The following is a 122,983-nucleotide window of genomic DNA, read 5'->3' as shown; positions in this document are numbered from 1 at the left end:
AGAAAAATATGCCAGAGCCTTGTTTTTCTTATGTTGTCCTGTGTTACATTCACCCTAAGGACTCCAGCATATCTGCAGTTAGTGCAATCGCATGTTATGTTGTGAATTATTGATTAACCTTAATGATGTGTTTTTGTGTCATCAAGGATAATAATCAAATGGTTCATCGTAATATGGGCCTATATTATAGGTCTATTCTTCTAATACACAGGCCTATCAGACATTTATATTTTACAATGAAATTCGATTTGACTAATGAATCACAAGCTTTTAAAGACTTGAGTAAATGCTTAATAATTTTACTACATTAGTGAAGTGGCTGATGTAGTAGCTGTGGTTTGTTCGGGATAGGGATCACATAAGCTTGGGAAAACAGAAATAAACAAATCTTAACAATTTAAAACCAATATCCAAGACTCTTCAAGCATGTCCATAGATTATAGTTCATACTGCATCAACCAATCAAATTAGTCAATGAAGGGGTTGTCTAACCTCACTCTGCGTTGTTCTGTGATTGGTGACTTGACCAACACACAAGGGTGTCATGAGACAAGAGTGTCTTATATTATGAGGAGGATGAATAATCTTCAGACAACTGTCTCCTACCGTTCCACCTCAACTTCAGAAACACAGAAACAGCATGAGCCTCTGAATCACTGTGCGTATGTCTTTCGTAATTGAACTCTTATTGAACTGTTATTACTTGTATTACTTACCTGTGTGCCATATCTTTACAGACTCTTTTTCAGAGAGGTCATGAGTAATACAACGGGATGGAACCAACAGTTGAATGAGCTGCAGGTGAAGGCTGTCCTGTCCATGGCACCTTGCTTCCTTTTTCTTTATGTCAACCTGGTAATGCTTTTCACGTTACTGAATAAGTCTGTGTTTCAGATCCCCAGTTACATCCTGTTTGGTCACTTGCTCTTCTCAGATTCTCTCCAACTTGTGTTTTGTATGGTGATGTACATGCTAGCAGCTACCCAGCTGACCATTAATAACTATGTTTGTTTGATCATTTGTGTTTGGACGGGAACAAATGCACTTATGTCACCTCTCAACCTGGCAGTTATGTCACTGGAGCGGTATCTAGCCATTTGCTTCCCACTCAGGTACCCTCAGATTGCCACCTTCAGACGGACTGAGGTGACCATTGTTGTGGTATGGATAATAGGCTCTTTTCATTCCCTAATTGAACTCTTTGTTTTTGTTAGTTATAAGGTCCCATCTTTACAAATGCGGGTGTTCTGCTCAAAATACAATCTCTTACAAGGGGAGCTTTATGTAACTTTAAACAAAGCTTTTACTAGTGTCTACGTTGTGATGGTTGGCATTGTCATTATCTACACATACATAGCTATCATGATTGCTGCCAAGTCTGCCTCCTCAAACAAAACAAATGCCAATAAAGCCCTTCAGACTATATTGCTTCACATGATTTAGCTGGGCTTGTGTGTCACCTCCACCCTCTTTAATATAATCAACCTAATGGTACGCTGGACTTTGGACCCACAAATAGTTATACAGATCCAGTATGTTTTGTTTTTAGGCCTCATTATCTTTCCCAAGTGTCTGAGTCCTCTCCTATATGGCCTCAGAGACAAGGTTTTCAGCGATGTCTTTAAATACTACATATTCTTTGGCACTAAAAACAAAGTGAGGACAGCTCCCATGGCACTGTAGTGTACACAAATAAATTGTACACATTGTCGGTGGCTTTGAAGTTCTGTTGCATGTGGTGTAATAAAAAAAAATCTGAATTACTGTGCAGTTTTCAGGGATTTAGACATGAAACTATACATGTTTTGTTCTATGTCAAAACAATAAATGTTTAATGTTGTAATTGACCATTGTTTTGGAGTGAAAGAATTGGTTTGCATGATTTGTTGACACAGAACTTTTATTGAATCTTTCGCAGTTTCACTCACCTTTCCTACAGAATGAGGTCCAGCAGCATCAACTTAAAGGATCAATTCAGTGATATACTTTTCCAAACTCTTCCTGGTCGATACACACAATATTTATGTATGTTGACTTTACACTTTTGATATTTTATATGAATCATATGTACTTTGCTTGAAGTTGCTCAAAATGTATAAAATGAAAAAAGAAAATCAAGAACATTTTGTGTTTGTCATGTTTAAAAATCCTTAATACACAAACTCAGTGATTTTAGGGGTGGGGTACATGAAATGGAAGGAGATATAATTATTTTAGAGAGGATTATAATCGTAGAAGGGGCCTAATGGTTTGTACTTTACAAAAGAAGTCTGACTGAAAACGTTTGAGAAGCATTGCACTTAATTACCCACAAATGCTATATTTTATTGTGGATTAGAACACAAATCAAGCACTGGTACAGTGCCATGTAAGAGTATTGTGCAGTCCATTGGAAGCCCCACCCAATGACTTGTCTAGTATCTCTATAGCGAGCAGCAGAAGCCACCCAGGTTTAGCAATTAATAAAAGCACCACCCCCTCTTCTGAGAGTCTACTGGCTCCCCAGTAAACACAATAGCTTGTGACACTCAAAGCGTAAATATTGAATGAGAGTTTTAAATATGGCAAAACAAAGTTCAACAATCCCATTAAATATTAATCCATTGTTTATGTGGAAGCGAGGGACATAGTCAAAAGCGACATTTCTCAGCCCTGTGCTGTTCCATCCATTCATAGTAGTAGCACATTTAAACACACACATACAGCAGAAACAAAGACCTGATGCAATACACCCCTTACAGTCACGTCAGAATTAAGCGACTCTGTCTTATGTGTAATGCAGTAAAAATAGGTCAAGATCAAGGTCCAAGGACAGTCGCTCCACTTGTTAAAGAGCATGTTAAAAGAAGATCTATTTCAACCCTTTCATCAAATCAAACCAACCTCAAAGCTAACAATATACTTAGAAAACAGTAGGGTACTGCAGAGTTGTATCGTGCACCTTAGCAGGTGAAGAGTCACAAGTGCACAGTTCAAAAGACTGTAACATGTCAACTGTATTGCATCAGGCACCAGTTATTGTTCTGGTGCCATGAGAGGATTGAGCCGTGGCAGCTGTTAAGTTCAGGGAGCTGATGAGAGGCCCTTCCTCTCCCCCGTCTCCTCCTTAACTAAATCCCTGATTATGCAATAAAGGGTCTATCACAAAGTGTTTGCCACAGTAGTCCAGGCTAGAGTGTGCTAGTTTGGCAAATTGTTGTCCTATAGTAGCACATAGTAAAATGCACATGAAGGAGCAAAGAAGGAATCTAGATTAAGGTTTACTAATACCTGTACCTGTTATTGAGAGGAGATTGTGTCCCATGCATGACAGAAAATCAAATAAACATGACAACTTTGACCTTCATTCATTTTTAATCATCATTCTTAAAAGCCAACAATGTTAAACACGGCACAACATGATGCAATCACCCAAAGTAGGACACAAAACAGGCAAGGCATCGCAAGAAATGAAAAGAAAAAAAGATTCAAAAAGGACAAGTAAAATCATGTTTCAACTTAACAAAACAAAAACTATCAAAAGGCAAAGCCATATGTGGCACAAGCTCATGTACAGTAATAATAACAATAATAACGTTATAAAAACTAAATATTTGAATAACTGTCGTACAGTGAATGTTTTGCAGCTGTATAGTCCTGTTTGTTTAATACAGATCTATTTTCGAGTTGATAGGCAAAATATGTCCATGAATCTCCACACAATGCCTCCATGACTGCTAGTAGAAGACCAGAGTCAAACTGGGACTTGTCTGAAATGATGCAAAACAAAAACCCTGTTAAATACACTTCATTTTTGGTGATCCATCTGCAGTCTTATTTTGGTCCAGAGTACAAGTAAATACAATGTATAATGGTAAATATGTGTATCCATACATGGTTTGGAGATCATCGTCGATCATTACAAAATGTCTTACCACAGGAACCCTTCCTGGAATTCAGTGAACTTATGGCGGACCATGAACGTGGCCAGAGCATCTGCTACCTGAGAGAATGGGGCAAAACACAACACCTCATCAAAATCAAGAACAATGGCACACTACAGCAACGCATGCTACAAGGGAGCACAAAGTGGGTCTCGTTGTTGAGCCACAACTCACTTTTTCAGGGGCATCTTCGTGGACAGCATGGCCACACTGAGGAAGCACCTGCATTTGGAACTTCCCTGCAATAAAAAGTGGAGAGCGTATGTGAGTTATGACATATATACACATTTCAACACAACAACCTAGCTGTACAACCGACTGAAGGTGAACCAGCAGTGTTACTTGTGAGGCCTCACCTTGCATCTGTCCAATTGTGAGATCTTTATCAAGCCTATCCACTCCTGTAGTGGCAGGAACATGTGATACAACAGTTAGAGATGCCATTCTGGATTGCTGGGTTTAAAAATGTCAGGATCATAAAAAAAAGAAAAATCAAGGGAAAACAACTACAGTCCCTTACTTAACCCCTGAATTCACTGGGTACTAAACAGTTGGCATGTAGAGGGTCTCACCTGCTAGCAGCAGTAATTTAGGCACAGGGCATGTGAGAAAGAGGACAGACAGGCCCTTGAACCATCCCTCCCAGTATATCTCTGTCTTTGACAGGTCCACTCGCCAAGTAAAGAGGCTCTCCTTCACCTGGACAGAAGGGCATGCCACCTAAAAATACATTTCAAAAACTCCTGCAGACACATAGGGGTTTATGTCAAATGCCCTCTTCCCTTACCTCCTGGTCATCTTCCTTCTTTCTTTTATGGTGCGATTCTCCTCCCTCTTCCTCCTCCTCCTCCTCCTCCTCTTCAATAATGCCTTCACCGATGCTCTTAGAGACACCAGGGCTACTCAGGGGTTCGTCACATCTGCACAGACCAGGAACGACATGCTAAAGACCACCAGTACTGTACAAACACTCTACTTTCAGGTTCCCCTGAAGGTCCAAAACATACTTTTTCACCTGGCCTCCCATGGACACCCGGGCTGACTCTATGTTTCTGATCTGTCCACTCTTCACGCTGAAGGAGAAAGGACCCACACAGATGATTGACACGACTGGAATTTTGCTAATACAACGTTGATACAATATGCACCTCAACAATTCTACATGGTGATGCCAGTTTATCAGGATCAGGGCTTTACCTCCACTCGATGGCATTTTCAACAGACTTAAAGGTCTTTGGTCGACTCCTGAGGAAATTCTGCATACTGTTCAAGGCATCCATGGCTGTGCCTAAAAACACCAAAATGTACACAAAGTAATGACAACCATCCATTCATAGTAGTACCAACCATCATCATTACACAATAATCAAAAACACAAAAAATCAGAACATTTCCATGTGGAGCAGAATATAATTTTGTAATTAAATAAAAGTAAAGTGTAAAAAGACCCACCTTCTACAACATCAATGACGCATAGGCCAAGTAACGATGGCAAATGATTGGCTACTGCAGTATGAACTGCTATTGCTCCACCCATGCTATGTCCAATCATCATGATGGGAGGTGGGTTCTCACCATAAAGAACTTCCACCACTTTGCCAATATCTCTAGCAGAGAGATAGAAAAGACCAAATTAGCACGTACCATATTCTATAACACTTCTTACCCACACAGCAATCTTACCTAGCAGTGGCCATCTGACAGGACTACCACTCAGACATCAGAGCTGAGATTCAAGGTGATGTTAGGCTCTCACTAATGGCACCATTCTTTTCAGCTTGCATCAAAACCTTCACTACCTACAACCCATCTCTCTCTTTCACTGGGGGATATCCACTATACCCATATAGGCCTACCTGGGTAACGCTCAATCAAAGGGGATTTTAAATATATGCATTTAGAAGATGCTTTTATCCAAAGCCATGTACAGTACAAAAAGTGCATTAGTAAGTGCAGTACATAATCAAGGAAAAGAAGTGCAGTTTTAACAGTAGTGGTTAGTTCGAAGGAACAGTCTGTTTACAAGTCCTACATCAATATAGGACTCATCGGTCATTCGTTCTGACTATCACCCACATACACATATTGTACCCAATAGCACATCAGACATTAACTAGACTCACTTGGCCATAGTTTCCGCTGAAAGGTCATCAGGATTCTTTACTTTGGTGTCACCTGTGTGTGTCACAGATAACACACATGTATTTGAATTATTTTATGATTTGTATTGCTTTCAAGACTGAGGTCACAAGATGGAATGTAACATCCTTGGGGTAATCAGGCCCTTACCGTGACCTCTGAGGTCCATAGCCACCACTCTGCAATGAATCCTGCTGCAAATCACCGCCTAATACGAACACACACAGACACGCGTGGACGCACAAGCACATACACACAGACCAACAGAAGGCCATTTTAAAGTATTTGCGAGCATATCTTGTGTTTTCAAAATGCCTGTGCTCAACTTCAAGACGACCTTGCAATACATCTAAAGCAGTGTGGCTATGCTGAATGTTCTCTGACCCAGCCTACTGAGTTAATGAAGGAGACTCACGGTGAACACAGCCCAGGAGAGGGCAGAGTGGCCTCCTCCATGGAGCAGGAGCAGAACAGGGCCGTGGGAGCCACTGCAGTAGATTCTGAATGTGTGCAGGGAAGTCAAGGAATGGATGATGCCTTTTCTGAGCCAGTGGCACTCTGCAATAGCATTTTACACGGTCAACAACATTCTAAACAGAAGATATAATGTGTCTACAAAACCTGTAGTTTTGTAGTTATCCTGTCGATACCAGCATTTGCTGTGTCACTTTTTGTTTTACTGTGAGGTATAAGGATGTGTGTCAAGTGTGTTTCGTGAAAAAGACGTCAAGGATATGTCTTTGCTGCTATTGTTGTCCACCTCCACATCTTCCAGTGTTTCAAAATATTGACTCCAAGGGAGAGAGGTGAAGTCTCGCTTTCGTCCGGGCCTGCAAGGTTGTGAAAGATGACAGTGATGAATGACCAGTCCAAAACCATCTATTGATAGCAAAAGAAAAGTCAGAGCATACAATATTCATGTATTTTTACGTTGCTGACACATTTATCCAAAAGTGATCAGGTGATTTGTATCTACAACCATGGTCTGCCTTCAAATCCTCTACCACTGAGCTATAACCAACAACATAGATGTTGTTGTTGGCTTGTTAAAATAACTATACTCTTTAGTCAAAACAAAAAAAGGGATACAAAATCGAGAAAATTGTGTTCGTGACTATGTTTGAGTGGGCGTGGACATTGATGCTTAGTTACTGTTGAGGAGGGGGGTCCTGTAGCTAATGACGTTTTTACACCCACTGACCTGACCAAATAGGAGGAGTTCTCCCGGTGTTAAAAGCTATATACTTTACACAGACTACACAATTCACCTCCTGAAGTCTGCGTAGAGTCCTACTGTTTTCGCACACTCAGAAGAAGGCCTGATTAATTTGTCAACCACCGAAAGTGATCCGCTCGCTCACTTTGTAATGCTTAACTTCGTCGACTTAGCAGCTAAACAGCAAAAGCTAGCTAGGTAGCCCCAGCTTGTTGCCACATTTCTTGCCATCAAATAACTGAAATAATACCGTCATTTATGGGTAAGTCTGATGATGATAGCAAAGCTAACAACTAGCTATCAAACTACGCAGTGCGCATTAGCCATCAGCAATAATAACAACTAAACTCACCCCATTCTCATTTTGGACCCCGACTGCAAACCTCCTGGCATGGGAGGTCTGGAACCCAACAAATTCAAATGCAACTGTTTTTCCATGCCTTCAAACAATGGGCCAAGGCTGTTCTCTTTATCAGACTTTCCTCTGAGTTCGCAGCATACGATTTTGATTATCTCTAGCGGCCTTAAAAATAAAAGCAGTAATTTTGCCACAAATGTGTTCTCTCACTCTACTTAAGCTGTCAGTGGCAGTCTGCCGCGTCTCCTCCCACAGTATAAACGCGTTTCGCATTGGATCATGGGATATGTATGCAGTCTGTACTGACTTCTCGTTTAAAAAACCTAGACTATAAACTCTTACCAAACTACAGGTCCCAAGAAAAAGTCCCTGCATGCAAAAAACCCCACAACACAAGCAAAAGATTACGTCACCTTTTACCGTGTATGTAGGGTTCAAACATGATTCATTTCAAAACACACAAATTCTAATTGTTGTTTTACAAAACAAATAAAATGATTAATTGTAATGACCTTCATGTTTATCGTCGTTCCTGACTGAGTCCTAAAGTTAACCCAAGTAGCCTATGCCATCTTTCGCTACCTTCTTTAAATACATTTAAAGACATGTATGTGCAATGAAACTATTAGATTTGTGGGTAATTTGTAACCGTGACTGTTGCCCCTACTCTGAAACCCTCCCCCCTGAAGCTTAAGGTTTAGTCTGCAGTGACACCACTTGGCAGTTTCCAGTACTACAGTGTTGAGTTAGTCCCAAGAAATTAAAGTTTCAGTTCTTTTATTTATTTTTTATTTTTTACCAAAAGCATATACTGTATAATGAACAGGCAGAACATGCAGGATAGTCTGGCCAGATGCAGCTCTTCTCTGAGCCTGACCCCTTCACAGGGCCTGGAACCACCAGCAGCTCAGCACCTCAGCCAGCATTTCTGCCAGGACTATGGTCTGGACTCCAGCACAGTCTACAGTATCGCGGTACACTATCTCAATGGGTTATGTACTGAATTACGGTTATAATAGATGTGTGTTTACATAAACATTTGTGTCGGAAAACTGTGTTGTATGCAATATGTTTCAGATAACATTATGTCTGTAATGGTGCATGTCTGGGAGGGTCTCAGCATGTTCCTGTTTACAGTTCCTGTTCCCCTTAGGTCAAAAACAGGTAAAAAAACAAATACTAATTAGAGGTGCATTTTGATTTACTTGAAAAGTGTTTTAAGTCAAATAGTTTCCTACTCAGTGCCTCTTTTCACTTTAGTTTACATTTACATTTATTCGTTTAGCAGACGCTTTTATCCAAAGCGACTTCCAAGAGAGAGCTTTACAAAAGTGCATAGGTCACTGATCATAACAACGAGCCCCAAAACATTGCGGGTTGCCAAAACATGAAGCATACATTGTGAAAAGCAAATAAGTGCCAATGTGAAGAACCATAGGAGCATGTAATTAAAGAAGTTACAATTAGTTTTGATTTATAACAAAGTATTGTTTCTTATTTCATGTCAGTTCATGAAAATACTTTTCCATAGCTAGTATAGTCTCAGTTTCAGTTGTTAATTATAACCATGCCTCTGTATTTATCACTGACCATACTTCCTGTTTCTTCAACGCTTTCTTCTGAGGAATACAACAGTTTTGCATCCGCTTTACAGAAATCGGTTTGATTAGAGAAAATACTCGAAGATCTGTTCTAAAATCAGAGGTAAGGGCACTCAGAGAAATATATTTTATAATGTGATATAATTAATCGAAAAGGCAATACATGTGTTGATGTATAGCATTGACAATTTTGTGTTAAAATAAGTTACTGAAGCGTAGTCCTCTGACTTGCACTGATATATTACGCACTTCAATGTTCTTAGAGCTGATCATGTTGGGAGAAGACTTCATCAGGGGTCTCAGATACAGAGAAGGGGACTTGATGTCCCAGAACGTAAAGGTCAGGGGAAGTCCAGCATGTCCAATACCACCAATCAAAGTAATCCATGAAATAATGACAGGTGAGTGTTGTGAGTTTATTTAATCTATAAGGGGATTACAGAGCATTTGTACAACATTTTGCAAAAAGTGCTGATATTTCCACAGCAAACTCAGAAGTCTGTGTGCAGTCTGTTCCTGGAGTGACAACTCGAACCATTGAGGCCCTCCCCATCCCCAAAAGCCAGAAGCAGAAGAATGATCAGGATCTAGAACTTTATCGCTCTTGTTTTTGCACATCCTTCTGCAAAGACTACCCGGATGTGCAGCTCAGAGGAGACCATGTAGGCGACTGGAGCTTACTCAGTCTCCCAAAACAGGGCAGTATATTTCAGGGACACCTGCGAGAGCCCCAGTACCTGGATAAGACCCTGGGACCTGTGGAGCCGGGGCTAAGAGCTGAGTCTATGCAGCCTCTGCATGATGAAGGTTACCTGGTCATGGACGGTAGCATATCTTTGAATAGGGAGCCTCTGTCTAACTCCATGCTGAATAGTTACCTGGAGAGTAAGCTTGTAGAGGTGTACAGGCAGCACATGCAGGATAGTCTGGCCCGATGCAGCTCTTCTCTGAGCCTGACCCCTCCACAGGGCCTGGTACCTCCAGCAGCTCAGCACCTCAGCCAGTATCTCTGCCAGGACTATGGTCTGGACTCCAGCACAGCCTACAGCATCGCGGTACACTATCTCAGCACATGTACAGTGACCAGCTCTCATTTCAGCTCCCCAGACCTGCGTATCTCCCAGCCTGATCAGAAAATCTGATGAGGAGATGCATTCTGAAGACCTCTGCCCCTCCTTCACCGTGCTCCATTCATTTGAATTTGTCTCATGTCTATTTGTGTAATTGTGCTATGAAAGAAATGAAGGATTTAGGAATTCTAGTGTGTGAACTTAGTGCTGAGTTTCCAGAGATAGTATTTTGTACAGCGAGAGTCATTATAACCAAGTAGAAGTAAGAAGGTTTTTCTTTGACTTTGATATTTTGTCCATGTGCTTCAGTATGAGAGTCAACTGTTAGACACTGCTATTGTCTCTGCTTCTTCTTCTGTTATGAAAAAGAAATCCACCAGGTGGCGATGTAACTTTGTTTGGATGCTGAGGAAGTGCATCCGAAAGAATTTCACACCAAAGAGAACAAACTGTTCTCAGTTGAAAGAGGTCTGTTGTTGATGATAAAAGGGAGATTGGAATAGCGTTTGTAATATATTGAACATGGTAATAAAGATAAACATGTTGTTGTTCTGTTCTACTCCAATTTATTAAAGACCAGAAAAGCTGATGTAGTAGATTTTAAACTTCTAAACAGAACAGAACTTTTAAACAGAACATTTAAAGTGAAACTGAATTCCGCTGACCTGACAGTAGAGATGAGCAGCTACACGAACACACACACATTTTACCAGCTTTGCAATTTGGCTATTTGTACAAATGTCCAAACAATCTTTCATTTCAGCACATTAAACTTTTAAGATTAGATTCTTGGTGAATTTTACACAAACCTCTGACAGCCATTTGCTTTCCCATTGTGTCTTTTTACTATATGTATACTATATGCTGAGTCACTGCACATCTGGAATCACAAAGGAACATTGGTACGCAATTTTGGCAAACTCAAATAACCTCATACAATGTACTTCATCCATTCATTTCACGATACCCCAAATCCTCCCCTTCCACACCCCCAACAGTACCCACTGAGGAGAGACTAAGAGCTGTTCTATTTTTTGCCTCCCACTTCATCCTTCCCTCATCTTAAATGTATTCCAGATTGTGTTAGTGTGTGTCTGTATGGACTACCACTACGGACACAGGCAGTGTCTCTACTGTGCCACTGGAAAATGTGTGGCTCACACTAGTAAACCCATACAAGGACATGTGACTATCTCCCCCCACTGGTAATCCCTTTATTAGAAACAGGAGACTCCACTGTAGACAACCTATGGCCCCTGTAGTTTGTTTGAATGAACTACCCTAACAACTCCAACAAATGTTCCAGAACAGCATGTTCTACATTGTTCTTTCGATATCAGTTGGTTCTACTAACTTCTCCTAACTCTCCGGAAAATAACCGATTATGCTGATAATGTTGACAAGCTTCAGTGGTTTTCCTCAGAAAGATGGCAGTGGAGGATTCATTTATTCATTCTGTTCCCATTTCGATTGTACATTTTAGAAGGTTACTGCATCTCTTAACCAGCCACACACATGTTTTGATTATAAGGATTATTTCATTTCTAATACATAATACAGTATTTTAATGTTGTTGCTTTGTTGAGACAGTATGTGATTTCAGCTGTTTGTCAGGGTTTGACCCATTTCAGAAAGTGGGTTGCATTGTCTTTGGGGTCAAACAGAGACAGGAGTGAATAGACCTACTTGCATAAAAGTCAGACAGGCGGGATTCTCCCGTGGGCAACGCTTTCCCAGGATTCACATCTTGTTGGCATTTGGCAGAGTGCATCTGACCCAGGGTGGTGCCCAGGAAGGCTGTGCCAAGCAAGAGTCCAAATTGAGCACAGAATCACCTACTATTTTCAGTGATTTATTGGAATTCACACTTTCCTCGTAAATGCTGTCAGCTCAGGAATGAAAGATTTCCAGTGTGACCGAACCGTCATATCTCTGACAATGGGAATCCTCCAGGTCATGATACTTAAGCAGTTCACATGACTTTTTTGTCATAGATTAACCAGGTTCATCTGTCAGGGTAGTTCCTGTGTTTCTGGTGCCCCACACTCTGAACCCCTTCAGCTGACCAAGCAGCAAAGACTGGCGGCTAATGGCCCTGGCAAGTACCACAGCACCCAGAACAATTTGGGATAGGGGGGTTTTGACAGTGGGCGGCTTACCCTATTTCGTACACTGGCAGGGCGTGGAGCGCGGAGGGGGCTGGAAGGGCTGTTTATTCAGGCAGGTGCAGCTCAGGGCTGTGACTCCACAGAAAGCACACACCGTCTGACGTACTTCAGCGACATTGTCTAGGGAAAATACAGCCACAGCAATAACATGTCCTCTCAAGTCCTGCCAATCCTCTAATGCTGTTGAAAATCCTTTGTCCTTACTGTGTCAAACTTGTCTTGTTTTGTTAGAAAGACAGACTTCTTCTTCTTTGTCTAACAAATGTGTTGATTTGCTATCCCACAAACACCTCAGCCAAGACAGGATAACAGAGACATGATCAATTCCAGAAACTGGCTATTTTAGTCAACTCTACCACTTGCAAAGATGGTAATTCAATGATATGGCTGGGCATAAGTTTTATTGAGGTATAATTAAACCAATTAGGTTATTTACAACGCTTATAGATACTGAAATTGTTGCACATTCTCACCATCAATATTGCAAAACGGAATTTCTATTGTTTTGCTCATAGCTCATTGTGATGTTTTTGTGGCTATTTTGTTGTTATGATCAGTGACCTATGCACTTTGTAAAGCTCTCTCTTGGAAGTCGCTTTGGATAAAAGCGTCTGCTAAATGAATACATGTAAATGTGTAAATAGTGAAGTACTACAGAAGTTTGTGTCTGCCCACATTTGCATTTGAACTGTCATGTCCTGGAACAGCAGCACAGCTATTAGATGTTCCTGCGAGCTCATCGCTCACCATTCCAGTAAACACACTTGAGGAATGACAAAGTGCCCGGCTCAATATTACAGCACAGGTCAGAAGGAAATAAACAACAAGCACACACGCAGGCACATCCACATACTGTATCTCAGTTTTCCATTGGGTCAGTCTGCTCTATTAACCTCATAGGGATGTACTGACCGGTGTATTTATAGTGTCAGAGTGTCTATTTGACTGCACTCAGCCAGAGCACATGGCAGTTGGGGTGTCTATGTGAGCCTGCCATACCCAGGTTAAGTTTCCTTTTGGGAGGGTGAGAGCAGGGTGGGTGGAGCTGAAAGAAGTGGTTGTTTACCGGAGGGAGAGACACACTGTGTATAAAGGTTATAGATTGAGGAAACTGGTTTTAGCTGGAGGCGAGACAGGCAGGTGGGATAAGCAGTGCCTAGTTCCTTCGTCAGTAAACGTGTCACAGTGTGTCATATCTACACGATTTATATTTTATAAACTGTCGTCTGTGCCTCTAACAGGAAAAACAAGGCTATGGTATTATGGTGTGCTACTGCCAGTGAATGCCATACCTATGGAACATTGAGTTCCATACTGTAGTGGAATTTCTCTGATTCTTACAGATTTTCTGTGGATATATTTTAAAGAGACAAAGCATACAACTGATAATGACTGAGTTTAGTATTTCATGTTATCAGTTTATCAAAGGCCAGATAACTGGTCTTTCAATATCTGAAGTATGCTGCATAGCATCCACTGACTACAGGCCAAATCTACTGGACAGGTAAGACTGGAGTAAAGGCTTAGTTAGGGTAGAACTCTGCAGTAGTAGTGGAAGGGTAGGAGGTCAACTGAACAACACTACTGCAGCTGAAAGGCTGAAGGACCAGAGGACAGTATTTGCTTCAGCTCCTTCAGCTTTAGCCAGATGCTGAGTCGGCTGATTGATTACATACAGATGCCCTGCTAATCCACCCACCTCCCCCCAAGGCATGGATTGGCTGAGAGGCATGGCGGTTCCCTTTTTCAGAACGTTTCATAGGTTTATTGGGATGCGTGTGTGTGAGGTGTGCAGAATTGGGGAGGGGATGGCAGGGGGCTGGGGGGCAGTGGGGAACCGTCTCATAATTAAAAAAAAAAAAAGATTACAAGTCATCTGTAATCATCCGTGGACTGTTCTGAGGCTGGATTGATACAGATTGAGGTGGCTCCAACACAAGCCAGGTAAAGGCAAACCTCATCACGCATGCATGGGACAGTGAGAAAAAAACTGCCCGGATAATCCTTGCCCTGTCAAGTTCTTGTCTGACCCCCTTCACCTGACTAAACTGACAACTGTTTCGATCAATAATTGTTGGTTCATTGTAACTTCAGTTTTGGGGTAGTTACAGTAGACAGTAAGGTTAAAGCTATTCTAAAACATAACCCACAACCTCAATCAGGGTTTAAAACTGAGCTGCTCTGAAGTTCAAGTTGTTAACATGTTTGATGTACATGGAATGGCACTTATGGAATCTAGACCAGCCCCTTCGTCTGATTGGCTATATACACAGACCAATAGGAGAATGACAAGGAAACTAGCAGTGTTCTTGTGCATAAGGGATGTGATCATTTGCACCATCACCTCACGTAATATTGAGTGTGTGATTTGTGGAAATTGAAACGAAAACAAGAAAGCAAGCAAGAAACAACAGAACATACAGCACCAGTCAAAAGTTTGGACACATTTTCCCATGTGTCCAAACTTTTGACTGGTACTGTACATTCTTGTTGTGTAAATGCAGGTTGCAACACTGTTGAATTTAGTTAACATGCTCAATACTGTTTTTATGTTGCATAAATATAGTTTCATACATATCGTTCATCAATAAAGTAATTATAGTTAAAAAGATCTGGAGAACAATGAGAAGAATGTCCCATATGATTCATTATACAATGTTTATCAGATCACACTCCTCACACATGCTGAAAATATTGGCTGAAGTACAGCCAACCTTAAAGCATGAAACAAAAAAAATAAATTGTGTATTTGTAATCTATTATAAGAATGGACATTTCGTTTGACCTGATGTAGGGAAATACTGTTGTCTTTCGCACATCAACACGCTACCTTGACGTAAACACGTAAACACCGGAGATAAAGATGCAGTCTTGACACTCGTGCATTCTGTGGCAAGAAGTAACTTGACAGTAGCGCGCAAGAGGAGTCTATAAATTGAGGAGACCAAGGAGCGCTCCTCAGTCAGAGCGCGAAGTATATCTAATGCCTGAGGATCTAACTTTTTGCCATCATAAAACGGATTACATTTTGCGAAAAAGAGCCAAACAGGTAACTGCATTGAATTGAGTGATGAATGACTATCGGATGGACTATTATGCAATTATGCGTAAGAAATTACACAATATTTGATAGGGAAATATGAATGGTGATGTGTGCACCTGAAATAATTAGTATTTCAACTAAAATACTTTTAGATATCCAGAATGATGCACACAAATGTTATTACAGTAACTGCAATGGGGCAATGGTCAGAGTTAAAATGTGGCTAGATGTACGATAATGATAGCAATAGTATTGTGAGCTTGTAACGTCAGTAATACACTTTGTAAGGTTCGAAATAGTTCCCGTCTCATGAAAGTAAAACATATTTTTCGCAGATAGTGACACGCTGCTCTGCTTGTCTAGGTGAATATACATTCAAAAGGCATTCACATATAGTATACCAGTGGGAAACACTTCTACTCGTTTTACTCACACAGGTAAAGAAGCTATTCTCAAGCTGTCATTATCATATAACTGGACCACGTTTGTTATTAGGAAGAAGTTTATATGTGGACCCTCTGTAAAATACATGAGCTGTAATGCATGTCAATCCTATTGTTTTTCCATAGGTAAACACATTTGGTGGTCAGAGTGGGCTAACTACTTTTGCTCCATTGAGAGACTGAACTTGCCAGTCATCCTTCTGCTCCGATACAGCTATGGTGGGCATTAAACCTACAGACCTAGCACCAACAGCTGCGGTCAAATTCTTTGGTGCCGGCATGGCAGGATGCATTGCTGATCTGGTCACATTTCCTTTGGATACAGCTAAAGTCAGACTACAGGTGAGGGTCTTACTGCATGACAGGCTTTCTGGGCTTCCTAAGATTTGATTACATTTGTAACATTGACAGAGTTTACCTGCTAGCCGTCAGCTGTGATCAGTACCCTGTGTCTCATTACCCAGATTCAAGGAGAGTCGGTAGCGCAGGGGGCCCATGTGGTGAAGTATCGGGGGGTGTTTGGCACCATCGCCACAATGGTGCGCACTGAAGGGGCCAGGAGCCTCTACAACGGGCTGGTGGCCGGACTGCAGAGACAGATGAGCTTTGCCTCTGTCCGCATCGGCCTCTATGACTCAATGAGGCAGTTCTACAGCCGCGGCTCCGAGAGTGAGTTTTACACAGCCTCCTTTGTTTTATCATCATAGGTGTCTTGTGAAAACACAATGTATGGTCAGCTGTGTACATTTACTTTCATAAATACTTGGCTGCGAATCCTTGACTAAAGACCCACACCTCTCTCCAGATGCTAGTATTGTTGCTCGACTCATGGCCGGCTGCACTACTGGAGCCATGGCCGTGGCGTTCGCTCAGCCCACCGATGTGGTCAAAGTACGGTTTCAGGCTGAGGTCCGCCTGGCCGACGGTGTGAGGAGGTACAAAGGCACCATGGATGCCTACCGGACCATCGCCCGCAATGAAGGAGTGCGTGGCCTTTGGAAAGGTGAGTTAGCAGTTTCCCAGTTATCCTGTAGTCCTGTATAAAAAAAGCTGAAATACAATTGGGACACTTTTCTCATGTTTATTTCCTGTTTCAGGTTGCATGCCTAACATCACGCGCAATGCTCTTGTGAACTGTACAGAGCTGGTAACCTATGACCTTATCAAGGAACTCATACTGAAGTATGACGTAATGACAGGTGAGAAAATAGCGAAATGAATGGTGACAGCACAGAATGCAATATCAAATCAACATGTGAAAACTTTGACGTGACTATCTTGTTTTTCAATGACTACAGATAACTTACCATGTCACTTCACGGCTGCGATCGGAGCGGGATTCTGCACGACTATTGTGGCGTCCCCAGTAGATGTGGTCAAGACCCGGTTCATGAATTCAGCTGCAGGACAGTATAACAGCGCCATGAAGTGTGCGATCACCATGATGACCAAGGAGGGGCCCAAAGCCTTCTATAAAGGGTAGGCACAAGAGCCGCATGCCTGCACATTTTGTATGAAATTCTCCAAAATGACTACATGTGTTAAGACAGAATTTAATAGAATTTCACTGTCTTCTCTCATCCAGATTCGTGCCTTCCTTCCTGCGACTGGGGTCCTGGAACATTGTGATGTTTGTGTCGTATGAGCAGATTAAACGGGCTATGATGAGAGCACATCAATCCTGGGAGTCACCATTCTGATCCATGTCCTGTTTGAGCTTGTTTCTATGTTTCTATTGGACAAAGCTGTGCCGGCATGGCTGAGTAAGTTGTCTCACGAGGTTTACAATGCCTCCGGTACTCCTTAATGCCTCCTTTAAAAATTCAGCAGTGGTCTTTGCCTAGCCTGAGATGGAATGGATTATGGAGTACGTAACGTGGAAATGCAAAGGGCCTCAGGATGGTATTTACCACCTGACTGCAGTTCCAGGGCCTGCACACAGGATAGAGAATGGAGTAGACAGATGCAGCCAGATCAGGTCTGGGAACAAATGGCTCTTTTTAGAGTGTCAGAAAGTGTTTCTTATATTCTTCAATTTATTTCCAATGACTGTGTAAAAGAAATGTTTACAGGTATTTGTGCTGCTTCAATTTTGTAGCATATCTTTTTATGTATCTCTTTGTTTACATGAAATGTTCTCATTAAGATGAGAGCGCTTGGTGCATCACTGGTTGATCATCACAGGGCTGAAATCTATTTTGTAATGCCATACATTGTCTTTACCCAAAACAAATAATGTATATGCATAAAGCTGCAACTTTTCAACTCTGTTGTCATGTTTCTGTTTACAAAAAATGACTAAAAACAAACGAGAAGGAGTGTGTTGCTAATTTGTTTTAAGGCCTAATGATTACCGATGTGCTGGAGAGGTGGTCAGAGATTACAGGTTCAATTGCATGTTCCTTCAGAGTCATTTGTTTCACCAGCTTCTACTATATCTTCTACTAAAACTACTTTTCAAAGATGGATCGTCCCAAAATATTTGTCCCAAGGGCATCTGAACTAGATAGGGCACAGGCACAGTACCATCTGCAGGCCAGTTGACCATGCTCAATAACCTTAACCTGAGATATAATATTTTGCTGGGATGTACACATATGGATCTCAAGTGATTATAATAGGTGTTTTATCTCGTCGGATATCTAAGCAAACTGATCACATTAATAATCAACTTGGTGAAGACAATAGCCTACCGGCATGTTCAGAGATACGCCATACCACGGCACATTAGAAGAATTCCATGCTGAAACTATATAGGCCTATACACCACCTGATTCGTTTACACAATATACACTGAAACCACCACCATTATTTGAGAATGTAAATGAATAATCATAAAAAGTACGGCGATCACAAGTGTCCCGGTGGCAAATGAGGAAGTGTTATTTGTACAACCACGCAGCATATTTTGCGAGGACAAATACAGCTGCTTTGTCATGACGTATCATGGTTTCCGGGGGGTATAAAACACAGCTGTTTCCTTTCCTCGCGACTGTAGTTTGCCAGCAGAAGCTTCACTCCAGGCAAGTTACGTAGGCCTATAACAATCAGCATCGATACAGTCGACCGTAGTTATTGTGTAAAACCCTTTCACGTTTTAATTGAAGGTAAAGTTTCAACATTGTGTTTTATGTTTCTTCGCCGTAGCAAATGTGCGTAGGTTAATGTTTATGTTGAAGTCTAACCAAACTTTTACTCTTGTTTTTCAGAATTTTTGATATGTTTTTTGGGTATACCGTTTTTGAAGCTTGTTCTATGGAAGAAGGCAAGCAAATTATAGGTGAAAGTAATTTCGACCAGAGGGACACCTTTAGAGAATCCTGATCTCTGACATCCGTCCTGGGTCGCTGTAATAAAGGTTAGTTTTAAGTGTTTTAAACTTTCAGTGGGAATTGTAACTCCAAATGTAAGCTCTATCGTTGTTTCGACACAAATCTGATAGACCTTTTAAAATTGGTTCACGTGCCTTTGTTCTACTGTGGGCTCGTATTCAGTGTAGCCTGAATAGCCACCTGATAACAGCACTGCAAAAACAACCGGGTACAGAACTTCCTTTGTACTGTACTCAGTCACTACTGACCTAGCAACAGGCAGATCCGCCAATGCAAAAGCGGGGGGTGGATGTGGTGGTGGTGGGGGGTGCCAATTGTTCACTTAAGTTACTTTTTACCATAATACCTTTTGCTTGAACAGATGCTGTAGAGAATTGTACAAAATGTATTTTGATGTGATCTTTATTTAATAAACACTGCCTGACAACCCATTTCCTCTTCCCTACAGTACTGGGCAGAGTTCCTTGTCTTGTGTTCACCTCGTCTTCGTACCACCTTCACATTTCACTGATCTTCTAAAGAAAATGGTTGGATTCAGACCCGCTGATGTGCCTCCAACTGCAGCAGTCAAGTTTATAGGAGCTGGAACTGCGGCCTGCATTGCTGACCTGTTCACCTTTCCCTTGGACACAGCCAAAGTCCGACTCCAGGTATGGGTAATTGTAATAGCTGTCCCAGAAGTGCTTAGCTTTTTAACATTTTAAATGGGATAGAATTGACATGTCAACACTGCCACTTAGTGGTTAGAAGTGGTACATCCACCTGCCACTTGTTTGGGTAGCCAAAGGGTTGACTCAAGTCAACCTGGTTGTCACATTAATAGCTGACATGTTCCTTTTTGTTTCTCCTCTGCCTGGCTTTCTCACAAACGAGTAGGGTAAGCCCCTAGGATTCTGCGGATACTGGACCTTGCATCATGGCCACTGTTTCCTGGACCCCCCTATCCAACTTATCCAGTGCCCCTCCCCCCAACCTCTTCCCCCGTCGAGTGTCTAAGTGTCTCCATGCCCCTTTTATCCTGCACAGATCCAGGGGGAGGCCAAAGGCACTGCTGCGTCTAGTAATGGAACAGCAGTCAAGTATCGAGGCGTGTTTGGCACCATCACCACCATGGTGCGCACTGAAGGGGCCAGGAGCCTCTACAACGGGCTGGCGGCCGGACTGCAGAGACAGATGAGCTTTGCCTCTGTCCGCATCGGCCTCTATGACTCTGTCAAGCAGTTCTATACCAAAGGCTCAGACCGTAAGTGCATCATACTCCAGCGTCTCCCCTGTCTTCATGGATGTTTGCAGCTCGTCTGTTCATATTCAACGCTTCCCTTTTTGCTCAGATGTCGGGATTGGTAGCCGTCTGCTGGCGGGGTGTACCACCGGTGCTATGGCAGTGGCTCTCGCCCAGCCGACAGATGTGGTGAAGGTGCGCTTCCAGGCCCAGGCGAGCACTTCTGGGCTGAGCCGGCGCTACCAGGGAACCATGGATGCCTACAAGACCATCGCAAAGGAGGAAGGCATTCGTGGCCTGTGGAGAGGTAATATTTGCTTCAAAGGGGTGTGTCAATTCTCCAGTTTGTGCATTACTTATGCGTTTTACTGTCAACTTGCAGGTACGGGCCCAAACATTGCGCGTAACGCAATCGTGACCTGCACCGAGCTGGTGACGTATGACCTCATCAAAGACGCCCTGCTGAGATCAACACCTTTGACTGGTGAGTCACAGTTTGTCATGCAGTATGATACTGTTTAACTGCTTGATCTTTTCATTTGTCCTTATTAATATGCATTTACCCTACAGATGACCTACCCTGCCACTTCACATCAGCATTTGGTGCTGGTTTCTGCACTACTGTAATAGCCTCTCCTGTTGATGTAGTGAAGACAAGATATATGAACTCTGCCCTGGGCCAGTATAAAGGTGCCCTCAACTGTGCTTTTGCTATGGTAACCAAGGAGGGACCTCTTTCCTTCTATAAGGGGTAAGTCTGGAAACGCATGTTGAATTGCATTGTCAAGTTTATGGAGAATAGGGTAGTATAGACCTAACTTGACATGGCTTTGTCATCCACACGCTTTAGGTTCATGCCTTCTTTCCTCCGTCTGGGATCCTGGAACGTTGTGATGTTCGTGACATATGAGCAGTTGAAGCGTGGCATGATGGCAGCCCACCAGAACTGGTCTACTCCTCTGTAGCCCGGGCCACTGGCTAGATGCTGTGTTTACTTTCATTCCTTTTTATAACCAACTATCCTATTTTGCACCACATCTTCCTTTTGACATTTGACTGAAAAGCTGGTCCTTTCTGCATTTTAAAGCTTCGTAACGTAAAATAAATTTAACAAGTTTCTTTTATTTGTCTCAAGGTCCTTTTGCAGTGACTGGTTTTGTGTCAAGTCAAAGGGAGGCAATACAACTTAGACTTTTGCATCAGACAGCCAAGGCTTGCTTGATCAGGCGTTTCTTCTCAGCAGAAAGCTTCTGGGGGAATTCAGTTTCAAACTGGATGATGAGGCTTCCCCTCTGAGCAGGATCTTGGGACAGAGGCATACCTTCTCCAGTCACCACTTTGCTGTATTTCTGGCTGGTTAGAGGTGAACAACGTTAAACTTGTACCCTCAGCCCTGTTAACCATGTCTGTTGAATGGCTACAGCCAAGACTCCAATTTTACCCTTCGTTACTATCAAACTCGTGGGAGACTACAATATTAGCCATGACGAACAGTACAATGATCACTCACTGAACAATGTCGTTGACAGGGATGTTGAGAAGTCTGCCATCCAATGTCTCCACATCAATAGAAAAGCCAGTCAGGGCCTGAGGAGTTAAAGTAGACTTGTCATATGTGGTAATGGTAGTCTTAACCCAGGTCATCTTCGGGTCATTCTGACTCATCATTCATTGTGACCCACAGTAGTATTGCGACAACTTTACCGCATACAAAATCAAAGTGAAGCATTTTCATTTTTCAACTGTTGGGCTGTCTCAGACCCCCCGCATTGCAAAGGTTAAAATTATTTTTATTTGTTTTTGTATTGGGCAAACACAACGATGGTTCGTAATGAACCTTTGGGTCATGTGACCCGAAGGCAGCACAAGGGTTAAAGACCAACATTCATATCGATCGAGGCACTTACCATTTCCAGAGATATCTGAGCCGTATAGACAAGATCATTGTGAGCCCGTACAAACCGGGGATGATTTTTCTGACGCACAACAAACACAATGTCTGCAGGAATACTATTGGGTCCCTGTGGGGAAAGCCTGGTTATAAAAGCTCAAAATGGTGGGATTGTACCACCGTTATGAATATGCATGGATATCATCCCTCATTCCCACTTGGGGCAATTATGGTTACATTTCTAGAGGTCAGCACATATTACTTGGATAATGTTTGAAGGCGTATAGATGCCATGCAACACCATTTATAGGAATATTCCATATAGCGAAGTGTATATGGATACTGGTAGGGCTGTGTGAGCAAAAAAGTTTTTAGCCTCTCACCTGATCACCCTCCTCTGGGAAAGTTATCCTTGTGCCTTCATCCCAACCAGGCTTTACAATAATTGTCAGTATTTTGTCTTTGATGCTAGATGTGTGCCCATCGTCATTCATGACCTGGGTAAAAAGTACTGCATATATGTTTTTTTTATAATTGGACATGCAAGAATGAAGCAGGGTAGTCCTATGGCTCTTACCCTACGGGATATCTTGATCTTTTTGGTGCATCCAAAGAAGAGATCCTCAAGGGCCAAGTGAAGATCTCTTTCAATGGGGGAGTCTTGCGTTTTTACTCCTCTTCCTCGCAGGCCACCAAACCCGATGGCAACTTCATTCCCATCTTTTGTGTGGAAGTCTGAAATATTAAGCCATGCCCTTACTATGGGTGTGATTGAACTGAAACAAGATACTTACAGTGTATCTCTTTTGCTTACCTGCAAATGGATTGTCACCTCCAAAGAACTGTCTGAATACTTTGTCAGGGTTCCCATGATAGACGTATCCAGAAGACCAAGCACCATTCTCTCCAAACTCAGGTGGGATACCACCTTTCAGACCTTCTTCCCCAAATTTGTCATACGTTGCCTTTTTTCGAGCTGCAATAGGCTATTATTAATATTATTATGGACCACAGCTACCTAAGACATTTGTGTAAACGGTTAGCTCTATAAATAAAAGTCCACCTCCCTTACAGAAAGAATACATCAAACATTCGCCCTCTTGCTATATTGTCGTACAGTCAGTATGCTCCACCAATCAGCAATGGCTTACTTACGGTCGCTCAAAACGTCATAGGCCTCTGCAAGTTGATTGAATTTTTCTTTAGCACCCGGTTTATGATTTGTGTGAGGGTGGTACTTCAAAGCAAGTTGTCGGTATCTACAAAAATGCATAAACAATCACCGACCAGTCATAATTTAGCTCAAATCTTACTAACATTTGTCTAGTGCTCTACGTTGCTCATCGTGCACTTAGCTAGTTAATAGTCTAGTACTGTGCTAGTGGTAGCCTAGGCCTAAACTTACGCTTTCTTGATGTCTGCGTCTGCGGCACTTCTACATATTTCCAATGCGGTATAGTAATCTCTACCCATTTTTTAATGTATCTAACAACAAAAAAATTAAATGAAACGTTGTGTGTTGTTGCGTTTTCAGCTGGTACTATCAACAGACTTCTAACTTCTCCGTTGCGGTCTCTAGATTTGGTTGCTATGGACGCACCGAAATGAATACTGGGAAAAAAAAGGTTTTGTAAGCAGGGGCGGCCTTGATTTAAGTTACGCAAATAAAACCATTTCAGAAGTCTCGTGCAATACATGTAATATAATAAAATGTGTTACATGTAAATAAATACCCATATGAAACATGTCCAGAGAGAAAAATAAAAAATGCTTGCCACTTCCCATCCCCTTTTATTCAATAGCATGAACAAAATAATATTTAATATAGACAATAGGATCAACGTTTAACAAGTTGAAAAAAGTAATGTACATCCATTCTTCCAAAGGCGAAAAAAAGCTGTCCAGCCTGTTAATAGTGGAATTGTCTTCAGTTCATCTTTGCTAGAAGCCCTTCCAGCTCTGGACGTGCCTTGAAACGTAACAGGAAATCTGCCTCTGTGTGCTGGGTAAAAACATGAGAGGACAATGTGTTTATCTACTGAAGAATGAAGATGAACCAGCTACAATGGAAAACATTAAGATTTTGTACACTTCTAAGCTTACCTGCTTTACAGAGAGTTGAACCCCCTCTGGCTGATTCTTCAAAAGAACCTCCATAAAGATGGGGCACAGAGCAGCATTCAGTTGGCTCAGCTGTAAATAAAACCTTGTAAATTATTAGTTGGAATGAGACACAAAAACAGCTCTTCTCCGACAACAAGCATGTCCTGGAAACCTTTCAATGTTTTATCTCTGGAGGTAAAATGCAATAGTCAATAAGTGAAAAGTGTATTATTTATTCACTTTTACCTGAATAACTCGCTCATGGGTCTTGAGGATGGCATCTACATACATCTTGGTGCCTTGTTCCGGCATAAGCATGACTTCTGTGCTCTTTGTGGGTAAAGCGTAGCTGCGTGGATCAGAGTTAGAACATCCCACCTCATTAACTTAAAGAAGTTAACTAAAATACTTCTGTGATAATGTAGTTATACTTCTTTAGACTTTCACCATATTCATCGTCACACCGTCTCCTACCTTTCATCCACTTTGATCTTTAGCCGATTGCAGAGGTTGTGAACGTACTGCATGTAGTGCTCCACGAGGACCATGTCATAGCCGGACACTTTTACATTCAGCGTCCCATACTCTGTATCTGTTGGATTTTTGATCTTCTTCATCTGTTTCCTCTCCTTCTTCTTTTTAGGCTACAAGCAACACAGATCAGTGGTCAATCAATTATCCTTAAGCCTTAGATACATAACACACAATACTAGCACACTATACAACCAAAGGTTCTAACCCAGTGTCTGAGAATAAGACCAGATGTTTCTACTTACTGCTTCTCTTGGCAACAGGTACTTGTATCTGCCTATTCCATGAGTAGGCATGCTTCTGTATTGTCTTGCATTTGCTGATGCCAGGCTGCCTGTGAACAATAGTTAATTGATTAACTATTAATTGTTAATTGACACTTGACAAAACAACTATTCACTGCTGATGTTTTAACCTACCCTGATAAGGATGCTGTACTGAAATGTTTAATCTGAAAATAAGAAAAAACAACTGTGTCCATTAACACATATTCAGAACAGCCTCCAACTGACTTGAAGGAAAGAAGAAAAATGGGAAAGGAACTGCACCAATAAATTCCCATCAGCCAAAGGGAAAGCTAATCAAATTGGCAATTATAAACATTGTGGTGGTTGATAAAAGGACTATCTTACTGTACCGGCTTAACAAAGATGTAGCTTGGTCCAGTGCACGTGAATGTTGAACGACAGAAATCTGTAACTGGAAAAAAAAAGCATTCTAAACCAAAAGACAACTGAAAGCAGGCTACAAGGATTTTAACATGTAACTAGTTTTTAGCCAGTCGGATGATTTTTGCTGCTTGGCAAAATGTTACTAATAAGCAAGTTAATGTTTTTCTTGGGTCTACTTGGCTGTTTTGGTTTGACCTTTCTATCAAGTAGCTTTCTACAGTAGTACACTATTAGTGGTCTGTAGTGGGTGCGCTTGCTAACAAGCTAGCTAGCTATGTCCGAGTGGCAAAATACATTTGGACTACAGATACAATACCTTTCGAATGACAGGATTCATTGCTTCAATATTTTACACAACTAGTTACAAACAGAAGAGGCAAAATGCAGAGCATAAACCTTCACTAAGTAAATGCACAGCAAAATTTGCACATGCCGTCATCCAAGATCACATACGCAATATCCGTTTAGTCCACCTTACTAAACTGTATCTAAACTGTGGAAAAATAATATTAGTTCCGCACTTTTTTGATTGGTCACAGTGGCCCCACAGCATAAATCTACACAGTTGATTATTTTACATTTTATATTTATGTTTGTAAGTTGTATGTGTATCCCATAAATATGTGTTATAGAGAAAAAGTTACACGATGTAATTAATCTATAATTATACAAAACGAATATCAATACATGTCCATGTTTTTATATAATTGTCACACATCAAGGTGGCCTGATTCACCACACGATAATATAAAAGTTTTCAAGTCAAATCTTGCTTTCACCACAAAATAATCTCATACAACCCATGATCCCCATGGCAAAACACTCTTAAAGTAATTTAATTCTGACAAACGAGAATTAGTACTACTGTAAGCACGTCAAAAACATTTTTTAAATGTATCCCCTATTTTGTACGTATTTATGGGCCACGTTTATCCATCGGAATGCCAGAGTCCACTTGGATTGGTCAAAGTTGTGTCAATCAAATTGTTGTGTGGGTTGTGTTCGCAGCAGCTGACAGCTAGCCTAGCCATGTCGATAGAGTAGGAGCACGGACAGAATCAGCAGGGAAATGAGTCTCTAAAATCTCAACTACGACCCTTAGATCTACGAGTTCATATTATTTTATAAAAAAGGTTCACCAATTGCCTGCTAGATACCTGTTATAATTGTGTTAGCACTAGCTAACTAGCTGGATGACTACGTGTCCCGAACCCTCAACTTGAAAACTAGTCTAGCTTAGTAGCTTGCTAGCTCTACTAAACTAGTTAGCTAAGCTAGCGACTCAGAGTCTCTAGCCTATTAAAAAGTAGGATAGCCAACTGGCTAGCTAGCTAACCTCACTGTGCACGACTGGCATAGCTACACCATTGCAGCCATGTCGGCAGCCGGAGACTTCGGAAACCCGCTAAGGAAATTTAAATTGGTGTTTCTCGGCGAACAGAGCGGTAAGTGTAGCTACCGTTACTTCCTTCAGCTGATGAAGTAGAAAGCTACTGTAACGACGATAGCTAATGTTAGCTAGTTGGCTAGCGACTCTAGCTAAGTAAGCTAGCGTTAGCAAGCTAGGCTAAGGTCTGCCTCCTAGACACGTCAACAGCTCTAGTTACAACATCAGCAGGCTAGTTTAACTACGGTTAGTTTGAGTAGCAAGCGGTGAAACTTGCCATTTGAACGTAATGTTGCCTTGTATCTTTCACTTAGTATGAGTTCTGATTAGTTCACCCCAAACTTTATCTGGCAGATGTAGTGATTAGGTAGGCCAATGGAAGGGCTGTGGTCATCAGGGCCTTTCTTGGCTTAGGTCATACATCTAGCCCATCTAAGCCGTCTTGATTTAATTTAAGTGCAGATGTTGAATGCGAAACGGACAGTGTACAATTCGAGATTATATCCAATTGTTAACTAGTTTGCTACCACTAATAAAATACCTAGCCTACCTATGTGTTTTACTATGAAACAGTAGAGCTACTATTGGATGGATATCGGATGTTGGGCAATATGTTCTCATTGCAGGTTAAGTCATAAACATGCTTACACACACAATTGGCAGCAAACCTACAGCCATTCATCACAGCCAGTCAAGATTTTTGGTTTTGTGGGTGCTCCTGCAATCCTTATGTGCTATGTTTTGTTTTTCTGTTAGGTTCACTACTATTGTGATTTACTTGATGTTGCATCCAGAGGAATGCAACAACCTTTCCTCTTTAGGTGCAATTATGAGTAAAATATTTTCCTGGCAGTGTAGCCTAGAGACAGGCAACAGATGAATGTCATTTTGACAGTGAAAAACATGCTCTGAATGTCACAGAGCCATTACCTTAATCCTTTTTTCCAGGCTGCTGTGTGATACAGTGTGCTTTTAGGCGCATTGCAACAAAAAAATGCCCATGAATATTCAAAATGTGTTAAATGGTAGTTACACTAGAGTTATTAAACATATATATATTTATGAATATGATGTGGGAGTGGAACTTTGCCTCTGGGTGTTCAAGTTATGCTTAATAATGGGTTTGAGAAGTTAGCCTAACCTGAAACACTAACTCTACCTAAGCCCTGTAATTAGGAATATCGAAAAGACAGATTTTCTTCTGTTGCCATGGCCTTAGCAGCTGCTTTTGAAATAGAGGGGGAGTCACAACCTCTTAAGACTCATGTTCAGGGGGCAAGAGACAACCTGAAGGAGGAGGACGTGGTCTGTGAAAAGAGGCCTTCAGATGTTAGAGAGGGTGTTCTGGATTCAGGACAACATTTGTTGAAGAAGTAGGAGTTTGAAACAGCCAGCCAATCAAGCATGTGTGACTTGATTGAAGAACTAGGCCTACATTTGAAGAACTAGGCCTATGCATAAAACAATCAAATGGTTGAAGGGAAATCATCTTAAAGGCGAAGACACATTGAGACACACCCTCACAGCACCTCTCCATCTTCCTCTGTCCTTTTTCCTCTCTTACCCTTGGTTTATTATCTGATGTTGGACTTACATGAACAGCACTCTGAAGCCAACATATTGTGCTAAACTGGGTTCATACACTGTTGTTCGATGACAGTAAATGTGTGTCTCAGCTGTCTAACACTCCCAGTGTCTGCCAGTGACCCCATCTGGCTCTGAACACAGCCTGTGTCACAGGCTGCCCGTTACAAAGGCCTAAAGTCATGGCTCTGTTGAAAAAAGACACCCTATACTCCTACCCTTTGAACATGTTGGAGCAGACTGTGTCACAAGGGCACTCACATTTATTCGTCGCTCCTCGGGTGTGCTGTGCACATTATGTACTCTGCGTCTGTGTTCGTTGCCTCACTTGTCGTCACACTGCTCTGTTTTGAAGCAGAAGTGTTCTCCAGACTTCATCTACGTTGACTTGACAGCAGATATTCAGCAGATATTCCTATCAAGATTTAGGACATCTTCTGGCTAAACTCAATCCAGTTAAGGTCTCAACTGTGGGGCCAGCTGCCCCACTGTCCCCACCTGCACCCCTGATCCACTCTGTCCACATAGATGCAGAGAAAGAAAGGTGAGGAAAGGACCCACATGTCACATTGAGGAGTTCAATAAAGGCCATGTGGGCTCCTAAAAGATTAAAGCTCAACACCCTATATCTTTGAGGATATTGTTTCCTGGTCCAAACTCTTCTTTTTCTTGCTCAGGCTTAAGTAAGGCAAGAAAATACAACACATGTGTATCGATACATAAGGTTTGACTGTTTCATTTACATAAATTAATTTGGAGATGCTTTTATCCAAAGCAGTAGTCATCGATCAGATCTGTCCAGCCATCAACAACAGGTCAACAACAACCCCATCTCAGTGCCATTGGTGCACATTCACTGATGGTGGGGACATTCAGATTGCATTTTAGATGAGGTTGTTTGTCTACACTGGTGATCAGGTTCCGGGCCTCAACAGTAGCTACAGTGACACAGCTGTAATAGGAGAGATTTAAAGGAGGGTGGGGGTGGAAATGAATACTAGCTCACACATTCTCTGGAGTGGAGGAAGTCATTAAAGGAGCCAGTGGCTTTCTTTTTCTAATATCTCTCTGTAGTTTGTAACTCCCCAGTTTTAATCTCCCAAATATTCGGTATTTCGTGTAGGCTTGTGGGGTCACATACTTCTTGAGGGTGAGAAAGGGGTGTGGCAGGGTGGTATAGCCAGGCTGGGCCTTCCAACTTCCAGGACTGCACCAGTGAAGGGAGAGTCCCCCGGCATTCCTCTCGAGGGTGGGCCCGGCTTGGGGCTACTGAGGGGGTGGGGTGCTGGGGGGCATTACATGACCCTGACATGTAGCCAGATGATGACACCTACGTTGAAGAGAGCCAATAACGTACTCCCTATGAGGTGGCAGAGGTCATTCTTATAGTTTCCTTAATTGTTGGCAACTGGATTGGCCTAACTGACAAGACCTTCCATGTCAGTGTTAACTACTCATCTACACCTAAAGGCCGTAATACCTTGATTATATTAGGAAGAGTGTATGAAATTGATTGGAAATGTAATTAAACGTTTATGTTTACTGTGTGTCTTTTGTCTTTTCAGTGGGGAAGACTTCACTGATCACCCGGTTCATGTACGACAGCTTTGACAACACTTATCAGGTGAGCCCAAAGTGTACAAAGTACAAACATTTAAAGCTTTTTGCAAGAGTGGTTCTTAAGTATTTTCCTACTATATTCTCAATCTCGTGTCATCTCATTTTTCCTCAGGCAACAATAGGAATAGACTTCTTGTCAAAAACGATGTACCTTGAAGACAGAACAGTAAGTTTTATTCTTTATACTTAATCCATTCATTTTGGTCGTTTCCTGTTTGTGGGTAGATAACATGTAACATTACTTGCCCTTTACATTTTCAGTTTTAGTTTCAAATAGGATGGTTACCAAGCCCACTATCAAATTGTGGGCTTGCTTCTCCACTGTGATTTCAGGTTAATCATATAAGCTGTTAATGACATAAGCCATATCACTCTGTTGTATGTGTGCGCTTCAACTGCTTCACCTGTAGCAGATGTAACAGAACCTTTTCTCTGATGATGTTCACAAGCTGACGAGCTGTCCAATCCTTCTGGAAATGGGTTCCAGCTTGGCGTCTTCCTCCCTAATCAGTTTTTCTCTCCTTAAGACACACTCGACCCTTCTTTTCTCCTTCTCCCTCCCTCTCCTTTTCCTGTGTTGTTCATTCTCAAATTGAAGCTTGATTAAGCACAGGCTGCAAATAAACTCTTGATTTCACGGGCCGAGACCGCTCCCTGTCTAGTCACACAGACGTAACGCACACGCCTGCGTGCAGCCTGCTGTCTCACTCTTTTGTCTGCTCTCTCTCTCTCTCTCTCTCTCTCTCTCTCTCTCTCTCAATTCTCTCTCTTTGTCTTTATCTATGTTAAGAAACCCACATTTTTGCATCCAAGAGTTCCACTTTCAGCCAAGTTTGGTTTCTGTAATTGTTCTCGTTCTCACCTCACGTTTTCCCTTTTATTTCCGAGCGATTTTCTTTCCTCATTTTTCTTCTTCATCCCTTCTTTTTTTCTTTCTTCTTTTTTTGTTTGTTGTTGCTTTCCCTTTTCTTTGATTTCTCCTCCCGTCCTCTCCCAGATCAGGTTGCAGCTGTGGGATACGGCTGGGCAGGAGCGCTTCCGTAGCCTCATCCCCAGCTACATCCGCGACTCAGCAGCTGCTGTCGTAGTATACGACATCACAAGTAGGTACCCCCCACCCCACTGGCTCACCCGCTGTGCGTGCGTGTGTGCCCCCCCCCCCCCCCCCCCGTCAACCCCCGTCCAGTTCTCCCTCCTCTTACCACCACCTCTTCCTCTCCCTCTCTCTCCTCCATCTCTCCCCCACCTCCCTCCCGCCCGCCCGCCCGCCCTGTGTGCTGGTGCTAACGTGGCTGCTCAGGTGAGGCTCCAGTTGTGGGACACAGCGGGCCAGGAGAGGTTCCGGAGTCTGATCCCTAGCTACATACGCGACTCCACCGTGGCCGTGGTAGTCTATGACATCACAAGTGAGTGGGCGGCCCCTGTTGATGGAGAGGAGGCCAAGAAAGATGTCCCATCTTTTTTTTCTTTTTTTTTCTCGCCACTGGTTCCATGTTCTTCTTTCTGTCGTCCCATTGGTTCTTTTTGTTCCTCTTCCTGAAGCCCTCCTCCCTGTTTTCCTTTGTCCCCTTTCTACTTCTTCGTTGTTCACGTGATCCTCACACTCTGTATGTGTTTCCACTCTGAAAAGGGTTAATTTCGGATTCTACTTTCTGCATGATTACTGTTTAAGTTTCTGTGTTTGCACTAGATTTGTGTTTTAAGATTTGAAAACTGTATGTATACCTGCATGCATGATATGACTATGAATCAGTTTTTTTTAGCATGGCTCGTTTCAATGATCATTAACATTGTGCAAACAGCTATAATACAATGCAGTTACTTTTATGTAAGACCTTTGACACCTTTATATTCACCAAATTCTGTTTTTATTAATACAATGTCAAGAGTTAATAATGAGGATTTGCGATCATAAGGGCACATTTACAAACTTGTTATTGAAGTCAAGCTGCATGAGCTCTCATTCCTTGTCAGACATCAGTTGTTATTTTACAGGGTCACTCTTTTCAAGAGTATTTAGTAAGAGCGTCCGCTAAAGAATGACTAAATGTAAAATGTAGTCTATTATGGCTTTCAAGTTCCCACTAACATCGGGTTGATTAGAAAGCTAGGATGTGCAGAGATGAGAACGATATATTTCAGTGTAAAAATGACTGGGCTGCGGTTGCTAAATATAGAGAAATGGTGCTCAATGGTGGAGTAACAATTAGAAAGGCGTGTTATAGGTACAGGTAATTACAACCCAGTGTTAGTGTCCCAGGCTCTCCCTGCCCTCAGGTCCTACTTGTCTGACTAACACCAGTCCTCTCCTCTTTCCTCCCTCTCTCCAACCAGACGTCAACTCCTTCCAGCAAACCACAAAATGGATCGACGATGTCAGGACGGAGAGGGGAAGTGACGTCATCATCATGTTGGTGGGCAACAAGACGGACCTTGCAGACAAAAGGTAGGCCGGCCGGCTCAGAGCTTCGCTCCCCCAGGCCCTGTCAGAGCCGTGGAGGGAAGGCTCCGTAAGTGCATACTGATGAAGCTACTGATTGTTACTGCTGGCTGATTAAGAGTGCACCGGCAGTGAATCCGTGACAACAATGGCTCCCTCAGGGGTGTCTGAGCGGTGACTTGTGGGGAACATTAGACCCTTTCCCCCTGATTCAGCCACTGTAGAGATCAATGTGAAACGGGTTGAAAAGATTAACCACACTAATTTGTAAGCCGGTGAGGACAAGCTGTGCTGTTGTCGAGTCCTGCGTGATGTGACTGTAATGCAAAAGTGACGGATGACATCCTCCTTTTTTTATGGAGTTTCGTCTCTGCTGATGTGCATTGTTAACCTTCTTATCTACCACAGGCAAGTATCTATTGAAGAGGGTGAGAGGAAAGCCAAAGAGCTAAATGTAATGTTTATTGAGACCAGCGCTAAAGCTGGCTACAACGTGAAGCAGGTTAGTGTGCGACAAAGACGTGCTCTCCGTCCTGGCTGCCTGTGCTGCCGCCCCCCCCCCCCCCCCCCGCGCTCCCTCCGAAGGTCACCCCAGTCAGAGGTCGAGGGTCACAGCAGCATACAGGGTCAAGAGCCCGGTTGAATTCTCATGCTTCAAAAACTGCAAGCTAATTTTCACTTAGGAAGATCTGATAGCTTGTGCAAGCCCCCTAAGATCCGATTGGCATTTCGCTATGACGTCAAGTATTCCTGTCATATCCAAGGCCAGAGTAATTGATTGCTTTCAGTTCCCCGTGCCCTCTAATATGGATCTCCTGATGAGAGGGTCATCAGCTCATCTGGGCCTGGGAGAGAGGGGCCTGTGGGGAACACTCGGTGGTAGCTGAGGGGGGCAGCAACAGCAGCAGAACGAGACGCACATCATCCCTCCACTTCCATGTGTTCACATTCTGTTTTGTTTCTGTCTTGTGTCTTCCTGTTCATCTGTCACGTGGACGTATGTGTGTGTGTGTGTGTGTCCTGGGTCGTGGATCACTACAGACAGATAACCACAGAGGAAGGGGAACAGAGAGCCAAAGAGCTGAATGTTCTATTTATTGAAACAAGTGCAAAGACAGGCTACAATGTCAAACAGGTAGAGCGCATGCGTGTGTGTGTGCCGTGCTTAGGGTTTCCTCACACGTGTGTGTGTGTGTGTTTGTGTGTGTTTCATGCTGGCTTGCACTGCATCTTGCGGGGATTCTGGATTTCTCTGAAAACTTACTGAGGGGTCAGAACCTGTATGGGTCAGAACCCATGACCAGATGACTGTGTACAGGCCTTCCTCTGGACTCCAGCCCTGAGCTGGTCCTCTAGCTGGGACAGTCTTCAGAGTAATCCTCGCCCCACGTTTGATTGGAAGTGATTAGAGCCTTGAGATATGAATGAGTTCATTCTGATTGAACATATTAAGTTAAATTTGTAAGTGCTTTAGCTAGTTTTTAAGTTGAAAAAAAAGAAGTGTGTGTTCAAGTTGTTCATGGTCTATCACCCAGTTCCTTTTTAATCTAGCTGAGATGCCAAGGACTTGTGAAATCTCATCATATTTCTTGCCTTCAAATTTGGACTTTGGGAGGTGATTTTCTGATTAATGATTAAATGGATTAATTAGAAGATTTGGTCTGTAGCACCTTATTCTTAACGTACTCTGTTCAAATCAGCTGACACCGTGACTCCTTCTGCACGGCCAATCAGAATTCATGAATCTTCTGTCAAAGCACAAGCTCTGGCCTGTGGTGTTGGGTGGATTGGGATCATTAGAGGTATGAATGTCCGCTCCCTCTATATGCATGTTTATCTCTCTCTCTCTCTCTCTCTCTCTCTCTCTCTCTCTCTCTCTCTCTCTCTCTCTCTCTCTCTCTCTCTCTGTCCAGCTGTTCAGACGTGTGGCGGCCGCCCTCCCTGGCATGGAGAGCACACAGGACAAGAGCAGAGAAGACAGTATCCTTCTTCCGATGGGAGTGTGTGTGCGCTCTTGAAGGCAGTTGAACTTGTTTTCAGAAGTTCTGTATTTATATATAGAAAGGTCAGTCCGGTCCAAAAGTGAGACTTATTTGAGGTCACATCCCCACAATATACCCCCCCCCGTACGCGAGAACAGGTGACGTAGGTGCTCATACCGATATTATTTAACTTGATTGACCGTTTATTCTAGAATGAAAACCGTACCTGTTAATGGTGTCTGTTCATGAAGCAGGAGGCTGCTTGGGTAGTTCTGACTGTGTGTGTGTAGTTCACAGGCCTTCCTGAGCCCACTCTCTCACTTGTCTCATGGCGATCCTTAACCTCTCTCCCCCTCAGTGATTGACATAAAGCTGGAGAAGCCTCCGGAACAGCCCGCCAGTGAAGGGGGGTGCGCCTGCTAATGCCCCCCCTCCTCTGTCATTCCCCTCTCTCTTTCTCACCCACGTGTTGTTGCTCTAGCTCTCTCACTCTCTCACTCACACACAGGCTTATTCACTCGCCTCTGTACTGCACTCGCCCTGTTTCTCTGCCCCCCCCCCCCCCCATCCTCCGACCTGCCCCTGCCCCTTTGTCTGCAGATCCGCCCCCCCCCCTCCCTGAAGAAGAACACTACCTGTCCATCATCCTTGTTGTTCAAGTGGCAACCTGCTGTCTCACTGAGATGACCTTAAGCTTAACAAGCACAATGTGGACGTGAATGCTATTTTACTTCCGTTATAACTATCGCAAATGAAAAAAGGAAAGTGTTCACCGTTTGTCCCCCAGAAATGTTTCCTTTCTAAGTCCCATTTCCCTCTGGTCTATGCAGAAGTGTTTGTCGAGTCGTCAAATATGACAGAAGCCCGGGAGGAGCGCGTTTTTAAGCAGTTTAGAAAGTCGACAGAATGTTCTCGTCATGATGGTGTGAACCACCAGTGGCTCGTGTCAGATGTGGTGTGGAAGACCCAGCCCCGCCCTGGAAGCAGTCAGTGTGTCTGGGGACGGTGGTTGAGGACCGCTCCTGACCTGGGGAGGGTGGGTGAGGACCGCTCCTGACCACAGCCCTGCTGCAGGTAGCCCACAGGAAGGCCCCCCCCCCCTCGGGATGTGTCACAACAGAACGCCACCATAATCCCACACCACACCGCACGATGTGGCACGTCCCCTCCACTACCAGATGACAGCATGTATCAGCGTGAATATAAGGGCTGTCGCTCTATCACCATGGTGACTGTCGTCATCCTCTGCCCTCACCCGTCCTCAGAGATGAGGAAGAGCTCTCCTCGCCTTGGCTGCCATTTTCTACTTTCATTTTTTGTTTGTTTGTTGGTTAGATCTCTTTTAGTTTTTTTTCAAAAGAGTACACTTATCATAGAGGGAGAATATAGTTTGGAAAACAGTAGAGTTTAAGAGAAGATGCTTTTGTATATGGAGAAACGTATCATAATAAACACAACCCAGCTTCAACATTAGAAATCCAGACATGCCTTTAAAAACATGTTAATTATAGAGGGCTTCCATGACTTTTTTTTCTAGATTTGGTTCATATAACATTGACACTTGATTTGTTTCTTCTTTTGCTTGTTTGTTTGGTTTTGATTACCGGTTAATTGTTCCATATGTTCATATAATCTACAGTGACTTGTAATATTTATTTCTACCAGATCATGTTTCTTTTTTATGGCTAATAATGTCTTCATTGATGGGATGAACCCTTAACTGCTAATACAATATTTTGCACCATCTCAACCACTTTATTTGAAACAATATAGACCCGCTTCTCTGGTGTCCTCTTCCCTTTTCAGCACCGAACAATGCTGGTCAGATTTAATTGATCAACACAGTGCTGTGGTTTTTGTCTGTCTCTGGAAGAAATCTATGCGTTCACCTTTGTCCCTAACCTTGTATGTCTGGATTGGTTCTAGTTAGAGGGACAGGTAATATGTCACTGCTTTGTGCTACAATATTGCTGTGCTCCAATGCTCATAAATTGCACTGCTAGAATTCAGCTGTGTCTTACTGACATCCCTAAGAAAAGTCTACATTTAGTAACTGAAAATCCTTTTTGATGGTTGAATAATAAATAAATGCTAGACAAGGCAAGCTGGGAAGAGTTTCCTGTCTCATTTTAGAGTTTTTTGTCTTATTTATTTCTTGTATTTTCCAACTATTACATCCAAGGAGAATTAATACATTATTAGTCCTGGCGTTACATAAACCAAGGAACAGATTGGTGTAGTTTCCTGCATGAACACTAGAGGGCAGATTCTTCAAGGACAGAACCTTGAGGAGCTTCGTCCCAGAGACAGTTAATGGTGAGCTTAATGGTTACAAGCACATATGAACCAGAGTTATGCTGGGAGAATGAGAGCACCAGATGCATCCTTCAGATGTGCTAACGCTGTTGTAGCCATGTTGTCAACACTAGCATCACAACAGACCAGCAGCCTATTGGCCAAAGATAGACTGCAGAAATCTTTGGGAATCGATTGGGCTACCAGATCACAGGTCACCGCTAGATGAGACAAAGGATCTATTCTAAACAATAAGATGGTTCAATAGATATTTTCCATCCCTTTAGTCTCTCTCTCCTCCTCGCTCCTGCTCTCTCTCTCCTCCTTCCCAGGCACGGAGGTCTGTGAGCAGGTAGTGTCCAGTCCGTCGTTATCTCTCCGATTCAGAGTATGCTTCATCTGCGACGCTCTGGAGTGGTTCACGTCCTGTTTCACAAACGAGTTGAAGCAGGGCCTCATCCTGATTCCAAGTCTTGTTATGTTGGTGAAGTCAACACGGCTCAATATTTGACACACTTCAATATGCAGAGGGGGTTACCCCAGTTTAGAGGAAGAACCAAGGTCATTTAACAATATTGCATATAAACGTGGGTGTGTGTTGTCCCTGTGTGTGAATTTATTGCTTGAGTGCATGTGAATCCATCAGCGTGTATATGGGTGCGTGTGCGTGTCAGTGTGTACAGTATGTGTGATACTGAGTGTGTTTCTGTGTGTGTGTGTGTGTGTGTGTGTGTATAATCGAACTGGCTGTTCTGTGTGTACAGTATGTGTGTCCCTGAGTGTGTGTGTGTGTGTGCATGCTCGAGCTGGCTGTTCTAGGTCACTGATGACACACCTGCGCCTCGCCTCTCTCGTGTGCCATGCCGCTCCGATGTTTCTCCTCTAAGCCTGGGCGGCCCTGGTTCCAGCTCCAGCCGGCTGACGCCAGGCCTCCAGAGGCCCCAGAACTACCCAGGGCCAGCCACACGCCTCCCAGCCTGTCTCCTCCACATGACTCCTTCACCATGTGTCCTTGATGGGCAGAACCTCCAAAGCCCCCTTGCTGAAGGTGCTGAACTGACACTATTTCTCTGTCTCTCTCTTACGCACACACACACACACCCAGCAAAGGAGATCAATCATTGATTCACTGCAGAGGCTGCCGTGTTAGGACTGTGGTTGTGGACGTGCTCTCCGCTACTCTGATTGCTTACAACTTGGCTGGTTTTTATATGAGGAAACGCAGTAACACTGACCGTCAGCATGACATCACGCACAGACACGTGGCCCCCTCACCCCTCACAAACCTGTATGTAACCCTGACCCCCTCCCTTGCTCCTCCTCCACATCCCACCCCCTCTCCCCTCCTCCTCATACTGCCATCTCTCCCTCCACCTCTTACCTCACCTCTCCCTCACTGCTCACCCTCACTCCTTACCCTCCCTCCTCACCTCTCTCCCTCCTCACCCTCCCTCCTCACCCTCCCCCCCTCCTCATACCGCCACCTCTCCCTCCACCGCCCTTATACTCATACTGTACGGGGGGGGTAGCTCTTTCTAGTCATTATGTTGGCGTTGGTGTATGACTCATAGTAGTCCTGCAGAGGTGTAACACATTGAGGGGGCAATGGTGTTGGTGTCTGTGTGTAGGGGGGGGGGGGGGTGGCTATACGTGTGTGTGGGGGAGAAGGGGGAGAGGCATTGTACAGTATCATACACCACCACAACATTAATCAAATGAATGCAGCTTTCAATGTCACGCCAGAGTACTGTAGTGCTCATCTCTCCTAGGACAAAAAGAGGGAGAGAGAGAGAGAGAGAGAGATGGGAAGAAGGTGGAGGGGCAGAAGTGGAGGAGGGGAAATGGGAGGAGGAGGAGGAGGAGGAGGAGGAGGAGAGAGATACAGTGAGAGGAAGAGGAGAGAGAAAAGGTGGGGGCGGTGACAAATAGGTGAGCTGTCGGATGAATACAATAAGGGGGAGGGGCAGAGCCGCGAATTCTCTCCTGTGTAATCCTCTCCCAGGCAAATAGGAGCAGAATACTCTGTAATAGCATAGGAGAGAGAGAGAGAGTGTTCGCATGCAAGAAGAGAGAGACCCCGTGGATGAGAAGGTGCTGAGACAGAGAGCAGTAGTGAGAGCTGGGGAGACATCTGCCTGCCCTGCAGACTGAGACAAAGGACTGCAGAGGGGAAAAGGGGGCAGCAGGGAGGGTTAGCTGCAGTCCCCCATCCCAGACCTGAGAGAAGGAGACACAGCCCTACACAGGGAGGCTCTCCCGCCAGCACTAGTGCGCCAACCCAAGCACATTCATACGAGAGGAATGAGAGAGGGAAGGAGAGTGGGAGAGAGCGGAGAGAGAGGGGAATCGGGTCTGAACGGGGAGTGTTGCATGCGTACGGAGTGTGACAAAGATAGAGCGGGTGAAGAAGCGAGGGAGAGAGAGAGAGACTGAGAGAGAGAGAGAGAGACGAGAGAGAGTGAGAGAGAAGAGAGAGAGAGAGAGAGAGAGGGAGAGAGGAAGAGAAGAGAGAGAGAGAGAGAGAGAGAGAGAGATGAATGGAGAGAGAGAGGAGAGAGGAGAGAGAGAGAGAGAGAGAGAGAGGGAGGGAGGGAGGAAGAAACGCCGAGATCTGGAGAGATAGGTGATCGCGGCGAGAGCGAGCTCAGCACACACATACAACCAGAGGGGGGACGAAGGCAGTGCGGGGAGAAAAAAGAGAGCGAGGGAGAGAGCGAGAGAGAGAGAGAGAGCGAGAGAGAGGGGAGCAAAGATGATGGAGCCCAGAAATAGGTTTCACGGGATAGCCACTCATCTCGTCTCTGTGCGGCAGACGTGACTCCGGGCGTCGGATTGTGCCGGAATTAGCCGGGAGGACACTACAGGACAGCAGGTCTGCAGTGATCTGTCTCTGCCTCAGCGGATGCAGCAAAAGCAGCTGATTTATTAGCGAGCGTCTCTGTGGCAGCGAGCTTGTCGCTGGCTGTGTGCGCGTGTGTGTGTGTGCGCTCGTGTGTGCATGTGTGTGCGTGTAGGCGGGAGTGTAACGGTCTCCCGTGGTGATTTGAGCGATAGCAGCGAGCTCTCTTGTGACTATGACATTCAGTGAGCGCTACAACGTGTGGCAGGAGCTTGGTGTGCGGGCGTGGAACCACAAGCCAGCGAACGGGGGGAAGATTTAAGCAGTGACTCTTGCCGGTCATCGGGTTTAAGGGTTTGTGTGTGTGTGCGCGCGCGCACACACACCGCTCGCTTGTGTGTGTGTGTGTGTGTGTGTGTGGAGGTGAGCGGAGGAGGGGTCAGCTGGGTGCAGTGTGTTGGGTTAGAAAGGGAAGGGCACAGTGAAGGTAGGTACTCGACACCGTGCAAGGACGAGCTCTTAGCCCCGATGGACGAGAGTGCATCTGAGGCAGGAGGACTGCCTTGAGGGCAGGGAGGAGGACCGTGAGAGAGGGGGAAAGGAGAGAGGCAGCGGGGAGGAGGGAGGGATAAAAGGAGCAGGGAGAAGGAGGGGAGAGGGAGAGACAAGGAAGGAGAAGGAGAGCGAGACCATGGCTGTCCGACACAGTGAGCTGTAGCATATGCTCTAGCGTAAGAGCAGAGTGGTGCGGCAAGGGGGGAGAAGGACGAGCATCGCTGCACAGAGGAGGGGGAGAGAGGGAGAGAGGGGGGGGAGAGGAGGAGAGAGGGGGAGAGGAGGAGGAGAGGGGGGGGAGAGGAGGAGAGAGGGGGGAGAGAGGAGGGTAGGTAGAAGGCACAGCTCAGGACAACACCTCTCTCGGTGTCCGGAGGTGTGAGGAAAACACCGGGACTGGCTGAGGGAGGACTCGCTCGCCGCCGCCTCGCCCCCACGGTCAACGCCGACAAGAAGCGCGAGCCGTCGGCTCGACCGGCAGAGGTCAGGAGGAGGCCGGTGCGGGACAGGGGCGGATGCGCCCGTTCTGGCCGGGGACCCCACAGGAGCGCCGAGCCCGGGACAGGGGAGAGGAGGAGGAGGAAGGAGGAAGGAGGAGGAGGAGGAGGGAGGAGGAGGAGGAGGAGGAGGGAGGAGGAGGAGGAGGAGGGAGGAGGAGGAGGAGGAGGGCCACGGCCCCGGAGACCCGGTTCTTCTCGAGGCTGAACCTGTCTTTCGATGACCATGGGGGAGTGGACCATTCTGGAGCGGCTGCTCGAGGCTGCTGTCCAGCAACACTCTACCATGATTGGGAGGTAAGAGTGTCCTCCGGAAACGTCACCGCCGTGTGTGCCAGTCTGCCTATTTATGTTGTGTGCCTTTCGATTTTCAAATGTGTGCATCTGCCTGTGTGTGTAGGTGTGTGGGTGTGTGTGTGTGTGTGTTGGCGGGATCCCAGTGGACGCCCCTTCCTTCAGGCTCATCCCAGTGTCCGCCTGTCCTCTCTGCCCCTCCCCTCTCCTCCGCTCTGTTCCCCATGTCCTTGCCCATCTCCCCACTTCGTCCCTCCCACTCCCAGTATTAGTTAGGGGATAAGCTAATTGCACATAATCAATAGAGCACATTACTGGGCATTACAGTTAATTCAGCAGGGCTCTTGAGTTGATTCCACCTATTGGCCTAGGTATTGATGGAGGGGAATAGAGGACCTCTGCATTTTTGCAGGACACCAGAAGGGGAGAAAAGAGGGGGAGAAAAGGAGACAGATGGCAGGGGCCACTGAGGCGCTGAGAGGTGGTGGGGGGAACCGGGAGGATGCTCATCCAGTAGGAATTGAAAAGTAGGCTAAGTCAGACTTTCTGGAGAAAAAAACGAAACAGTTCTCATACATTCATTATGAGGCTCTGTCTAAATAGATCATTTTGTGTGTGTGTGTGTTGTGTGTGTGTTTGTGTTTGAATGTAGGGCTAGCGGAGTGTTAGTTGCACTGAGCTTATGCATGAGCAGATGAGCTCAGGGTGTGATTAGCTGTGCAGACGTGTATCGGGGACAGGCTATAATAACTGTTTTTCCTTTGGTGTGTGAAGAATATGCTCCATCATCTGTGTGATTACTCCGAGGCCTAGGAGTGATTTTCCACCTATTAAGCACAATCTAAGTTCTTCCCAACAGTAAACTCTGCTAGCTCCTCCATGGCGACACTGAGCCGACGGCACAGAGCTATTTTAATTTCCACGTGTACACGTCTAGTCAGGAGGGGTGTCGATCTCCAGTGCGAGCACTGTGGTGCAGCTCAGGGGGGTGCAGGAGCAGCCCTGTGTGGAGCAGAGAGTGTGTGTGTGTGTCCCCCCTGAGCCCAGGAGCCTGGACACCGAGCCTGAGTTAACACGCAGGCCACCTCACTGCTGAGCCCATTAACCCCTACCCCAGGTAGCCCATGCAAGGGCAAGGCCTGACCTTCTCTGCCTTCCAAATGTTGTTTCCGTGTGTGTGTTTGTGTGCGTGTGTGTTCACGGAGAGAGAGTGCGCCGCTGTGTATGTGTGTGTGTCAGAGAAAGAGAGGGAGTGGGAGTGTGTACGTGTGTGTGTGTGTGTGTGTGTTGGTTTGCTTGTATTTATGTGTGTCTGGCTGCATAATTAAAAGTGAAGAAGATGACCTGGTTGACTGCAGACCATGTACTGCAGCTATTAATACATGTGACAGATTGCAAGAGATATGAAGCTGTAGTTGAAGGTTGAAGGTGTATATTGGAATACACACACGTCATAGTGGGATCAAGTAGTATCAAAGCCTTATAGTACATCAAGTATTCTTAAAGAGGAAAAGATATGATTGGTATAGACCATGCAGAAGTCAGACTGTCCTGTGCACAGTGTCAGTTACACCCTGGTCTCTTCTAAACGTTGAAGAACTGAATAAAACATCTTCCTGTTCCTCACGTCTCCGGGGTGGAAATCAAACCCGTGGCAGCTGAAATCATTCACAGCGTGACGGGTGCAAAACGAGGGATAAATGAATCAGTGAAGGAATCAATGAATGAAAAAACGCCCACAATTATTCAGGGGGAGAGAGACAAGTCTCTCAATTTGTCGGCTGCTCCTGTCAGACAGCATTATTAATGCCGACATCGAGTTGTGTTCGTGTCTTTCCTCCTTAATCTGAGGCGTTGATGCATTCTACAGGGCTGTCAAGAGAGACTTTCCCCCCAGATATCCAACAAGTTTCCTGATTAATTGCTCCTCCGACTAGATTTGGGCCGTTCCGTAGCACTCTGCCTCCGCCGTGGGGGGATTCTAGGACTGTCTGGAGGCCCAAGTGCTGCTGTGAGTGACAGCCGTCCACCAGAGATCCTGTGGTGATCCTGCTGGAGAGAGAGGGGTCTGTGGGCGGCGGACTGCCCCTCAGAGGACCGCTGCGTCGGCTGCTCTGGTGGATGTCGGCGATGAGGTGTGCTGTCACTGATCTCTCTGTGTTGTGGCTGCAGGCAGACTCGGTCGTCAGTGCAGGACTCTGTGTTTGGCCACAGAGCCGTGAGCTGTAACCTGACAGCTGTGTGTTGTTCCTGTCATGCTCGTCTAGATGCAGCAGGGCCAAGACTCGGCGTGGCACTGCTGCTCGGAGGGTCAGACTAGAAGGATCATCTCCTTGAATCATCTCATAAACGTGGCACACACACACACGTGCAGTTGTGGAAACACACACACGTGCGCATGCCAGGGCATCCTCCAGAGAAATACGTCTCTGCTTTTGTCCCGTCCTGCTGTCATTCCTTCGCAGGGCAGCCAGGAGAAGTGGGCGGCCACATCAGCAGTGCCCCAGGGACCAATTCCAAGGGCTCATCCATGTGCTGGCCAAGGACATGGGCAGGAGAACAATTTGTTCTGCTTGATTTGATATTGGGGTTCTGTGTGGGGAAACCCATGTAAGCAAAGGGAGAAAATGCAAACTCCACACATTAAGGCCTAGGAGGTAGCCCACCTGAGCACTGGATTGTGCCAAACAGGACCCTGTGAGGGAACTGAACCCAGAACCTTCTTGCTGTGAGGCAACAGTGCAAGGCACTCGGCCACACTAACTATGTGGGAACTTGGTGTATACAGTACGTGTTTATAGAATTGTACTGCAGTATTTATGTCAGTTTGTATAACGTGTGTGTCTGTGTGTGTGTGTGTGCATGTCAGAATGTGGGTTTGCCCTACTTCACTGTACTGAGAGCCAGTAAAGTGATATACTGTATGCTATATGCAAACCCATGTGACTCTGGGTCTGTTTGGCAGGGTTATTTCTGAAGCTTGGCTCTGCTAGTCTCGCCGCATGGCAGGGTCATTCAGATGAACACTTGTTCTGTTTGTACGGCTATTTTGAAAGCCAGCATTTAGCACAACTTAGATTTGAAGTAAAGTATATCCTTTCTGGTCATTATGGAAAAGCCGACTTCACCCCCCCCCCCCCTCCTCTTCTCCTATAGAATCAATCACGTTTGGCCATTGGCGGTAGCTTCAATCCAGTTTGGCTTTGTCCTCACTGTCCTCTGTAGTCTAGATTCAACACACACACACACGTACACACACACACATTATACGACCCGTAATCTCCCTTTCTACATTCTGAGCGGGAACAGCCCGGGGGATCCTGCATGAAAGCGAGTCGAACACCTTGCAGGTACGGTGAAAAGGCAAGGAAGTGTGTTGATGCATCATTTTCTTCACTGCAATGCTGTAGTGGGGTCAGTGCCAGAGACGACTGGAGCGGGAAAGAGGGAGAGAGAGGATAACACAGGACCAGGGGGGGATCAGGGAGAGATGAAACAATAAAGAGGAGAGGACGGAGGGATATAGCGAGTGGGCACAGGGCTGCGGGGGCTGGAAAAGGGGGCCGGTTTAGAGAGCGGAGAGAGGAGGGAGAGAGGGAGCGAAGGAGGGCAAAGTTTCCATCTGCGGAGGATCTGGGCTGGCAGCGCGGGTCGTCATCGCGATCAACATCATGGAGGATCTGCGTCGTTCCTCGTCACACTGGCGTGGCTGACGGATACCTTAGTTACAGACCCCCACACACACACAGAGACACACGCGCGCACACACACACAAGTACACACACACTTGCATGCACACACACGCACACACAGACTCACACACACTCTCTCTCTCTCACACAAAATATATTCAGTATACACTGCGTCTCCCTGCACATGGGAGTCTGCGAGTCTTCCCTTCAGTCGCTCACCTGCAGTGGGTCCAGAATGCACCTGCGAGGCTCCTGACTGGCACCTGGAAGACAGACTGCATTCCCCTCTCTCCACCTGGCTTCCAGTTAGATATCGAACTGATTTTAAAGTTGTATTATTTGGCTTTGAAGCAGTACATGGATTGGAATCCCTTTGCATTTCCAACCTTCCCAGCCTCCACCACACATCAAGGTCTCTCAGATCCTCAAAGCAGAGGCTTTTGTACACGTTACAAGCTCGATTTAAAGTCTACAGCCTTCCTCTACGCATCCGTCCTTCGCTTCGCCTCGATACATTTAAATTCTGCATTAAGACCCATCTATTTCCCTTGGCATTTCACTTGTTGTTTTTAGTTGTGCTATTTAAATATATATCATTGATTGGTTTACATATAGTATATACTGCTCGTGCACATGCACATACTACATCTATATTGCATACGTTCTGTTTTATTCTGCATTGAGATGGCTCAATATTTTTGTAGTACATAGCTGGAGAGTTGTTCTAAACCTATAATACTACATGACTCCTATTCTACATTCATATTAATGTACACACAGTCCAAGCTACACACAGTACACACAGACCAAGCTCAGAGGAATAAAGTGTTGACATGAGTGGAGGACATGCAATACTAACCAGCTAAGAACTACAAACAATAACCAAGGGAAGAGAAGAAGGAGCGGGCGAGAGACAGGAAGAAGAGAGGGAAGGGAAATGAAATATAAGGGAGGGGAGATTGAAAGAGAAATGTCTGCAGTATGATAGATGTTATAATGTAATTCAGCTCTCTGCTTGGTAAGGTCTTCATTCATTATGCGCTGCCATCAGCAATTACTGGATCTTATTATAGAGACATGCACCATAAGATATGGAATAATATTATCAGTTAAGGTGCCCAGTAAGCAGACATGCCTACGATTACCGCCGCCATTGTTTCAGTGCACTGTCTGCCTGTGAGTGTTCTCATCTGGATGTGAGTTTCTGTGTGAGCCGATTGTGTTCACGTCGTGAGCTTCCAATTTCAGTGTGTAGCTGAGATCATGCTCTTCGGAGTCTATAACCATCACCGGTGTGAATGTGTGTGTATGTGTGTTTTCCCAGTGCATCTGGTGTCGGCGCTCGGGGGGCCGTGGAGTTGCCCCTGGAGGCTGACAGCAGCAGATGCTGTGTGGATGACTGTGTGTGTGTGAGAGCCTCTGGGAGAACCGGGGTCCACACGTCCAGCCAACACACCAGCAGGAGAGACACTTCTCTGGACTCGACTCCAGACAGACACCCTAGCAGATCACTCCATGATCCACAGAATCCTGTACATGAAATAGCAGATGCAACGCATCTTCACTACATTCCAAACAAGGCTGAATATTTACATGAACAAACTAGGATAATAAAAATAACACCCAACTGTTTTCATCTCCCTAGTGGGGTACATCACAACCATTTTGTTGAATAGACTGTCTTTCTTTCATCGGCCCGGAAGTGCAAAGCCCAGCCTTAAGATATAGCTCTGGTCTATGACATCATCCCTCCGAACAAAGATGGAGACTCAATTATCCGCAAGGACAGTAATCAGACATGCAGTTTAGCTGGAGGAGCAGCTTAAGATTCCTGACTGCTGCTGGATGGCTGGTGGGCAGCCTGGCTCCCCCAGTGGCGGAGCTCTTCTCTGTCAGAAAGCAGGACAGGGGGTTTCTCGGAGGATTCGGCGCTGTAGTTTCTCATGAAAGTTATATGATGAACCTGAGTTACCCTCATTTCAAATGACACACTGGCCCATGTCTGAAACCCCTCGGACTGTGGAATTAACGGCGTGGCGATTGGATCAAACCCTCTCCCCCAAGATTGGCTGCTTTAGGGCGGTGAGTGGATTATGAAAGGCGAAACAGACTGATGTTGGACATGGTCGTTTTCAAGCTGCTTTTAATGTGAGGGATGTCGGGGGGGGGGGGGGGGGCAGCTTTGATGTGGTGCTGCAGAGCTGTGATGAACTGCTGTGGACCCCCTCCCCACCCCTTTTGAGCAGCCGTACCGCGCACAATCAATGGCCTTGTGTACTGTACACCACTGAACCCTACTCAAATAGAAGAGGACGTCTTAATGATAGTCTAAAGTACTTTTTGATCATCTGCAGTGGACATTGAGTATTCTGCTGATGAGGGCCGGGGGGGTTCTCCTATGTTCATCGGTACTAATGCATGGGTGCCTCTCTCTGCAGGGCTTAAAACACTGATGTTTGCAGACGACCTTCTTCCCCTGCTTTCTGCTGATGCAGCAATCTACTCCATGCTGATTATCTTGTTACACAGCAGAATAACACACACACACACACGCGTGCACACACAAACACACACTCTGCAACACTCTCCAAACTTGTATGCAGTATCTAAAAGCTTCATTTCACAGCAGCTCCTAGATATCTCCCGTCACTGCAGCAAAGCGACCGGCTCTGCTGTACCACACGCGCTCAGTCCAACATTGCAGTCAAGTCAACCCTGCAAGTCCTGCAGAAACAGTTTGCCATAAAACACAACAACACAGAGAACAGAAAATCAACACACGGGTTCTTACACGGAGAACTAAGGCCTGTGCAACCAGTGCACTAAGGTAACATTGATTCCTCAGTAACTCTCTCCGGCAGGTGTTTGTACAGTCATTACTATCCATCATGCTGACAGGAGACTGCACCAGGAGGCCTGCAGATACATATCTGCATAACTGGAGATGTGTGGCACCTGACAGCTCTGAGACACAGCCTCCTCCACGAGCCCAGATACATACAGGCGGATGGTTGCTCCTGTTGCATGTTCAATACATTGACAGCAGCTGTTGCAGTGGTATAGATTCTCCCAGAACGCCAAAAGAGGGGATAATGAGGCACTATCTTATTGGTTGGGCTTTCTTGTGTTTTGAACTGCAGACAAATTATTTCTTATCAACCATTGTCTGTCAAACGGCCTCCTCTTCCGACAGGCTCACCCACACTTGCCATCAAACAATGGAGGAGAAACACAGACTCGACATGAGAGAACCTCTCTATGGGTTGTGATGTGTGTGTGTGTGTGTCCCTGCACACGCGTATATGTGTGTGAGCAAAAATATACCATATCGTTAGCTCGTCACGCGTGATTGTGTCGCCATGCCATATATTTAACCTAAATGCCGAAAACGTTTAAGGGAAGGCGCACAGATCTCCTTTGTTGGGTTTCCAAGCACCCTGGGAGGCAGTGTAGCGTTCTTACCCTCAGCTGCCGAGCTCTCTCACTAGCGCACTCCTTTTTTCTGTCTATTTCTCGTTCTGTTTCTCCTCTTTTTCTCTCTCCCTCACGCACACACACACACACACACACACACAGTCTGTGGACACACACATGAGGCCCAGGTGGTGTGAGAACAGTCCTGCAGCGGCTGGCAGCTCTATTTGGAGTCTCAACCCCAGTAACACATGTTCTGCTCTGTTTGCCACTACAAAACCCTAAGAAGATTCGGATCCTCCACCTACAGCGTCACCCTCCTTCAGAACACAGCTGTCTCTTTCTCCTCCCTCGATTCGTGCACAATTTCCTTTCTCCCTTTTTACTCCTCGCGAGTGTTCCCCCATCCCTCCACTTCCCCATCCCTCCATCCCCTCTTCTCGCCTCCTCCTTCCCTGAACCACCCCACTGACTGGTTCAGAAGGTGGTTGCTGTGGTAACTGGCCAGGAGAATGGTTGTGGGGGAGGTGGGGCTAATTTTAAAGACACGTCAGGGTCTACTCTGACATTACGCTATGAAAAAAAAGCAAGCGAGAGAGGGAGGGAGGGAGGGAGTGAGAAAGTGTGCGCAAGAGAGAGAGCGAGAGAGAGAGAGAGAGAGAGAGAGAGAGAGAGAGAGAGAGAGAGAGAGAGAGAAAAGAGAGAAAAGAGAGAAAAGAGAGAAAAGAGAGAAAAGAGAGAAAAGAGAGATATCATATCTAGAAATACCCATGGCTAAACTGCCCTGGTCCTCTGGAAGGCTCTCTGCAGGCTAGTGGTCCAAATGAAGTGCACACACTCAATCAATGTCTCTTTTTCCATCAGTCAAACCACTAACAACGGATAAATAATCAATGAAGAATAGAGGGGGTGGGCCAACACTAAAAGGGAGTCTCTGAGCGCTGCTTATGTAGTTTGGTTTACATACCAATGCCAACCATGCAGATTGCAGATTAGTATTCAGGATTGCATGTGGATTACATAGTCTATTCTATTTGATGCTATTTTTTGGACCGGTTTCATCTTTCCCAACATATCCCCATTCTGCTTTTCACACCACACCACAGCAGCCCAGAACATTCTGTTCCTTTCGTAATCCCTCACAGATGATTACTGCTTCTTCAGTCCAGTGTAAACACATGTAATAGGAGGTCTAATCCCGTGGCTGGCTGGAGGAGGTGTCTGACGGTCCTCCTCTGCCCACTGACAGAGCTGAGAGAGGGCTCGTCTTTGTGCTCCGTCTCCTGCAGCAGAGTGAAGCTTGCTGCTGGCGTCACGGCAGACGGGGGGGGGTGGGCTACGCTCACAGCAACATGATGGATATTCATGCAGAGACCCTCGTGTTCATTGCCCAGCAATGACTGCGTCTCTCTGCCTCTCTCTCTCACTCTCAACCACCTTTTCTCTCTCTTTTTCTCTCCCTCTGTCAGACTAGATTTGTCTCTTTCTTTCCATCTCTCTCTCTCGCGCTCTCTCTCCCTTTTTCTTTGTCTAAAACACGGCCGCTCAACCCCAAAACCCTAAAACAGGCGTCAGCCAACTGTGTGTGTGAATGGCTTTGATATGCAGGTTCCTGTTCCCATTGAGCCTGTCAGGGTAGAGGAGAGTGAAATCACCTCTTCCAACCGCTGATGAGCGTTCCTGCTTCACCTGCACCCTCTCATGCGTGGCGAGCTCACGTGAGCGTGCTATTTAGAGCGCAACAACCCACCCCTCCTGTACACTGCTACAGCAGCAGCAGCAGCAGCAGCTGAGGAATAAACACACACACACATACACACACAGGTATCCACACATCTGAAAAGATTTGTCCTTGGCGTGAAACCCCCTTTGTCTCATTGATTGGGTGGGGATTTGTTAAGCCTGTCTGTTATTGACAGAAATGCTTAAACAAACACACACAAACAAATGCCAAAGCCAACACGGAAAAATAATATCTGACTTTGTGCACGCTAGGATGTTGCTTGATTTATTTAGGAAAGTGTAAACTAAAATGTAAAGGTATATTTGTCTGACTTCTGTTCTCTAATCTGTGTTTTCTGTCTTGTTTTCCTCTTCCTTCCCCTCGATCTGCTTCCTCTCTCGCCCTCTCTCTCTCTGCAGGATCCTGCTGACAGTAGTAGTGATCTTCCGTATTTTGATAGTGGGTATAGTGGGGGAGAAAGTGTATGAGGACGAGCAGATTATGTTCATCTGCAACACCATGCAGCCCGGCTGCAACCAGGCCTGCTACGACAAGGCCTTCCCCATCTCGCACATCCGCTACTGGGTCTTCCAGATCATCCTGGTGTGCACGCCCAGCCTGTGTTTCATCACCTACTCCGTGCACCAGTCCGCCAAGCAGCGCGACCGCAGTTACTCCTTCCTGCACCCCTACATGGACCACCACGGCCAGGGCCAACACGGACGCGGTGACCACCACGCCCGCAAGCTCCGCAACATCAACGGCATCCTGGTGCAGAACCCCGACAGCGGGAAGGAGGAGCAGGACTGCCTGGACATCAAGGACATCCCCAACGTGCCGCGCGGGCTCACGCACGCCAAGAGCGCCAAGGTCCGGCGGCAGGAGGGCATCTCGCGCTTCTACGTCATCCAGGTGGTGTTTCGCAACGCGCTGGAGATCGGCTTCCTGGCGGGGCAGTACTTCCTGTACGGCTTCAACGTGCCGGGGATGTACGAGTGCGACCGCTACCCCTGCGTGAAGGAGGTGGAGTGCTACGTGTCGCGGCCCACGGAGAAGACCGTGTTCCTGGTGTTCATGTTCGCCGTCAGCGGCATCTGCGTGCTGCTCAACCTGGCCGAGCTCAACCACCTGGGCTGGAGGAAGATCAAGACGGCCATCCGCGGCGTGCAGGCCCGCAGGAAGTCCATCTGCGAGGTGCGCAAGAAGGACGTGTCGCACCTGTCTCAGGCCCCCAACCTGGGCAGGACCCAGTCCAGCGAGTCAGCCTATGTCTGACAAAGGCTCCTCTGCGTGGGAACTGACGTTGGGGGGGGGGGGGGGGGGGGGGGGGAGGTCTCGACCTGGGACTCCCACCTCCACCCCAAGAGACTGGGTCGACCCTGCAAAATTCTTCAGGAGCCCAGAGAGACAATGGGTCATGTTGGTGCATTGCTGGACAGAGAAGCTCCTCTGACTGAAAAGTACCTTCCTTGAGGAGAAAGGGTTGATGTGTTGTGTTTATAGACTTCTTACGCCGATGGGGGAGTTGTGTTCTGAATCCTAGATGACACTAGGTGCCTTCCAAGGCAACACAATGGAAAAGGGAAGATATAAGTTACTAAGAATATTGAACACTGTAAGGATAGCTCGAATTAAGAATGACCTAAAGTATCTCATCCTTTGCCTTGGCTAGAGGTCAAAAGTAATCCCTTAATTTTTCCCATGTATGCGTGGGCATGTATGAGTGCATTAGCGTGTGCATGCATGCGCATGTGTGTTTGGGGAGATAAGGTAGCGCTTGCGCGTGTCCCCTGTTCTCCAAAGTCAGGTCATGGGTAGAGCTACACCTCATTTGAGTTGCCGAGGGACTTTCTTTGCCGTTTGTTTGTTCCTCCCCTGCAGGCAGTGCTTCCTTAGAGGGAGCCAAGAAGAAGTGCACCTTGTTTCAACCCCCTCTTAGAAAACCCCTGAAAAAAATCAAAGAAAGACAAAAAAAGATGAAGATTATACCTCAGCACAAACTGCAAACCCTAATCCTATCCTTCCAGCACTAGCCCCTCCCCTCCCTCCGTCAGCCCCCTGACTGACCTGCCTCTCTGCACTCTGCATTCTTTAATAGGACTGAGTATAAAGCACTAAAGGAATGGATGGAATTCCAATAAGCTCTTCTTTTTCCAGTACACGGGAAACAGAATTACCTGCTCACAACATGTTCATGTATTACCGCCAGTTGTTTTCTTTATAATCAAATTTGGTGCCATATTTCCAAGTTACTGTACATAGTTGAAATGTAATAATTACATCAAGTCAGCTGTTTCCCCGTGAGACGTGGGTGATGAGTGGGGTAGTGTGGGGTGGGGTGGGTGATGGGGATATAAGTAGTAAGGTGGGGTGGGGTGGGTACTGGGGATATTGGTGGTGCTGGACATTATGATAGATTACCAGCTTTAAGAATATATCACATTAATGTGCTCTTTGTTAAGCTTTTGTTCTCTAATGGAAATTGTATGTTCCAAAAATGTTTTTTCACCCATATGGACTTTGAAAAAGGCATGTTACTGAAGCATCAATAGAATGGATAGATTGTGTCATGACATGTAATTTAAAAAAGAGACTGTTTCATTTATTTGCATCCCGCTCCTGTGACATGTATTATTCAGCATGCGTTAAGATGATATATGAGATATGAACATAGCACCCTGTTGTGGGGATATGGGGAGCCACCATTGGAAAAGCTCCACAACTGCAGCAATAATAATATCTAGCCTATGTGAAAAAACTATGAATAAATAAAGGATTATGAAAAGGTTGCGTGGTTTTTGCCAGCTGGTTATGTGTGAGTCAAGATGGTTAGCCTGGAACACAGGGTTAAATGACTAAGAAGCCACCAAATATACACAAAGCAGATTCATCAAGACAGTAGTTAACACTTCCTTTAAAACCTTCTCATAACAACATCACAAATAGAGCATCCTGCAGGAGTCCATGGAGACTTCCACACAAACAGGCTCCAGCTTTGATCAGACCCAAACATTGACCCAAGCGCTAATCACAAATGACAGCCAAGGTGCTTTGAGTCTTTCATCTCCTGTCCTTTGATGGAAGCTTCCAGTCTGCGACCCTGCTGCTGGAGGAAGCAGCTCTGAGCCTGCAGCCTGTTGACACGAGGCAGGGAGGACCCGACCATGGAGCTGCCCACCCCAAGGTCGTCCGCCACTCCACAGAGTACGCAGGTCAGAGGTCACAGACAGATAGCTGCTTGTTTATTTATAGCTGTCTAGCGCGCCGGAATAAACTAACCTGATTGGTTCATGCACTGACAGGGACTGACAAGTCTGTGTGTCTTAAACGCAGAGTCTGTCCCTGTAGTCCCCTGCAGATGATCTCATGTAACACACTGTGAGAATCGCACAATCCTGCTGCTTTTAGCTGCACAGAGATTCAAAACCTGGTCTGGCATTCATTATTCAAGCAACCGCAATGATACAGCTCTGGGAGGTTAGCTCGCATTATTGTGTATACTCAGGGTTTTCTGCCGATCCTGAATAATTCATATTTCACCCGTTCGGTCTGGATATGAAAGTTAGCAGCTGACCTGAATCCCTTTATAAAACATGATTAAAACATTGAGCTTTAACTGTAGTTGGTGTACTGTAGTGTAGTGGGAACTACATATCCCTGACTTGGTGTGTCCTCGTGGCTTGCCTTACAACTCCCGGCATCTGTATTCAGCAGGAGCAATGGAGTTCAATCAATATAATGAAATAACATATCTATGAATATTCAGTGGTAATATGAATCTTTTCCAGAGCCTTTGACATGACAAGGCGGTTGGGAATACGTACAGTGGTCATCCTAGATCTAATGGACTTAGTGATCACTTCCTGACAGAAGGGGGGGAAGGGGGGGGTGCTGGTGGGGCGGGAGGGGGCGTTAGTGGGGCGGGGCGGGGGGGGGGGGGAGGGGACCTTTTAGCAGGATTAAACCTTCAGCCAGTAAAGCAAGACAGCGTGCTTGTGATTGGGTCCTGGGGGGACACTGAAGAAGGGCAGGGAAGCTGGGAGGAAGGTTGACAGGATAGGAGTGGGGCAGGAGGGGGGGGCAGGCAGAGATGTGGCAGAAGAAAAGGTGAGGAGGAAGAGGAGGAGGAGGTTAGGGGTGGGCAGGAGATATGGAGGGTGTCTAAAGAAGTGGATGTCTAAAAGGATAAGTAGTATACCGTCAGCGTCAGGGAAACATGAGCTCATGGGTTGGGAACAACACGCGGTCTGTGTGCGTGTGCGAGAGTGTAAGTGACACGCGCCGTAAACAACAGGATCATTACAAACCACAACCAACGACACACAGCGCAGTCCAAGCTCAGACCAACAGAGTACAGTATCATAGTAGCTGCTTTGCGCCTAGCTGTCAGCAGGCTGGTTGCTGTGGTGACAGAGAGGCCAGTAATGATGTTAAGTACCACAGGGACTACTGTACAGAGGGACAGCATGACCGACACAACAGTGGTCCTCCGCAGAGGAGATACTGCACAGCACAACCTCCACAGCACCCATGTCTACCTGTGTGCTCACAAGAGTACCAGCATCATCCCCACACAGCTCTAGGTTTTCTTTGGCTGACTGCGATGCCACCAAACTCGTTAGAGAACAACTGATACTGGCGTCCAAAGAGGCTGAGCGACACGATGAAGGCAGGTGACACTCTTCTTCTCTCCTCTCTTCTCCTCTCCTCTCTTCTTCTCTCCTCTCTTCTTCTCTCATCTCTTCTCCTCTCCTCTCTTCTCCTCTCCTCTCTTCTTCTCTCAACCTTGCACCTGGATCTCCACCAGGATATCGTAAAGGGGCTCTCTCTCTCCCTGGTCTCTCTAGCCAGACACAGTCGTATGGTTCAGGCTTGGATTCTTCACTGCCTCCATCGACGAGGCCTTTTCTAACTGTACCGATCTGATAGCCTTCAAGGGGTAGCAGTGACTCAATGTACACAGAGAACATACACATGATAGTGTACCTTAGCGGTCCATATATCTGGCTTCCTGAAGCATTAAATCATGTAAGTCAATTATGTATCCCAGTGTGCAGTCATAGGAGTGGTTTGGGGCTTTGTGTGTTTATGCAACTGAAAGAAGAGGAGGTAAATGAAACATGAGAGAAAGGGTTGGGAAGCAGTCTCGGCGGGGGAGATGAGAACTTCGATTAGAATACATTTAATGAGGTAGCCCTCGACTTTCATCAATCAAAAGATCAATGCCGGCAGAGCAGATGACAAATGTGTAATCTATTTTCTACGTCTGTAATCCAGTCATGCATCACAGACCGTGGAATAACTCGTTAAATCATTTTCGCCTTTGTTAACCCTTTTGAGTTGGATCGCAAAGACGTCCGCTGCGGTCCCAGCTTTCCGAGACGCGGGGACTGAAGCCATTCCGGCCTAGGTGTGCTTGTTCACCGATGACAGAGAGCTTCCTTCCGAAGCTGCGTGCCAAGGCCGGGTGGATGGGATGTGAAACAGGCTGACTGACGCTACTGACGCGGCCTAATCCCCAGAGGAGGGAGGGGGAGGGTGAGGAGGGGAGGGAGACAAACAGATCTGGAGAGGAAAGAAGCAGCCAGAGTGCTGGAGGGGCAGGAAACGAAGCAGTAGAAGGGCTGATGTCCTTGGCTTCTCGTGTTCACGTTCAGGGTCCTCAGGAGCAGAAGCTGGGCTCACTACAGGTCAGGCTGACGGGAAGCACAATCACAATTTACCCACGAACAAGAGACGTTCTGTTTATCGTAGCAGTGTACTTGTGATCAAAAGGATTTCAGATATTTCTTTGAGACGGTCACATTCGGTGCGTATGCTTACACTGGAATGAAACAACTTCAGACTTAGAACACCTTTTGTTATGTTAGGGGAGCAACGAGACACATCCAAAGACATGCACAACAGAAGAATGGCATGACTTTATGGACTACACATAAATCAACATTTTATACTATTGACGACGTATATCGATTACCATCAAATCTAACGGAGCGTATTCATCCAAACATTTGAAAAGTGAAAAGCTGATTTAAACATGCCAAAAAATCGAGACACACCATATTGCCATGAAAAGGATCAGTTATAAAACGATCCCTTGCCGCCTGATGGAGTGCATGGGAAGGCTCTGGTTGAATCCAGCTGAGGAACCATATGCTGGCTTCAGCTCAGATGATTTCAACTGAGGTAGATTGCTTAGGTAAGACCTTTATTAGCTCCTATGGGGCATAGCAGGTCACCCACTCATAGCATGATTTCACACCACTGGCCCCATACAGTATAATCAAAGAGAAGCAATTCTGTGGCCTTTTTGCCTTCCCACCGTGGACGCTGAACATCCCCGTTCTCGTCTGATCCTTCCATGCTCGACCTGAACAAACATGAGAGTTGTGGCCCTGCTTCCTCTGCTGCGTGTGCATCGTGGAATTCATTGATTGCATTGACAGATCGGGGGATTCCACGGAAGCCTAAGTCAATGCCTCGGTGCAAATGAGTATGGTAATATTGTTTGTGTACTGACACAACGGCTGCCGTCGGCCCTCCTGACATGACTCAGACAGGCATCATGTTGATCATCACGCTGACTTATACTGATCTAAGCCCTTGTTCCTATGAGGCCGGGACTCTAATGAAGACATATCAAGCTTTGGCTTCTGCCTTCCAGCATCCTATTAACAGTTTGACCTTGTCCCAGATTGATGGTCATGGCTGTCAGTTACACTTTGGACCATGACGTGGTATCATTATCCAGAAAGTGGGATATTTCAAATGTGTAACGTTTGATCTGTGTAACGGTGAAGTGCTCTTCCCCTTCCCAGCGAAAGCAGCGCTGTTCTGAACAGACGGGCACATCAGACAGCTTCTGCTCAGCTAGGAGGCTGATTGGACTATAAAGTCAGCCGGAGATCGCATATAAGACGTGTCATTAACGTCTAGTGCGAGGAAAAGCGAGAACGACAAAGAGGGTAAGAAGAATATTACGCTGCGAAGAACAGTGAAGAAAGGATGAAGGAGAGCGGGAGAGCCCGGGGCTGATGAAGGAGTAGTGGAAATGTACGGCTGGTGGAGGGAGGGAGGGAGGAAGGGAATAAGGAAGGAAGGAAGGAAGGAAGGGAGCAGGAAAGATTGGAACGGAGTGTTACAGAGAATGGCAGAAAGTGCCAGAGGTAGACTCTGACATTCATCACAGTGATGGGTCGGAGGAGGAAGGCTTGTCTTTGTCACATTGCCCCACACTGGAGACTGACATTGCTGCCTTCGTGTCAGGGACTCAGGACCCATGCTGGCTGTGACACACTGGAAGGAGCAGCAAATGCTTGTATTTCAATGCAGAGACCCCATTTGGTCAGATACTGTATGCTGGTGGGACATATGCAACGCTACTGTCTCCTTAAATCCCACTGGGGCCAGCTTTCAGTTTTGCCATGAATTTCTGTTACACACGAAGTCCAGTTAAAGAGCTCAGCTCAGAAAATACCATCATTTGTATCAATAGCTATAAAAGCGCATTGATTGCTTCCTTCCTGCAGACCGAGAACATTAAGTCATTATTTCCGTTTAAACACACAAACACACTTTATATGGCCACTGTATAAGCTCTATAAAGAGCAGGGTCTGTATTATATGTAAAGCCTAACCTGCACAGAATGTCTTTGTTACTGAGAGAATACTGACGGACTACAACCATGAAGATCAGACCAGCCATTTCTGCTGATCCCTTGTTTTTCAAATCTGTGTGGGTGTGCATTCTATTATCGAATGATACTAAGGGACCCTTATGCATTTAAGATATGAATATAATTTCACTGCTCCACTAAGCCAGGAGTTGAATGCACTTGAGCAGAATAAGCGGTTGAATACCTGATCTCTGTTATTAGACACTGAGGTGACGTGTACCCCAGACAGCCAGTCCTGGCCCGCTTTCTCTGGCTGGGTGGGAGTGTGGAGCAGATGCCCAGGGCTCCACTCCCACCGCATACACTCCATCTCCCAGGGCTGTGATTTAGAGCCAGAGGAAAGAGCCATTGGCAGGTTTAAAACACTCTGTTAACAGGCCAGCTCCCCAAGGCCACAGATAACATGGCCTGGCAACTTTTCAATAAGATAAGATTCCTACTATGGCTATGCTCACAGATATCCAATAGGACTCCTACTATGGCTATGCTCACAGATATCCAATAAGACTCCTACTAGGGCTATGTTCACAGGTATACAATAAGACTCCTACTATGGCTATGCTCACAGATATCCAATAAGACTCCTACTAGGGCTATGTTCACAGGTATACAATAAGACTCCTACTATGGCTATGCTCACAGATATCCAATAGGACTCCTACTATGGCTATGCTCACATATATCCAATAAGACTCCTACTATGGCTATGCTCACAGATATCCAATAAGACTCCTACTATGGCTATGCTCACAGATATCCAATAGGACTTCTACACAGACTCACAGAGATAATAAGATGCACACTTCCGCTACAAAATGGGATGGGGCATTGCTTTATAACAATCCTACTTAGCACGGATCTAATGAAATGTGTTAAAACACTGGAAATGCTTACAGCACGAACAACACTGAGTCTCTCAACTCACACCTAAACAAAGTTATAGTTGGAAGATTCTAGACTCCTCACATAAGGTCCTGTTTCTACTCTCTCGTCATCATTGCCTAATTCAAGGCACATCTGCTGAGTTGTTTCCAGTCTGCTAGTGTCCAGGTGAATTACACCGTAAATACAAGACAAAAGCCCAGTTAAGGTTTACAAGAAGAAAATATTCAACATGTCACACCTAGTTTAAGAAAATGAAAGGTCATATGGCAGCACACACAAACACAGGTCAAACCGTCTGGTATCCATCTGCAAACATCATTTCAGGTTTCAGTGGATAAGCACACTGGTAGAATTCCATCTCTTTATTGCGGTGAGAATATTCCCTGAGGGGAATAGAGCATGGCTGAGAGCTAACATCATGTTCATACACTCATCATCAAAAAGGTAAACGCAGATGACTGCAAACCCAGGTTCACGTCAAACCGCTGCAGTTCAAACAGAGTGGTCCCACCATCTTGTTACGGTTGTGCTGACTGAGCTTCACCCTTCCTCTTGATTTCTTCAAGGATCATAGCCAGTGATCTGATAAAGGGAAGTGGGTGAGGGGTTACATGATGAGAGGGGGGTACGCATGGGGGATGGGTTCTCGGTGGAACTGCCACCGTTGAAGAATGTCCACAGAAGAGCGCAGAGCAGCACTTCTCACGGCTGCCGTGAAAGGGTGCTCTCCCCCTCTCCTCCCCCTCTCTCCCTCTCCTCCCCCTCTCTCCCTCTCCTCCCCCTCTCCTCCCCCTCTCCTCCCCCTCTCCCCCCTTTCCTCCCCCTCTCCTCCCCTATCCTCCCCCTCTCCTCCCCCTCTCTTCCCCCTCTCCCACCCCTCTCCTCCCCCTCTCTTCCTCTCCTCCCCCTCTCCCCCCCTCTCCTCCCCTCTCTTTCCCCTCTCCTCCCCACTCCCCTTCACCCTCCATAGTAAAATCATGGGCTGTCCACTGGGACAGCAGTCTTCTCAAGATGCTGCTGCTGGGGCTGAGCTCAGCTCCCCTTGCTAATTCTCCATATGTTCCTCTGCAGCACTTCTCTGGCACCACTACACAGTAGACCCTCACCACCACTCGCTTGCCTGCTGCCTGCCCATAGCCGCCACCTGATTATCATACCGTTTTTATTTTTTCATCAACCCGTTCAGCCTGTGTGCCCATCCCCCCCCTGCTTGCACATCCACCAATCAATATTGTAAGGCTAGTGTGAGGCTAATCTCATTCCTTAGCTGCCCCTGACAACATTCTTCCTGCCATCCATCCATAGTATGGGTGATACCTCCATGGGTGAGAGAGAGGCCTTGGGGAGGTGACCTTCATAGTGGGTTTTTTCCACTAATGAAGTATATCACTACTCTTACCATCGCTTAGACTGACCTTCAAACAACACTGCATTCTTGATTGTTACATAATTTTCTCATTATTTTATTCCATTTGTGTTTTATCAATTTACTTTAAACGGATTTCGAATACGATAAATTATCAATACCAACATTGATTATTTGCATTTCCACAAAGTATCTGTGACTAGAATCTACCATTTTAGTGTTTCAATGTAGGCCCTACAATACATTTAGTAGCCTACCTGAAAAAAGTGCTTGGTATGAAGTTTACATGAATGGACCTTTGATGCCATCCTGTGGCTGTATGTAGGCGATCTACAGTATCTGTCACTTGCATTACCTGGATATATTGTGCTGTGTACTGAAATTATTCTTACTGTCTTTTAGGGAGAAAAGATAATACCTATGACAAAAATAAAATGTACACCATATTGAACCGAACGTATAAAGAGATTCAGGGAAGGATGCAAGTTGTAAAGACTGTAGAACATAAAGTGGCGAATCTGTAGTGTTGAAACGCTTTCCCTACACATGCGCAGACTACTTACTTTCACTGTATTTTGATCAGTCTAGCTAGCTAGCTAACATTAGACTGGAAGCTTGGGAATTCCCCAGCATAACTCCTTCAGTAGGGGGGGGGGCGAGAACTATAAACAACTTAACGCTGAAACATATTTATATTACAGTGAAAAGCCCTCATTAAGATTATTCTTGATGAGATCATTTACTGTCTAGTTGCAGCACAAAGCGCTATTTTATTAAGTGGTTCCCTTTCTGTCTAGCTAGTCTCGGCTAGCCAACTATTGCTAGCTCTCTAATAGCGACTAGCTAGCTTGACAGTGTAAATAGTTTTCTGGTTGATAAGGATAGAACGAGGTGATCATATTTGGAGCAGATGAGTTTTTAAACGCTCGCTTGCTAACTTATTATCTGCAATGGCAGGTATACAGCCTCCGCTCAATTCTGGAAAAGAGTCATTGCGGCCTGATCTTGGTTTCGGGGTCGACAAACACGAAATTCTGGATTCGGTGCCCGAGGACTGGTGCGACAGTGGGCTAGATTGCCTCAGTGGACCAGCGCTTAGTCTGGATGACTCCTTCAACACTGAGGTATCACAATCTTGGGTGCCAAGGTCCCATACATCGCACGATGACTCTGACAAGCGCTCCATGGACTGTAGCTCCATGGGGGGCGGTGAGAGGCTGGACTCAGCTATTGGGGACTCAATAACGGATGAGACCATGGGGAATATATCGCAGGAGCTCGGGACCATGCACCTGAGTGAACCGGTTATCATTGAGTCTGGGGATGACGGTAATACTGGAAGGCAAGGTGCAATAAACCCGGAGGAGGAACGGCGGAGGAGAGAGGAAATTTTCAATACACTGAACTTTGTTTCTGAAGACGGAGACACGTGAGTGTCAAGCATTTCCTCTTCTCGTTACATCTTTAAAGTCATGCCAATGTCTTAGTCTGTGTTAACCCTACATTGTTTCTTACAGGGCTCTTCACCTGGCATTTATTCATGAGCACTGGGCTTTTGTGCAGTACTTATTAGGGATGATAGCATTGGACCAAAGCTGGGTATCTTACCTGGACATTCAGAATCATTTGGGACAGGTGAGCACAGGTCTAACACTGGAGAAATGCTCTCCTCGGGTCTTCAGTCGCCGTCAGAACCTGTAAGGTGACCCAGTGATTGTGACCACGTCGATGCTAACTTTCCATTGTAATGTGACTGTTTTCCTCCCGTTCTCTCTGTCTTTGACAGACGGCCCTCCACCTGGCGGTGATTGTCGACCAGCCCCAGTGTGTGAGGGGACTGTTGTGGGGTGGGGCCAGTGCAGAGCTCCAGGAGAGGGGGGGAAACACCCCACTGCACCTGGCTGTCAGGGAGCTGAGGCACGACTGTGTCCGTGAGATCACCTCCAACTGCCAGAGCGCTGACTACCTACATGTCACCAACTACTCAGGTACTGTGTAGCTTACATATGGATCAGTGGGGAGATGTCTTCACCCGTCCCACCTCCTCAAGTGTTTTATTTTTATTTTTTTTCTCTCCATTCTTATAGGCGTGAGTGCTCTACACTTGGCAGTGCAAAGGGGCAGAGAGGACATCATTGGGATGCTGATTGAGGCAGGAGCAGATGTTAACCAGAGGGTGAGTACATCTTCTGACTGGTGCAGCCATAGACCGGATGAGTTCAAACATGTCTGCTCTTCACTCCTTCACTAAAGGTCACCTAATTTGCTTAGAATGATAAATCATGCGTGTTTGTGTGTGTGTATCCAGGACCTGAGCTCCGGCCGTTCCCCATTGCACTGGGCAGTGGAGTCCCAGAGTACCCGGGTGGTGCAGCTCCTGCTGCAGGGTGGAGCCAGTGTGGACCAGCCCTCCTATGCAGGCCACACAGCCCTGTACTGTGCTCTACACAGGCCCAACAAGGAGGTGCAGGCCCTCCTGAAGGCTCGAGGAGCCTCCGACACCCGGCAGGAGGAAGAGGAGGAGGAAGAGGAGGAGAAAGAGAGTGAAGAGGTGAGAATACGCTTACATGGAGAGTATGTAGAGTCTGCCCTTTTGTTGTTCCACAACTGTTCAGGTCAGCATTCCAGACATTACCTGTGCTTTCAACTTTATGACACTAAATTATTACCTCTGTGCTTGTCTTTTTTTTTTTTTTTAGGAGGAATTTGACGACGTCATCATCAATGGTCAGCGAGTACACTAACCATGAACATCAGCATTAACGTGGACACTGGGCTACATTAGGTCAAGGAACTGCTGTTGGGCTTCTGATAGATGTGCGATTGTGCATTTGTGTGTGGTTTGTGTATGTACCTGTAATTTGTATATACAATAGTAAGGGAAAAGAACCCACGCCCTCCACTCAACCAAGAACAAAGTCATTCAGTTTAATGGATCATACTATTACTATGGAGATTGAGTCTCCCTCTATGGAAAAGTGTATTATAGTTTGACATGAAGGTTTCAGTGTCGGTAGTAGGATAATAGGAATGGCTTCAGCTGTGTTCTATAAAACTGTAACCATCGCTATTGTCACCAGTGAGTCATTAGCTCTTTGTTTTTGTTTGAACTCTACTGACGATAGACAACCTTGTGTAATGTGTTAAATGTGCTACAGATTCTTTCCATTTCTGAATCATAGTTAGCTAAGTAAACTGTAAACAGATTGGAATAAGGACCTGTTCCATCAGCCTCTGAGACCACTTGACAAACTCACAGTCTTATCTTAGATTTAAAAAACATTTGTAATGCAAAGTTATTTATATAGTCTATATAAATAAGTTTAACTTATACTGTAAGATAAAAGTTCAAAATTAGCTGATATTTGGGGATTTTAGTTTGTGTTCCTACTCTTTGTGTTTTGCTGATGCAGTCATGTTATTTTATTGACTCATTGATTTTTTGGGGCATGTTTTTCCTCCCAATGTATGAAGAGAGGTGTTATGGTGACTTAAAAAGGCATTTAAGAAAGGGGTGGTGACAGAATATGGGAGTAAGGGTTTGTGATAAAGATTGTACTAATTAGGTGAAAGGAAGATTTAAAGGTTGACAAAGCATGCCAGGGGTTTGTGTGCCACGAAGAGGGTTGACATATTCTATCTTGGAAAGAGACATTTATGTTGGGTTAAATTGCTGACATTGGTTTACAATAATTATGGCATGGAAGGGCACTAGTGGAAGAAAAAAAAAACATGCTAAAGTGGAAATGATCTGCCCCAAGGACACCCAAAGAAAAAATCTGATGTATATTATCAATATTATGAGCATGCTGTCTATATGGTTGATGTAATTGGAACTGTATAATAAATACAGTAAATTAAAAAGGGCATATTTGATAAGTAAATCATTAGAGCACAACACCGGCTACATAGATCTTCTTTCGTGAAATCCAGATGACCACATTGTTTACAGCTGCCAGATCAATGATCTCAACATGTCTATGATTTGACAGATGAAAGTGGTTGTGTGGATTCCCAGAATTCATATGGAAATTGAAAAGATTATCCTTCTCGGGTACCGTGTGATGTGCGCATGGTTGTCCAGTCTATTTTCTGGTTGTTACAATTAAATGATTCCCCTCGGAAAATATGAGCGATCTAGTAATAGTAGCAACTGGTTAACCAATACGTTCGTCTTATTGGCAGCAAAAGCAGTATCCTACCGAGTGTGAGTTTTATGTTAGCTTGATTCTCGAAATAATAAGTTACTGTTACGATGCCTAGCAAAGTTATAGCTAAAAGCGTGTTAGCCTACAGCAGCTATGTATTGTGCATGATGTAGCTACCTCTGATGTTGTACGATATGTTTTTTCAAAACAAAAACAAATTGTAAGATGCAAAAATACGGTAGATCGATAGGGTAGATATGTTCTCATGTAGTTTAATACATATATAGTCTAATATTAAGTTGAGTTCTAAATACACATTATGGTTATTGGTCACAGTAGTAGCCCATGTCTCAAATGTTAGAAATTTAAAAGGAACATATCGATAGCTGTCAGTATTTCTGCTCACTTCGCAGAGTTTGAAGGTTGCTAGTTAGCTCAGCAATTACCTGGGCCACGTATTTGTTTTTAAACGTGTTGTACTAGAGAGGAAGCATGGATGTGGTCCGGTTGTTTACCTCTCTCATAGCTGCGCATCGACAGCAGCAGCAGACTTTAGCTCTGCAGGGGGAGATTCAGGCTGAGATTCTGGCACAACTCCTAGAGCAGGAGGATGTTAACAGCAGGACTCAGTCCAATAAGGATGTCATTGAGGATGCAGAGGCTCACCTAATTCTTCTGGAGGAAGTCCTCAAAAGTGTTAAGCTATCTAACATAAAATTTAGACTAGCAGGTCTCCTGGGTGAGGAGAGCCTTAGGGCCGAGGAGCCCGACTATGAGGTACTGAAGGCCGGTTTGTTGGACCATGCGAGGGAGGCGGATATCCAGGTGCAGCAAGACTTCAGCTCTGTGAGGTTTGACCCCCAGAAGGGGCCTAGGGAGCTTGGACAGGGGCTGGAGTGTGCAGCCCAGCGCTGGCTTCGGCCTGAAAGGAGAACAGCCATGGAAGTGGTCAGGTGTGTCACCCTGCAAAGGTTTGTCTCACTCTTGCCTGAAGATGTTGCAGCCCATGTGCTGAAACAGTGCCCTCACGACATGGAGCACGCAGTGTGCATGGCTGAGGAATACATACATGCCCTGACAGAGGAAGGAAGTAGGGTGACGGACGGCCACACTCACACTGTGGGATATCCTTCCAACCAGCCAGCCAAGGAACAGGGACAAGGGTAAGGCAGAGTAATACTTGAACCCTGAACTGTGACGTATTCGAAGTAAGTCACACTGATGGTTTTGATACAGTAACAATTAACCAATGATGTGTTCTTTTGTTTCAGGGGTGCAAATCATCTACATTTTGAGGGGATGGAAGGAAGAGACAAGGTGGTTCTTGTTGAGGGCAGTGTTGTAAAGGAGGAGGTAGACGACTATTTAGTAGCGGATGTCAGTGGGACGGAGATAGACAGTAGTGGGTTGTACTGTGAGGGAGGAGCTGATGATCATGCTGCCAACATCGAGAGGTTTCAGCTAAGAAACATGACAAATATGGTGCCTCCATCTGACACTACCAAGAGAGATGTTTCTGCTTCCGAGGAGGGTGAGGCTGTGTCTTTAACACCCTCTTATCTGCAGAGCGGCAAGCAGCCATGTCTAGACAGTGGCAGCAACTACGGCATGGCTAGCCATTCACAAAGATACAATGGCAGAGCCTTTAAGTCGTTTTGCTGCCTTGACTGTGACCAGAGATTTGAGTCTCAGAAGGACTTGACCCAGCATCGTAGGAGTCATGCCAAGACTCATTGCTGCCCTGAGTGTGGGAAGAACTTCCGGGACAGTTTTAATCTGAAATGTCACCTGAGGACACATACAGGCGAGCGGCCTCACCATTGTCACTATTGTGGAAAAACCTTTGCTCAGGAGCACGGGCTTCTGCAGCACATCAATATCCACACTGGAGCGAGGCCTTTCTGCTGTACTGTGTGTGGAATGGGCTTTCGTCACAGCCGAACTCTCAAGAAACACATTGTTCTTCACTCCCAAGACAGGCCTTTCCTCTGTGCCCATTGTGGAGTGACATTCAAACTTAATGATACATTGAAGAGGCATCTGAAAACTCACACAGGAGTACAAGGTGTGAATAAACATAAGTGACATCGATTGCTTTCCCTTTCCCGAATTCTTTCTTAGTAAGAACTGAGGAAATGGCACAACGCTGTCAACTTTACCACTTACCACCCGGCTAATCGGGAGAAACATTTAAATATTGTCTCACCAAAATTCTTTATGAACCTTGATGAACCCTTTTTTTATCACCTTTCAAGAAGTGACATGGAAGTGACACAATACCTGTGGGGTAACTTTGTAAACATTCCCCGTGTGCTACTAGAAGGCTAAACAGTTCCGTGTTCCCCTTACGTTCACCATCATTGTATTAGCCAGTTAGCTAAATCTTTAGCTTGGAATTATCATAATTTTGACGGTATTTTATAACTACCACTTAATTCGGACCTTGCTACGTACCATTTCTATCTTGGTGGTAGTGCTTATATGCAAGTTGGCCAGCAAGTTAGCCAGTTGCAAGGTTGAGAACGTTAAATGGCTGACTGTACAGTGGTTGCTAGCTAGTTGATGTTATTAGCTCAATGTTGTAGCTAGCTGATGTTATTAGCTGTGTATGCGTGCAATCTACACTTTTAAATATACTTTTTGTTTAACGCTAAAGCCAATTGTATTTACAAATAGTTCATAATTCATATTATTGTTCTTGTCGGAATGCTGCTGTAAGCAAGAACACGTAGCTAGCTAATACATTAATTGTGTTCAGCAACCCATAGCAATGGTCTCTGTGGATGTTACAGAATTTCTAGTGTCCTTGCTAGACGTGCATAAATTGCAACTGCAGGCTCTCACTAAACAGGGAGAGATCCAAGCCAAGGTCCTCAGACAGGTTATAAAAGATGGTTTATCAAGAAGAAGTGACATCCCTTCATCTCGGGACACTAACAAGCAAGGCAAGATGACCGTAATGGAAGAAAAAGAGTCCGCGGAATGGTGCGCAAGGTTGGCTGAGTTACTCCAAGCTGAGGTACATATCAAATCGAATTTTACTGGATCTCAAAGGATACTTCCTTCTGAAGCTCAGCCCTTACCTGTGGAGGACCAAGGCAGACGTGACTTCCTGTCATTAAAGTATGATCCCCATAAGGGAGTTAGAGAGCTGGGCCTAAAGCTAGACTCTGCTGCCAAGCGCTGGCTGAGGCCCGACCTGAGAAGTGCTGCACAGGTAGAGCAGTGTGTGGCCATGGAGCACTTCCTATCCCTCTTGCCACATGAAGCAGCCGTCTGGGTGCAGAAGCAGCACCCCAGGGACATGGAGGAGGCCATCAGCTTGGCGGAGCGTTGGATTGGGTGCGGAGACTCCCTGAATGTTGGCTCTACGGATACACAGACTGACTCAGAGCATGGTTCCCCCAACATCCAGCAGCAAAGGTATGTCTTACAGTCATGACTATGTTGAGTGACTCAACATGAATTTAGGCATCTTTTTCAAAAACGTGTCATTTTTACATATATACCATCAGAGAACGTCCAGGGGGGTTTCCAATAAGAGAATTATCCTCGTCCTTGAAGCTTTCTGTATCTTTTGTTTTACAGGATTGACAAGACAATGCAGAGGATCGATGATCAGCCTGATGCTTCATCGGAGTCTTTTGACAGTCAAATGGAGACTGTCAAGCTGGAGTCTGGCCAGCTGAGTCTGGAGGTCTCGGAGCTGGAGGCCCCCAGTCTGGAGGAGGAGCACGACCAGAGTTCCCCACAGGAAGTGGTCCCCTTTGTGTGTAAGCAGGAGGAAGAGGAACCAGACTTCACACAGGAGAGCCAGTGGGCTCAGGAGAGGGCCCCGGCTGAAGGCTTCCACTTGTCCGTGGGCTCATTAGCACAGGGGAGCATGTCTGTATCCGATTGTGTCCTCCCTCCAGAATGCTGTTCTCTCATCTCCACCTTGCCCACAACCTCCAGCCAGGCCTCTCCACAGTCACCCACCGGTCTAGTTCGGGACCTGTATTATCAGTGTGTCAAGGACAGTCCAATGACAGCTCGACGTAGGGGTGTTAATGCCTCTTTGATGGATCCTGAGGCTCACCTCTCTGCAGGGTACACGGGGCAGTTCTCTGAGAATGTTCTAGAGCAGCAGCAGACGTGGAAGACTCCCCCAGGAGTCCCCTCACCCATACTGAACTCTCACCTCACCCTGCCCTCTCACCAGTGCCCAGACTGTGGCTGCTGCTTCACCCAGCAGAGAAGCTTACAGGAGCACAGGAACATTCACACCGGGGAGAGGCCTTTTGTATGCGACTTGTGTGGGAAAGCCTTCTGCCACCGCCGGACTCTGAACAAACACACTCGCATCCACTCCAGGGAGAGACCTTTTCATTGCGACTACTGCGGACAGACCTTCAAACTCAAAGACACCATGAAGAGGCATCAGATGGCCCACTGTAGGCACACGCCGTAACATCCACCTGCTCGCCCAGCAGGTCGTCATGACAATGAACAAACAAAAGGAGATGTGTGCTTTAGGCTTTCTGAGTTGTGTGAATATTGGTCTGCTACGCAGGCAGATTCCTAGTGAAAATCCATGTGTGTTTTCATTTGACGCAGTTTGTACGTGTTGTGTGTGTGTGTGTGTACACAAACATTCATATTACCTGTGGTTCATGTTGATGGTTAGTTCATTTAGTAATCATGCTATCATTAACTATAGTCACTAGATTATTCAAACATGCGTTTTTAAGAGAACGGAGGAGGGGGTAATTTATGTACATAAAGCATTTTATATGGCTATTCCTTTATTTGATAGTTAATCACATTTACATTGTTTTTCTATGGTTCCAAGTAAAATAATGTTTTTTGATGAATGAACAAACATTTAAATCTTATTCTTAGTAATATATTATAAAATCTTTAGATATTGTACATTTCTGATTCATGTCCCATTGAATTTACTGTAGACTATTACACACTTTACAATTGTCAATCTGTGCTTTATTCCTGACCTCAGTAAGGGATATTGTTCTCTTTGAGCTGGCAGAGAGACACTGAGGATCCCACACCAAAGCCTGCATACAGAGGTTCAGAGAACTGGCCCTGAAACTTGTGAATCAGCTCCATGGTGTCTGAAACAGAGTAGAAAGCCACAGTTCTGGCAGCGTAGTCCAGATACACACCGATTCTCGTGGCCCGCGGGCCACCCGGTAAGTCTTTGTCCATTTTGTTGTGCCAGGCGGAATATCCCGAGTCAGAGCAGAGCAGACTCCAGGACTTGTCGTTGTAGCCCAGCAGGCTGTTTGAGTTCTTGCCCTTGCGGCTGATGCTCTTGTAGGCCACCCCGATGGAGAACTCCCCCCCCCACTCGGCCTCCCAGTAGTACCTGAATCCCCCCAGAGCCTCCCTACACAGCACCTGGGAGAAGCCATCAAAGCGCTCAGGGTGGTCGGGGTAGAACTGGACAGACTTTTTACGTGTCACCCTGAGGTTCCCCTCAGACAGAACCAACTCTTTATATGCCGTGTTTGGGTCAAAGGTCAGACGACAAGCATCTGAAAAACAATCAACGGTGTTAGGATGCCCCTTAACATCAGCCATATCTGCATGGATGAGAAGGAAGGGAGCAGACTACTCACATTTCAAGAAGTCCAATCTCTTTTTGGGCTCTGTGTAGTCAACTCTAGAGGGAGCTGTATTTAATTAAAAAATCAATTGCATCCATTAGTAAGCTGTTATGGTGAACTGATTCATCACAAATAGTCAAATTAAATGATCACATACCTTTGATTTGTTTTTCTCCACTCCGTGGTAGAAGAATGTACACTGGGGTTTCATTGACTGTAAATACAAAATTATTGTTGATCATAAAAACATTCTATGCCAAGGCGACATCAAAACAGTGTTTGTTTTCCTCTCTGACTCACCCCTCTTAGAGATTTTGCTGAGTTCCTTCTTACATATGTCATCTAGATGCTCCTTCATGTCTGTGGCTGTCTTGGCCATCTCACCGAAAGAGAACTGGGGGTTCATCAGAACCTTTGGCACCATGGGCTCCGGAGGAACGCACAGCGTAGGGAAATTCTAGACAACATAAGACACAGTCATGTAGTGTACGTAGCATTTTGGCGTCATTTACTACACGTCAACCTCCAGGTAAGTGGTCGTCCATCTTCCTAGCGCCGGGAGACCCGACCTGCAGGAAGTGGATGTTGTCCTCCGTCTCCAGGATCTGCCGCAGCTCGGCGTCTCTGCGCTGCAGCTCCATGATCTCCTGCTCCAGACGCTCCACGTAGCCCTCGGCCTGAGACATGGCCGCCTGCATGTTGGCCTTGACCAGCTGGTTGACCTCCGCGTGCCACCGCTCCACCGCCAGCAGCATCTCGTTGAAGGTCTTATCGCTCTCCGTCAGTGCTCTCTGGCCGGCGCCCTGTAGAGCGTAGGGCACAGGGTTGTTGGGAACGACATGTTGTCTTGCTGCTACTTGTCTGATATGTAATGGGTGTGAGGCAGGCCTTACCTTAAGAACATCAACGTTGTGCCTCAGCTCCTGTAGCTCTTTCAGCCTCTCCTGGATAATGTGCTGGACTTCAGTCTGAGTTCCAACCAGGGATTTCTGTCAGAAAAGGACAAGGATATTGTGAGGAAAACTGTTTTTGAAAAAAAGACTTTCTGAGGACGGAATCGGTGTGAAGCTATGGCACCACAGATGACCGCGAGGTCGACCGAGGACTTGCCTGTTTCTCTGCGCGCTCCTCCTCCGCTGAGATGATGTTGTGGCCCCTATGCTCCCTGACCGTGCACAGCACACAGATGCACATCTTATCCGAGCGGCAGAACAGCTCCAGGCCCTTCTCGTGCTGGGGGCAGATCTTCCTGTCCAGGTGGCCCGTCTCGTCCACCAGCTTGTGCCTCTTGAAGGTGGCTGACTCGTAGTGGGGCTTGATGTGCGTTTCGCAGTAGTAGGCCAGGCACATGAGGCAGGACTTGACGGCCTTGCTGCGTCGGCCGACGCAGAAGTCACACAGTGACTCCCTCTGGAGGTGGGGGAAGGGCGAGAGCTCCGGGAGATGTCTACGCTCCTGGGTGACGTTGGGGACGTTGCGTCTAAGCACGGGCCGTGGGGTGAAGGTGGCCCGGCACTGGGGGCAGCTGTACACCCCGACGTGGTCACACTGGTCCCAGTAGATCTTAATGCACTCCAGGCAGTAGGTGTCTCCACAGGGGATGGTGACGGGGTCTTGTAGCACGTCCTCGCAGAGAAGGCAGGTGTAGACGTCCGGGGGCATGGGGAAGCTGGAGTCGGCCATGGTGCTGCTTGGGGAAGGCGCTGGAACAAAGCTGGAGTCTCACAACATCTGAAGGAGTGAAAGTCGAGGAAACCAGCCCCACAGGCCCCCGCAGTTCCTACTTATGGCCCAGGTTTTGTTTTCCCATAAACAGACACTCAGGTGTTCTCACACACCCAAGCATTTCAGCACCTGCATGAAACTTGTTCATGACTGTGACCATGGCGGAAAGGACGTTTTAACACGTGAACTGGCACTAACAGCTGAACATGATGAACATGATATTTTTGTGAGGTATTACAGATGGACTCACAAACAAGAGTCGTAAATGTGTGACGTTTCAGCATAATGCTGAATATATATAGCTTATATATACAGTATATACATATACAGACAGTGGTAATGACAAAACATTATGTTTCATGGTGGCTGATGATGTCAAAACAGCTAACCCTGCCACACAACACCCCTGGGACATAACTGGATAAACAAATCCTTAACCCTCGTGCTGCCTTCGGGTCACATGACCCAAAGGTTCATAACGAACCATCGTTGTGTTTACCCAATTTTACCCAATACAAAAACAAATTAAAATAATTTTATTTTAACCTTTGCAATGTGGGGGGTCTGAGACAGCCCAACGGTTAAAAGAAAATGCTTCACTTTGTCTTTGTATGCGGTAAATCTGTCGCAATACGACGGTGGGTCACAATGACTGATGGGTCAGAATGACCCGAAGATAACACAAGGGTTAAAGACAAGGTTAGAGCCCCCAAGGACAAACGAAAGACTGCAAACCGAGTTTGTTGACAGCAAACCCCTATCCCAGGACTACACTTTTCCTTTCAACCACTAGAGTGTGTTTGAGGTGATGGGGGGGTTATGTCCCTAATAATACATGAGCTTTTCCAATAGTAGAATGTCGTTAATGAAGTGAAAGTATATATAGTATATTCTGTGACTGGATCTCACAGAAACATAATGGTTTATTTTCAGTTGTTGTTGAAAAGTAGGGCAGAGATTTCATATGTGAAGTGTCAACTGTTCATGTAGAATGTGCACTGCACTGGATGGGCTGTTTCTCATCTTCATCAAGACAAAGGGCCTGTTGTATCTTGGGACTGACAGACAGACAGGGCAGGGTGTGGCCCACACAGCTGTGGCCTAAATCATGGAGGATGGCGAGGGGAGGGAGAGAGGAGGAAAAGGAGGGAGGTGGAGGGATGAGGAGGAAAAGGAGGGAGGGAGGGGGGGGGAAGCATGAACGAGTGCGCGTGCGCTCCGGGGGGAGGGTGCACATGATGTCATAGCTTGTGCTTGTCGGTACTCTGCCTCCCTATCCGCTCTCCATCCTTCTCTCTCTCTTTCTCCCTCCATCTCTCTCTCATCATTGTGAAGGACGGTGAGGGGCTAAGTAAAGAGGAGGAGGAGGACACAGCATCCACACAGGTCTCCCTACGGCATCATCATTCAGCCTTCCAACACCTAACAGGTACATATCAGCTAATGTCCACAGCAGTATAGACGAGCAAATGAAGTAAACACTGAAGGAAATGAGGTTGTAATGGTTTGGTTCTCATTCTTGACATAAACGTATACTTCAAAAATATTCTTCACTTTATTATGTATATATGAGAATAGATATAGATATGTGTTACCTTTCAGTTAGATACAATGGAAAATCTTGTCATATTAGGTGAATAATCCAGATAATTACCCTTAAGAGCTACTTTCTTGTTTTTAGGAATCGTGGATTTGGGATTCCAGTTCAAGTTATTTTCACATTTGAATACAAAATGGGATTGAGCAGTACAACATGCAGTATGGTTCAGAGATTTTAAATGTTTGTTCAAACCTTTCTACCCAACAACAAGCTGCTTTCCAGCTACGGCTCCATCACATACCCTTATTAAATCAAGTGGCTCTCAGAGAGTAGCTAGACCAGCCTTAACAGTTTGAGATGGATGAGTATGGGAGGATGAGAGGGTGTGTTGGGATGTGGTGAGGATGGAGCGTGTGTGTTGGGCTGTAAGTGTGTGTTAGGGTTTGGGTGGGGGTGAATGTGGGTGTGTCCATGTTTTTCTCAAGTGAGAAGCACAGCAGCTATTTCTTGACGAGGCAAAGAATCAATCCTGCTAATGGAGTCATTCTGACGTGTGTGTGCTTGTTGCCAAGAGAACACAGTGCTGAAAACCTTACCTTCATTACCAGACAGATCCTAATGGACCCTCCATTTTCTTGATTGTTCTCTAAATGGACCATACTATTCTCGCTAGAAAAACTGTTCTCAGACGTTCATGCTTCTGTGTGTGTTTTCCAGTATGGCAGAGGGCTCAGGAACTGTGGCAGAGGTGGAGACCTCATTCAAGAAGTTTGCTGTTCACGGAGACACCAAGGCCACCGGCAAGGAGATGAACGGCAAAAACTTTGTCAAACTCTGTAAGGACTGCCGCATCATCGACGGCAAGAATGTCACCACCACCGATGTGGACATTGTCTTCAGTAAAGTCAAGTGAGAAACTGCAAATTCTTTCCATATTAGATCTATATTTCATCTCTCGGTACAGTGACATCAGTGTACAATGATTTCGTGTTTGTGTCAGGGCCAAGACAGCCCGGGTCATAACGTTTGAACAGTTCAGCCAGGCTCTGGTGGAGTTGGCTCCTAAGCGCTTTAAAGGGAAGGGCCAGGAGGAGGCGCTACAGCAGCTCTACGGCCTCATCGCTGGCAAGGAGCCTGCTAACGCGGGCGTCACTGTGGGTGTCTCACAGTCTACACACTCTCATCTGCCCCTTTCCTGTCTTGTGTGTTGTTTCTGTCTCATTTCTCTGTCTCGCTCTGTTTCTCAGAAAGTGGCGAAGGCGGCTGCGGTGGACAGGCTGACGGACACGTCAAAGTTCACCGGGTCACACAAGGAGCGTTTCGACGAGACAGGCAAGGGGAAGGGCAAGGTTGGGCGAGAGGAAGTCCCTGACGCCAGTGGCTATGTGGGTGCATACAGGGGCCAAGGGAGCTATGAGGACAAGGTCAAGGAGGCATAGTGTATAGCAGATGCCCATACCCAGCCATTAACACCCCACATACTGTACAGTCAGTTAGAGCTGTGTATACACTGCATAGAATGAATTGGTATGTTCATAAATTACATTATGATGCATTAGCTTATAAAATGTGCTGGGGTCCATACATTGATAGGGACCAAATAATTTGTCCGCCAAAGTCAATGACTTCACTTCTTAATATACTTTGAGTTACTACACCTACACTACTGACCCTGCCCCCCTGCCCCCCTGTCCCCCTGCATCCCTGCCCCCTGTCCCCCTGCCCCCCTGTCCCCCTGCATCCCTGCTCCCTGTCCCCCTACCCCCCTGTCCCCTGCCCCCCTGTCCCCCTGCCCCCCTGCCCCCCTGTCCCCCTGCCCCCCTGCCCCCCTGTCCCCTGCCCCCCTGTCCCCCTGCCCCCCTGCCCCCCTGTCCCCCTGCATCCCTGCCCCCTGTCCCCCTGCCCCCCTGTCCCCCTGCATCCCTGCTCCCTGTCCCCCTACCCCCCTGTCCCCTGCCCCCCTGTCCCCCTGCCCCCCTGCCCCCCTGTCCCCCTGCTTCCCTGCCCCCTGTCCCCCTGCCCCCCTGTCCCCCTACCCCCCTGCATCCCTGCCCCCCTGCCCCTGCATCCCTGCCCCTCTGTTCCTCTGCTTCCATGGCCCTAGCCTGCCTTACCAGTTTCTATACTACTCCACCACACATTGTGCCTTATTATTCAGATCGCTACTAACACAGACACCCTGGTATCATGCACGGCTTCCATCCACTGCCCTCTCAGAGGACGCCCTCGGCTTAGTGACTAGAAAGTTGTGGGAATGCGATGAACTACAATATAAATAGGTTGCACGATTAGCGCTTGGCTTGTTATCACCAAATAAAGAGAGAATGTACAGTGGATGAGGGCTGTTCTCTCCACCCCTCTCCTCTGAACACAATGGAGTTGATGGATTGTTGTACTTGAGTATAGAGACTGATCCTGACAGTCCTCCAGTGTCTACTCCCGGAATGTTCTCCGTTATCACTGAGTGTTTTGTATTAAACACTTCTCTGTCTCCCTCTAATATGGAGATCTGAATATTGTATGTAAACCTTTAAATAAATCAGTACAATGAAGACCATGTTTGTCGTTCATCACCAGTCATTTAGACTATAACACACTTCCCCAATCCACAAATTGGAAGATGTTTTTATAACCTTTTTTTAAGGAAACGTCTGAACAGTTACATCCGTAAGTAAGTTGTTGTTTGATTAGAAATGGACTAATTCATCCACTGAAATCACAGTTTCACTTCTACAATGAGAAAATACTTTCAGAATGAAATTAACTGAACTCACAAGACAACATAGATTTATAAGCCTCTATGTATTTCAGATCAATCTTCTATTAATCACATGAGCTGAGATCTGAACCACACCAAACATCCGGTGCACTGAACAGGCCTACAGAGTCTACTGTGTGTGTCACACAGGGTCAGATGGCTGAGCGGTTAGGGAGTCGGCTATTAATCAGAAGGTTGTTGGTTCCCGGCTGTGCCAAATGACGTTGTGTCCTTGGGCAAGGCACTTCACCCTACTTGCCTCGGGGAGAATGTCCCTGTACTTTGCTCTGGATAAGAGCGTCTGCTAAATGACTAAATGTAATGTACTAATGCACACCTTGTAATGTAGCACTCATGACATCCCTGGTTGACCCAGGGAGAATAATAGCCCCTGTTCTATGCAGCCTTTATCTGCCAGGGCAGAACATCTTTACCATGCGTCTTATACACATTGCTTCAACCAGCTCATAGCTGCAGTTGTTTTTGAGGGTGTTATGTTACATGAGCGTGAGATAGTTAAGATATGGCTTTTGTGAGTGTTGTGTCGTAAAACCATGGAAAGGAGAGCAGTTCCCTCCCGTTCTCTGACCTTCTGGATTCTCGGGGGAGGGGTGGGGTCAGGATTACAGTTACTGTGACATGCTGGATGTCAGTGACCATCAGCTCATACTAGTTCCTGTTTTTTTTTGCTTTTATTTATATGAAGCACATTGTATTACCATTGTGTATTTATGTATGTGAAGCACATTGTTGTGTACTTATGTGAAGCACATTGAATTACCACGGTGTATGACTTGTGCTATATAAATAAACTTGCCTTGCCTTGCCTTGTTTGTAAATCGCTCAACTTTTGCCTACGAGACAAAGCCACTCCAAACTGGATGAAATGACAGTGGTCCCTGCAATGATCTCTCTCTCTCTTTCTCTCCCTCTATCTACCTCTCTCTCCCTCTCCCTCTCTCTCTCTCTCTTTCAGCAGGCATATACACTGTAAATACACACACAGTTGCCTGCGCTCTCCTGAGAGAACAGACCACAGAAGAGGGAATCCCCCTGATCTCCTCTGACAAGACTAAAATAGGCCTCTCTTTTATCTCCATCCCATTGAAGGTCTGTAGCTTTGGGACAGTGGAGCAAGCAGGTGACCTCACCCCCACCCCACCCTCCCTCTACAGCTTCTACTCACCAAGCCCACTGATCCCTATCTGTCCACCTGACACCACTGCCCTAATAACACACACCTGGAGCTCGCATGATTTTCCATCTAAACTGGGTTGATCAGCAGCGCGCCTGGCTCAGGTGTCTTTTATTATCTTATCTTTTATCTTTTATTTTATTATTGTCCGCTACTATCTATTTTATTATCAAAAACTTCACTGTTGTAGGTAGCTCAGTGGCACAAAGCTTTTCATTGTACTTGTATACTTGTGTATCCTGTACATATGACAATAAACTTGAATTGAATTAAATTGAAATTGAATTGTCCAGCCCAGGGACCTCGGATGTGGGGAACATGTGGGAGGGGAACGGAGGAATTGTGCTGGTACATAACTAGGTCTAAATGCAATAAAACTCACTTGGAAGACCATGAAGACGTCAGTGTGCTAGCCGACTTGGCACATCCTATCCCTCTCTGGGTTGACTTGTCTGAAGTACCTTCTGTCTACCTGTTGGTTTTGGAGCCTGTAAATGTTGACCTGTATGTGAGTGCACACGTTGGAGCTTTCATAGGATCCAAACCAGAGGAGAGCTTTCTGTTGCTGTCACAGTGAGTACAATATAATATTAGTTGTTAGGACAAAAAATGCATAATCCATAGCCCGGGTAGCTTTTATCCAGCCTATCTCTGGATAAAAGCGTCTGCTAAATAAATGTAATGTAAATGTAAATGTTTTATTTGCCAAACCATCGAAGGAAGCCTTTGTTGAATATTAACAATCTACAGTCAATTGAAATTAAGTCTAATCTCTCATATGATTTAATTATTGTTGACATGGCAACTTTGGTATTAGTAGATACAGTTCTACGGATGTCAAATGATCATTTTGTTGGCTGTAAGCCCAGAGGTTAACAGGCCAGAATGTTCCAGTATTTATCTGTACAGATCCCCAGTACTGACATGCAAGCTGCAGTGTCTCATCTGCTCCTCTTGGGGGTGCTGTGTCTCAACTTCAGAGTCCAGGCCTCAACTCTGAGAGAAGCAGCAGGTACTGCCGCTCAACCATTTCCACATGTAGGACAGAGCGCATCTAAACTCTGCCATCATTCTCCTTCTCTAACACGTTAGTGCACCCAGCGAGTGTGCATCTGTGAATAACGACCGCACACATCTAGAAGGTTCTCATGTGCAATCCCTCCCCTGTGGTGCGTCAGGAGAGTTGGAGGGGGTCCTGCCCTGTGGCTCCTGGGACTGTGAGTGTGCGTTCACCCGCCAGCGAGGCTGCTGCTGTGCCTCAGGGCAGTTCCACAAGCTGGAGGAGCTGGTCTTCCAGCGCATGACCGACCTGTGGAGCGGCCTGTCCCGGCTGGACTATCACGTCCAGCAGGCCACAGGTGAGGGACAGAGAAAACCTGCTGAAGCTGAAATGTTTTAATGTTTTTTTTTTAAACTCTGTTTGTTTATGTATGTGTCTGTTTGTCTGTCTGTTTGTCCTCTAACAGAGGGGATGGGCGTGGCTTTCAGTTCCTCCAGAGCCCCGGGCAACCAGTGCTACGGCCCCTTCAACCGGAACATGCCCATTCCCTACAGCGTAATCTCTCTCAACAATGGCAACGGCTACAACCCTGCCCTAGGTACACACGCACACACACAAACAAACAGACCATTCACCTCAGTCCACTTAACACCTCCATTCTACATGACACAGATTCTCCAGTCTGGGATCGAATGTTTACCGGTCTGTCCCTGTGTGTCAACAGGGGTGTTCACGGCCCCTCACGCCGGCCTGTACTCCTTCAGCTTCACGGCCTACTCCAAGGAGCCGAGCGCCAACGACAGGCTGTACTACCAGGTGCAGCTGATGAGGAACGGCGAGGTGATGGCGTCCACGTGGGAGGACAACAGGGAGGACTCGGAGGACAGCGCCACCCAGACCGTGCTGCTGGCCCTGGAGAGGGGAGGCCAGGTTTACGTGGACCTGTTGCCGGGACGGCAGCTTTGTGGAGACGCCATGGGCCGGAACAGGTTCTCTGGCTACATGCTGTACCCTGGTGAGGCCCAGGGCTAAGCCACAGAGACACACAGGCCAGCCATCACCACACACATCCATTTGGTCTCTGATCCTAGACAGTCATAATCTGAGTAAATGCATTTTGTAGTTCTTGTGGGGGAGGGGAATAAAGTATTTTGAAAAGCCCCTTTGCATTCTTTTACAGCTAAAACTTAGGACACAATGTCCTCAGTAAATCAAGATTTGTTATGAACGTTTGGGCATATCTTAACATTATCTCATTTACACCATGTCCTGACTACACTATCTTTACAACTATATCCCCCTGTTTAATCTTAAACAGCCCATTAGTCTTGGATGCATCAGACTGCTCAGTCAGCATATCACCTTGCTATCCCTGACTAAAGGGATAGCTCAATGGGACTCTTAAAGGTATGCAAAATGTAATCAAATGTGATTATTGTGGGCTTGGTACTAATTTAGACTAAGTGATGATGAGTTAAGATGAGACGTGCTTCTCTCAGCTACAGCGCTCAGGTGGGGTATGTCCCAGAGAGTGACAAGTTAATCCAGGAGGCCTAACAGTAAAGAGCTCTAGATAAGGCACACGTGATCAAACACATTTGACATCGGGAGTATCTGATTTATGTCAAACTAACAGAGCTGTTGTCACACTCTCTTTTCCTCCGACTCTCTTTCTCTCTCTCCATTTCTCCCCCATCATTTTGCCTGATGAACAGTTGATACCTATCCCCCACCCCTTCCTGCCCCCACCCCTTCCTGTCTCCACCCCTTCAGACTGAACATGAAAGCTACACCCACCACACCCCCCAGGTTGCTGACGAAACTCCTTTGGAAGATGTGCATGCTCTGTGATGCAAATCTGTGTGATTAGAACCAGTAATGTTCCTCCCTTCACAGACCAGCTGACTGGCAAGTGGGAGAACATTGCGCAACGCTTTGACGCAACACTTGAATGACCCACATGGCTTAGCTACTATTACTTCACACATCGCCAGAACCTTAGAATGATGTCATCTCTGAGGTCAATGGTCTACCTCAGTGACCTCCCTGGAAATGACACTCCCTTCATGATTGGGGAGTGGGGGGTTCTGTACAGCGATGTCATACTAGGACTATGGGGATGGGGCATGGGGTGTCCATGTTTGCAAGTTCACTAAAAGTGGAAGGAGTTAAGTTATATGTCACAGGACAGTTTTAGCATCTACACTGAAATAACTGAAAACAAGTGTTCCCCTCACGCATTGGCCCCTCTCCCATTCTTCCTCAGTTCTGTTTTGAGAGTACCTTTCAGAGTGGGGAAGCACAGCATTCCAAGGCTGCTTCACATTTCTCTCTATGAAGGTCTTTTTTCCTGACCACAAATACCACAACATTTCTACACAGGCACTATGCAATCTGCCATCTACTGGGGATTCCATGGCATCTCTAATTATGCATGTCCCTCTCATTCAAACCCCCCGCCCCAAAAGCCACCACCCCCTCAACCCCCCCCCCCCCTCCCCCCCCCCTTCCTCCTCCTTCCCCCTCAAAAACTGAGTGGTAAAGGGAGATATTTGGAGAATTCCTTTAGCTGACCAACCAAGCCCTTTTGGAAACATGCCCTCTCTCTATCCTGCTCCCAAATAAGGAGCCACACTTAAACAGGGGAAAAGAGAGAGAGGAAAAGGGTGTGTCATAGAATGAAACAAGATGACTAGCAGCCCATCGATATAGAAAAAAGAAAGAAGAGAAAAAAAAAGGGACACATCCTTTTAGGGCTGTGGTTTCCTCCCCTTATTTCCTCTCCTCCTCCTCTCTCTCTCTCTCTCTCTCTCTCTCTCTCTCTCTCTCTCTCTCTGTGTGTTTGTTCTTTTCCAGCAGGCACTCCCTACGAGCAGGCAGACTGTACTTTGTTGTGAAAGGGAGCATTTGGAGGGCAACAGACTGAAACAGCCACCTGCACTCATCTCACCTTCGACAGCTCTCAAGCAAACACTGTAAGTATGCACTGTACTTGTCCACTTGTCTTTGATCTGTTTGACGTGTACTGCGGGCACCTTGTCGTGAAGTGTTGTCCTCTGGTAGCCATCTCGAGTAACCATTTACAATTTCAATTTCCTGGTTTATCAAACATTCTCAAAATGGTGTCGCGTTAAGTTCTGGTCTGGCATCTGTTTTAAGTGCTTCTCTGTAGCTTAGAGTCCAGGTATGTGGTAAGACTGAATGAGAGAGGGAACCTGATACAACCTATTGAACACATTTGACCGCTTTTGGCCACTTTCTCTATCCTAACACACAAGTGCACATTAATCTGTCACTGCATGGCACATGGAAGGCACATCATTCATTAATTCCAGGAAAATTTAATAAAGTCACATTTGTCACAGGTTTTTCCCTTCTCTCGGTTTCTGTCTGAATGACTGCTCTGTTCCCCTCTCACTGTGACCACTGAGTCACTATCAGATCCTACTCTTTATCAGATCCTGCTTCTTATCTCATTCTACTCCCAGCACACCCTCTCATACTCTCCTTCTGACCGACAGCCCCACGAACAGGGAGACAGATTGATGGAAAGTTACAGGGTGCTGCCCATGATAAATGTGTTATATATTTGAAATGGAGACAAGGCAAGTCAACATGTGGTCAGTGTTGTGTAATAAACTGTATGTGGTCCCTCCTAATTTACTACACACACGTACCCCGGTACACATCCTCCATGTATCTGGGGGAGTGAAACTGTGTATGTTCTAGGGATTTGGAAAACGTTTTTGGCATGTTTATAGTGCAAGATAAGGGTACATTCAGTGGGTTGAAAAAAGAACAGAAAAAACATTACTTTGGGATATGCTTCAAAAAATCTCTAAAGAACATACTGTTTGATCTTTTTCAATGCTTTTCGTAACCCTGAGATTGTGAAACAGCTGTTTCACATCCGTGGCTTCATCCTTTTACACTGCGTATGTGTTGGTGGAATTGCAATAACAGGCTCAAACGTCCAGCCATTTTGCCTGTGTTATAGTGTCACGTTATATTAATGAATGGGCTGTGGTGAGAGCCGGCCAAACAAAGTCTAACAGCTGACAAGAGTCTCAGTAGTCTGTCAGAGAGAATTGAGGGCTTGTCCCAGCAGGCCTTCCTGTCTGAACTGCTCAGTGCAGTCAGGATACAACAGGTCCGAGCCACTCCCTCCTGTCCCCCTCCTGCTAACACGATCACGGGTTATGTCCCCCTCCCCACACCCCCTCCCATCCTCCCTTACAAGGAAGTGCTGTAAACAGATCTATAAAACCGCACGTAGCATAGGGAAATACTTGTTCTTAATACTGCTATTTACATTCAAACTATAGTTTGAAGTCAGAGTGACTACAGAGCCAATGATTTTCATCCGGAGTATTCCATGCAGCTACTGTTATGGAACTTCAAGGTAGGGGCAAAGGTCAAGCCCCCTGACCCCTCATTGCTGTTCCCAGTAAGATAAGGCCTGATCCAGTCAGGGATGTGCGTCTGTATGCAGAGGTTCTGTGGGCATGGCAGGACTCCTCCAAGACAGATGCTCAGTTTGAGAAACAGACATTCAGATTGGTCAGAGCTGGTTTGGGAATTTATGACGTTAATTATGATGATTGTTGTTCTAATCTGTCTGTTGTTACAAACTGTCTCCAGTTGTGACACAATTTGGCTGGTAGACAGAACAATGCAGCCCTCTTCTGCAGCCCCACAGAACTGCTGTCCTACTGCCACAGAGAGGGAACTCTGGGACATGAAGTTGGCGCCAGTGTTAAGAGCCAGTTACTAAACAAGGCAATATAAAGAATGAGGAAGCACTATGTTTTCATAGTAACAACTGACACTTAAACTAACACACAATCAATCAAAACACAGAATCAAGATTGAAGCATGTGACCTGGTCACAAAAACACGTTGCAACATCCCCTTTGTTGGGAGAGAAATAGAAGAGGTGCACTCGACACTACCACATGGAGTTTTAGTGTGTGTGTGTGTGTGTGTGTGTGTGCGTGTGTGTGTGTGTGTGTGTATGTGTGTGTTGTTGCTAAGGCCAGGGACTTACCGTTTTCTCAGAAAGAATGTTTTTTTCTTACTCTGCACAAATACAGGAAGCAAGGTATTGAGATGCTTAAGAATAGAATACCCTCTCTACCAACTAGATAGTATGGTCTGTCAGAGCGCTCTCCTAACTTTACTTTCCAGACCAGGTATTAAGAAACATGTACCTGCATGTTCTCAATTTGTAAAAACATGCCTTCCTGTACAGTGTCACAGTCAACTGTACAGGATACAAACACAGACAATGCCCCTTTTAAAACGATGCCTACTGGCTGTTGTTGTGGTTATTTTCCAAATGATTTGATGACTTGTATCTGGACATTTATTTAACGGTGTCCATGGGTTTGCTACCAACAGTACAGTCTCCAAACAGAGTCGTCTTCTTGGGTCATCTGTGTTGCAGTGGCTTCATACATCAACAAGAGGAAGGAAGGAAGGGACAAAATGAAAGAACAAACAGGATGTTGCATAGCTAACTCTGGGTACCTCAGGGTCAGGTTCACTAACCTTGGTGAAGTTCTGACTCGTTATCCTTCTGATTCTTCATCTGACTGGTTTTCCCTGAGGGACTCATTCTACTAGGTAGTGGTCTGTATGCATGCACTTGTCCAGTGTACTGGACAAGTGAAATAACAGCAGGAAATCAGAGTCTGTGCCATTGTTCTCTGTAGAATGCATAACCCCCAATTTCCGCATTAAGCTATGGGAAGCTTGAAGGATTGAACTTATGAACTTCTATAAAAAAAGAACAAACTCAATGACATGTCCGTCCACTTTATGGAACAGCAGTCACGTGGGCCTGATACACTTAATTGTGCATAGATTTTCTTCTGTTTATGCTGACACACACATGCACATGGATCAGGAGACTCTGATTACAGGCCTATTTGTGTTGACTGTGGGCCAGTTGTCTGGGTGTGGATATAAAATATGGACCTGAACGGGAGTTCTGTTCCATCTGTTGGGTGCATGTCCCTCTCTCAACAATACTGAGAGAGCAGTAAGAGTCACATTGCCAATGAGACATACGAACAGCCTCAATGTTCATGGATGCCTCAACCTACTGAGTCACATACGTTGTGTAAGTTCACTGTGATACATGCTGCCTATGTGACCCATGACCTCTTTCTCTTCAGGACCAGCCATGGCAAACAAAGGTCCCTCCTATGGATTGAGCCGCGAGGTACAAAGCAAGATAGACAAGAAGTACGACCCGGAGCTGGAGGAGAGGCTGAACGAGTGGATCATAGCCCAGTGTGGTTCTGGAGTGGGCCGGCCAGAGGAGGGCAAAACCGGCTTCCAGAACTGGCTCAAGGATGGATGTGTGAGTGTCTGTCCATCTGATGGTGACTTGGGTGTGAGTTTGTGTGTGTGTGTGTGTCAAAGCAAATAAAATACTGATTGTCTCCCTCTCTTCCAGATCCTGAGTGCACTCATCAACAGTCTGTACGAGGACAATAAGCCCATCAAGAAGTTGCAGCCCTCAGGCATGGCCTTCAAGCAGATGGAGCAGATCTCTCAGTTCCTCCATGCCGCTGAGAAGTATGGGGTCACCAAGACTGACATGTTTCAAACCGTTGACCTCTGGGAGGGTGAGTCATTCTCGGTTCCTATCCCCCTCCCTCGGCCCTGGGACTGTGTCTGGGTGTGCATTGTGCTAATGTGACGCTGATCTTGTCTGCTTGTCCGTCTCTGTGTGTCTGCAGGGAAGGACCTGGCTGCAGTCCAGAGGACCCTGATGGCTCTGGGCAGTCTGGCTGTCACCAGGGACGACGGCCATTACCGCGGTGACCCCAGCTGGTTCCACAAGTGAGTCCCGGCCCTTGTCTTGACTGGAATGCTCCCTCCATTGTCCTAATACTGAGATATGTCCTGCCACAAAACTGAGCTTAGGATTCATGTATTTGTGTGTGTGCTTGTGTGCAGGAAGTCCCAGGAGAACAGGCGGGATTTCTCTGAGGAACAGCTAAGCGGGGGCAAGAACGTCATCGGCCTGCAGATGGGAACAAACAAGGGAGCCTCTCAGGCTGGCATGACAGGCTACGGTCAACAACGTCAGATCCTGAAGTGAACACGGCCAAGCTCAGTTTCATCCTGAGGATTCTCACGGCCGATAGGGGAGAAGTTTCGTCTGCTAACCTGAACAATCGGGAGAGATGCTACCAGAACATTATCGGAACCAAACTGGACCAATACATAGACCAGAAAGAAAAACAAAACTGAGACACTGCACAGATCTCTATGCATACAAACTTGCACGTACAAACACAGATAAACATAATGACCCAAGTCTGTAAAACATTGTAGAATTGTTTTATTTTGGATGTGACAAGACAAGTTGAACAAAGACACATAGAGTACACAGCAAATCGTACATTCCATTGAGATAGGGCTCAGAATACTGCATAATACTTGTCAATATTTGATGGATAAGTGTAATGCGTTAAGATGCAGATGATCTCATTTTTGGCCATGTTTTTAGAGTTCAGTATTTTTGTATTTTATATTTTTGATTATGGACTGATTTTGAATAAAGCACAGTTTAATTTGAAAATCCTAATTTGCCCTAAAGACAGATTTATTCACCAGAGGACTGTGTGTGTACTAAACCCAGATTTGTTCTGGTTAGAGCTGTATAGAGCTCCTGTACCTGCTATCTTTACATCATAAGGTTTAAGGAAATACAATTCTCCGTCCTCATACCATGCTGCAGTCTGCTGGTGGTCACTGAGGGGTCATTTGGAGGAATCTCTCTCTATGCTTGCATGAGATATTGTCACATAAAAAAAGATAAAAAGAAGACAAATTAACATTTGAAACATTTCAAAAATAAAACAGTTGAGGAATGAAAGTGGTCGTGCAGAGGGAGGGAGTTCTTACTTTGCTGGAGTGTTGTTAACAAGTCTCTCTGACAGGAAATTCTCACTGATTCTGAACTCACAGCTCAACTCTGACTTAAGGGGGAGAAGGGGGAGAGAGAGGAGGAAAGAGGAGGAGTGTCAGTGGTCTCCTGCCAAGATTTGGCTCGTACATTATTCAAATTGAGTGTAGGCTAAGCTGTTCAACATGAAGTTACAGAGCAAGAGGCGAGGGACATGGAAAAAAGAGAGATTGAGAAAGAAAGAATGAAAGGGAGGGTGAGGTGGGTTGAGGCATGTACAGTGCAGAGAGCAGAGTGGGGGTGGGGAGAGAGGTAGAAAGGGGGCTCATAAGGAGACATACTCTCATAGTTTGAGTAATGTGATAAATTATTGGGGGATACAGCGAAAGAGCCAGATGCATAGATGGAACTGGAAGCTGTGATAATATTTTCCCTTTTGGTTCCAATTTGTCTGGTTCATAAAGTGTTTCTTAAAAAGGACTGCATGCTGCAGAAGGAGGGAAGATAGAGGGATCTCGTATCTCTGTTTCTTAGAAACGGCACAAACACACATATACACAGTATCTCTGAGCATGCAATACAAATGTCCTTAGATTCAGAAGTCAACAGTGAGTCATATCAACTCTGATCATCTGCCGTTTGATACTCTGGTCTGGTCCGACAGTAATAAAAAACAACAGATTTGCAGTCAACGTGATCAAAACGACGATATACTGTAATAATATAAAACAAATGTATGGTATTGAGTGCAATGAACAATGGCTACCTTTTTATCACTTTGTGTTTAACTGATTTTTTTGTATATTTAATTTCATTTGAGTTTCCTCTGGAAGTGTACTTTGTGAATAAACAACCTGACCTCACAATCTATTCGTAACATAGTGTACGTCTTTCTGTGTCCCTCGATTTCGTATACAACAAACAGTAAATGTAACTGTAGTGCCATCTGGTGTATTATTTGTGGAACTGCACGAGTGCAGCAGTCAGTGGTCACAGAAAGAGTTGACCCTGTGCTGGAGGTATAAACTCGGGAAAAAATGGGGTATGTATGAAACATCTTTAGTGTGTTTTTGAAGGGGGACTGATGAATACAGTGTTGCTGGCATGTAACCCCGCCCATCCTTTGAGAAACAATGCATTTCAGAGTATATGCAAAACACATTGAGGTGTAACAAACCCTCAGTGTCTTTTAAATTTGTAGAAACTATCCGTGGTTCTTTTTGTTATTCATTAGTCAATGCCCGTATTATCAGTATTTTACACTGACAATGAAATCGGTCAGTTGGATTATTATTTATATAAAAGGTTTTTGAGGGACAGATGGCCAAAATGCATAGCCTACCCTTTAAAGCACCTTTATTTTGAAATAAGGATGACCAGGAAGTACTTCTTTAGGAAGCACTGTGGTTTTGACAAGAAGTGATTCATTTTATAAACACCAGCAACGAAGTAATGCCAGGGAATGCTCCTAAATAACACTAGAGTACTGTTATTGATCGTAAATGTTGGGTAATATGCATAACCAGCCAACTTCCGTCATTGCTTAATTTTCTATAAACGTTATCATGCTAGCTAACGACGTACAATGCATTAACATACTAGCTAAGAAGAGTTTGTAGTAACATTAGCTAGCTTGACTGCATCTGTGAATTCTAAAATCGGTGGCTAGGTAATACCTACGTGTTTTATTTAATACTGTTGGACCGGTCTGCCGCCATGGCTGAGCGTGGGGCACATTTGACCACTGCAGCTGCAGATGATAGACCATCCATATTCGAAGTTCTCGCGCAGGAGTCCCTGATGGGTGCTGTGAGACCAGCTTTGCGCCACGCTGTGAAGGTTGGCAGCTTAACCACTTCTTGGAACTAGAAAGATGACGAGCTAGCTGTAATAGATGTTTGATAACCAAATAGATAATCTAGACTAGAATGTATTATCAACTTGTTGGTAGTGAAGCACCACTTATGATAATATTTGGAAATGAACCCACTTGCTTCTATAAGCTTCACCTTTTAGATCCAACTCAAAACAGATAATGTAGTTTACATTCCATTCCATTGAGTGGATGCTTCTTTCCAAAGCGACATACACATATTGAACATAGAAAGTATATCAAAGTAGCTATGGCAAGTACAGACACACTCTAAAGGTCTCAAAGGTGTAATTTAATGACCTGTGGGAAAGTAGTGAGTATGCACCAGATTTGGATGACCCTCCTGAAATTGCCTTTGTTTATTCATCAGTATCACACATCTGTTGCAGGTACTGGCTGAGTCCAATCCCTCACGCTACGGATTCCTCCTGAGGAGATTCGACGAGATTTACGTCGTTCTCGACCTTTTGCTTCAGCACCATTTTCTGTCACGGACAAGCGGTTCCTTCTCAGAGAACTTCTACAGCTTGAAGCGCGCCTCCTCTTCGGGAAGCGAGAAGCCCGCTCACTTGGGACTTGGAGGCAAATCCCACTGGCGCTCGCTGCTTCTGCTGGCTCTCGTGCCGTACCTGCGGGCCAAACTGGAACAAGTGTTGGCGAAGCAGAGGGACGAGGATGAATTCTCCATCCGTCTGCCACAGTCCCGCATGCAGAGGATGTACAGGGCTTTCCTGGCCGTGTACCCTTACGTCAGCATGGCTTGGGACAGCTGGGTCTTCTGCCAACAGCTCTTATACGTGTTTGGTCGCGCAAGGACACATTCACCATTTCTGTGGCTGGCTGGAGTCCAACTGGCTCACCTCACAGGACATGACATCAGGAACATGGACCTCAAACCAGCAACACCATCTGCAGGCGTTGGGTCAAGGTGAGATTGAAGTATTACCAAATGTATACCTGACCCGTGTGCTTAATATATTGCCACTACTAACGGTGAATCTTTCTTGCAGTATCGGTGATAGGCTACGGAAGCTGACGTCAACCGTGGTTGGAGGTGTGGCCGTGTCCCTCTCCTCAAGCCTCTCCATGGGGGTGTTCTTCCTACAGTTCCTGGAGTGGTGGTATTCCTCAGAGAACCAGAGCACCATGAAGAGCTTGACCACCCTGCCCACGCCGCCCCCTCCCGTCCACCTGCAGGATCATGCATCCAAACACAGCAAAGTGTGCCCGCTGTGTCGCAAGTGCCGCACCAACGACACGGTTCTCTCCACCTCCGGCTTTGTGTTTTGTTACCGTTGCATCTATGTCTACGTCAAGGCAAACATGAGGTGTCCCATGACTGGTTACCCCACTGAACTCCAGCATCTCATCAAGATTTACTCTCCTGAGAGCTAGACATGGGAAACGCATCAGAGGGGGATTCAAAAGATGGCTGCCTTTCCATTTCTTAGTAATTGTGATTGTAAAAGGTGAAATCAGCAAGTGTTACAGAAAGCAGCAAGTGCCATGTTAGTCAGCTGGTGTTCTCGTCTACCCAGACACAAGTAATAATACTGACTAATTATGCAATTCTAATTCTTTGTCCTCAGCACATTGATCATGTAGTTTCGATTTTTCTATAAAACCGTGAAGAAACAAAGCAATGTTTTGGACTTGTGGTACAGGGGAAGTTCTGCAGAATATTTTCCCACACTGTAGGAAACTGCCTCCAGTTCAAATGTGAACATTCAGTATGTAGCCCTCGAGGAGGCCTAGCCAAACAACAAATGGAGTTGGATGTTTATGAAGCCACGCATACTTTAAGCGTGAGCTACCCATGGAAGGACAAGTGGTTTTCAGAATTAAACCTTTATTTGGGTGTGCATTACACCTGAAAGCCATTCAAGCAATGTGCATATTTTTGCATGAATCCCATCTTCAACACATTTCCCTCGTCATTGGAACTTGCCTTTTCCATTTAAGTCCCTCAGCGACGGGAGCACCTGAAGTCAGAATTTAAATATAGAATTACAGATACAGCAAGTTTAAAAAACGGGAGACCAGATTTCATTAGTTTACAGTGATCTGACCTGCCATCAGCATCAGGTACTGAAAGGCAAAAATCCTAAAGCTACATGCATCACAGGGAGCTAGATGTCCCTTAAGTACTCTGCAGATATTATATTTAGCATGAGGTCATGACCTGCATGCCGATTCAGTTGAATGTGATCTGCCATGGCCTGGCCAGAGTACAGCAAATATGAGACTGTGCGATGGGAAAACACCCACACTGCTGCACCAAAGCTGCTTAACAACGTAGGCCAGGAGTCTAAACATAGAGCCAAGGCAGGTCCTTAGGGCAGGGGCTGAGCCTTAAGTGATGGGCCTCATGTCAAGACAAATCTATCCTCTCCCAACTGGCTGAACCACTAGTGAGAAAAGTAGCACTGTTGACTAGTCAACTTTTATCTAGCTTTATAAAAAAAAGGTCAGAACATAAGAAAATGGGATGTTTGGGGAAAAACAGGATCACAGAACATTCTGTGCCTATGAGTGCTACATTTGTGAGGGCCATATGGGCTGCTTATGTGAGCATATCTGACATTTGTTTTGACTGAAGAAGTCACCATTAGCATCCTCGGTCAATATAACCTCACAGCTCAGCGAGAAGATTAAAACTGATCATGCCTTAGTCAGAGACACCCAGAGGTATCACTACCAAGTCAGTTTGTTCTTGAATCATCATAGCTGTGTTATATTATTCAGCAATGTCTTAAAACTAAACACATGAAGGACAGTTTCTTTTACCATTGGTTGATTATTAAAAAAATGTGCTAGACTGGAAAGACAATGCAGAAAATATATATCAAGATAAGCATGGGTTACCTTGTCTTTGTCACCTCTTGTCAGAAATGTTGTTTGTGTGATTATACTTGAAAGAGCAAGCTTTTTATATTGGCAAAGCACTTAATTGTATAATTGGTCTCCAGGACCTTTCTCATTGGCTACTATATATGGCACGCTCAATCTCAATTGACCAATTACCACAGTGCTCTCACACAGCTGTGTGTAATTGGTGTGAAAACTGGAAACCCTAATAACAAATCACAAGTGTCTGGTTCTAACACTTTAAAGAACATGCTTCCTCCCACTCTTGAATTATTGACTGCACTAACATCATTGGAATGTGACAGTAACTCCAATGTCCTTTAGTTACAGAAGTCAAATGAACCTGAAACACCAGCCCTCTTCAACTCAAGAGGTGGATGCATTCAAATAAGACTATTCAAACTAGGCCCAAGCATACAAGACTCGAGGTGATCATAATTAAACCTACACTGGTCACCAAGGAGATGGTCACACTTTGGTCACCCAGAATGGGAGACCAGTGACAAGTGACAGTTCCACTCAACTAGGGGAATATGAACAAGAAACTTGAGCATAGTGAAAATATCAATTTACAGTATATTCCGTTTATAAGAATAGAGACAACATACACATTGTGGGGCATAGAAATAAACAAAATAAAATGTGTTTATTTGCCACGAGACTACACTTCAGACAAGGTATGAAAATACATGCCATTTCACAGAACAATAAACCACGCATACAAAGCCTTAAACATACACTGAATCAGATAACATACTTCTGTGTTATTATCCAAAATAAATGACAAGCTCATTTTCTTTATCAAAAACATAACACAAAATTACATTTTCTTTCCAATACAATGTTTGTGTTCTGCACCGGTATTGTCAACATATAAAAATGGTCTGTTTGGTCAAAGAAACAGTATGTATCCTACTCTGAATACTACATTTGTGTAGAATGATCTTCCCAAGAGTTACTCAAACTAATCACTGCATACACAATCGTTGACCAAACAGTAAGACTTAAAACATTGTGTTACAGCCAAAACAAGCTTACAGACATTCAGCTTTCAACACTCCTTTCAGAACTAAACTACAAGTGCACTTATGTATTTTCTCAACACAGTGAAATAAAGAAAATAGTCAATTCTTGGTCAGAGAACTTGTCTTGGAATGTTGTTATCTTCCTGTCTTTTTGAAGCGGATAAATATTTATTCAAGAGAACTGACAACTTAATCCATGCTGACAATACCTCTCCACTTGTCTTCACAAAGCTTTGATATTTTAAATACTCAGCAGGCCGTTTTAAGTCAAGCTCACCAGCCCCCATTCCAACAATATATTATAGTAACATTCTAACCCTTTTTTATTTATTTTTATATAAAAAGTAATGGGGCAAATTATATTTATCCCAGGTTAATACAAACACCCTCTCTACTGCAATTGACATTTTGTAAACATTTACATTTGAAAACAATTATTTTTAATAAGTATAAGGAGTAATGTAATGTGCTTATCAAGGTTTTCACGAAGAAAAAGGGATGCACAAATCTGAAACTATTAGCTATAAGATACACTGGATTATATTTGACACATTTTTATATTGTCCCATTATGGGCAAATGTAAGTAACCTAAACAACACACGGTGAGCAGAGACATTGCTTGCTTTGAATGGCCATGCTGATGGCAAGAAAGTGTTTGGCATTGTGAAGATCATTTACAGTAAAGGTTTTTGACAATAGGGGCTTTGAGGCCTGAGGAGCCCTGGAACCCCAAGAGGCACCGTGTTCCACACTAATCTGGACACCAGTGGGTCTCATTTACACTGTACAAACGTTGTTTTTGAAAGCAGGAAATGACAGCCTTCTGGCCTGTAACAATGATTACAATGTTTCTTTGAAACAAGTTTCACACACAAGTGAAACCTGGTGTGTGGTCCATCTGACAACACACTTCCTGGTGCATTGTCAGAGTAGTCAAAAGTAACATATCAATTTCACCCAAATGTGTGACCCCCGGGGTGGTAGCATGTACTAACACAGCCCTGTTTGCACATATGGTGGTTAGACATTCTAATCTCCAACACTTCCTGTATCATGGCAATAAAGCTATAAAGTGGTAATGGCACTAATGAAAGGGGACTGCAGACAATAAAAAAACGCCCTTAAAAAGGCCTGTAAACACCCTTGGGTGATGGGACTATTTTTGCTATTGTAAAGAATAAGTATTCCTTTCTATTAGCATCAACATACAAAATCGGACACCTTTCACACAGTCAAGACAATGTTATCCAAGCCACCCATTTCATGTCTGTTCATTCTTCAACCTTCCACACAGTAGGTGGAGCTCTGAGGCTTGAGGAAGCCAATAACAATGATTAGACCGGATGTGGAGGAGGAAAAGAGGGCTTAGTTAGATAGGGGAGAAAGAACACCTTCCACCTATTGATTCACGAGGAGCTCACCACAATGCTCAAAGGCTATAAGAGCAAAGCAAACCAAACAGCTAAATCACACAGCTTGTAGCCCCCTCTCGTGCCCATCCAGCTGCACCTTGATCTTATGCAATTCCTCAATCTCCTGGTTGTGGCGCTCCGTCTTGTGGCGCACCAGCGAGCGGTAGAAGTGAATGGTGAACACCACAAAGATCACCCCCACAGGCACCATGATAATGGTAGAGGCCAGTGCTGCCTGCCAGCCGCTGTTCCCTGGAACGGTGGTCGGCTTAGGGGGCTTGACCCCACCACCGGTGGAGCTGCAATTCATCTTGGCCAGCGCGAGCTCGGCGGCTGCCACGGCAACCTGGTTGGCACCTCCAGAGTCCACGGGCAGAAACTTGATCCAGCAGAGGAGCACCACCTCAGCCAGGAAGAGGAGGATGCCCAGGGCTGTGGAGAAGCCCCAGGCCAGCTCGATATAGTGGTGCATGCGTTCATGGGGGGACTCGCTCACCGAGTTGAGGTTGTGGATGTTGCTAACCGCTTCCACGTTGGGCAGAATGCAGGTACTTATGAGCAGGGCGAACAGGTGCACAGCCACCAGCACTGTGGTGCACACGCTGAAGGAGATAAGGAGGAAGCGCGGGTAGTTGTACTGCATCTCCAACTGGACTTCAACCATGGCCACCTAGATCAGCACACAAACCAAAACATTTACATTTGACATTTAATCATTTAGTAGACGCTCTTATCCCGAGCGACTTACAGTAAGTACAGGGACATTTCCCCGAGGCAAGTAGGGTGAAGTGCCTTGCCCAAGAACACGTCATTTGGCACGGCCGGGAATCGAACTGGCAACCTTCAGATTACTAGCCCGATTCCCTAACCGCTCAGCCACCGCTCAGCCACCGCTCAGCCACCTGAAAACATCACAGCAACCATCTTCGACTGAGCAGGCATAAATCTGAAAGGCGTTATTTATTTGTCCATTGGTTCACATGCTATTAATAGCAGGGGGGCGGGGGGGGGGGGGGGGAGATGGCGGAAGCTTTTCCTGTGAGAATTATGATAGGAAGAATGAAGAATGTAGTTTGTTTGTTTGTTTGTTTACTTGAGAAACCCCCAGGAAATGCTTTGAAATTAAACAAAGGTTAATATGTTTGTTTTAGGAAAAACTGCCGGACAGAGTACAGCTATTGATGACAGAGCCTATCTACATATCTGTAGGAATATCTCTGAGAAAATTTAAGTGACTCACCATGGCGAAACCCGAGAGCAAAGCTGACGTCCGGCTGGAGGCTTTCAGCTTGGCCCTGCTCAAGTACAGCTTTCTCCAGGACAAGGCCTGCACCGAGTGGTGGTTGGAGGTGACCAGCTCCAGGTAACTGCGCCGCACCCAGTCTCTGTAGTCCATCCCCCCGCCATCTTGAACCCGTTCTGAGTTCCCTGGGGTGGGGGAGCCCATGGGCACATTCAGCTCACTGCTCATGGCAACTGATGGACAACATAAAAATAAATAAAAAAGTTTTTTTAAAGAACCATTTCATTCACACTGCACATTGTAAAAGGTGGAAAGTATTAAGGAAACAAAGACTGAGTTTATTATAACAAGAGGATTTAGAGTTTCTGCAAAAACAGTAAAAGGACGAAATTGCTTCAGATAGCTTAAGTCTAAACTTGGGATTTACCCATCTCATGAATGGTTGTTCATTCATCTACAATTAAACTCAAATAATAATGCCTTGTTAGAGTTGTGACAATGGTGTTGCAATGTGGTGACAACTATGCTTGAAAATGATCTTGGTCGTGGTGACTGCTGAGTTGACTTCTTGTCATCACTTAACCAGATGGATAATGTAATTAGTGCCCGTGGACGCAAATCAACTACTGCGGCAATAAAAGGCCTGTGTTCACTTCAATACATGAACATGCATATCTTTTCACCACAAAACGCTGCGGTACCAATTTCTTTGCAACGTAGTTGAAAAATTAGATAGCCAGTCAACCCAGCTGGCTGTCTCGAACACACTGGCAAGCTAAGCTTGCTCGCTCTACGTCACACGAAAGACAGAGAGGCTAGCCAGCTAGCTTCTATAACCAAAAATGATATTGTTTTCCCATTATTATCCATCATGTTATTACACGATACACCGATCTAGCGTTCTAGAGAATAATAACTATATTTGACTTACTCCTCAGCAGCAATTTCGAAGTTCAGTTGTGATTAAAGTGATTCTAGACAGAACTAGCTAGACGTTCTAGTTGCTACTTGCCAGCAAGCCAATATAATAATGTTGCATGCATGCAATACCTTTATGCCAAGAAATTCCCCTGAGTTATTTCATCCACAATCCTTGAAGAACTGCAGAGTGAATTTGTTGTCAAGAGGTGTACGGCTAAACCCTGCAGACTACTGGTCGTCTGCCCTCCCTTCCAACCGCCTTCGCGCATTCTGGTCACGTGTTAGGGCGTAACCACGTCCGCATCCCAAGAGAGTAGGGAGGAATCCTTCTGAGACAGAGACCGAGGTGTGTCCACCTGAGTCCTGGCTTGACTTCATTTCAGAAAAGTGAGTCCTGAATAAAAGCAATTAAATGTTTATTTTTATTTTTTTAAACAGGAAGCATTCCGTGTACACTCTGGATAAGAGCGTCTGCTAAATGACTATATGTGTAGGCAAGAGGAACTTATCACACAATACACTTCAAATTGCTGTTCTGTTTTTAGTACAGTCTGAAGTTTTGAAAATGACTGCTCATTTAGTTGTAAACGTTTCTGGGTCAACAAAAGTTTTTTTTGTTGAGCACACACTGTTGAGCACACAGTTCCCCTGGAAAAGGCATCAGTGGAAAATTGACTGATTTAATAAACTCTTCAAAACTTAAATACACTTTTTACACCGGTCCATTATCTGAAACTGCTTTAATAACCTAAACATACACTTGTTTTATATACCATATTCAATCAGATGTGCACTCAAAGAAACTGTCAAATGCACCCATGTTGTTGAGAGTTTAATAATGCCCAATAACTATAAACTAATGACAGGTCTTGAGGACACAAACATACAAAAAATCAGACATCCGCAGAATCCACACCAGTGCATACTGTCAGTAACACCATTCAGTTATTTGGCCTAAAGAAGAAATACAAGAAACACATGAGTATGGGTATGTGTCTTCCATTTCAAGACCACAAAATCAAGAATGTTTCAGCTTTATCATACTTTTAAAGATAATAAAGGAACAAATATGTATTACACTTCATTTTAATTTCTAATATCAAAAGATACTTTACCATCTATTTTTGAGGGTCTGTAAGTATTCTTTTATTTTGCCAGCAGATGGCGCACGCGGACAACAGTCCTTCATGAGGTGCGGTCTGTCAAATTGTAATTCTCATGCTAGAAGAATCTTGGGCCACCCAAACCTTTAAAATCACAAGGAACTATTATTATGCAGGTGCCTACAATCCTTTATTATACAGTCTAGTGGATACTAAAGGATGTACCTTTCTCCAGAATTCTAGTTCAAGTCCAGAATACTGTATTTACATGATTCCATCATTCTCCTCAAATTACTACTACTACTATAGTACTACAAAGTAAAGTTTTCCTTAGTTTTGATATTTGACCCGTCGCGGAATGTGTGTCAGTAACAAAGAAAAATAATATTCAAAGTGTATTTCAAATAAAAGGAAACAAGCAAATAATAAAAATGGATATACTTCAAATTCTCTTTTTTGTAGATAAAGACGCAATAAACTAACACAAAACACCTCTTCTGGTGTTTTGAACCTAAAGTATGTAACTGATAAACTTCTATGCTGCAAGTGATGATTAGCATTTCCAATAATCATCCACAGAGGGATAAAACAGGTCAGTTCTCTCTCATCTGGTGTGGTATATATGTCAAATTGCATGACAGAAAGGCTATTGAACTGGTTAATGTTTAAGTAAAATCAGTATACTGTCCTGAGGACCAGCAGCATACAGTAAGGCAACAGAACATCTCTGCCCATCTCCTCACCTGATAGCGCTCACAAAACTGTACTAAACCAAAAGTTTAACTTTTAGTTTCTCCCCAATAACATGCACGCTCTTCCACACGTGTTTTGGCAGTTTTCTCCATGGTGTCTTTCACAGGTAATTCAAGATAAGGTCTTGCAAAAACCAACTTAATCTAAATCCTAATGCATTTCAGACACAAGACCACTCTCATCAGCATTGGTCTTAAAAAATAAGTAAATGACAAATCAATATCTTTAAGGCTGGAGATCTTTGTTCCCCCCTTTCTTGTTCTACCAAAGTCACAACACCAACACTAACCACCATGCACTCTGATGACATAAGTGCAAAAGTTCACAAACCCTCACGTTACGCAGACAAGTGACAGAAAAAAAAGAAGAAGTTGGAAGTGCCAACTCAGAAGAAGCTCTTCCAGTCTTTTCAGCCTGAGGCCAAAAAAGGGACAAGAAGTAGAGTTGAGTTAGTCAGAAGCCACTCGGCCGCTTGAAATGTTCTGGACTGCAGAATGGTGGAACGCCAGCCGGCGTTGAAGTGACCAAGCTTCCCAGTTGAGGAATACTGGGCGAATCCCATCTTGCCACCTCTCTGGGGTTTCCCAGGCTGAGCAGCAGGGCGTCTCAGACACGGAAACTCTCTCCCTTGCCGTCGATGTGGCGCAGGCGCAGGTAGACATCCGTGCCGATGCCCTGCATGGACTGGATGGACAGAGATCCGCCCAGGTACTCTGCATAAGCCCTGGAGGTAGGAAGGCCAAAGCCAAACCTGCAAGGGAACAGAGGTGGTTAAAAGAGGTATACTGAGGACTAAAAGTTGGATAATCCAACATTAGCTAAACGCACACATCCGAAAACCTGTCTGTATTCAGAAATAAACATGGGGATGACATTATCCCTCTGTACTTCAGTGCTATGGACCACCTAAAATTTTATAAAAGTTTGTGGGATATAATTCCTATCATGTGAGAAACATTGGCCATGTTCAAATACTCCTCTGACATTATCCTCCCTCATGATCAGCAAATGAACTTTCACCTATCAAGTTGAAGCCATCACATGACGGAACGGGTATGAGAAATGATACAAAAAAGGTCATGGTGCAGCCTGCGTAGAAGTGAACTCCAAACTCATGTCCGCCCGCCTCCTCTTACCCGTGCATGGGGCCTGACTGGGGGCCACTGTTGGTGATGTTGTTGAAGAGGGTGTTCATGCGCGGGTCCTGGGCACTCTCCTCTGCCGTGCTGAAGTGGTAGTCCATCACCTTGTCTATGATGCTGTGAGGAATGCCGCCACCACGGTCCGAGATCCTGACCGAGCAAACCAGATGAGTCAGCATGCAAGCCAACATGGCCGACTTCGGTTAAGAGTAGTATTTTATTCGTTAGAAACTAACTCAAATCAGTATACGTACTGAATATAGCATTGCATGTTAAATCCACAACTATGTGCAGATTAAATCCCAGGACTGTTGCTTCTAAGTGCATTTGGGCAAAATGCAGTACACCAAAATAATTTAACATTATTCCAAAACACCATCCTAGATCTCTCCAAAAAAAAAAATATATATAGACCTTTAACTCCCCTTGTCTGCATGTCCCCCTTATCCAAACACACAGGCACTTAATACGCTCAGCAGTTCAACACTAGTCAAACATTTTAGCCTCTGTAAATTTGTCTAGTGTAAACACCCATGTCCATTTCCAGTTTTCAGATGGAGTACGAGTACAGCAGTTTGCTGACTAGGCTGTAGCCTCAGGCATGGTTCCCATGGTGATTGTTCTCTCTAAGCACTTTCCCCATAAGGCATCGCACTGATGAGGTGTTAGGTTTCCTATTCAACCAGTTATTCACATACGGTCTGGTCTGTTACATCTACCTTTTCAGGGTTTTTTAATTCGAGATTCTGCCCTGTAGCCGACAAGAAGAGTGAACTCTCACAGAGGGCATCATCACCTTCTCCTATCTGCTCCTGCTCAGGTCTCACTGTATCACAACCTAACAGTCAGACACTTACCTGATGACAAAGTCTGTGTCATTGTTGGCAATGGTGACGCCTACATCTGGCACGTTGTACGGCGTGTCCAGGTGGCTTTCCATGGTGGCCCTGTGTGAACAATAAAGAGTAATTAAAGGAGTGGCTTGTTTGCCACTGAAACATAACACTACCAGGATAAGTAACAGGTGTCTCTGGTGGTACATGCCACTTATGCAAGGACCACACCATGAAACACAGCCTTCTGGGAAAGGGGAACCAGAGTCCAACTAAGTGACTGGAGGTGAAGCTCTGAAGGAATGGTTTCCTTCAGTCTTGTTGCAAATAGACATAAAGAAAGACACGTCAGTGCTGGGTCAGCAGCTAGTTAAGCCAATACATTCTTCATAAGGTGGGAGAGGAGGTCACACAAGGGCTTACATTGTACCAGTAGTTTACAGTGTTACACTGTAACACTTTCCAGTTTTACATTTGACTGTTTTTGCAGGAAAACGCCTTTGCACCAGCTGCCTCTGAATTCAAATCATTCACCAGTAGATTCATCACGCAGCCCCCAAACATTTACAAAGCAAAACTTTGTTTGGAGATGATTACATTTCACTTTAAAATGGCAAACATAACATTGACAATAAATACAAAAATAAAATACAATCCCAATATACAAGTTCTACTGCTTACCCGCTAGTGATCACATTTTTGGTTATTTATCAACCATGTTTTGAGATTACTTTTAAAACAGTTGGATGAGGTTGATTCTCTAATGTTTTGAGGGAGATGGTTCCATTCCCGGGCTGACCTAATTGAGAAAACACTTTTTTTTAAAGGAATAACACAGTCTCCTCTTGCTGCCCCTCGAGTAGCACTGGTTGCTGGTGTTCTAAACTTGACTAGGCTGCATAGTGGTGGGGGGGCCAGGTTAAACCGGATTTTGAACATTAAACAGCAGTTCTTGAATGTGATCATGTTGTCCCAACTTGAAAGTCTGTATTTATGGAGGACTGAACAGAGGCATGGTGAGACAGGAGAGTAGGTCCCTGGACACGTAACCTCTGCTTAGACTACACCCACTAAGACACCACAAGCTAGATACGTTTTTGAGTAAGTTTACAGGTCTATATTTCAACCAGTCATTGGCAGAGGCCTGAATTTGTATCTAAATTGGCACTTGAATCTGCTAAATGACACACATTTATACAGTAGAGATGTGAAAGCAGAAGAAAAACATTATTGTTGAACATTCCTTTGTTCAACTCAAGACTTCTCATGACTTTGCTTGTCCAAGCTTGTACAAGACTTGTCCACCATCAATGCATTCAACAAAGATCTGTCTAACTGGATGCCAATTCCAGACCAGTTTCTTAATATGTGTCACGTAGCCTGGGGCAACTATAACCTACAGTCTCGTGTTTTTAGAGGCATGACTCAATTCTGCAGCGACAGTGTTTATGGTCACAGGCCTCTCGCCAAGGGAAACTCAAATAGCAACCTACCTTCTGGCAATCCTAGCACTACTGACACAAAGACAGGGTCGCAGTGGAAACTGAAGGATTTAGGGGAATGGGCAAATACAGCCGACATAGCCTCCTGCGATCTTACCAGGACCATATTCACTATAGGACATCTCCATCGTTTAAGGACATCGCATAACAACCACCCCATACATACATCTGTATCCATCAGGAAAAATCTAAACCCTAAAATGAGGCTATTCTATTTTATGGCAGTCTAGAGCAACTAGAGTAGGGGCCATCCTGAAATGACCCACAACATTCCTTCCATAGCCTTTGTTATACAACAAGCCTATTAAAGAGGAACTACTGACCTACTTTTTGTTTACCTGGCTGTGGTAGACTGTTTTGATGGTAAAACGTAATAGGACATAGATAAAGTCACTCTCTTAAGGCTGACAGTTGGTGAAGTACAGATGACACAGACCTGGTATGACTCAGAACAAAGGTTTAACCATCTTGGCTGCACATTATTGTCTGAGATTCAAGACCAACTGTGGTTGCAACAGTAAGGGTGAAAAACAGTGAGACGAAAGGTTGACTAACTGTCGGATGATGGATTGGAGGGGTTAACGTTTCCCAACTGGGCAGATGACACATTAGCTACCGCGAGTGTCGACACTAGCACAATGTCACATTTCTCCTCAGTACATGAGTACTCCTCGCAGTACACACGTTTATTCCGGGGTCTGACTCATGGGAACACGGAAACATTTCTAGAAGTGTTCTGCGCTGGAGAACAGAAGGCGTCACGCTACCTCATGGCGTTCTTGAGCAGCTCGGGCAGGATGTAGTCCAGGGGGAGGGGGATGAAGGGGAAGCGGGCCGCCACGTGGCCGTTGATCCTCACCCGGGGCGAGTTACCGTACTGGTGCTCACACAGACGCCTGCGGGGGGAAGAAACGCGGAGGACGCAGTGAAGATGCATACAAGTAGCATGTAGATAGCATACAGATTCATAGTGCATGTTCTGTGTGTACTGTTAGAACTGTCTGACGAGCTCATTCTCCTGGCAAAGGGGGCTGAGGCCTTTAACAAGCAAAATCAGTCGATTTTGGGGACGTTAATCATGTCTAAAACAACCAAATCTAATGAAGCACTATCCTGAAACAACAAATGTGCTTCTTCAATCCTATCCACGAGATCAGGTCTACTCCAAAGTTATAAGGCCAGACTGTAATCACGCACTCTCTGATCAGCACGGCTAATTGTTCAGAAAGGAGAAGCCCTGTTGATTTAGGCCCAAGCCCAGTCAGCAATATAAGATCCACATTAGTGCCTTTGTTCTGGTGCAGCCAGAACCAAGCAGTGGAAAGGGGTTGGAAACACAGTGAGATACACACACACAGACAGACAGACAGACAGACAGACAGACAGAGAGAGAGAGAGAGAGAGAGAGAGACGGTGGAATTGAAATGGAGTGAGAGAAAAATAGAGTGAGCGTGAGACAGTGAAAGAGAGGGAGAAAGAGACAGTTAGACACTGTCCGAGAGGGAGTTAGCAGTGTGAGAGAGAGCAGCTGCACATTCCTAGAGAGGCTGAGCTGGGTGAACAAGAGCACATAGGGTCTGCTTTTGAGGGTCTGTGCATGTGTGTGTGTGTGTGTGTAAAACTACTTGTGTACACTGCACACACACACATTTATGTGTGATTGTGACTTTGAACTTGTGACCCCTCACACATTGCAAATGGAAAACTTCGACCTACATAGCACTGTCATACAACCGTAACCATTCTGTAAGTATACTCTAGATTGATTGTTGAATATGTGTAACATTTGAGATTAATTCATTAAAGAGAGCAGGTTTTTAATGTTTTAACTTTACTAAAGAGAGTGTCACTGACCAAGAAAGAAAGCCATCTACAATTTAATGTTCCAGAAATTTACAATTAAGCAGTAAACAAGTATTGCTCACTAAAAACTGGTTTGGTGATACAAAAAGGGAAGGCTTAAGTTGTTCAAGTTGTGATTTGATAGGACTTTCCTGTTGCTTTGAGGCGCGTCTGACTTGATGTGATTAGAGGGGAGAAAATTTGTTTCTCTGTTCTCTGAACAGGGCTGAACTATTATGTGATCCTAGTTGATAAACCACATATTTCAAAAGGAGAAGCAGTTGGAAGGAGGCATAGCTACGCAGAGTATGTTCTTATGTGGTGTTATGAGGTGTTCAGGCTAGAGACATTCCCCTATTCAAGCCCCTTATTACAAACAGCTACAGGGGCATTTGCTTCCTTTAATGTCACTTAAGTCACAGATTAGCAAGGACAAAGGCTCATGCTTCATGTGCACACATCAGCCTGACTTGTTAATAACTTTTTACTTCATGCCGTATCGGCTTATCTCCACACTCACTATCCAGGATCAGATGGAGGTTAAAACAATACTAGCGTTGAGTGAGGCTACTGAAACTAAAAAAGAATATTGGCTGCGAAACTGCACTCACCTTGCAAAGTCCACCCACTTCTCAATGATCTTTTTGGGGGAAAGACGCCGGCAGATGATACCAACGAAATCAGGCTGCAATAAAGGACCAAAAAAATACTATCAGAGGACATTTTTCGAGTTTGGCAAATTCTTCAGGGCTGGGACACAGGTTGAACATCAATCAAATCAACGTCAATCAAATGATACACATCATCACACATCTCATAATTTGAGAGCTCTAGACTCTGCTGGGTAACAGCACTTCTGGCCCAGTGTTTACAGTGACCTGACTCTGAGCCGCACAAGAATGTTCTACACTTAGGCAGGAAGTCTGCAATCCAGAACTGACTAAAAGTGCTTCATCACTCACATGGCCAGAACTGTTTATATATAGTCTTATAAACAGGGTCATATGGCTATTTAGAAGCCCACTGGGCACACACACCAGCCTCTAACGTCACTGGCGCACAGGGCTGCCAAAAATCGTAGGAGTTCATTGGCTGAGTGGGCTAGGTTACATATGCATACAGCTTCAGAACAAGATACAAATAAACTGAGGTGAATGTCATAGCGGCAGACTGCTGCCTCTACTCAAACACAGGGCTTTTGTCTATGGGACTCACATTTTCGGGGTTGCTCATGTGTTGTGTGATCTGGAACATTTTAAGGAAAAACCAAATAAAACGTATAATCAAATGATTTCCCTAACTATTCAGATTACATCCATAGAGCTTATTCACAAAAGCTCTCGAAGATACCAGGAAACCATGTATGAAGTGATAACACACATTCTCCTCATGCAGGGACAGATGATGGGTGGCCAGCATCCTGATTCCAAGACGAGAGGTGAGGGTGGTGTCCAGGAAGTTACGGACCAAGGTCTCATCCTGAAATAGAACCATTTTAATTGGTCACAAAAAACAACAACAACAAAAACACATTCCACAACTGTCAACGTTTTTCACAATGTATGCTTCATGTTTTGGCTACCCGCAATGTTTGGGGCCATATCGTTGTTATGATCAGTGACCTATGCACTTTTGTAAAACTCTCTTTTGGAAGTCGCTTTGGATAAAAGCGTCTGCTAAATGCATAAATGTAATGTAAATGTAATGTAAAGTAATTGAACAAAAACTCAAGTCTGAAACGCTGAGCGAAGGGTACCTGGATGTGTCTGCGGCATTCCCTGAAGCCCTCGGCGAGGAGGGTGACCACGTCTTTGTGGTCATCCAGCAGCTGCTGGACTAGCTTACTGAAGCGACCCTCCATCTCCTGGTCCTTGATCTGGCAGAATGACAACAATTGAATTTCAAGTTTTCCATGATTTCATAATTTCTGGTCAGCATAATTGTAAGGCTTCTTTTACCAGCTTTTGCTCCTCAAAAGCTATTATTTATTGCTAAATCAACAAGAAATGTCTACTTAGCTCTGAGGTTTGGAGAGGAAACTCCCTTTTAGGAAGTCCGAGCTGTGTTGTAATCTATTTGATCACAATCTACAACTTGTGCCTCTAGCATTTTATATATGCATGTACACACAGAACTGGGATTTAAAGTACTTCTGAAGGAAGTTTTTGATGTTAGCTGAACACCCCATTTACAACAGTAAACTATTTACTGGTACTCAAAAAAGGCTAATTGAGTAGTAGGGGTGGAGCGTGTTGCATAGAAGTTTCCAAGTTGCAAACAGAGCTTGGGACAGATATACGACTACCCAGGGGCCAAGAACTTGAACTTGGCCAACTCCCTCTTCCTCCTTTGGAGTGCACGTGTGTGTCTGTGTGTGGAACTCACCGGAGGGAACTCGCAGAGCTTGTGGTAGGCTCGAATGTAGAGTTCATGCTAAGAGAAAAGAGGCACATAGGGGGGACAGGGTTAGCGTGTACCCTGCTCTGTTTAGCAGTGGTGTGTGAGGGGAACTAACCCTCCCTTCTAAGGGGCCCTGTTACTGGACCTCAAAACAACACATGGTTCATGAGGAAAGCTCCATTACAGGAATGCAGGGAGGATGAGTCTTCAAACATCTTTTTTTTCACAGGGAAGATCTGCAAAACATGTCACTCAAAAACTACGCCTCTTAAATAGACGTAACCAGCATCTTGTACAAATATAACCTGAGAAAACTGTTGCTCATCAGTCTGTGATTGATTCCGTTGATTTGGACTATATGGATATGGCGAACAAAAAACTGTCAATATACCAAATAATAACAAAATAAAAATAAAAACAGTAGGCAGGTAAACTATTTGCAGCAGGAGACTACAACATAAACATGTATTTTCAGACAGGGGGCGTTTTTTACAGACACAATCTTTTGTTGTCTGGCTGGCAGACACCTTGCTGAACACAAAGAGTATGCCAGTCCCATGAGGTGAGATCTGGGTGAAAGGTCATCAGTACCAACAGCCTGCTGAGGTAAGTAGACAATGCATTAGAGCTTATAAACAAAGAAAAACCTCTTGAAGTTACAGATGGCCTTTCATTCAACCTTGCAATGCAAGAATAGTTATCATTGGATCAACAATGCTTAGGGGTTTTACTTTGCTATGGTTCACAAATCATTTCCAAATGTCCTGACATTAAAGGGCTACAATACAATGTCAGACATGGAAAAGATTTCAGTAATGATTTGTGAATCTTCAACATTTACAAGTCTTAACACTTGCATTACTGCATGTGGAGTTTTGTTGGTTGAAAGCTTTAGCACTCAAGCACTCACACTCAAGCCGAACTTGGTGAGCTGGTGGACCACAATGTAATTGACCTGATTACATTACATCTAACAAAGAGGTGACTTTGTTTGGCTGATAAACAGTGTATCAATTGGTCGATGTTGGAAGCTGATGAACAAAACACTTTCAAGGTAGTTGTGTAACACATGCATTCTTAACAAATGCCACTCCGAGGTCGATCTATTTTCGAAAACAGCAATGTTCTTTGCACCTGCTGAGAACATTCTAAACACAAGCCGTTGGTCCCTTCCCTTGTTTTACAAATTAAGCAAGGCAGGAATGGCAAAAGACAACACAACCATGTAGCTGCAATTACCATTTAAAAGTCGGAGACAGAGGGAGGGACATGAAGTAATAATTCATCCCTGGCTTCTCGCATCTGTCTCTCCAAAGCCTCTGTACACTGTACTCACCACTTGCAGTATGGTTGGGTTGCAGCCAATGATGAAGGGAAGGCTGCGGAAGCCCTTGATGCGGTGGGCAATACGCACCGGCAACTCCTTGTGTAGATACGTAGCACTGCTCTGAAGTTACAATAAAGTACATGGTCGGTAAGACTCAAACCACAGGTAAATAGATAGCTTCATTTATTAATGATTGTGCATGGGTCCTGGGAAAGTCTGGTTGGAACCTGGACAGAGACTTGGTTTTAATATATCATGTACATTCATGTTAATCATCTAGAAGTGTTGCTGAAAAGCATCCTATCACAAAAGGAGATATTCTAAAAAGGGCAAACATGTCTGTCAACAGCCAGAGCATTTACAATTAGTCCCAGCTCTTGTTCAAGGTGATCATCCGGAACAAAACCAACCAGAACTAGGGCCTACTCTATTGTGACATTTCTCACAATGTCTGAAAAAGTAATAAATAGTAGTTTAGTAGTAAATAAAAACAATACTACTACAAAGTGTGATTGTGTGTACTAGAGGGCTTCTTCATTTAGTTTTAAATAAGACTGTTCTATTCTATCACAAAGTTAGAGGAATCAGGAAATATTTACCAAGACATGATGTCCATCTGGAGACTTCCCAGCATACAACAGGGTTGCTGGTGTCAGTCTGACCGAGGCCTAGGAGAAAACAGACAGAGGGAAGACAATATATTGGCTAAATGAGTATAGGCGACATAGCCACTAGCAGACCTACAGGACACATCTACACCAGCAGGGTTTCACATTAAGTTTGCGCCCCCCCCCCTATAGAATTCAAACGAGACCAGGGCATTACCATAATATTAACATATAACTACATTAGTTTAACTGTAAGCAAGTAGGCATGGCAACGTTTGAGAAACATTTTGAGTTGTAGGATCTTCTGAATGGGATATAATTTCCTGGTGGGGACCACAGATACCTCTTTGTAAAGATGCAGGCTATTGTGCTTCTGCATTAACATGGTCTTACATTTCTTCCCTCTCCATCAATGAGACCCCGCTATTCTAATTAGCAAGTCCTTTGTCATTCAATCACAACAAAGACAGTTTTTGCAAACTACTGTGAATGCACACAGTGTGCTACCTAGAAGACTGTGCATTTGATTGATTTAACTTTTAAGGGTTTAATCAAGTATTGAGGGCCTTGTTAGTTTGTCAACCCTCTGACAAGATTTCAACAGAACTATGTAGCCTTTAACTGTATAGATGCAATTTCCCCCTATGGACAGTAAAGCGCTAACCTACTTCATTCCAGTCTAGATTATATCGATTAATTAGCATTCATGTTTTTACATTTATCAAGTTTAATTAATTAACTGTTGCATGGGCTGGAGTAAATTTTGATTCCCATAAACATTTTATACAGTTAATCAATGTAAGAAAGTTACCTCCTGGTAACTGAAAAGCCCTAGGAAAAGGGACAGTGCAGACTTGTCTGGGTCTGACCTTGCGGTAACCCGTGAGTTACTGACAATACATTCAACGACTGGTCTTCCGGCCAGCAACAGCCATTAATATAAGTATCGGACTGTCATCCTCCTCGTCTTGTGTAAGTAACAGCAAGCTACTGTTGGCTAAATTAATTACATGGGTATGTTGGAGCGTTTTAGACAAGGTATGGCAACAGGCTCAGCTTGCTAGCGGCTACTAACTATTTCTACCAGCGTCCAAGAAATGCTAATGCTAAGACTAGCAGCCAGCTGAGGCCAGTTTGAAGTGCCATTGAGTCGTTATATTATGCAGGAGATAGCTAGCTAGCTAGCTAAAGCACTTGGTGACAGGCACATGCTAGTAAGACAGCAACATTAAGTACCTTCTCTGCTGAAACATCGATTGCAGACTGGTTGTAAAACGACGTGACAGTTTTGGACCTCTCTCGCGCCAGCTCTGTATATCCTTGTTGAATTGAAGACGTTGAACGAAATCTTTCCCCGTCTGTTGTGGCCGAGAGAGGGGAGATGGTTTTTGTGACGGGGGCCAGCACAAGACGGCTCACCCGTGGGCTGGTTATTGTACCACAGCCCAGCATCTCCAACGCTGTTCCAGTCACTCTACGACGCATTTTGAAGATTGTTCTTCACGAACAGGAGAATCTATATCTAAATTCTCTAATTCAATGTCTGCCTCTACAGGCCATCAGTCTACACTTTTCCACCGTGCACAAAGGCACGTATCTGAAAACAAAATTAAGGGGGTACATACGGCTTTATACAGAGATTGACCAGTCTTAAACGATGTTATTTACAAGACGGTCGGTCCAGCCAATCATAGAAAGGAAAGGCGGAGAAAACGAATTGGCCACTCCCTTGACATACTGTACGTGCAATAAACAATAGGAACGAGAAGGACCGAAGTACACCATGTTCTTTTTTAGAAGGAAATACCCCTTCATATATGAAACATCTTCGATGGAGATTATAATATTTCACGTTACAAGCTCTGCAGATTGGTGGCAAATTCTGTTATATAAAAATACGATGGGCAAAAATAGGTTGACATCTGCACACTGGAAATGTAATTGATTTCTGGCATTTCAGTGTGTTGAGTGACACACTGGCAATAAAAAGTACTTCCTGTAAGCTGCATCTTTAAATAATGGAAAGGAAACGGGTTCCATCATTTTTGTTTAAATAGAAGGTACATGGCTTCACTGATGTAAAGAAATACGCCACAAGCCTACACATGTATTGCGATGTGGTTTATTGAGCACATAACTTGTTCTGCCATAGCAACTCAATAACCAACTGGGCCATCTGCATGTGTATTCATGCATCTAAAACATTAGCCATGTTGAACAATACTACATTTGACAAGCAACATCCTTGTTATTTTTCTCTGAACAATAAAAAATGTAAAAAGTTAAAAAGTAAAATAATGAAAACACTATACAGTCAAACATTTGGTTCATCAACCTGTTTGTGCATCCTTTCCATGCTCTTCATCTTGCCAGTTGCTGCCAAACCCACTGGTAACATTGAGTTTCAAGGAGCGTCATAGTCAAGGATATACTGAGGTGCATTTGCATACCCACATCACTGATCAACACTATAACACCAACTGAAACGTTTTTTTTTTTTTATAAAACAGGCAACGAGGTCCAACTACACATGCTCAGATGTGAAGGAAAAGGAGACTGCAGAGGTGCCCTGCAGAAGTATTGGGATGCAGCCAGTCTCATGACTTCTGAGACCCAGCCGCTGATGTCTTCCTGTTTCCTCAGCACTCATCTCTCTTCAAAATGACCACAATGTTCTTATCTGTGAGGGCCACCGTGTACTGAAGGTCAGGGTCCATGGCTACACTGTTGATCGAAGCACCCACAAATTTGTCCTCTACCGGCAACTCCAAAATCTGAAATCAGTGAAATTACATGACTCAACTGATGCTTGCTCATTGTTTATCATCAATGAGAAGTTGGATCACACACACAGAAAGGATCACTGCTGACACCTACTGGTCAGCGTAAACAAATACACATCCTGTTGCACCTCGTTCAAAAAGTTCCCAAAATAGGTTAACCCCTTAACTTCCTGACCTCACCTGATATGCTAGATGGTGGTATTTGCTATGTAAAAATAAATCAATGTATCTATATACAGTTTGCTGTTATCTTTCAAAGATAGTTGTTGGACATGGACACCAGCTGATGTGTGAACGAGAGCAGCTGAAACCCAGTACCTCTGTAGCCGGGACCGTCTTCCTGCTCTGTGAGCTGGGCTTGGGGAGGTCTGTGACGTGGTACCTCCACAGTCTCCCCTTGTCGTCCCCACACACCACGTAGCCCTTGCCTGAGGAGGAGAACACAGGACTCTGCTTAGAGGATAAAAGGCACCATTACCATTGTGAACTGACCAAATCGATGGACAGCGGCAACGCAGGAATGCGGTGAAATTGTTTTATTGACATATTTTTTTATAAAAACAGGTAGGACAAATTGGGACATGTTATGTGTTTTATTTTTTCCTCTTTTCCTTACAGTTAAGACATGTGACTTGAACTGTAAATGGTTTGTACACGTTGTGACAAGTCGAGCGTGTGTTGTACTGGGGGAAGACTCACTGGGGCAGGTGTTGAGAGACAGGTAGGGGATGTCAGTGTTGGCCCACTGCAGCTCCGCCAGGATCACAGCGCACACCTGCTTCTTCTTACTGGGCCGCTGGGTGCATGTGTCCCTCCAGCTCCACAGGTAGATGGAGCCCTGCATGTGGCTTTTAGAGGCTGGGAAAGAGAGAACATTTGCATTTCAGGGTTAGCTCTTGGAATTTCCATCTCAGGGTTAGTCATTGCATCAACACTACATGGAGGTTTTAAGACTGACAATGTCTGATGAGTAGAAAAGTTGTTGGACTCACCAACTATATCATCACTGAGAAAGGCCAGTCCATCAATAGTGTGGTAGTCAGTGTCCTTGTCCTCCTTGTCATACACAGGGAAGGTGACCTCATATTCAGCAGACCTTGATGGGGATAAGATTTTTTTGACAGCTATTACAACCTCCACTAACACAAAAACAAACACATGGTCCAAAGTTCTAGATAATTAACCAAGTTCTAGATTTCCCTCATGCCACCGAAAACGTACGGTTTATTAGGGGTGGTCGTTTCGCGCTCGAGTCAGGAGTAGCAAGTTCCGAGGGAGGGAAAGATCCTGACGAGCGCCACCCGCTCACCTGTTCATGGTGTTCTTGCTGAGCTGGATGTTGTAGCAGTGCAGGCCGTCCTCACAGGCAGCTAGGAGGTGCGTGTCTGGGCTTGATGGGGCTGGACAGAGGTGTAGGGGTGTGGAGGTGGCCTCCAACATCAGCAGCTGACTAGAAGGGGAAAAAGATAAATGGTCCCATTAGTACCTGTATTTAGGTTTGGATCGTTGATGTCTGTAGCCTCATTTAGAAAATCATCTTCCAAATGTGTCTGAACATGATTCAGCATGCTGCCAAGTGTCACGGAAGTTGATCTAAAACTAGCAACATCCTTTCAAGCGCCCATCGGTCACTCACATGACTTTGAAATTGTACTCGCAGTCCACTCCACCGATGTCCCACATCACTATTCTTTTATCATAAGTTCCAGCTACAGAAGTGAAGAGGAAGAAGTGGTAAACATAAAAACATTTGAATAACAAACAATGACTCATTGGGCACACTTAGCAGACCGACAAAGTCAGTAGCTACATAGTTAAGATTCCAGTGTTCTTTTCAGATACAGACCAACAAAAACATTATTGAAGGTATGCATTTCTATATGCACATTCTTATATATATTTTATTTTATTATTAATTGTTTTATTCTTAGATTGTTTAGTTCTTAGGAATAGTTAAACTTCTGTACCTTTACTTAATTTAAGATTTGTATATGTTTAGTGTTTGCATTTCCCTGCCACAGTAAATTCCGTGTTTGTATAACATACATGGCGAATAAACAGAATTTTGATTCTTCACATAAAAAGGATCACAAAATGGCCGTCACTCACTAAACAAGAAGTTGCCCTGATGTGGGCTGAAGCGCAGGATTGAGATGGCTTTGCGGCTGGCACGGAACTCTCCGTACGCCAGGTTGGCTCTGGGGTGGATCAGTTTCACCATGCCCCTCTTGCCCCCCGCCGCCAAGATACGGCAAGGCCGCACGCTGCCGCCTCCCTCCCGTGACATCAGCACCAACGACCACGCGAGGGAGAAGAACTCCTGGAGGACCGACAACGAGACATCATGAGATGAAATGCAAACATACAGAACGACTATACTTTCAGCCTGTAAACATGGAGGTGTGTGAACCTGATAGCAATAGGAGGCAGATAGACAAGATGAAGATCATGAAGGTATTTGAACATGGGGTGTGAATGCCCTCTAGTGATTTGAAGCAGTGGTGCACAAAAGCTAGTCTCACCTCTCCAGGAACCTTGTGTTTCTTCAACACCTTTCCCGTATCGCAGTCGATTAAACACACAGAATCTCCTCCACAGGTGGCCACTATACGACTCTCTCCACTCGCATCTGTCAAGAAAATAGAGTATTAGCTATCGCTGCAGGAAATGGCAGGCCTTCTATTTACAATATAAAACAGTCTATGGGAGTCAGATTTATTTTTATAAACCTTTGACCCTGTCAACACAGTCAGTTCTCAGTGGCTGAAGCATGCATACAAACAGCCATCCAGCAGGGAGAAGTACTCACCGCTAGCAGAGAAACCAGGAGGGGGCTGGAAGGCACAAGCCCACAGCTGGGTGCTGAGGTCGTCGGGGCTGTCGTTTCTACTGTGACACTGCAGAGCACAGTGGGGCTTCAGACTCACCGGCTCCTGCAGGGATAGATGGAGAGATGAAAAGAGTAGAAAGGGGGAGATAGGTGATAAAGGGAGATCGATGGGTTGGGGTGTTAATCAATGAGACAACAACAACTGCCTTGTGGGTAACCATCAAGGAGCTGATACCATCACAATGGAAGCCGTGGCCAACCTGAGTGGTCTATGTGCTGTCAATCAAACAATGGTATTCATAGGTAGGCCTCTGAATGACCTGTATGAGATACTCTTTTGTTGGAAAACCCCCAAATACCTCTTAAAACACATGAGTTGTTGTGCGTAGAGTTCGGTAAATCTCACCTTAGGCACGGAGTAGACATTTTTAATTGTCGTTCTATTGCCCCCATTGACCTCTCTGTGTTGATGTACGGTCTTGGAAGGCGTCTTGCTCTGTTTGGCAGGTGGTGTGTCCGCTTTGAGCTGCTGCTCTTTCAATGCTTTCCTTGGGGTCTCCGATCGTCTAGGCTGCAACCTAGTGGGGGTGGAGGAGGACTGCACTGCTTGACGTGAGCCAGCTGCACTGGTCTGGTCCACTTTCTGAGGGGTGTCGAGTCTACGGTTGGATTTCCGCGGGCTATCCTCTGACAGCACCCTGGAGGGAGTGGCTGGAGCGGGCACTGCTTTACGTGGGCTTGTGGTTGTGGACCGGTCCACTTTCTGAGGGGTGTTCTGTACGCGGATAGACTTGCGTGGGCTAGCCTCCACCGTAGCTTGGGAAATCACTTTTATTTTTCTCTGAGGGGTGCCAAAGTCAGAGTCAGCTGCAGATGTGGAGTGTTTTCTTTTGGGAGTCTGATAAAAAGGAGAGAGGACAGATGAGCGGTCACACAGAAAAACAAACGTAACAAAATACTCTTACAACGTTTGCGAGACCAAATTCAAGTGTAAACTGACCTTGTCTTTAGGCTGAATCAGAGAGTCAAAGAACTCTGTAGCTATCCTTTCCACCTGTGAGACAGTGAGAGAAACCAGTGAGAAATAACCCCAATACCAGAGAAACAAATACTAATAATGGCAATACTATCTACTGAAAATACGACAAACTAGACAGCAACTGTCAACAATTGAAGATTGTACACAATGCCATCTTTTTTTCCAACTGAAACCTTTAAAAGCTACTCAAAGGAGTGGCTCAAGAGTATTTCATTAACCTACCCTCCATTTAGTGTAGCCATTAATGGACTTTGGACCGTATTGGACCTGATGGACAGCCTTTTTGACAAAATCTCTCTTCACTTTGGCAATTTCCTCACCCATGGCGGGGTTAGGGAGAGGGATGACATCACTCTCCCACACGGCCACCACCTAGAATTCACAGAAACTCACAATTATCAAGGAAGTACACAGCCTCATAAGATCTCTCAGACCATTTGTCTCAAACAAATGACTTTTCAAGAGTGACAATTTCTAGTCTAGGATCTATTCTATTTCGTGCAGTTTCACAAAATAGAATAGAAATCAATATTGCTGTTAACTTGGCAGGCTAACACGAGCATCTAGCTGCCCTGTTGACTGTTGAGCATTGTGATACTCAATGAGAAACAACAACTTGATAAATGAGTCCATTCATACCCTGGTCCTAAGGTTCTCCCCGGCGATGAAGCGTACATGGTTGGCTGTGGTGCTAATGTCCTTCCCATTATAAACCCTCATTTTAGGAAGGAGCACCATCAGCTTGTAGTTGTCATTGACCTGAAAAAATGTTCATACATTAAACAGTTTGAAACACAAAAGAAAGCCCATGTACAAAACAAATATAAAACATAGAGCAATACTTACTGTAAGGTATAGGTTGTCCTCAACTTTCAGCTCCTCCAATGAGGTCAGCGATTCAAGTGTGGTGACATCCTCCAGGTCATTGTTGCTTAGGTCCAGTTTGAGCAAGGAGGGCAGACACATACCCTGGGGCATCTCTTCCAGAGAGTTCCCAGATAAGTCCAACTGTTCCAAACATTTGAGGCGAGAGAGCAATGGAACAGACAAGTCCTCACTCTTAAGGCCCAACTTTGAGAGGCTGTTAAGGGACACGAATGTTAGTAGGGTGAGTCCCATGACGATGTTTTGGATAAATCTCATATTATACATAATAATATAAGACAACCCAAAACATTTGAGCATATGTTTACCCTGTTTAACACACCTTATGTCTAAATGACTTACTTGAGTGTCTTTATTTGATCCAGTTTCGAGGTTTTTGGCGTGCATCTCTCCAATAGAAGTTTCTCCGTTATCTTCTCCATGGTACCGTATTTCTCTGACAAAGTGTGTGAACGAAAGGCGTGGAGCTCAGCACTTTAACTCAATATACGTGTACACAGAGGGGCGTAGCTCATTTAGCTAGAAACTAGCCAACACTTCACACCTATACGGGGATTTTGACCAAAAAGAACAATTGATGCAGTTCTAGCTACACAGGTTGGTGAATGGGACAGGGGGTTATTTCGATTCTATAATGTGTCCATGACTGCGTCCGTAGTATTTATTGAAACTTACCTATAACTAAATGAAAGTAACGTGTGAATGGCACGATGCTAACGATGAACTATTTCTGAACTGCATTAAATAGCCTACGTGTTCCTGCGTTCTTATTCAGATTCAATGCATTGATCGTTCTACCGAGGTAAAGATAGTCAATAACCAGTTCGAAAGTCAAACGCAACAATAATAACCTGCCCTAGTGAAGACGATCTACAGTAAGTAATTACAATGAACTTACCAGTAAAATGTTTCGCTAGCAGGGGACATCTGCAAGTCTTGTAACTTTCCCGGGAAAAAGTGACGGGTTAATCACGTGGTCAACATCATATCCGCAAATTGGTTGAGGTTGAATAAATGATTGACTTAGAAGCCAAGTAGACTAAATTTAATGGAAGCCAGTCACCTACCAGCAATGTTGTTGATCAGTAGTATTTTATTCTGTCGCGAATGTTCCAAATCATGAATTTCACATAAGTCATGGCAATAATGATTTTATTTAGATCTGTTTATATAGCCGAATCATTTTGTATAATAAATAATAAATATGACATAAATGTTTGATGAAGTTCAATCAAAATCAGAATTTGTAGGAAATAGCTAATTACAAGTTATACTACTAAAATCATTGTAATTGATATGCTCACAATAACAAATCCCTGTTGTCGAAATTGTATTTTAACAGACATAATTTTTTTGTATGCTGACTGATATTTGAATAATTCTGTTATGGATACCTTAGCTGACAAAATGTGAATTATTATTATTCCAAACACAGAAAGTATTGCAAAAAAGGAATAGCATTATCTCTATAAAGAAAAAGAGCATTATCTCTATAAAGAAGAAGAGCATTATCTCTATAAAGAAGAAGAGCATTATCTCTATAAAGAAGAGCATTATCTCTATAAAGAAGAAGAGCATTGTCTCTATAAAGAAGAAGAGCATTATCTCTATAAAGAAGAAGAGCATTATCTCTATAAAGAAGAAGAACATTATCTCTATAAAGAAGAAGAGCATTATCTCTATAAAGAAGAAGAGCATTATCTCTATAAAGAAGTCCCCTGAAAGCTGCAAGCAATGTTCAACAGCTGAGCCCCTAATTCTTCTTGCTTCCCACCAGGCAGGAACTCTGCAGACAGTTCTCTGTACGTACTGCACACCCTGCGTGCATGAATGTCTTGTCTATAGATGGCATGTTTCCATCGGTGTCGTGCTTCACCTTGCAGCACCAATAGCGACCTGCGAGGAAGGTGTACTTTAACCCTGACTTCCCCCTCATCCCCAATTTTGGACAGTCCCTCCTCCATGGACATAGTGAGAATGGTGTCTGATAGCAGGTTGATGGTAACCAGACGTTCCCCCCACAGCCAACTGTCATCCAGGTGGGGGTCAATTGCAGACCCACGTTGGGGGCTGTAGTCCAAGTTGCACTGCTCAACTGGTTGGAACCCTGCTAGAACCGGCTCCTGGGACATCCGTTGCACTAATTTTTGGCTGATATCTGGTAAGCCACAGAAGCCACCTACACGTACTTTGTGTTTTTTGAAGTTGACCTTTGGTCCAAAATCCTGAAAAGACAAAAAAATGAATAAGTATGTTGATTGCGTGTACTTATGCATACTGTCGAGCAACAACCATTGCATTTCATAGTTTCGACCTAATTACATGACCTATGGGTGCAAAAATATACCTGTTTCTTTCGACCAGACTGTGACTCTCTCCAGACATTCCTGTCCATTTTCTCTGCTAACTCTGTTTCATCCTCTTCTGATATGAAGTTTTCCCACAGAAAGACTCCAGGGAATGGGAAAGACACCTGCTCGCAATCCTTTCGCAGTGCCAACTGCAGTATTGGGTCGTAGATGAAATCATGGTACATCTAAAAACGACAGTAATTTTTATCAACATCTATTTTTACCACATAGCAAGAAGTAGGAAACATCTTCCATACATAGCTTTTTGTCTTACTGCAAACAGGCAACATATTCATATTTATTCAAAGCTAGCTCTTACCGTTTGTCCATTTTCATTCAGTTCAGTTTTTCCTTTTACATTTTCACATTTTAGGCAACTTCTAATTCCTTTACAACCACAATCAGGAGTTGCCTGTTCTTCGTCCATGGACATTGTGTGCATCACTAAAAAAGTACCCGTGGAAACAACACACAATAAGTTGTTCCGCATCCAGAAGGCAGGTCCGTGGTCCGACCAAAGCACTACTTCTTGGTCTGCCATCTGTTCGGGAGTGTGAGGCCGGTGGCCTGCACAATCTCAAAATAAACCAAACCACTAAAATAATTATTTTACTTATATCCTTATCCCACCCAGTTTCCCGGAGGAAGGAGAACCAAGCCCTTCATGGACAAAGTGTGCTCTTATATCATTACCCAACACCATGCCATTTAGAAAGATACATCACAAGCTTCATTTATTGAAACACAAGATGACAAAAAAAACGTTTCACAAAATATGAATAATGTTAAACTTTGGGAAAGTGAATTTGTTTAGAAGCTATTGTTACCATGATTTGAACATTCATGGGGACCTCTTAACATTTTACCAAACAAAAATATGAAATGAAAGTGAAAACAAAAACATAATGCATGGTGGCTATAGTTAGTCCCAAAGCTATATCCTTTTATCAAGAGCATTCAGGTTCTACAAAAAATGTAAACATTCATGATAAGGATTCTTCATGTAGTGATGGCAATAGTCTTCATTCAATCCCTTCCTGCTTGTCCTTGATAGCAACCTGAAACACAATAACATAACAACATAAGAAAGCAAACTGTCTGATATCTGTAAGGTGTTTTCAAGAAGTGAATAGTCTGCACAAAATTTGTGAGTAGTGAACATATAGATGGTGAGACTCATTTCCTCTCTTCAATCTACAACAACACAAATCACAACTTGATTCACTTGCTCTCCTGCACTCACCCTAAACCTCTCCTCCAGCAGAGACAGCTCACTGATCAGATCGGTGATGGCATTGGTGAAAGCTTCCTGAGGACTGTAGTCTGGAGTGGTCTGAACACGTATAACAATCTTGTGCTCCAGAGGATGAGGAACTTTATAGCCAGCAAAGAGCACCTGGGGGTCTTTCAGCAGTTGTCTGTTGGGGGAGTGACATATAGTTAGGACTTGAGTTAGAGAAGTGTCCGGAAACCCTAAAGGGCAGAGTAGGCTATACTTACGATCTGATGATGTTCCCCAGTGTATGATCTTCTTTGTTCAACGTGAAAAGGCAGGCATTGGGAACTTTTGTGTCCTTTGTAATAGTAATTCTGTTAAACAAAACACACACGGGGGTTATAGCTAGCAACACATAGTGTGACAGGTTGAGCCACAATAAATAAACACAACGAGGTGCTTGGACTGGGGCAGCTAGCTGAGCCAGTGGTTAGCTGGTCAGGTCCATGCTGGCATGCACGAAGCTAAAATGTTTTGGAGGGAAACACGAGCTTGCTTATGAAAAATAATGTCTGTAACTTACTTCTTTTCTCCTTCGAACAACAAAAATGACTCGAATGCCGGAGGTGCGTTCATGTTTAAGTAACTACACTGACAAGAGGTTAGCTTGCCAGCGGAAAGGAGAGAGGAGCGTACCTACACTACTACAATTACAGACAGGAAAGAATGTAGTCCCAGTTTAGTACTGCTTTGTATGGATTTCAAAATAAAAGATTTACTACATGACAACGTGTGGCGCAAATGAGCGAAATAACAATAATAACCTGCTGTTATAGTGTAGTTTTGGACGTTTGAAGATAATTTATTGAATGTGAATATTATGATGACCTCTCTACATTCAGTCAGCGAGACAGATTTTCTGGTCAGTTTGTGCATCAAAAGCATCAAGGTACATTACATTTTTAAGATAGACTGTGTGAACAATATGTTACCATCTGACTCACAGTCTGATGAGGACCGTGAGCACCAGGAGAATCCACTTCAGGATAAACGCCTGGTGTGTGTGTGACAAAAGGTCAATTAATTGGCCTGTTTTTCTGTTAGTGCTGAATCAGCTTTTCCCTCACCATATGGATCTTCACATTTCAAATTTTTCCCTCTGCCCTGTTCCTGCACATTGTACTTTACTCTTGCTCTCCCTAGAATTGTGTTATGGATTGCGAAGTCCAGGTCATTCTGTGAGAGCCGAGAAAGACACCCTGATCCTGTGGAAGACTCACGACAAGCAGGCATGCATGACATCCCTGGAAGTCCTGAAACTGGAAATTGTAGCAACCATGGACAAGATCCTGAAACCCAACCAGTACTTCAGAGACGTGTCTGTTGTTAAGAGCCAGAGACGTGGCCAGGCGGGTCCAGCCCTGAAACGATACGTCAGCGAGTTCAGGGAGAGAAGGCTCCAGAAGATCCGGAACGACAAGTTTGAACGGATCATAAAAGAATACGGAGCCCTGTACCGCTCCATGTGCTCCTACCAAGCTGATCAAAGTGATGTGTACATGGAGAAGTGGTCCTCACTGCAGGGCCCTCACTGAGAGGATGGAACCACTTGAGGTGTGAAGTTCAACACCAAAGGTCCACCATCCAGCGCTTTGTAACTAAATCAGTACAGAGACTGTACTGATTCATTGATTCAGCTATTGTTTGATTCAAGGTGTAGAATGACAATATCCTGATTAAGTTTGTTGATTATCATCCTAAAGAGCCATGGAAAGATCCCGGGTCCCACATGCCAAAAGGTTATGTCTTCTCTTGTCTCCCCAGGATCTATCTGAGATAGAGATCACTCCTGTGGTCCCCTTCTCCATTGAGGACGCCATGGACTCACCCCCTCTGACTCCTACTCCCAAGGCCCTCCTCTTCCACCAGCAGGTTCCCCGGGCTTTGACTCCCCTCAACCGCGTCACCGTTGGGGTTGTGACTCCTAGCAGGCCTCAGACTCGGCCTGCTGTGGGGTATTTACACTACTCTCGTCTGGCACCAATCACCCACTTGAGCGCTGATGCAAAGAAGCTGCTCCAATGAGGATTGGAAGAGTTCCAACAGGTGAGTCATTATCATCACAGGCAAATATATGATGACACTGTTAAAGCATAAATCACAATATGCACAATGATAACGAATGAGGCTTGAAAAGAGACATGATTTCATTGGTTCATTGCCATTTTTTCTCAGCCCAGTGATTCGTCCATGTAAGCATGTGTTCTGCTTTCAGGATATGACGGAAGACACGACTGGCAAAGGGGGAAAGAAGGCCAAAGCGATGTTGTACGTCCAACCACTGACTGTGGAGGAAGTCAGTGAGAAAAAGCAAGAGGACGAGTCCAAAAACGACGTGAAGGAGAAGAAAAAGAAGAATGTGGGAAAGAGGTGAGGGCAGATATCAGAAAGGCTAAATGAAGGGGGTAGTAGAATGTGGGTAGAGACATCAGTACACTCAGTGTAAGGATGAGAGAATGCATACTGGTATGGCAGATTACATTTTATGTTTTTTCTTATGATTGACAGGTTTCTCCAGTGGCTGTTGCGCAAACTCATATGCGGCAGTTGTTCAGATGTTTAACAAACATCATGCATGCATATTCATGCTCTTTCTCTCTCTCTTTCACTACACTGAGATCATGTAGACATACACACTTATGACGTCATCAGTTACACAACACCCTCACACACACACACACACATTCACTCTCTTTCTCTCTCTCTCTCTCTCTCTCTCTCTCTCTCTCTCTCTCTCTCTCTCTCTCTCTCTCACTACACAGAGATCATGTAGACATACACACTTATGAAATCATCCGTTACACACCACCCTTACACACACTCATTCTCTCTCTCGCTCTCTCTCTCTCTCTCTCTCTCTCTCTCTCTCTCTCTCACTACACAGAGATCATGTAGACATACACACTTATGACGTCAGCAGTTACACACCACCCTTTCCTCAGACTTTTTTTTTCTTTATATCACAGATGCTTGACTAAATGTTGCTCTCAATAAAGTTATCATTTTGTGTTTCATTTGGTATTGCTTTTTGATGGTTACTACTTGATGAGTATTACTGCACTGCTTCATGTGGGCTTGCTGTAGTGGAGATGGACTAGTGTTTTCTTCTGGGAGTCTGATAAAGGAAAGAATAAAAATGATAGGTCACGCACAAAATATACACAGAAAAACTCCTACAAATATTGTTACAATGTAAACTTGACAAAATGTGTAGTCTAAACTGGTCTTTGGGCCGTAGTGGACTTGATGGACAAAACACTTCCTGATGTCACAGTTTGGCTCTCACAACGTATGCTGTATCTAGCCAACCAACGTGACCGTGACACATTTCTCCAATATTATTCGAGGACTGGTTTTTGAGGTGTTATAAATCTGTAAAACGATGACATTTCTTTACAAAGAGGAGCACCCATTTGAGAAAAGGAGGTCAGAGGGGGAGAAAATAAGGAAGAAGTATCCGGATAGGGTGCCAGTAAGTTGTCAATGCGCAAATTGGCACTGGCAAACATTGCTAGCTACTAAGCTACAGTAATTCGTAGATGGGTTAACAGCATTTTGTCAAGCATCTGTATTCAATAAAGTTACAAAGTGACATAATTTTGTGTTTTCTTAGTTTTACTAGGTATTGCTTTTTGATTATTGCTAATCAGGGTAAATCAACTAATAGAGCATCCAGCGTAACTATAAATAAAGCATTTGTTCAGGGCTTTTAATTTGACAAATGAGGAAACCGGAAGTTACCTAATTTGCTGTACAGGCGGAACAGTAGTAGAAGAAAGCTGAAAATGGGAAGAAAACAGACAAATACATCGTTCATGTTCTAATGTTCGAAAAAAATTGACCGCGTATTAGCTTTGAGAGATAAGGCGGGTTTCTTATCTATTCGTCCACGCATACTTGCGTGTGCCCTTGTATTCATCTGAGCTCGTCTCCAAAGAAAACAGACGGGGACAGACACTGCACAACCAAGAGGAGGTTGAGCTATGCAATCGCTTGTCTTTTCCAACGAAAGGAGAGGGCGGACAAGGGCTCTTTAAAAATTCTCTACAGCAGACCAATCTCCACTGCCTCTCTTTCTTCTAGCCTGCTCGTTTGCAAGGTTTGTTTGGCAATTCGTCGCTGTATTTACAAACGGAAATTTGCAACGACGGCATTTGTCTGTAAATACGTGTCCAGAATTATCATTCATTGACGGCCTCCAAGCCCCGGGGCTCTCCCCCGGCCGGCGACAAAAGCATGGCAGGAAATCCGAGAAGGGGCGCCGGTCTCATCGGGTTGATGAAGGATGCCTTTCAGCCCCATCATCAACCCCTCCAGCCTCATCAGCCTGCGGTCGTAGACAAGAAAATGGTGGAAAAATGCTGGAAACTTATGGATAAGGTATTACTTTCCAAGAATAAATGGTTGACATTGTCTGTCGTTCTAGCTGTGGAGTGGATATTGATCAGGAGAACTGGAAGCATTTTCGCATTTACCCCCCAATGTGAAGTCATTAAATATTACACAGCCGAAGACCATGTAGCCTACCTAATGTAGATGGGTTATTTGAGCCCTGCTTAGTCAACTGTGTTAAATGCTTATTTCGATACTGACAACAGTTTAATTTGACTTGCTATGGAAGTAGCCTAATAAGTAACAGATACGGGTTTTATTTCGTTTCCTGTATTTTGTAATGTGATTACTGTACGTAGTTGTGTCGGGTATTTTATAACCTCCACATTTTGTCTCTTTGAATCCCCCTAAAACAGTGGCTTATGTTTAATTTCTTTTTTTCATATTCCACCTTTTCGGTGTCCTATTCTTACTCTCTTAGAAAAGATGCCCTTTGGTTGAGCCTGTTTGAATGAGACATCTGAATTACAAACATCAACCAGACTGTAAATAATTGGCATGGCCACAAGCAGTCAGGCACAATGTGAACTCTCAATGCTTCAGTAAGCTGTAGATGACCAGCTCACTCATAGGCATATTGACTCACAGACCTGTTATGTTGGCTAGTATCTGTCCTGACTGATTCTTCACTGTTTATTCTGACCGATGTTATAGTCACTAGTTTTGTAGATGGGTTCCCTTGAGACCTACAATTGTTTCTGTGGCACAGTTTGTTTAA

The 122,983-nt window shown here is 44.8% G+C and overlaps 22 protein-coding genes, 1 long non-coding RNA gene and 1 other non-coding gene across 37 annotated transcripts in view; 14 read left to right on the top strand and 10 right to left on the bottom strand.

The window, feature by feature from the left end:
• Nucleotides 1-3,322: 3,322 nt before the first annotated feature.
• Nucleotides 3,323-7,893, bottom strand: ppme1 (protein phosphatase methylesterase 1). The gene is made up of 14 exons (XM_062486002.1): nucleotides 7,631-7,893; nucleotides 6,801-6,892; nucleotides 6,478-6,572; nucleotides 6,213-6,270; nucleotides 6,047-6,098; nucleotides 5,376-5,530; nucleotides 5,121-5,211; nucleotides 4,931-4,996; nucleotides 4,711-4,843; nucleotides 4,496-4,622; nucleotides 4,280-4,324; nucleotides 4,098-4,162; nucleotides 3,915-3,982; nucleotides 3,323-3,749 (listed from the first exon to the last, which is right to left on the bottom strand). Coding segments are annotated over exons 1-14 (1,134 nt in total). The 5' UTR covers nucleotides 7,717-7,893; the 3' UTR covers nucleotides 3,323-3,748.
• Nucleotides 7,894-8,931: 1,038 nt separating this feature from the next.
• On the top strand, nucleotides 8,932-10,929 carry LOC134039517 (TLR adapter interacting with SLC15A4 on the lysosome-like). Its single transcript, XM_062485423.1, has 3 exons — nucleotides 8,932-9,340; nucleotides 9,501-9,638; nucleotides 9,724-10,929. The coding sequence occupies exons 2-3, from the start codon at nucleotides 9,509-9,511 to the stop codon at nucleotides 10,377-10,379; spliced, it is 786 nt and encodes a 261-aa protein (XP_062341407.1). The 5' UTR covers nucleotides 8,932-9,340; nucleotides 9,501-9,508; the 3' UTR covers nucleotides 10,380-10,929.
• A 4,454-nt stretch (nucleotides 10,930-15,383) lies between these two features.
• Nucleotides 15,384-18,226, top strand: LOC134039242 (dicarboxylate carrier SLC25A8-like). Of its 3 annotated transcripts, none has more exons than XM_062484956.1 (7): nucleotides 15,384-15,524; nucleotides 16,088-16,303; nucleotides 16,426-16,630; nucleotides 16,767-16,964; nucleotides 17,059-17,160; nucleotides 17,260-17,440; nucleotides 17,547-18,226. In XM_062484956.1, exons 2-7 carry the CDS (start codon nucleotides 16,178-16,180, stop codon nucleotides 17,659-17,661), a joined length of 927 nt encoding a protein of 308 aa, XP_062340940.1. In that variant the 5' UTR covers nucleotides 15,384-15,524; nucleotides 16,088-16,177; the 3' UTR covers nucleotides 17,662-18,226. The 3 variants fall into 3 exon arrangements, with proteins under 3 accessions (XP_062340940.1, XP_062340942.1, XP_062340941.1); XM_062484958.1 differs by having other exon boundaries at nucleotides 15,385-15,524; nucleotides 16,176-16,303; XM_062484957.1 differs by lacking the exon at nucleotides 15,384-15,524 and adding an exon at nucleotides 15,854-15,955.
• A 685-nt stretch (nucleotides 18,227-18,911) lies between these two features.
• Nucleotides 18,912-21,639, top strand: ucp2 (uncoupling protein 2). Its single transcript, XM_062484955.1, has 8 exons — nucleotides 18,912-19,068; nucleotides 19,171-19,319; nucleotides 19,742-19,943; nucleotides 20,320-20,536; nucleotides 20,625-20,822; nucleotides 20,898-20,999; nucleotides 21,086-21,266; nucleotides 21,366-21,639. The coding sequence occupies exons 3-8, from the start codon at nucleotides 19,818-19,820 to the stop codon at nucleotides 21,478-21,480; spliced, it is 939 nt and encodes a 312-aa protein (XP_062340939.1). The 5' UTR covers nucleotides 18,912-19,068; nucleotides 19,171-19,319; nucleotides 19,742-19,817; the 3' UTR covers nucleotides 21,481-21,639.
• On the bottom strand, nucleotides 21,622-24,030 carry dnajb13 (DnaJ heat shock protein family (Hsp40) member B13). Of its 3 annotated transcripts, none has more exons than XM_062484952.1 (8): nucleotides 23,812-24,030; nucleotides 23,562-23,665; nucleotides 23,221-23,382; nucleotides 22,984-23,141; nucleotides 22,790-22,903; nucleotides 22,423-22,536; nucleotides 22,026-22,102; nucleotides 21,622-21,868 (listed from the first exon to the last, which is right to left on the bottom strand). In XM_062484952.1, the coding sequence occupies exons 1-8, from the start codon at nucleotides 23,877-23,879 to the stop codon at nucleotides 21,715-21,717; spliced, it is 951 nt and encodes a 316-aa protein (XP_062340936.1). In that variant the 5' UTR covers nucleotides 23,880-24,030; the 3' UTR covers nucleotides 21,622-21,714. The 3 variants fall into 3 exon arrangements, with proteins under 3 accessions (XP_062340936.1, XP_062340937.1, XP_062340938.1); XM_062484953.1 differs by having other exon boundaries at nucleotides 22,984-23,126; XM_062484954.1 differs by having other exon boundaries at nucleotides 21,729-21,864.
• A 147-nt stretch (nucleotides 24,031-24,177) lies between these two features.
• On the bottom strand, nucleotides 24,178-26,186 carry mrpl48 (mitochondrial ribosomal protein L48). Its single transcript, XM_062484959.1, has 8 exons — nucleotides 26,028-26,186; nucleotides 25,678-25,739; nucleotides 25,460-25,491; nucleotides 25,286-25,374; nucleotides 24,984-25,153; nucleotides 24,756-24,858; nucleotides 24,510-24,599; nucleotides 24,178-24,408 (listed from the first exon to the last, which is right to left on the bottom strand). The coding sequence occupies exons 1-8, from the start codon at nucleotides 26,046-26,048 to the stop codon at nucleotides 24,334-24,336; spliced, it is 642 nt and encodes a 213-aa protein (XP_062340943.1). The 5' UTR covers nucleotides 26,049-26,186; the 3' UTR covers nucleotides 24,178-24,333.
• Nucleotides 26,187-26,689: 503 nt separating this feature from the next.
• Nucleotides 26,690-36,836, top strand: rab6a (RAB6A, member RAS oncogene family). 4 transcript variants are annotated; one of them, XM_062485004.1, is made up of 9 exons: nucleotides 26,690-27,156; nucleotides 30,248-30,306; nucleotides 30,415-30,468; nucleotides 31,603-31,708; nucleotides 32,637-32,748; nucleotides 33,784-33,877; nucleotides 34,656-34,722; nucleotides 35,083-35,729; nucleotides 35,760-36,836. In XM_062485004.1, exons 1-8 carry the CDS (start codon nucleotides 27,087-27,089, stop codon nucleotides 35,145-35,147), a joined length of 627 nt encoding a protein of 208 aa, XP_062340988.1. In that variant the 5' UTR covers nucleotides 26,690-27,086; the 3' UTR covers nucleotides 35,148-35,729; nucleotides 35,760-36,836. The 4 variants fall into 4 exon arrangements, with proteins under 4 accessions (XP_062340988.1, XP_062340986.1, XP_062340987.1 ...); XM_062485002.1 differs by lacking the exon at nucleotides 31,603-31,708 and adding an exon at nucleotides 31,300-31,405 and having other exon boundaries at nucleotides 26,692-27,156; XM_062485003.1 differs by lacking the exon at nucleotides 33,784-33,877 and adding an exon at nucleotides 33,151-33,244 and having other exon boundaries at nucleotides 26,693-27,156.
• A 4,220-nt stretch (nucleotides 36,837-41,056) lies between these two features.
• gjd1a (gap junction protein delta 1a) lies at nucleotides 41,057-52,352 on the top strand. Of its 2 annotated transcripts, XR_009932787.1 has the most exons (3): nucleotides 41,057-41,207; nucleotides 50,453-51,825; nucleotides 51,944-52,352. XR_009932787.1 is itself a non-coding variant. In XM_062485436.1 (2 exons), the coding sequence occupies exons 1-2, from the start codon at nucleotides 41,131-41,133 to the stop codon at nucleotides 51,306-51,308; spliced, it is 933 nt and encodes a 310-aa protein (XP_062341420.1). In that variant the 5' UTR covers nucleotides 41,057-41,130; the 3' UTR covers nucleotides 51,309-52,352. The 2 variants fall into 2 exon arrangements, 1 of the variants encoding a protein (XP_062341420.1); XM_062485436.1 differs by having other exon boundaries at nucleotides 50,453-52,352.
• Nucleotides 52,353-60,549: 8,197 nt separating this feature from the next.
• nfkbib (nuclear factor of kappa light polypeptide gene enhancer in B-cells inhibitor, beta) lies at nucleotides 60,550-63,026 on the top strand. 2 transcript variants are annotated; one of them, XM_062485435.1, is made up of 6 exons: nucleotides 60,550-61,389; nucleotides 61,478-61,595; nucleotides 61,747-61,948; nucleotides 62,048-62,136; nucleotides 62,269-62,511; nucleotides 62,663-63,026. In XM_062485435.1, the coding sequence occupies exons 1-6, from the start codon at nucleotides 60,911-60,913 to the stop codon at nucleotides 62,702-62,704; spliced, it is 1,173 nt and encodes a 390-aa protein (XP_062341419.1). In that variant the 5' UTR covers nucleotides 60,550-60,910; the 3' UTR covers nucleotides 62,705-63,026. The 2 variants fall into 2 exon arrangements, with proteins under 2 accessions (XP_062341419.1, XP_062341418.1); XM_062485434.1 differs by having other exon boundaries at nucleotides 62,660-63,026.
• Nucleotides 63,027-63,468: 442 nt separating this feature from the next.
• LOC134039527 (zinc finger protein with KRAB and SCAN domains 4-like) lies at nucleotides 63,469-66,205 on the top strand. The gene is made up of 2 exons (XM_062485433.1): nucleotides 63,469-65,271; nucleotides 65,380-66,205. Exons 1-2 carry the CDS (start codon nucleotides 64,601-64,603, stop codon nucleotides 66,191-66,193), a joined length of 1,485 nt encoding a protein of 494 aa, XP_062341417.1. The 5' UTR covers nucleotides 63,469-64,600; the 3' UTR covers nucleotides 66,194-66,205.
• Nucleotides 66,206-66,296: 91 nt separating this feature from the next.
• On the top strand, nucleotides 66,297-68,885 carry LOC134039526 (zinc finger and SCAN domain-containing protein 12-like). Its single transcript, XM_062485431.1, has 2 exons — nucleotides 66,297-67,531; nucleotides 67,697-68,885. Exons 1-2 carry the CDS (start codon nucleotides 66,879-66,881, stop codon nucleotides 68,556-68,558), a joined length of 1,515 nt encoding a protein of 504 aa, XP_062341415.1. The 5' UTR covers nucleotides 66,297-66,878; the 3' UTR covers nucleotides 68,559-68,885.
• A 10-nt stretch (nucleotides 68,886-68,895) lies between these two features.
• ftr84 (finTRIM family, member 84) lies at nucleotides 68,896-71,837 on the bottom strand. Its single transcript, XM_062485430.1, has 7 exons — nucleotides 70,825-71,837; nucleotides 70,608-70,703; nucleotides 70,284-70,517; nucleotides 70,015-70,171; nucleotides 69,872-69,928; nucleotides 69,727-69,780; nucleotides 68,896-69,642 (listed from the first exon to the last, which is right to left on the bottom strand). Exons 1-7 carry the CDS (start codon nucleotides 71,395-71,397, stop codon nucleotides 69,101-69,103), a joined length of 1,713 nt encoding a protein of 570 aa, XP_062341414.1. The 5' UTR covers nucleotides 71,398-71,837; the 3' UTR covers nucleotides 68,896-69,100.
• An 839-nt stretch (nucleotides 71,838-72,676) lies between these two features.
• On the top strand, nucleotides 72,677-75,531 carry tppp2 (tubulin polymerization-promoting protein family member 2). Its single transcript, XM_062485439.1, has 4 exons — nucleotides 72,677-72,868; nucleotides 73,697-73,888; nucleotides 73,980-74,133; nucleotides 74,227-75,531. Exons 2-4 carry the CDS (start codon nucleotides 73,698-73,700, stop codon nucleotides 74,416-74,418), a joined length of 537 nt encoding a protein of 178 aa, XP_062341423.1. The 5' UTR covers nucleotides 72,677-72,868; nucleotide 73,697; the 3' UTR covers nucleotides 74,419-75,531.
• Nucleotides 75,532-77,309: 1,778 nt separating this feature from the next.
• On the top strand, nucleotides 77,310-79,090 carry LOC134039530 (cerebellin-2-like). The gene is made up of 5 exons (XM_062485437.1): nucleotides 77,310-77,505; nucleotides 77,827-77,944; nucleotides 78,111-78,290; nucleotides 78,399-78,530; nucleotides 78,657-79,090. The coding sequence occupies exons 2-5, from the start codon at nucleotides 77,857-77,859 to the stop codon at nucleotides 78,962-78,964; spliced, it is 708 nt and encodes a 235-aa protein (XP_062341421.1). The 5' UTR covers nucleotides 77,310-77,505; nucleotides 77,827-77,856; the 3' UTR covers nucleotides 78,965-79,090.
• Nucleotides 79,091-80,745: 1,655 nt separating this feature from the next.
• On the top strand, nucleotides 80,746-85,535 carry LOC134039531 (transgelin-like). The gene is made up of 5 exons (XM_062485438.1): nucleotides 80,746-80,907; nucleotides 84,112-84,299; nucleotides 84,396-84,567; nucleotides 84,682-84,784; nucleotides 84,902-85,535. The coding sequence occupies exons 2-5, from the start codon at nucleotides 84,120-84,122 to the stop codon at nucleotides 85,044-85,046; spliced, it is 600 nt and encodes a 199-aa protein (XP_062341422.1). The 5' UTR covers nucleotides 80,746-80,907; nucleotides 84,112-84,119; the 3' UTR covers nucleotides 85,047-85,535.
• Nucleotides 85,536-87,242: 1,707 nt separating this feature from the next.
• Nucleotides 87,243-89,585, top strand: pex12 (peroxisomal biogenesis factor 12). The gene is made up of 3 exons (XM_062485365.1): nucleotides 87,243-87,695; nucleotides 88,119-88,657; nucleotides 88,740-89,585. The coding sequence occupies exons 1-3, from the start codon at nucleotides 87,573-87,575 to the stop codon at nucleotides 89,122-89,124; spliced, it is 1,047 nt and encodes a 348-aa protein (XP_062341349.1). The 5' UTR covers nucleotides 87,243-87,572; the 3' UTR covers nucleotides 89,125-89,585.
• A 779-nt stretch (nucleotides 89,586-90,364) lies between these two features.
• Nucleotides 90,365-90,458, bottom strand: LOC134040158 (Z30 small nucleolar RNA). The gene has a single exon (XR_009932868.1). It is a non-coding gene; the product is annotated as a Z30 small nucleolar RNA (small nucleolar RNA).
• Nucleotides 90,459-91,208: 750 nt separating this feature from the next.
• Nucleotides 91,209-95,871, bottom strand: orai2 (ORAI calcium release-activated calcium modulator 2). Of its 2 annotated transcripts, none has more exons than XM_062485368.1 (3): nucleotides 95,210-95,871; nucleotides 94,276-94,511; nucleotides 91,209-93,705 (listed from the first exon to the last, which is right to left on the bottom strand). In XM_062485368.1, the coding sequence occupies exons 2-3, from the start codon at nucleotides 94,504-94,506 to the stop codon at nucleotides 93,091-93,093; spliced, it is 846 nt and encodes a 281-aa protein (XP_062341352.1). In that variant the 5' UTR covers nucleotides 94,507-94,511; nucleotides 95,210-95,871; the 3' UTR covers nucleotides 91,209-93,090. The 2 variants fall into 2 exon arrangements, with proteins under 2 accessions (XP_062341352.1, XP_062341351.1); XM_062485367.1 differs by having other exon boundaries at nucleotides 95,329-95,871.
• Nucleotides 95,872-96,018: 147 nt separating this feature from the next.
• bckdk (branched chain ketoacid dehydrogenase kinase) lies at nucleotides 96,019-108,336 on the bottom strand. Of its 4 annotated transcripts, XR_009932781.1 has the most exons (13): nucleotides 107,946-108,336; nucleotides 106,701-106,769; nucleotides 106,111-106,221; nucleotides 104,760-104,807; nucleotides 104,131-104,250; nucleotides 103,755-103,853; nucleotides 103,590-103,619; nucleotides 102,986-103,059; nucleotides 101,300-101,428; nucleotides 99,055-99,144; nucleotides 98,192-98,347; nucleotides 96,315-97,806; nucleotides 96,019-96,153 (listed from the first exon to the last, which is right to left on the bottom strand). XR_009932781.1 is itself a non-coding variant. In XM_062485361.1 (12 exons), the coding sequence occupies exons 1-12, from the start codon at nucleotides 108,192-108,194 to the stop codon at nucleotides 97,662-97,664; spliced, it is 1,320 nt and encodes a 439-aa protein (XP_062341345.1). In that variant the 5' UTR covers nucleotides 108,195-108,336; the 3' UTR covers nucleotides 96,019-97,661. The 4 variants fall into 4 exon arrangements, 3 of the variants coding, with proteins under 3 accessions (XP_062341345.1, XP_062341346.1, XP_062341348.1); XM_062485361.1 differs by having other exon boundaries at nucleotides 96,019-97,806; XM_062485362.1 differs by lacking the exon at nucleotides 103,590-103,619 and having other exon boundaries at nucleotides 96,019-97,806; nucleotides 107,946-108,335.
• On the top strand, nucleotides 107,380-109,490 carry LOC134039479 (uncharacterized). The gene is made up of 2 exons (XR_009932782.1): nucleotides 107,380-107,681; nucleotides 109,220-109,490. It is a non-coding gene; the product is annotated as an uncharacterized LOC134039479 (long non-coding RNA).
• Nucleotides 109,151-115,268, bottom strand: lrwd1 (leucine-rich repeats and WD repeat domain containing 1). Its single transcript, XM_062485360.1, has 16 exons — nucleotides 115,145-115,268; nucleotides 114,589-114,682; nucleotides 114,208-114,442; nucleotides 114,001-114,120; nucleotides 113,584-113,733; nucleotides 113,323-113,376; nucleotides 112,729-113,220; nucleotides 112,302-112,425; nucleotides 112,015-112,121; nucleotides 111,602-111,812; nucleotides 111,129-111,201; nucleotides 110,802-110,942; nucleotides 110,485-110,588; nucleotides 110,192-110,350; nucleotides 109,811-109,920; nucleotides 109,151-109,483 (listed from the first exon to the last, which is right to left on the bottom strand). The coding sequence occupies exons 2-16, from the start codon at nucleotides 114,666-114,668 to the stop codon at nucleotides 109,349-109,351; spliced, it is 2,295 nt and encodes a 764-aa protein (XP_062341344.1). The 5' UTR covers nucleotides 114,669-114,682; nucleotides 115,145-115,268; the 3' UTR covers nucleotides 109,151-109,348.
• Nucleotides 115,269-115,319: 51 nt separating this feature from the next.
• Nucleotides 115,320-117,266, bottom strand: alkbh4 (alkB homolog 4, lysine demthylase). Its single transcript, XM_062485366.1, has 3 exons — nucleotides 116,917-117,266; nucleotides 116,594-116,782; nucleotides 115,320-116,471 (listed from the first exon to the last, which is right to left on the bottom strand). The coding sequence occupies exons 1-3, from the start codon at nucleotides 117,136-117,138 to the stop codon at nucleotides 115,950-115,952; spliced, it is 933 nt and encodes a 310-aa protein (XP_062341350.1). The 5' UTR covers nucleotides 117,139-117,266; the 3' UTR covers nucleotides 115,320-115,949.
• A 48-nt stretch (nucleotides 117,267-117,314) lies between these two features.
• polr2j (RNA polymerase II subunit J) lies at nucleotides 117,315-118,552 on the bottom strand. Its single transcript, XM_062485369.1, has 4 exons — nucleotides 118,397-118,552; nucleotides 118,098-118,187; nucleotides 117,841-118,015; nucleotides 117,315-117,655 (listed from the first exon to the last, which is right to left on the bottom strand). Exons 1-4 carry the CDS (start codon nucleotides 118,447-118,449, stop codon nucleotides 117,620-117,622), a joined length of 354 nt encoding a protein of 117 aa, XP_062341353.1. The 5' UTR covers nucleotides 118,450-118,552; the 3' UTR covers nucleotides 117,315-117,619.
• Nucleotides 118,553-122,106: 3,554 nt separating this feature from the next.
• Nucleotides 122,107-122,983, top strand: part of LOC134039445 (E3 ubiquitin-protein ligase CBL-like) — a 10,753-nt gene continuing 9,876 nt past the window's right edge. The window contains 1 exon segment of the mRNA XM_062485316.1: nucleotides 122,107-122,253. Within this exon segment, the coding sequence (XP_062341300.1) occupies nucleotides 122,110-122,253 (144 nt within the window). The 5' untranslated portion in view covers nucleotides 122,107-122,109.

This window comes from Osmerus eperlanus, chromosome 19 (assembly GCF_963692335.1).
Source record: "Osmerus eperlanus chromosome 19, fOsmEpe2.1, whole genome shotgun sequence".
NCBI classification, from domain to species: domain Eukaryota; kingdom Metazoa; phylum Chordata; class Actinopteri; order Osmeriformes; family Osmeridae; genus Osmerus; species Osmerus eperlanus.
Note: the sequence above shows the minus strand (reverse complement) of the source record. Positions and strands in the feature narration are given on the sequence as shown.

What these genes read in the sequence shown, in the direction of transcription:
- ppme1 (XM_062486002.1), bottom strand. Translation starts at nt 7,716, where the DNA reads ATGGAAAAACAGTTGCATTTGAATTTGTTGGGTTCCAGACCTCCCATG. An exon ending in TATGGACCTCAGAGGTCACG is followed by an intron (nt 6,099 to 6,212) that starts GTAAGGGCCTGA and finishes TGACACACACAG; the next exon opens with GTGACACCAAAGTAAAGAAT. An exon ending in GAAAATGCCATCGAGTGGAG is followed by an intron (nt 4,997 to 5,120) that starts GTAAAGCCCTGA and finishes TTTCTCCTTCAG; the next exon opens with CGTGAAGAGTGGACAGATCA.
- LOC134039517 (XM_062485423.1), top strand. Translation starts at nt 9,509, where the DNA reads ATGTTGGGAGAAGACTTCATCAGGGGTCTCAGATACAGAGAAGGGGAC. An exon ending in AATCCATGAAATAATGACAG is followed by an intron (nt 9,639 to 9,723) that starts GTGAGTGTTGTG and finishes ATATTTCCACAG; the next exon opens with CAAACTCAGAAGTCTGTGTG.
- LOC134039242 (XM_062484956.1), top strand. Translation starts at nt 16,178, where the DNA reads ATGGTGGGCATTAAACCTACAGACCTAGCACCAACAGCTGCGGTCAAA. An exon ending in CAGCTAAAGTCAGACTACAG is followed by an intron (nt 16,304 to 16,425) that starts GTGAGGGTCTTA and finishes CTCATTACCCAG; the next exon opens with ATTCAAGGAGAGTCGGTAGC. An exon ending in CTACAGCCGCGGCTCCGAGA is followed by an intron (nt 16,631 to 16,766) that starts GTGAGTTTTACA and finishes ACCTCTCTCCAG; the next exon opens with ATGCTAGTATTGTTGCTCGA.
- ucp2 (XM_062484955.1), top strand. Translation starts at nt 19,818, where the DNA reads ATGGTTGGATTCAGACCCGCTGATGTGCCTCCAACTGCAGCAGTCAAG. An exon ending in CAGCCAAAGTCCGACTCCAG is followed by an intron (nt 19,944 to 20,319) that starts GTATGGGTAATT and finishes TATCCTGCACAG; the next exon opens with ATCCAGGGGGAGGCCAAAGG. An exon ending in GAGATCAACACCTTTGACTG is followed by an intron (nt 21,000 to 21,085) that starts GTGAGTCACAGT and finishes TTTACCCTACAG; the next exon opens with ATGACCTACCCTGCCACTTC.
- dnajb13 (XM_062484952.1), bottom strand. Translation starts at nt 23,879, where the DNA reads ATGGGTAGAGATTACTATACCGCATTGGAAATATGTAGAAGTGCCGCA. An exon ending in GACGCAGACATCAAGAAAGC is followed by an intron (nt 23,666 to 23,811) that starts GTAAGTTTAGGC and finishes GCATTTTTGTAG; the next exon opens with ATACCGACAACTTGCTTTGA. An exon ending in CCTGTCAACGACATTGTTCA is followed by an intron (nt 21,869 to 22,025) that starts GTGAGTGATCAT and finishes ACCTCTAACCAG; the next exon opens with CCAGAAATACAGCAAAGTGG.
- mrpl48 (XM_062484959.1), bottom strand. Translation starts at nt 26,048, where the DNA reads ATGAATCCTGTCATTCGAAAG. An exon ending in AGTACAGCATCCTTATCAGG is followed by an intron (nt 25,375 to 25,459) that starts GTAGGTTAAAAC and finishes TATTGTTCACAG; the next exon opens with GCAGCCTGGCATCAGCAAAT. An exon ending in ACCTGTTGCCAAGAGAAGCA is followed by an intron (nt 25,154 to 25,285) that starts GTAAGTAGAAAC and finishes TGTTGCTTGTAG; the next exon opens with CCTAAAAAGAAGAAGGAGAG.
- rab6a (XM_062485004.1), top strand. Translation starts at nt 27,087, where the DNA reads ATGTCGGCAGCCGGAGACTTCGGAAACCCGCTAAGGAAATTTAAATTG. An exon ending in ACGGACCTTGCAGACAAAAG is followed by an intron (nt 32,749 to 33,783) that starts GTAGGCCGGCCG and finishes GGATCACTACAG; the next exon opens with ACAGATAACCACAGAGGAAG. An exon ending in GGACAAGAGCAGAGAAGACA is followed by an intron (nt 34,723 to 35,082) that starts GTATCCTTCTTC and finishes TCTCCCCCTCAG; the next exon opens with TGATTGACATAAAGCTGGAG.
- gjd1a (XM_062485436.1), top strand. Translation starts at nt 41,131, where the DNA reads ATGACCATGGGGGAGTGGACCATTCTGGAGCGGCTGCTCGAGGCTGCT. An exon ending in CACTCTACCATGATTGGGAG is followed by an intron (nt 41,208 to 50,452) that starts GTAAGAGTGTCC and finishes CTCTCTCTGCAG; the next exon opens with GATCCTGCTGACAGTAGTAG.
- nfkbib (XM_062485434.1), top strand. Translation starts at nt 60,911, where the DNA reads ATGGCAGGTATACAGCCTCCGCTCAATTCTGGAAAAGAGTCATTGCGG. An exon ending in GAGCAGATGTTAACCAGAGG is followed by an intron (nt 62,137 to 62,268) that starts GTGAGTACATCT and finishes GTGTGTATCCAG; the next exon opens with GACCTGAGCTCCGGCCGTTC. An exon ending in AGGAGAAAGAGAGTGAAGAG is followed by an intron (nt 62,512 to 62,659) that starts GTGAGAATACGC and finishes TTTTTTTTTTAG; the next exon opens with GAGGAATTTGACGACGTCAT.
- LOC134039527 (XM_062485433.1), top strand. Translation starts at nt 64,601, where the DNA reads ATGGATGTGGTCCGGTTGTTTACCTCTCTCATAGCTGCGCATCGACAG. An exon ending in GCCAAGGAACAGGGACAAGG is followed by an intron (nt 65,272 to 65,379) that starts GTAAGGCAGAGT and finishes CTTTTGTTTCAG; the next exon opens with GGGTGCAAATCATCTACATT.
- LOC134039526 (XM_062485431.1), top strand. Translation starts at nt 66,879, where the DNA reads ATGGTCTCTGTGGATGTTACAGAATTTCTAGTGTCCTTGCTAGACGTG. An exon ending in CCCAACATCCAGCAGCAAAG is followed by an intron (nt 67,532 to 67,696) that starts GTATGTCTTACA and finishes TTTGTTTTACAG; the next exon opens with GATTGACAAGACAATGCAGA.
- ftr84 (XM_062485430.1), bottom strand. Translation starts at nt 71,397, where the DNA reads ATGGCCGACTCCAGCTTCCCCATGCCCCCGGACGTCTACACCTGCCTT. An exon ending in ACAACGTTGATGTTCTTAAG is followed by an intron (nt 70,518 to 70,607) that starts GTAAGGCCTGCC and finishes TACGCTCTACAG; the next exon opens with GGCGCCGGCCAGAGAGCACT. An exon ending in GAGATTGGACTTCTTGAAAT is followed by an intron (nt 69,643 to 69,726) that starts GTGAGTAGTCTG and finishes ATTGTTTTTCAG; the next exon opens with ATGCTTGTCGTCTGACCTTT.
- tppp2 (XM_062485439.1), top strand. Translation starts at nt 73,698, where the DNA reads ATGGCAGAGGGCTCAGGAACTGTGGCAGAGGTGGAGACCTCATTCAAG. An exon ending in ATTGTCTTCAGTAAAGTCAA is followed by an intron (nt 73,889 to 73,979) that starts GTGAGAAACTGC and finishes TGTTTGTGTCAG; the next exon opens with GGCCAAGACAGCCCGGGTCA. An exon ending in CTGCTAACGCGGGCGTCACT is followed by an intron (nt 74,134 to 74,226) that starts GTGGGTGTCTCA and finishes TCTGTTTCTCAG; the next exon opens with AAAGTGGCGAAGGCGGCTGC.
- LOC134039530 (XM_062485437.1), top strand. Translation starts at nt 77,857, where the DNA reads ATGCAAGCTGCAGTGTCTCATCTGCTCCTCTTGGGGGTGCTGTGTCTC. An exon ending in TCACGTCCAGCAGGCCACAG is followed by an intron (nt 78,291 to 78,398) that starts GTGAGGGACAGA and finishes GTCCTCTAACAG; the next exon opens with AGGGGATGGGCGTGGCTTTC. An exon ending in CGGCTACAACCCTGCCCTAG is followed by an intron (nt 78,531 to 78,656) that starts GTACACACGCAC and finishes GTGTGTCAACAG; the next exon opens with GGGTGTTCACGGCCCCTCAC.
- LOC134039531 (XM_062485438.1), top strand. Translation starts at nt 84,120, where the DNA reads ATGGCAAACAAAGGTCCCTCCTATGGATTGAGCCGCGAGGTACAAAGC. An exon ending in ACTGGCTCAAGGATGGATGT is followed by an intron (nt 84,300 to 84,395) that starts GTGAGTGTCTGT and finishes CCTCTCTTCCAG; the next exon opens with ATCCTGAGTGCACTCATCAA. An exon ending in AACCGTTGACCTCTGGGAGG is followed by an intron (nt 84,568 to 84,681) that starts GTGAGTCATTCT and finishes GTGTGTCTGCAG; the next exon opens with GGAAGGACCTGGCTGCAGTC.
- pex12 (XM_062485365.1), top strand. Translation starts at nt 87,573, where the DNA reads ATGGCTGAGCGTGGGGCACATTTGACCACTGCAGCTGCAGATGATAGA. An exon ending in CTTTGCGCCACGCTGTGAAG is followed by an intron (nt 87,696 to 88,118) that starts GTTGGCAGCTTA and finishes CATCTGTTGCAG; the next exon opens with GTACTGGCTGAGTCCAATCC. An exon ending in TCTGCAGGCGTTGGGTCAAG is followed by an intron (nt 88,658 to 88,739) that starts GTGAGATTGAAG and finishes TCTTTCTTGCAG; the next exon opens with TATCGGTGATAGGCTACGGA.
- orai2 (XM_062485368.1), bottom strand. Translation starts at nt 94,506, where the DNA reads ATGAGCAGTGAGCTGAATGTGCCCATGGGCTCCCCCACCCCAGGGAAC. An exon ending in TGCTCTCGGGTTTCGCCATG is followed by an intron (nt 93,706 to 94,275) that starts GTGAGTCACTTA and finishes GTGCTGATCTAG; the next exon opens with GTGGCCATGGTTGAAGTCCA.
- bckdk (XM_062485361.1), bottom strand. Translation starts at nt 108,194, where the DNA reads ATGCGTCGTAGAGTGACTGGAACAGCGTTGGAGATGCTGGGCTGTGGT. An exon ending in AATGCCGCAGACACATCCAG is followed by an intron (nt 103,854 to 104,130) that starts GTACCCTTCGCT and finishes GTTCTATTTCAG; the next exon opens with GATGAGACCTTGGTCCGTAA. An exon ending in ACATGAGCAACCCCGAAAAT is followed by an intron (nt 103,060 to 103,589) that starts GTGAGTCCCATA and finishes CCTTTATTGCAG; the next exon opens with CCTGATTTCGTTGGTATCAT.
- lrwd1 (XM_062485360.1), bottom strand. Translation starts at nt 114,668, where the DNA reads ATGGAGAAGATAACGGAGAAACTTCTATTGGAGAGATGCACGCCAAAA. An exon ending in ATGGCTACACTAAATGGAGG is followed by an intron (nt 113,377 to 113,583) that starts GTAGGTTAATGA and finishes ACTGTCTCACAG; the next exon opens with GTGGAAAGGATAGCTACAGA. An exon ending in GAGTACAATTTCAAAGTCAT is followed by an intron (nt 110,943 to 111,128) that starts GTGAGTGACCGA and finishes TTCCCCTTCTAG; the next exon opens with TCAGCTGCTGATGTTGGAGG.
- alkbh4 (XM_062485366.1), bottom strand. Translation starts at nt 117,138, where the DNA reads ATGGCAGACCAAGAAGTAGTGCTTTGGTCGGACCACGGACCTGCCTTC. An exon ending in TGAATGAAAATGGACAAACG is followed by an intron (nt 116,783 to 116,916) that starts GTAAGAGCTAGC and finishes TGTCGTTTTTAG; the next exon opens with ATGTACCATGATTTCATCTA. An exon ending in AGTCTGGTCGAAAGAAACAG is followed by an intron (nt 116,472 to 116,593) that starts GTATATTTTTGC and finishes TTGTCTTTTCAG; the next exon opens with GATTTTGGACCAAAGGTCAA.
- polr2j (XM_062485369.1), bottom strand. Translation starts at nt 118,449, where the DNA reads ATGAACGCACCTCCGGCATTCGAGTCATTTTTGTTGTTCGAAGGAGAA. An exon ending in TTGTTCGAAGGAGAAAAGAA is followed by an intron (nt 118,188 to 118,396) that starts GTAAGTTACAGA and finishes TTTGTTTAACAG; the next exon opens with AATTACTATTACAAAGGACA. An exon ending in CTGGGGAACATCATCAGATC is followed by an intron (nt 118,016 to 118,097) that starts GTAAGTATAGCC and finishes CTCCCCCAACAG; the next exon opens with ACAACTGCTGAAAGACCCCC.